Source organism: Falco rusticolus, chromosome 7 (assembly GCF_015220075.1).
Source record: "Falco rusticolus isolate bFalRus1 chromosome 7, bFalRus1.pri, whole genome shotgun sequence".
NCBI classification, from domain to species: domain Eukaryota; kingdom Metazoa; phylum Chordata; class Aves; order Falconiformes; family Falconidae; genus Falco; species Falco rusticolus.
The window spans coordinates 57,018,223-57,162,401 of record NC_051193.1 but is presented as its reverse complement, the minus strand read 5'-3'; the positions used below and the strand labels follow the sequence as shown (position 1 = coordinate 57,162,401).

The window sequence follows — 144,179 nt, the reverse complement described above, 5'->3', positions numbered from 1 at the left end:
TTAAGTAAACAAAGGACTTTTCTATAATAACAATACTGAATTTCAGCAGCTCGTACAATAACCATATTTTCCTAACAATTGCTTCTAACTAATATAATTACTCTGATTAAATGGAGTTTCTTCTCATTTGTCCATCAGCTGTTGATCTTACTTTTGAGTTATTTTAGATCCCAATTTAATGATGTGGACATTTTCTCCATTTTTATCCACATTTTATAGTACAGAGTCAAATTCCTTACCTTGATCTTCATAGTGCTAGGAGCAAGGGCAGTGATTTCTTTCTGCATGCGATCAGCGATGCCAGGGTACATTGTTGTACCACCTGAGAGGACGTTGTTAGCATACAGGTCCTTACGAATATCAATGTCACACTTCATGATACTGTTGTAGGTAGTTTCATGAATACCAGCAGATTCCATGCCTTGAGAAGAAAGAAGACAGTAGGTCAGTAAATTATACAAGAGGTCTCCGTGAAAAGAACTTCTGGCATTTTTCTTCATCATTAGTGTGAACTTGTGTGATCCTTTTGATGTAAAATTACTTACTGATTATGAAATGTTATAGCAAAACATAAAAACTGGAATTACAGAAGTAGCTTAGAAAATTAAAATTATTTGTTAGAAAAGGTAAGAACCATAATGCATGTGCAAAGGAAAGATACTCAAAATATACAGTAAGAGAAAAGGCAGACACACAAGATAAACTCATTTAGTGTATGGTGATGGGAGAAAGTTACACGGAACAAAAAATGTGAGTATCAGGTTATGTCAGAGGCTCATAAAAAGCTTAGTTAAATATAGTAAAGACAGCAATAAAGACAATCAAAGCAGTTGAAGTAGAACTAAAGAAGACAATACTAACTTCATTTCTTTTTCAGCCTACTCAAAGTCTATACTGTTTATAACCATCAAGACAAGAGATAACCAAGACATGGACCAAGATATCAGTACTTGGTGGCAAGGAAAAAGAAACCAGGAGCAAGCGTTTGTAGGTTGCATTCCAATTTATTAATTTTAACAGGTGCTTCCCGAAAGGGCTGACACTAGATCCACAGTAAGATGTCAGCTGACGAACAACTGCATTTATTGCTTGGGACTTTACGGTTAAGCATTTGCTATATCCGTCAGCTGCACTCACAAGCAGCAAAGCTTACCATCTTGACCATAGCAATGCTTAATCAGAGTGCATATAAATATAGATACACCTTCCTTCCGTTTTTTCCCCCTCTTAGCCACTTTATTTCTCCATGGAGCCAGATACTGTTTTAAGTGTAAACCTTACAAATACAGCACTGAACGCTATTCTTGCCATCAGTGACATAGAATCATAGAATGTCTCAAGTTGGAAGGGACACATAAGGATCATTGAGCCCAACTCCCTAATGACAATATTCTAACTGTACATTTTACCGCTAAAAAATTGTGACCCTAAAACCTGATCTACAACTTGCAACAAGAGCCCAGAGCTCACCTAATTACCATTTGAGCTCACATCAAGCACAGCTTACAGGAACCAGAAAAGCTAACTCATTATTTATTTATGTTTGATTTCATGCCAAATTTAAAAGCAAGAAGAGGAGTGGGACACCTAGATCTTCTGATTCATTCATACCTCCTACAGAAAGGAGAATTTCCTGGGAACACTTACCGATAAAGGATGGCTGGAATAAAGTTTCAGGGCAGCGGAAACGTTCATTACCGATTGTGATCACTTGACCATCAGGCAATTCATAGCTCTTTTCCAGAGAGGAGGAAGAGGCAGCAGTGGCCATTTCATTCTCAAAGTCCAGTGCAACATAGCACAATTTCTCTTTGATATCACGAACAATCTCACGTTCAGCTGCAGATATATGGGAATTAAATCAAGATTTGGATAGGCAAAATGCTACAGGAAGAAGATGGGCTAAGAGACACATGAGGATTTTCACAGGAGGGCAAAGCTGAAGGACTGACCTGTTGTCACAAAGGAATAGCCACGCTCTGTGAGGATCTTCATGAGGTAGTCAGTCAGATCCCTGCCAGCCAGATCCAGGCGCATGATAGCATGAGGCAAAGCATAACCTTCATAAATAGGTACGTTGTGGGTGACACCGTCGCCAGAGTCAAGAACAATACCTGTGAGAGAAATGTCAGAGAGCAGTTGGAATCACCTAGCAAATGCTTAGAGCCCTTCGGCACGGTAAGCAGCAGCAAACAGAACAGGACTTTTCAGGCAGCATAAAGTAGCATCATTCTGCTTTAGTCATACAGATCTTGCCCATTCCTTCTGCCTTTGCTCGCCTGGACACTCCTGTTTGGTGCGAACTTTCCTACAAAACAGTGGTTCCATACATACTTCAAGCTAACCCATACAAGCAGCCTTCCACTGCTACTACACTGAGCAGGCATACTTGCCACAGTCACTGTCTTGATCCAATCATGGGCGTCTTTTGGGCCCAGTTTAAACCCTTAAACTGGTGTAACACTTGTGTAACTGCAGCATCTTCACAGGCATGTCTCCTCGTCTGCGTCATGGCAAAGGGCAGGAGAGTCACTTCCACAGTGCCTTTCTGAAAGCAACGCAGGTGGGCCCTTTCCACAGGCTATTTTGTGCTGGGTTTTCTGGTACTGTTATCATCTATCACTATAAACTAAAAATACCTAGTTTTCTGTAAACTTGAATAAGTTGTGGTGTTTTCTTCCTATTTGGAGCAGGAAGAAAGGGGAGTTACTGAAAGGAAATATCTAAATAGTGTTTATTTGTTTATTTTACCTGTTGTACGACCAGAGGCATACAGGGACAGGACAGCCTGGATCGCCACATACATAGCAGGTACGTTGAAGGTCTCAAACATTATCTGGGTCATCTTTTCACGATTAGCTTTAGGGTTCAAGGGGGCTTCTGTGAGCAAAGTAGGGTGCTCCTCAGGGGCCACACGGAGTTCATTGTAGAAAGTGTGGTGCCAGATCTTTTCCATATCATCCCAGTTGGTGATAATGCCATGTTCAATGGGATATTTCAAAGTAAGGATACCTCTTTTGCTTTGAGCTTCATCACCCACATAGGAATCTTTTTGACCCATACCAACCATAACACCCTAAGAGAAGGAAATACAGAAAAGCATTATTTGAGGAAGACAACATCACAGAGCCCTACATCTCATCTACATCACCGTCAACTACATCTCAGACAACAACGCTATTTTCAAGAAAGGTACAAGCAGTCACACAACTAAAAGGTTGTATAGGAAGAGAAATGAGCATCATTAAAATATTAAGTCAACAGAATTTGAAGTTTTCTCATAAAATCCTTTCTCCTTTAATCAGATGAAAGGATTTCCCCCGCCCCCCTTTTTTTTTAATACACCTCTAATTTTCAAGTACTTCTTTCTGGTCCAAAAATTTGACTGAAAGTAAATTGCACAATATCATGAGCAGGAAAAAAATCAGAGTTACACACAAAGAGACTTAATAAATAAGAAGATACAGAGGAAATCAGCCTTCTGGTGAAGGAAGATACCCTATATTACTTATGGAACCTCAGCAGTAATTTATACACGATAAAAAATACAGATTGCAAACATTTAATTAAAAAAAAAAAACCACAAACAAAAAGATATCACAAGCTTTTTACCAAGTACCATATTTTCAGTGTACTGATTTAACTGACAAAGGAGAAGAAGAATGACATGGTAACAAAGAAAAGGTAGCTTAAAGAGCGGTAAGAGGTAAGATCAGAGACAGACAAGAGAAACAGACGAAATTGAACGGCGTTTGGTATGTGAAACATTGGACAGGGAGGGTAGGAAGGGCCTTAAACAAACCGCTTCATGTGCAGATTTGGCCAAGGGAGATGCCTTTGAACTAGCAACAGCAGCAGGTCTGGCCTAGGGGATGGAGTGGGCAGCAGCTTCGTAGGGAGCTGGGTTTGGGCTCATTAGGAGAGGGAACAGAGAGAGGATCAAGAGGAAAGCTGGTGAGTTAGAAATAGCTGGGGGAAAGGGAGAAAGCGATAGAAAGGCAGTAAGGGACAGCCAAGCAGGGGAGCCAAGGGAAGCGCTGGAGATCTGGAAAGGTGGAAAGGTGTCACTCGCACTACTGCAAGCGAGCAGGGGGATGGGCAGGGTATTTGGGACAGGACAGAAGAACTAGTTTCAGAAAGGGGCGACTGGAGGCGACTACTGGAGAGAGGGGAAGGCTGTGTCCTGCCCTGGCCCTGCCCCCGGGGTTACCTGGTGCCTCGGGCGGCCGACAATGGACGGGAAAACGGCCCTGGGGGCATCGTCTCCGGCAAAGCCCGCCTTGACCAGCCCCGAGCCGTTGTCGCACACCAGTGCGGTGGTCTCCTCGTCGTCACACATCTTCGGAGGGAGGCACGGATCTGAAAAACAGCGCGGTGGCGTGTCCAGACCCCCGCGGGCAGCGCGGCGCTGCCGCCGGGCCTCGCCGAGCCCCCCGGGCGGACCCTCCGGCCGCCATCGCGGACGGTGCGGACGGCGGCGCACGGCAGCGGGCGGCGGGAGCGGGAAATCTGACTGGTCCCGGGAGGATGCTCCATGGCTCGGCCGCGCTGGTGGGCAGGGCTCTGAACCAGATCCGCCAGCCGCTTTCTTCTCCGCGCTTCGGAAGGTGCCCCAGCGTGCGTGACGCTCACTAGGGCGTCCCTGGCGGCACCCACGGGCCGCAGGTTGCAATGGGAGGGAAAGCGCTTGCACTGGGAGAGATCAGCCCAGCCCAGAACACTCGCCGGCGGCGCCCCGTCGGGCCGCGGCGGCTGCGCTGCGCGGGGGGCGGCCGGGCACGGGAGTGGTGTCCGCGGCGTAAGTGATGCTAAGCCAGGAGGTGCACGGGCAGCGCAGACGCCGCACCGGCGCGACCGGCACGCGACGCTCGCCGGTACCTCCCGTCCCGCCCCGCCCCGCCCCGTCCCGTCCCGTCCCGTCCCGAGCCGGCCCCGCGGGGCTGCGGGCACCGCCGCGCTACTCACCAGACCAGCACCGGCGGCGGGGGGGGCTGCGGAGGACAGCCTGGGTGCCGGCCCGGCGGAGACGCCCCGATTTATACCCCCCGAGGGGCAGCGTCGGCCGGGGCCGCGGCGGGACGGGGCAGCCACCTTCTCCTTATTTGGTCGGCAACGCGCCATTGAGCGGCCGCGCAGCCATGAATGGAGCCCGGCCAGCCCCGGCGCGGCCCGGCCGCCCGGCCCATGTAAGGCAGGCGCGGGGCAGCGCGCCCCCGGCCCGCCGCATGGCCAAATAGGGAGCCCCGCGCAGCCCCCGCCGGCGCCGCCAGCGGGCTGGGCCCAAGGTGCCGCCGGGGCGCGCCCGGCCCGGCCCCGCCGCGCCCCACCCCGTCAGCGCCGCCGGGAGCCCCCGGCCGGGCCCGCTCCGCACAGCCATGGGATGCCCGGGCGCGGCGGAGGGTGCGGGGGGCGCACGCGTGGTTGCCTCCGGCTTCTCGTTTTCCCACTGACACAAAGCCACTCGCGCTCCTATCGAGTCAGCGACCCCCGGGGCTGCTTCGGTGCCAACAGCACCGGCTGCTGTGCGGCGCGGAGGCACCGGCTGCTGCCTGCGTTTCGCGCAGCGCCCGCTCCGCTTCTTTCAAACTTTGATGAGCACATGCAGCAAAAATCGTGCTTTTCTCTGCTTTTGGCTGACATCTATAGCACCAAATGGGATCTGCTCATGTCCATTAAAATGCATACACTTAAATTCCCTATTTTTGCTCTTTTAATGCACAGCAGATTGGTAATGTGTAGTGATACATATAGGGTGGAGAATGAGAGATGGGAATAGCTTGGACAAAACCCAGCTATGGTATTAATGTAATGTGACAGTTGTTTTCCTGCTCAGCTTTTGAAACATCCACATTGATAATTTGTTCCAGCGGTGAAACCCAGAAAATCTGTGTATCTTCAGGATGATTTTTTGTTGTTGATGATTTTTTTTCAGTTAAAAATAGAAAGACTGGAGAGGCATCCCTTGAGTGGGTTTGACCTGGTATGTGAAGGCAGAGATTGTCAATGCGCATCCCAGAGGAGCTGCACTTTAACGCAGGGTACAGGGTCCTTCTGGGGCCCGATGGCCGCCTGTGTGAGAGCAAGAACAGAGGTTTGAGACAGAAGGGAAGGGTGAGACGTGAAGGTCAAGAGGGGAACACTCAGTAAACTGGAGCAACTGCTGAAGCACAGGTCCAGTTTGCTAGCTGCCGTGCAAGGGCTGGCAGCCATCACATGGTTGTACACAGCTTAAATGAGGTAGAAGGAAGGAGCTTTGTGAATGCAACCCAGCCTGCAAGGGGGGGGGGGGGGGGGGGGGGGGCTTCGGAGGGGTGAAGAGCTGTCTGCACTGTGGTTTGGCTCTGAGGAAGGGTGTGAGAACTGGAGATCGCCGACAGCTCGTTTCTAAGCTTTATCCAAAGGGGGCGTCAGAGACCCTTAGTCTTTAATATCTTCTGAAATCAGAGATGGTGGAATCAGTTTCCTCGTTTCTAGCACAATTAATGAGGTGGTTAGCTCCACCCAGCCCCGGTTTATCCTGGGGTTGTGCCCAATTACGAGCACAACTCTGAAGCAGATGTAGCAACAAACTTCTTGGCCATTGATAGCTCCTGCTTTTCTTTAAGTGCCTTGAGAAGAAACAACCTGTTTCAGGTGAGACACTATTTGTGTATAAAGGTGTGTGTATATGTATATTTCATGTATGTGTATATATAAATCTATATGCACATATATATTATATGTGCTTGTATGTATCTGTGTATATATACATAGGTATATGCTACTTTTTTTCCTTAGCTACCTAAGAAAGGAGGCTGTCGGACTGTGAAATGCAATGACCTCAGAAGGTCAAAGCAAGGGAAGATCTGTGCTTCAGTGCCTCTGCTCTGGACAGACTTTGGCTTTTAGTTTTCCTGCTATTCATGAAAAATCAATCAAAATCAATACTTGTAGGATAAGGACCCCAAGTGAGTATCTCTTTACCTAAATCAATTAGGCACAGGTAACAGGGAACTGAAAATATTTTTGTGATAGCGATGCCTGTTTATATAAGAATTCGTAGATATGCAAAGATGTATAAGCGTATACACCGTGGCACAGAGTACCATTTCAAAGAAAAAAAACTTTACCATATGCTGCTTTAAATTTTAAAAAGTCAGCATGTTTTACTCCATGGTAAGTTGCCATTTTTATAATTAAAATCTGCTTCTTTTTTTTCCGTAGCACGTCTTTTTCTACAAAAAGCATATAAAGTGAGGGATCGGCCAGCTTCTCCAGCACTAGAGATTAGTTTACAGTGTTATCTCAGCTGTTCCCCAGTTCAGAGGTGTTACAGTATTTACATAGAAGACCGCTGCTGATAGCTGCATTGAATTCCTCCCCAATCAGACCCTCCCTGTCACATCCTACATTCCCTTTGGCTAGAGAGAGAGAGACAGACTCCGTTGGAACCGAGACAGAGTTCCAACGGAGCTCTTGCTGAAAAATCTACACCAAAAAATCTGTATTTTCTTGTTTGCTTTATAACTAAATATTGGCTTTCTCTCCTCTTTCCTCAAGGAGTCCATCAGGACTCACATCTAGGATCTTGATACATTTGAAAGCTCATCAGTTCCCACCCACCGCCCCCACCCCCCACCCCCATACTGCAAGGTCAAATGAAAAGGGCACCGCACAAAGTCCATAAATCTAAAATCACATCTTCCTCCTCATAGCCATTTGAAAAGTACCCAGCTAAAGTTATTCCTTCAGCCAAAATCATTCTGCTTTCTGCAATACGGTGATATTACAGCCTCAAATGAGCCAAACAAGCAAAGAAGCAAAAACCTACTGAAATATGTTATGCAATGTCATCTAGAGGAAAAATGCTCTAGCATCTGACTGACCAGGATCCCCGCATGCTGTGTACATTTCTCATGACTTAGCTATTGGGAGTGACCCCAGAGACAAAGGAAACACAGGCAGCGTGGAATACTGGGAGAAGAGACAGATCTGCAGTGGATGTGATCCGCATATACCCTAAAACAGCCTGGACACACAGGAGCATGAAGCCTCGGTGTATCCACAATATTAATTAGCTGGTATTCAACCAACAAGACACTGCTGTGACTGTGTTACCTCTTACCTCTGCATGGTAAAAACATGAATAAAAAAATCACACTCCAATCCTATGTTGCCCAGAAATCTTCACAACTGTTATTCAGCTTTTGAATGAAAAAAACATTTAGCTTAAAAATAAATCCTTGATTCCTCAAAAACTTCAAAGCATAGAACACTTATTACCACAGATTTCAGATTATTTACAGTAGTTAACATTGCATTCAGAAATTGAAAATGGGTAGGATCAGGCCCTCCCTAATTTTTTTTTAGTCTTTCAGATTATTTTTTTATTACTTGCACATGTTCTAATAAAACCAATAAACTTTTCATAATGCAGCAAACCATTGCATGTACAGTATACCGTGACCTAGCAGGTCTTAGAGCAGATGACGTCTCACTTAAAACCTGCTATTTCTAAATCCAATGGATGATGACATAGGCAATCTGTTTTAGCACAGAGTCAAACGTTACCTCTCTTAAGCCTCAGGCCAGTGTAATCTTTGGAAGAAATTTTACATTTTTTAAAGAACAAGAAGTAAATGCCACTCTGACAGGTTTTCTTTTGTCACATGACAGCTGTTTGGAGCTATACGGGCTACAGAAATATAAGCAGCGTTGCAGCAGAGTATTATTGATGGGCAGGAGTCTTGATGAGATGAGAATGCCAAACATACAATATATGATGAATACCGTTGTCATGAATGAGTCACTGTCACAAAGGAGTCGTATGTGGTTACCTACATCTGTGTAGTTATGAATCTGTCTCTGTGTGTATGCAGATATACAAAGAGAAGCCAGAAAAGACACTTGTTAGTCACCACCAGCCTGAGGTTGTTTCTCATGAAAAGCTCTACTACACTTTCCCAACTAGATTTTGAACCTCCCAAGTGAGAAATCTTTCTCCTGTTCTGCTAGAGGAGAGACTCCCGATTTAATAATTGCACTGTCAGGCAAACTTCTCCAGAGGATTCATCGGGTATTTCCCTTTCTTAGTTATATCTCATTCACCCTAGTAATAGCCCATGTTTCATACTTCGTACATTCCTTGTCCCCTCAGCATTTAAACCCTTGCATAGTTGCAGGCTGTTATCATCTCTCTGCGCCTTTCTCTCACTCACTCATGTACTGCTGCACATCTATAATTAACCTGAAACATCTTAAGTGTGCACTGAAATGGTAGAATCATGAGTTGGGCACTGGGAGCTAGAGATGCAGCTAAAACATCTTGTTATGAAGCTGAGAGAATTAGGCAAGGGCAACATACGTGGAGGTGAGTGGCAGTGAAAGGAATTTGTGCTTCTGAGTCTCTGACTCTCTAGAATCATTATTTGCCACGTGTCACTTACAAAGAAAGGCCAGGACTCTCACTCTCATTACACCCTCTTTGCAGTGGGAAGCGGGCTCAGAGAGTGCCAGCAGACCCTAGAAGCACTGCACGTGCACAGGAGGAACGTCTTGCTTCCAGAAGCGCTGTGCACCTCTCGCAAGCCAGAGCATAGCAGGCATGACAGGGTAGGACTCCAACATTTGAAACTGGGAAGACTGCAATCTGCTCTGGAATAAAATGCAGCCCAGGGAAGCTGCTACAATTCAGGTTCCTCAGACTTAAGCACTGAGTAGTTCAAGAGGACAGAAATATGTCCTGAATGCTTCAGCTGTTGCCAGCCTGTATTTCGGTTGCGAGTCCCGTGCAGTGTGTCTGAGATACCTGCCCTACATTAGAAAGCTGATGGGCAGTATTTCTAACAGTATAGAGTCCTAGAATCATAATATCACTTAGGTTACAAAAGACCTAAGGTTTGAGATCATCAAGTCCAACCATTAACCCAGGACTGAATTTCTAAGTCTCATTTCTATTGTTGTTTTTTTCCAGTTAGAAAACACATCTGACCTAAACACCAGAAAAGATGGAACATGAAAAACAGTTTTGTGTTTCTTTGTTCAGTATCACACAATCATCATTTGATACTCGATGAGTCTCTAGCTGCTAGTACAGTATAAATAAGTAACAATTCAAAGGCAACTTTGCAAATGGATAATTGCTGGATGTGCCAAAGATGGTTTGACAATATCTTATATCAGGAATACTTCCAAATAACACCAATGCTTGAGGCTAAACTCTGCCCAGTTAACTGAAATTTGTCATTATTTTTATTTAAATTATATTTCCTTATATGTGATCATATAAAGCTCAGATTTGCAGAACGGTCCCCCAGGAAGAGTAATGAAATGACATGGTACCTTGGCAGATATTTCATTAGTATGTAGATTATGTAGATTAGCACCTAGATACTTAAAGATGACAAAGAACAGTGAGAAAGAGTACAAGACAGACTCAGAAATTTGTAGCCAAAGGCATTTCCTCACCCTGATTTATGTCTCACTCCACCTTCAGTCTCCTCCAGGCTCACTACACTCTTCGTTCTTTGCCATAGATTCTGCACCTGTCACGTTCTATAGAAGGTGGTCAGGACTTCAACTGCGAAGGCCTGTCTATGTATTGCTTTTCAAATTTAGCATCACCACTGCTACCAAACCAGTGCCCACGAGCAGATGCAAATCTGCTACCAATGGTGGTGTTTCTAGCACCCTGCTGTATTCTTTCAATTTAGTCGAGTTCTCTGCTGTAAGTGTTTCTGCAAGGCCTGAGTCACAGCCATGTGGTAATTCATGTCAAAGCCAGTTTCTAAGGACTATTCAGAACGTTTCACACTAGGAATTGATCTTTTCCCCTCTTCACTGTTTCTAATGTCCCCCTTTTCATCAAGTTCCCATACTTTTATTTATGTTTTTATCACTTTCTCGCTATCCTCTATTTCATCACCTTCCTTCTCATGTAATTCCCATCTTTGCTTTCCTCACTACAGATCTGTACGTTTTCCAGATGTATGTTCTCCAGTATGTATAGATTGCTGTGTGCAGCCACCTGCATGCAAAATGAACAGACACCGACTCTGTAAAGATAAGAGAGGATTCAAATCGCCAGGGAAAAGTTTTCCAGAGAAACAAGAAACCTACCCATTGAAATCTAGTGTGTATATTTTGTCTTTACCGGCAAATCACACAGGTCCATGTTCTTATTTATAACCCACCACATCACACATCACTTTGGTCTCACTGATCTGCGTAAGCAGATTTGAAGTCCACTGCAATGAGCAGGGTTCAATAATCTGAAACAAAAGGAAGCTGAATCTACCAGGTGCTGCAAAGCACTGGGTTTCCAGATTGTTTCTCAGATGCCTTTTATTTTTCAGAATCAGAGACAGATGTCTCATCATTACAAGAAAAGCAACAATGAAGCAGTCTATTCTAATTGCATTCTAGCTAAGGAATTAACTTTTAATAAAGGAAACCAACAAGGGCTGACTTTTCTGTTAGCCTACATGCATTCTTTTATACTGTGTGTTAAAGCGGGAGGACCTACATTACCTAGCCTGTATAGCCTAAGGAGAGAAGGAAGTATTGCTTTACAGATAAAAAGCTACAGTTCAGCAGGATGAATGACTTGACTGAAGTCACGCTGGAAATTAGCAGTTTATGTAACAATTGAATCCTGCCTCTGAAGACCGATTCCAGCTGCTGAATAAGAAGCTCACCAGCGTTCTCAAATATGAGTACATAAGGCACTCTGAATCTGCGGTGTACACAGAAACTGCTTTGCCAAAATTGATAGATAAAACTTTCCCACACAATATCATTTTACAAGACCAATGGACTCTAGTGCTGCTATTAGGAACACAAAGATATTTGATGAGTCTCATAAAAATGTGACAATTCTAACCTACAGTTTTGCAAAGTTGTAAGATGTTTTAAATAGAAGCATCTTAGTTACTAACAAAGGATGTAGCTGGACTATGATATATGGAGAAAACATTGTAGTAAGTGAATTTAAGAGGAGAACTGGAGGATGCTGAGGCTGGCTCAGAACTTTCTGGCAAAATTATTTCTCTTTTGAAGAATCTCAGAGATTCTTCAAAATACATTTTACCCGAGAAGTTTTGTACTCCATTGTTCAAAGAATGTTCTCAAGTCAGATCGTTTAATTATCTTACAGGTTAAAAAAAAATCCACAAACCTACAGATTTATTTTGCAGAAAAGCACTATCTGAATTATGAACAAAATATTTTAATTGACAGAAATTAATTTTCCTCAAAATTTTGTTTCCAAGTATTTTCATGATTTTTACCTATTAGCCAAATTCAGTAGAAAAATATTTTAATCTTACCTTTCTCAAAAGATGAAAAAAATACCTCAAACATAACAGTTTATTAATCAAAACTAAACCTCTGATAATCAAAATAAAGATTCTCTGGAATCTTGCTGACCATCAGAATCCCTTAATAATTAAGCAATTAACAATTAAGCAATTAGCTAGAAGATTGCAGAACCTTCCACAAATCTACCTTATAAAGAGATTTTATATACTTCATAAAACATACTTCAAGTGTAAGTTGATATATTCTCACTACATATCATGTTACAAATGCAAATTTTATCCACCTTTTGCCATTCAGTTCCGTTATGTCCAGTTGGAATTGAGCAGAGAGATAAAGCATCATTCAAAAATCTAGACTTTCCAGTGAAGACCATAGGTATGAAATATGGGTTCCATTTTCTGGATTTTCAGTCAGCCACTAGACCACAAATTTTACTTTTATGGTGAGTTCATAATATCCGTACATTTTTTTGTGCAGGTATGGCCTAGATACCTTTTCCACTAGTTTTTATGAATAGTTAATTGCATAGTGTGTTTTATAAAGAATATCCAAATATTTACAAAATCAACAAGTTGTCTTCAGGAATGTAGTCTTCATTTCAATCCAGTATTCCCATAGTATGTTTATTACAATTCAAAAGAATCCATACCAGACCGACTTTTTAAATTTTAACGATAAAATATGTATAACACAGTAATAGCACTGACAGATTTTTCAGATCTCGGAGAGCATTTACTAAGGTACTCCTATTATATACATGCAGCATTAAAAAAATACAACAGAGAAGCAACAGAGTTAACTGAAATTAAAATAGCAAAACCACATTTTGAGCCATTCTAGAATGCTCGGAGATGAAAAGAATTTCAGGGGACTAAAAGGGGATTACTTCTAGGGTTTAATAGTTTTCTAAATAGTATTCTGGAATGACAGTGGGAACTGTTTTCTACCAGTACTTATTTTGTCACTTATTTATCCAAAGTCCTAACTACAGAAAAAATAAATTGGGGTCTACCTCCTTTTCCTTGTAAAAAGGCTCTGGTTTAGACAAGACCGAGCGCTTACCAAGGCTTCAGTAAGATGTTTGTACTGTCTTTTCTGTACATATCCTGTAAACAATCACTGCATTTCAGACTTCACTTAGCATGCTTCATTAATATCACAGAAAAATGTCGAAGGGGCATTTCTGAGTTACTGGTGTAACTATTCTAAAAGAATAGAATGCTTGATTTCTGATGTATTGGAATACTTTATTCTAGTTACTGTCATCCTTAACATAGGAAGACCTGTTACTGGCTCAGCCAACTTAGTAATTATTTGTGCTTGTTACAAAGATGTTTAAAAGTAAAATTTAAATTAGCATTTTGTCTAAAGCTGTTCAACATATTCTGCAGATAAATAAAAAGTTGTGGACAACAGCAAGGTACTCTTCCATTGAAAACATCTCTAAGGCATAGCTAAAATTTCTGTTTATTTTCATTCTTCCTGTAAAGAACGGCCAGACAGAAACTGTCCTGGACTTGGGAGCAATGATCCATTGCAGGTGGGGGTTTGAGCCATTGCAAAAACCTGGAAAACTTCTGAAAAAGAGGATTAATTGAAAGGTTAAATGCATATTTAAGGAATACGTAATCTACCTAAAATCTCAGTGATTCAAGATCAGAGTAAGTACCAGATGGCATCAGTAAAATCTCATTGGCAAAAGTTCATCATTTAAGTCAACTGGGAAAAATGTTGCTGAAAATACAGTTTGAATCTGTTGCCTTAAGCACAGTAGATGTTCAGGAAAAAAAGGTCAATTTGATGGTTCATAAAGCAATTATTTTCCCACAAAATATCTTCTAAAATAATACACAAAACACAACCAAAGGCAGTCACCACAAAGAAAATCTAGATATTTTCCTACTTTGCAAAACAGTAAAACTACCAGGCCACGTGGTTGGCCTCAGAGGAATGACTCCCATGATAAGCAATCATTTCCCAGTGCAAAATGTCTTGGATAGACCGAGGTATTGGATAGATATTTAACAAAGCATGATATGCACAAAAATTCAAATATAGCATACTGCTCTTCAAAATGAGAAAAAAACAATGGATGGCCTTAAGACAAGGAACTCAGTACAAATCAGTAAAAAAGGAAAGTTACTTGCTGAGTGAGACTGCCAAGTCTCGAATCAGCCATTTTCTAAAGAGAATAGAGGCACACGGAGGGGCTGGCGTTGACATAATCCTCCAACAGAGATCGTGAGGACCGAGGTTTCTAAGGATTCAGACTATATTCAGGCTGACTGACAGAGTAAAGAGAAAAAAAGCATGTTTGTTTAGCTTTGTTTAACCACATGACATTTGGAGACTGGCCACTGCCCTTGGGGAATCCCCAGCCCTGACTATCCCTGCACAGCCTCTTCTGGGGCTCCCCCTGACAGCCCACAGCCCAGGACCCCAGGTCAGACCCCCAGCATGGTCAGCCCCTGCCCCAGCGATGCTGCAGCAGGGCCAGCTGGTGTCCAGCCCGTCCCCACCCCCACGGCCCTGCCCCAGCCATCTTGGGGCCATGTTTGAGCCTGTTTCCTCTCACCAGCCCTGTTCCTGATCCCCACTGAACCTTGATGTCTCAGCCCAGCCTCGCCGCTGTGGGCCTGCTGGTTACCTGTGCATCTGACTCCTGTCCCGTAGGTTGACTTCCCAGGCTGACCTCAGTCAGACCTGCCCCATCACCGTGACGCTGCCTTGTGATCTGGACTCTTGCTTGGACCTGGCCGCCATGCGCAGGCCTGCCCTGCCTGCCTCACTCGGGTGCTGTGGGACTGGGACCTTGCTGGTGGGACCCCTGCCCTGCCCACCACCCGATCCCCTGTGGGATCCCCCACCTGCTGGAGAGAGGCCACACCAAAAGCCTTCCTGCTGATCTTGCTGGCTGCACCACCCGTTCATTGTTGCTTTTTGCTTTTCTGGCTGACAAATCGCTGTCCTCTGCTCTGTTCATCACCGTTCACAGAGGCTTTACATCAATATTGGGTTAAAAAAAGAAAAGCAGGTGCCCAGGACACCATTAGCCAAGCAGAACTAGTAGATTGCAGAGTCATGTTTCATCTCTTGTTTTCTCTGTCTTTACTTTTTCATGCCCAGAGATCCATGTGGAACAGAATGAGGCGGAATTTTATTCATTAAGCATTAAAGGCAATATGGTGCTTATAATGCTAACCTAGGAGCTGAAGAGAGCATTAAACTTGTATTTTACCTCCTAGCAGAGTACTTTGACCTCTAATCCATAATAAAAGGGAGGAGGAATAGCCTCCTCTCTCTGCCCACCTCCTTTTTCACACCCAGGTGTCACATGAAAAGGAACCCAACAAAAGAAATAGTAAAGGTTAAGGCCTATTTAGGATGAAAAGTTGTTGACGCTTTCTACAAGGATTTCAGGTTCCAGCTCCCAAGTGAGCAGTCTCTACCTGCTAGCTTCTCCAGTCCAAGCACACCAGCTCCAGAAAGGAAGGAAGTTTCAGATACATCCCAGGATTTATTATTTCCAATAAATTAGCTTTAAATGTCTTAACATTACTTTAGGCATGTTGCAATGCCTAAACCATCTCATGTATTCTAGGTGGAACCTGCACACCTACGCCAGTTGCCTAGATTCCTGAGGGAGTGAAAGGCAACTAAGAATTAGGTGCTGTAGTACCTCCAACCCTTACATTTAGCACACTACATATATTTTCTGAAAGTAGCAATTAAAATCCATATATTTTCAAAAAATACACCATTTTAAAGTTAAAGACCTTTAATACAGAACCTCTTGTGAAATGTAAATTGTGTCAAAACGTCTGGATACTGGAAAACAGTACTCTATCTTCTGTAAGTCTCATCTACTCTGCTTCCTTTTTCTGTCATTGATGGTCCATCAAGCTGGTTTCCAGTGAGGACCCTATGACAAAAGTGAAAATTATGTAAATGGCTGCTGTAAGAATTAGACTGTCGCACCTAGAATAGTGAGTTCAGGGAGTTCTAAGTACCCAGGTGCAAGAAAAATGGGAATTAACTACAGCAAGTTTAGAAAGATTATTATATGTTTGAGAGAAAATACTTAGAAGAAAGCCTAAGCCTAAGGCGTTGATACAAAATGCACAAAAATTCTCAATAAACTCTCATTGACTTTATAGGCTTTGGAATAAGCCCAGGAAGAGTTGTACATGTGTATCACTTTCCTATCAAATTAAGGAGGGTATAACAGCTATTTACAGTTAAATAAAAGGCATGAATACCCAAGGATAAAGAAATATGTATTTGGTAGAACTATAACTAGCAAATTTACTCTGGCCATTAATTTTGAATCAATTGTGTACCCTACAGACCTGTTAATTGAGGTCATCTTCAAACATTACTGAAGAAGTTCTAACCCCAGCAGGAACTGGCCTATTCATATTGAACTAAGTGACTACAATATTATTTTGTTCATTCAATTTCTATAGCACCAGGAAGCAGGTGAAATTCCATACAGGCATAAAATAAAGATTAACTAAAAAGTAAGATGAATGCTGAAAATACCATGTCTAAGCATATTCTGAAAATTAGATCAGAGGGGCAGGAAGTGTATGAACTAAGCAAGCCCTTAAAGCTTGAGACATCAAGAGAAAAAGCTAGAATATGCACTGTAATTACAGCTTTATGCTGGCTAACAACCTGCATCTATCCCAAAGTCAGTAGTTTTCTAGCTCTTTAGAGGCCTTCCGGTTTGGTATAACTAAGTTATTCATATTTATTAGTGAATTTTAAACTCCTAAAATTTGTATGAGGCTTTTATACATAAGGTAATGAAGTACAGATTAATTGACTTAATGATAAACAGGAAATTCTTGATCAATCTGAAAAATAAAAATTAATCTTGGAAGTACCAGTCCAGTGTTTTAAGCATCAGTCCAGTAGTCCTCAAATTTTCCAATTAGCAGCTCATTCCTACTGGTGTTTTGGGGAATGCACTTTTACAGATGACTATAACAATAACAAATAGTTGTCATGATGAAGAAATTGTCTTTCCCAGCCAGATTCTCCAAGCTGATCTGCTTGCAACTCATAGAAAGTTCTGGTGGTTTCAGCAAAGTTATACCCAGCTGAAACCACAAAGCAGTGAGATTCTGAGTTCAGTTATTAACAACAAGGAACTGAAATACCGAAGGGCTTACCTTTAGGAAAAATATCTCTGCAGTATTCAAATGAAAAGAAAAAAAATATCTTGGAATTCCAATGAGCACAGAAACACAGCTGGGTTGAAAACCACAACTTTACATAAATTCTTGTTTTGCCTCCTGCTTTTGGAACTGTTAGGAAAACGCAGTTGGATATAAAAATGTCACCACTGCCAAAACAACTAATATGATGTCATGAGCAGATTAATTACTTAACCTGGGAAAAAGTCATGTGGGATAGGTGAACTCTAAAAGGAAAAGTAAAGGAAGAAGAGATCCTGGTTCTACATATTTCCACAGAAATTTAAGTTGGGGAAAAGAATGTTACAAAGGTCAATATTGGGTAGATACGTCTGCAAGTAAAATTTCAATAAAGCTAAACACAAAATTATTGCTTTTGAATATTCATGACTTAAAGAGATACTCACAGAGATCACTTGGCATTCTAACTCCCGGAGTCTCTTAAATCCTTCTGGGACTCAGCATCACAGACACAGCCTTGACATAGTAGGCCCTCTGTGGTACCAACCAGATGTATAATATAAGCAAAAGGAAGAGCAAAAACAACTAATGGTCCAGTACTCCCAGAACATAGCTGCTAGGCTTAAGCAGTAACTAAAAAATGTTTGTACATTTCAGGCTCCATTTTACCAGCTAGTACAATTACTGTTGGAAGTCACACAGTAACATTTATGATTAAGAAGTTAATCTAATTTATAACATTGATTTCAGAAAGCTTATTTCTATGCAGAAGGAAAAGCTACCACAAAGAGATATTTCAAAAGTAGCTTCCAACAAAAATCTGAATTTTCAGAAGTTTGTTTCAATTCTGTTTCATTATTGTAGATCTATAAGAGGGAGAAAAAAACATCCAAGTCATTCTGTTTGTGCTGAATAAATCAAAGAATGTTCTTGCATTTCAGTACTTAGAAGGATCCCTACAGGGAGTCCATCACATGAACCACATATTAGATTTAGGGTTTGAGTTTGGATGCATTTATTTCTCTCATTTTCCATATCCAAGAGGCATACTGTGGTCAATCTAAAATCTCATATTTCCACCTTTTTTAAAAAAAATGCATGTTAGATGAATGTTTAATGCCTAAGTTTTAGCTGTCTGCTCTGCTCTAGCAGAATTCACAGTTCCTGAGTTCACTGTTAATACACAGGGGAAGTTAAATGTTTCAGAGAAGAGAATCAGCAAAAAAAAAGAACCCCAAAACACCAGTGAATCACTTCAGTCAGCTTTGTATTTTCTGTGATCCTATCCTCTGAAATATTAAAATTCTGCTATGTATCATCACCTAATTCAGCATAAGACAATGGTTGAGGCTAAATGAGGACAAGAGTCTTTCTGAAATACCATTCATCTCCAAAGCTTAGATGTTCTTTCTTACCCATCTAGATCCACATGCTGAAACCACTTCCTGAGGGCTCAAGGCACTCGCTGTTCTCATTGAAAGAAAAAAAACAACCCAAAACTTGAGCTATAGCCAACTTTATTTTACAATGGCTTTTTAATTGCGGTAGCTTATTGGTAAATAGCGTATGTAATTCTCTTGTGTTCCTACTGTGGTAAAACCACATATCCCTACCTCCCAGAACCAAGTTGCAGGCAGTTCTAGGCAGGAGCTATTACAAGAATAATTATGGCTAGATATACACAAGACTGAATTTCTACTATACCCTAATGATTAGGTGGTTACTCAAGAAGAGGAAATGAGAGGTATTTTGGGGCTGCTTCCGTACCTGTTCTTCCCTTTCAGTACTTTATCAAGTAACTGTCGTGGCTTGTATCCAAAACAGTGTGGCCAGCAGGACAAGGGCAGTGATTGTCACCCTGTACTGGGCACTGGTGAGGCTGCACCTCGAATCCTGTGTTCAGTGCTGGGCCCCTCACTTCAGGAGGGACATTGAGGTGCTGGAACGTGTCCCTGGAAGGGCAACGGGGCTGGGGAAGGGTCCAGAGCACAAGTGTTATGAGGAGCAGCTGAGGGAACTAGGGTGTTTAGCCTGGAGAAAAGAAGGCTCAGGGGGGACCTTATCACTCTCTACAACTACCTGAAAGGAGGCTGTAGGCAGGTGGGGGTTGGTCTCTCCTCCCAGATAACAAGCAACAGGACAAGAGGAAACAGCCTCAAGTTGTGCCAGGCAGGGTTTAGATTGGCTATTAGGAAAAAATTCTTCTGTGCAAGTGTGGTCAAGCATTGGAACAAGCTGCCCAGGGAGGCAGTGGAATCACCATCCCTGGAAGTGTTTAAAAACCACACAGCCGCGGTGCTTAGGGACATGGTTTAGTGGTGGACCTGGCAGTCTTGAGTCAACAGTTGGATCTGATGTTCTTAAAGGTCTTTTCCAACCTAAATTATTCTGGATTCTATGATATAAATTCTGTAAACTGGCCTTAGAGCTGGTTTTCTAAACTGCAGGTTAGAGAAGATGGACTTGCTGATTTCCTCAGGGATTTTGCTGTATCCTTCACCACAGAGTTTCCCAAGGGTCCTGCAGAAGATGATACATTAATACCCACATATAAGAAGCTCTGAAATAGATCTGATGATGTTCAGATCCAAAGCATCACACCCAGAGCACATCCCTGTAGCACCCAGAATGATGCCAAGACCCCTGCTGAAGAAAATATGTGCAGTCATTAATTTCTATTTAATCAGTAGCTGTAAAAGGACCATTCCCGACTTTGGGTGCTTGACATTGCAAGCATGATATACTTTCACTGAACTGCCTTTGCATAATGGTTTTTTGGGAGGTTAAAAAAAAGAAAGGTGAAATTCAGAAGTGACATCATATAGCATCATAATGCCACTCTTTTTCCCCAGCAGGGCTAGTGTCTACATTCACCAATATCACTGTTAAGGGAGTAAAAAGTTTCTACAACCGTGTTGGAGGTAAGTATCATTCTTCGGTGTGTTCCTTTCCTCCAACCCTTCCAACAACATATCTTCAAACTCCGCACGAACTAGTTCTTACCTACTCACATTCAAGTCCAGGGCCTCAATATAATCTTGTCTGGCTTTTCTAGTCTCCCATTTCCAACCCTTTTCCAGAAATCTATGACTTCTGAAAATAGTGGCCAACTGCAACTGCCCCATCTCTGAACCCGAACGTTTTCATTCCTAGTCCCAGTTTCCTCAGTTTTACCTTCTACAGTTAGGTCAAGAGCCTTCTTCATTCACGTTGGGCAGTCTACTGCAAACTAAGGGAAAAAATCTGCCTCTTCTGAGTTTTGGTATCTGACCTCACCACAGCCCAAGCTGCAGGGAAAATCACCGAGTCTCCTGTGCATGAATGGGCAAATATTGCATGGTCACCTGTTCTACAGGAACGGTGTGGATATAGCCCAGTCTAGTGCAACAAACCAGCATGGCTGAATTTAGACAGAGAAGACAGACTCTTTCAGAGATTTCCACTGCTCAACACATACACATGGCTTTTCTAAGAGCTTATGAAGCAGGTGAATTACAGCATATTTTCCCCAAAATAGGAAAAGAAGTCATCCATCACCCTTACACTCCCTCCTGTCACATTTCAAATGTGTATATATACTGGGGTGATTAGAACCTCTCAGCAAAATGGCTGTCCTATTTTATTTTTTACATAACATATGCATACTTTTCCCTAGCTTTCCTTACAAAAATGGCTAAGCAATTTTTGGTCAAACTTTCCAAAATATCCAAGCTGAAGTAGACTTTTTACATGAAAAAATTCTGAAGAAATGGTCACAGTTTTGGCAAGATAGAGGAGGTCTCTTAAACCACCAAGTGCAATCTCCAGCTACCACAGAGACTATGTCACATTACTTACCCCTTCCATGAAGTAATGAAAGTCCTACTCAGAAACAGTTATGCATTTGATCCCCCTGTGTCAAGTCTGCTGGCCTTATACAGCTGAATTGGGGGAAGGTTTCTTTTATTTTTTAGCCAAAAAAAAGCAAAGTTGTTCCACTGAAAACCTGCTCTTCACAGGACATTAACACAAAATAAGATGGTAACGTACAAGATTTCTAGTATCTATTGCAAAGCAACTAAACTGAGAGGCACTGAAACATATATATGAAAAAATACACACTCTAAAGAGATCAGATCAGAATTTCACTTTTCTTGTTATGGAGCAATGTACAGCGTAGATTAAAATAGTCACAAAAATAAATTTCCAGTTCAGCGTCTACTCTTCACAAGTGTCTTAATCAGAACCAGAAGGTGCCTTCCGCCTCTTGGGCAGTATTTTCAACTATTTAGTTAGAATTAACACTGAGCTCAAAACCTAAGAGATGTGTACACAGCTACCTTCTCCAAGTCCATAGTATCGTTACTCATTTTCAAAACAACAGCTACAACTTTTGTCATGTATTTTAGAAGACAAACCTCTGGATTGTTAAGGTTTCTTAGACATGCTCAAGAGAAATGTACACAGTTAAAAACTCAGAAGAGTTTGTTCAGAACTGAAAAATGAAGATTAACAGAACAAACTGAAATCCAACAGCGTACAGCTGAATGGTTGTCCGCGCTTTCATGGAGAATGCAGGGCTTTCTCCATGGCTTAACACAGGCGTTTGCCATTGCACGCATTCTGAGCATGCTGCCTCCTCAAACATGCACCCTTCAGCAACACTTTGCTTAATTCATCTAGCCCTATTAAAGCAGTGAGAGGAGAAAGGAATCCATAGAGGTTACACAAGGCTATGCCTGTGGGCCAGCCAAGAAGCACCAGCACCATGACCCAAAATAATCCCCGCACTAAGCAGTTGCCATCTGCTGTCTAAAACTGAGTGATGTAGAAAAGGGTTAACTCTGACTGCAAGTGCATACAGAGATATATAGATAGAACTCTCTTTTGTTTGAAAACATTTATTTTTTGAGGAAAAAAGATCTTCTCATCCAAGAAAAATCTGGTTCCCATATTTAATAAGAGTCTAATGTAACAAATACTGAGTCACATGTGACTCCTGGGAAACTTCCAAAGGAAGAAAGAGAAATATCAGGTTCACTTTAATAAGTGAAATCTAGACTAGAATGACTTGGATGCAAATTTTTAACATAGCTTTACAGAGACAAGTTGCAACGTTCATTTAACACATGAGAAAATATGGCTACAGATGAAGAATACAATTAATGTGTGGAATAAATAGAATACATTTGGAAATATATGATACATTTGGATACATTAAGAAAATCCTGAGGTCCAGACTATGGCTAGCCCATAAAGCTGCAGAACTTCTCAGGGTGCCAACAGGCAACCTAAGGAGGACACCTCCCATAGCTTATTCTCTGACTTAATGAGAAACAGGTTTCACACCACTAGTACCAGGCTAAATGAGTTTGTGTATCTGCTGGTCCTTTTCATTATCACCTACTCCCTGTGCTGAGCTTTGAGACTATGCGCTTTATTTAACAGAACCATCAAGCCTATTATCCACCAAGACTATTAACAGTTATCTCCCCAATGACTGAGATGTGTTATGAGCTGTCAAAGCATTTTATTTCTGCCTTGTTCATTCTTTCAGCAGTCTGGAAAATTGCAGATATATTTATACATATGAAAATGCTACACAATCCAAAACACTGCCTGGCATTTTCTGCTAGTTTTGTGAGATGTCCAGTAGATAAATAAACCAAGAAAAACCAAACGATGGAAAAATAAATTGATCATACATAAAACACTGAAACATTTCTCAGTGTTTCAGTTTTAAAAATTCATAATTGAGTTTTCATGGTAAAAATACAGACTGCTCAGGAAATTCTTTTAAAATTAAAACCCAAGTGTTTACTATGTGCACCTTGGTTATCAAAGGCACTGCTGTTAACCAGCCATATATACGAGGTTATAAAGTGGTTCATTAAGGAGAAAGAGAAGCAAAAGTTAAGGTAGTAAAAAGCAGGATTTCTCAGCCTAATGAGCGATCACTGTGGGTGGCACAATATTATTCAGTTAAATGGGTTGCTCTAATTCAGATGCTAATAAAATACATGAACAACATGACAGCAGGCACTGCTTTAAAATCATGACAGAGTAAACAACATCTTGAAAAATAACAGTAACTCTTGATCTACCGGCTGCCTAAACAGTTGCGTTTCTTCAGCCGAGTTCTGTTCACAATACATTTAAAATATGACCAGAAAGAATGTTTTCTTGAACAACATAACGCCACCTAGATAGTGTTGCTCATGGACTAATTTCATACCAATCACACTAATGTTTCATATTAACATACTAACACTGCTTTCAGCAGCACTGAGGAGAAGGTCTTGGGTGTCCAGGTAGATTAAAAGCTCAGCATGGCCTGACAATGTGCACTTGCAGCCCAGAAACCCAACTATATCCTGGGCGGCATCAAAAGAAGCATGACCAGCAGGTCAAGAGAGGTGATTCTCTTCTCTGCTCTGGTGAGACCCCACCTGCAGTACTGCGTTCAGCCCTGGGGCCCCCAACACAAGAAAGACATGGACCTGTTGGAGTGAGTCCGGAGGAGGGCCACGAAGATGCGCAGAGGGCTGGAGCACCTCTGCTGTGAAGGCAGGCTGAGAGAGCTGTGGTTCTTCAGCCTGGAGAAGAGAAGGCTCTGGGGAGACTTTATTGCAGCCTTTCAATACTTAATAAAGTGCTTATAAGAAAGATGGGGACAGACTTTTTAGTAGGACCTGTAGCGATACAACAAGACGTGAAAGTTTTAAACAAAAAGAGAGTAGATTGAGACAAGATATAAGGAAGAAATTCTTTACTGTGAGGGCGGTGAGGCACTGGCACAGGTTGCCCAGAGAAGCTGTGGATGCTCCATCCCTGGGAGTGCTCAAGGCCAGGTTGGTTGGGGCTTTCAGCAGCCTGGTCTAGTGGAAGGTGTCCCTGCCCATGGCAGGAGGGTTGGAATTAGATGGTCTTTAAGGTCCCTTCCAACCTAAAACATTCTGTGATTCTGTGACTTGCTGTTGCTGTTTGGAAAAAGAGATTATAGCAGGGCTCAGGGAAGGCATGGCATGGATTTGTTAGCTGAATTTATGCTGATTTATGATACCATACTGAAAAGTGCACAAATTACTGAATTATCAGTAAAAGCAGAAAAATATGTGGAAAACAGCCTTACCTTTACAGTAAAACTCTGTAACTTTTTTAATGATCAGATTTTCTCTGCCAGGCATTCACCAAAGCAGGAAAGCAAGGTGAATACGTGGTTTGACAAAAGCCCTTCTCTCCTCTTTTGCCACCTGAACAGGACCAACTGAACTGTACCAAAACACAGATATACCCACAGTGACAGATGTGGCCTCAGCAAATGGCTCAGGTCTTGGGTGGGCTGCAAGAACAGAGGTATCACTGTAAACAGCAAACTGTCTCAGGAATCGAGGCACCGCTAAGCCTGGCATTCCCTGACATTCACACCCATAAACCTTTCAACCTTGGGAGAAACTATCATAGAGTGGCTCATGCAATCCCAGCGGGGTGACTGGGGCTGCTGGGCAAGGACAGAAGTGTGTTCAAGTCACCAACTTCAGCCAGAGACTGCATATTCCAAGGGGAACTGCTGCCTGCCCTGTTAACGCTGTGGTGTATCACCTGTACCACAGAACTGAAGATTCAGCTTCCAGCCTTAGCCATGGCTTTGGCAGCTGCATTTTAGGTGATACAGTAAGTATCTTCTGATCTCAACCACTAAAAGCAAACAGGAGGCAGGGAAATTAAAAATAGACACTAACGCATGTGCATGTCACATCTTGATTAGTGAAAACTTTTGGAGTCCTGGCATATCCTAGATATATTAAAAATGTGTCTCCCCCTTCCTTCCATGACAGTGATAGAGAAATAAGGATGGCTAAAAAGGTTTTGCAGAGATCTTATAGAAAACTCCACTGTGCCCAGTGGAAAAGAGTGCATTTTGGAACAGGCATACAATAGAAACAGCAAAGAACCAAACAGGGAGGAAGGCAAATGTCCCAAACCTATGGAAAGGTTTCTGTTTGTGTAAGTTACACATGTACTTCAGATATCCCTCAATCCTCCCATTTCCTTCATTTTGTCTTTTCCACCTTTTTGACAGATAACAAGAACATTCTGTAATTTCCAATTTTTCACTGTGTGTCTGTTACCGTGTTTGGCAATTTTTTAAAAGACAGCTTACAAATGCTGTTGTATAGGCAGCTTTTTAAAATTCCCCTATGTTTATGCTTCATAAAGATCTGGTAAGATACACTTAGGCTATATTAAATCACATCAGAGTGAAACGCTTTAAGATATTCTAAGTTCTTGTTATCCAAGTATCTCAAAGAAAATGAGCATCAAAGAGACTTGAGCATTTCATTTAAAAAAACATCTTGTAGACAAGGTGAATACATCTGAATTATGTCAAAATTCTGTCTGAGTTATGTCAACATTTTTTTATGGTGTAGATGAAGTGGTTGGGTTTTTTTTCACAAATATTTTCAGCGCTGAAGTTGCTAAACAAATATTATGGTTGAAAATGTAAGTATATGGATGTCATGATATTCACAGTTACAATGCTGTCTGCAAGCCTAGCAGCTTGCCAGCTGGAATTTTAAACATGTTTTAAACTTAAGCAGAAGAATGAATTAAAATCAAGAAATTGCACAGGACATCACAAACAGTGGTACAATATCTTCAGTCTTGTCTTTGCTGCACAGGCCCCTAAAATTCAGTTGCAGATGGTTATTTTGTTTTCTTCCATTAGAAAACAAAGAAGTTAATCTTCACTCTGAGTATGTACTCACTGATATAATATTGCAAATTAGTGCTCAATTTCTGATTGTCTTTCATAAACAAACTAGTTCAATAGCTAACTGGAAGTGTCTTCAGATATCTCAGTTGCCAATATATCCAAGATGTCCTAAATCTGCCTTCAAATTAGAACAAGACAAGTACAGTCTTTGTTGTTCTATTGAATGACTTCCCTATTTTAAGAATATTTCAGGGTATCTGAAATGTTGATAGTCCAAAAATTTAAAGAACACACTACAAATACATTCAAGTCTTTTGTCAGAATTACCAAACAAATTGTTATGAATAATTGTTCCTTGTCTCCAAGAGTGCTGCTTTTAAAAGGGTGCTGCAAGACTCAGTTTTTTCTCCATCTATTGGTATGTCTACAGCCTAGAGCTAGATCTGAAAAAAAACCCCACAACCCCAAAAAAACAAACCCTCAAACCCAAACAAAAATACTGCATGACTACAACATCATGTAAACATCAAAATCTAAAACTGTAACCTGAAAATCTGCACATAGCTCCTACCTAATCCTAAAGGATTAGACTGTATGGCTCAGGAGAGACCTTGATGCACAAGGTCTATGCTCAGTCGGGCAGTGGCTGATCAGGTTACTGCCAGTTTGGCAATTCAGGCCAATTACCCTAATACAAATTTCTACTTATGAGCACATTCATTCCTTTTCACATTCCAGAGGTATACCATAACCAGTCCAAAATGCAGGCAAGGCTTCTTTCTTTCCCCTCAACTGTCTGTTTAACATGACCACATCCAGACTGCAAAAGGCTGCAGCAAAAATTAGCAAAACTCATCTGGCAAACGGTTACCAAGTAGGGAAATAATGTCCTATCACGGGCGAATGAGACAGTGAACCTGTGTCAGAAGGTGGAGGGTAGGGGAAATTCCCACTAAGGCTCTTCTGGTTGACTTGAGAGCTTTGCTCTGCAGGCGTGAGTATAAGAGCTGCGAACACAATCGCTTCCCTCCCTTCTCAAAGGAGAAAGGTAGCTTAAAGTGGAGACAGCTGCCAACTGTGAAAATATTTCATCAAAGCAGATGCATTTATAGTTCATTTAAAGATCTTGCTAGAAGAACCGTGGAACTGTTGTTACATTCATAAATTACAGCTAAAACACTGATATATATATATCTTACTGCTACACATTACTGGGCATCTCCTCATAATATGCTCGTGGCATATTATGCTTATTGCATCTTTGATCTAATAGCCCCACCAGTTTCTACCTATTGCCTTCCAGGTCCCAGTTACCCAGTCATGCAACCCCTTGTACAAAAGTCTGGACAGCAATTTTCAGGACAGCTTCATATTTGTACATATGTAAACTCAGCATCTTTAGCTAAGGTCTAGAGGATTAACAGAAAAATTCTTGACCCAAACCCGCATTAGCTTGGGTGGAACATGCTCTCCTTAGCTGGCAGAATTCAGAAACCTAGGACAGGGATTGCCTTCTTCACACCTCCTCCTACACGGTACAGAAACATTAGCAACAATTTACATTGGCTCTTTATTCTACTGTATTCATCTTGGAATACTACATAATTTCTAAATATAATAGAATAAATCCAAATAGAGTAACTTTAAATTTGCAGGACAAACCCTTTTTGGGAAAATGGGATGCCAAAACATCACTTCCAAAGGCATTAAATTGTTTAAATTGAAAGTGTTTTCATATCTTTCCACAGTGAGAAAGCATGGGTATATATTAATTCATAGTTCCCTATACTGAAATAACACCAAAACCATTTTAAGTCCTGGTTTAAAGTAATAGTTTACAGAATAGGCTTTACCCTATAAATAGAAGTAAAATACCAGGTTTCATACTGACAAAATTAAGTATATCACATTTGTGGTTATAGTAACATCTTAAGAATCAACTTTATATAAATCCACTGCTATACAAGGTGTGCACGTTATTTCCACTGATCTCCGTGTTTCAATAAATAAAATTTAAAGCACTGAACCCACTGTGTTTGCTGTTTTTAGTTCCATTTATAGGGCTTGTTTCAGCACAGAGTTACAGGAAGGTGCTGTGCACCGGACTGAGCGCTGAGTCAGGAGCAGCAGCTGTCCTCAGCGCCTCATCTCATCCTGCAGCTCGGACTGACAGAACGCCAGCGGGTGAACACTGCAGGAGCAGGGAGCAATCCAGGACAACTGCCCCATCCCTGAAGTATCTGTGTACGCAGGAGCAAGGTTAGTTCATAGTACATTACAGATCAAATGAGATAAAGAACGGAGCCTGTGAAAATAATAAGCTACCCTGAAGCATTTCTTAGCTCCGAATAAAACTAGCAGGTGCCTGAAACACGGTCAGTCCAAACGAGGAAAGACATAGTTACTACAGCCTGGACCAGGATAGGAAAGCAGGGCACTGAGGACAATTTTAATAGTGTGAACTTCATGATGATTATAGTGAATCATTCACTTCTGTGCCAAGGTTGGTCAGTTTTCAAAACTGGGACTCAAGTGGTACTGCAGGAAGGGTTCAACATCTGAATGCATTTTAACAGAGCTGATCAGAGTTTCAAGTTTTCATTTTGTGTGAAATTCCACATTTTAAGATTTCTTTTCAGTACTAGTTGGAAGAACAACAACAACAAAATCAGAATTTTTGAACACGCTGAAATATTTAGGGGTTTTTTTGGTATGGAACTTTTTGTGTAGTTTTCTTTTTTAATTGGTAATACTGTACCTTTTGCTTTCTATTTTATCACTTGACTTTTTAATAACATGATTCATGTAAGGGAAAAGTACATTACTAAAACCAATTGCTTCAACAGTTTTTGTTTGTTTGTTTTTAAATATACCAACAAAGTGCAGCATTTAACTAACATTTTGGGAAAAGCATTGCTTTGAGAAAATTGTCATCACTCTGTAATTGCATTATTTCCTAAAACAGTAACCCCCAACAGTTTCCTAATTCCCTAACATATTTTCTGTTACGGAAATCCCTGGTTTATCACATCAGGTTTATGTAGATCACATTCATTACAACAGTTTAGGTACAATGCTATAATAAATACAGAACTGACCAGGATGCCATGTGTTCTGGCCTTCTACTCCACATCATTTTTCACTACTACACGCTGACAGAGATGAGAAAATTCAGACCGATACACCATGGGGTATCAGTGAGAGCCAGTCCGCAAAACAAGAACTCAGCGTTTTCTAGAAGGTGAATACGCAAGGTTCCCCTCTAAAATCTGTGTGAGACCACAAAACCGCTACACACTTTAGTTTTAGTAGATTTCTATCAAAGAGTAATTTTCAGTACATCTTTCCGATAAGCAAAACCATTATCTCTTCTTTAGTCATTAATTAGGTCTTAATTTAGAGCCATACAGAGGCAATATTTGAATATGCATGAGTTCTGTTCAAACTCAGGTAATCTTTATATAAGTAATTAAATGCTGTATTGCAATGTAACTTTGATCACGTCTCCAGAGGGGGTCAGTGACAGCAGGACAACTCTTCTGCAGTTGGGCTGTTTGGTTTTTTCCCCCCAGTTCTCCCGATTTTTCTCCCCTGACTCAGCATGCAAAACGTGTCATTATGTCTCAGTTTAGGAAACATGGTCTCACCCAATAGGACATGACTGCTGCTGCCAAAAAATCTCTCTGAAAAAACAAGAGCGATCTATACTGCGGTGGATTAAGGTCAGAAACAGAATCTTCATGCCTCTGTACTGAGCTCCTCCCTACCCAGTACTGCTGCCCCTGAACTACTTCCTTTACAGTAGTTAAGATATGTTATGTCCCTAATGACTGTCCCATCTAAAAATAAGTGCTCTTGACACACACGAGATGTCAGGCTAGCACAGCAGGATGCTGAAGCGTCTCTAGATGCGTAGCAGGGCTTCTCTTACACCGGTTTCAGTGATTTAGGAATTCACACTTGATAACTGAAATAGGGGCGGCTTCTTTTTATCTCTTGCTAACTGTGCCAGGACTAATATATTCCTGACCCTTACTTGGCTCTCCAGCTTACTCTTTTATGCTGTTCTCTGGAATCATAACATTCTAATGTTTCATTAGGCAAACATGCACCGTAGTTGTGTATGTGTTTTTACATAGGTTTTCTATAGATGTCAGCGATTGACAGCAGCTGACAACTTTTAAGAAAATGTAGAACCAAGCAAAAAGATACTCGTACAGAAACATACTCTGCTCTGATAGTGTTTCTCAAGCAGAGAGACAGAGAGATAACGCCTGAACTCTGGAAAGTTTCTTACCTATAGCTGAAGTAACTCTTCTTCGGCTTTTATTTTTATCTTGTTTTCCAGATACAACAGTAGAGCAACACGCTTCTCTGCATTACACCTAAGTCATGCTATTACTTGATTCAAAGATCCTTGTCCTTGCTTTTTTTTCTCCCCAACACAAGTGAAAAATCTTAACGGAAGCTGAATGAAACATACTATTCTTCTTAATAGCAACATATTACATTACCCCTGATGTAGGCTAGATTAAGCTGATTAAAGCCTTCCCACAGCAAGGCCCAGAGAAATAATCTGTCCTTGTCACCTATCAGAGTGGGAAAAGGTCACTTACTCATTACAGTAGTAGTATTTAGTCTCCTGAAATATTACTACCTACAAACTGAGAGGGAGTAGTACTGCAGGTACTATTTCTGCCTCTTTTCTTGCATTCTCTTCACTGTAATAATTTTGTTGATGCCTGTGCTGGCAAGGAGGAATTTTATTTTGGGAGTTATTTAGGATGCTTAGCTGAAAGTCTTCTAAGAAAGTTCTTCTTCAGTTTGCAATGGAAACAGCATTCTTAAAATGTGTTTATCAGTACTACAGCACATGAATGTTATACAGTTACTGGGCTTTTCTGACAGGTACCTAAACAACGAACCCTCTGAGAAAAAGGATTGTAGAAGTAACACGAGAAACCACATTGCAAAAGAAGCACTAACGGCCATAAAAACAGCCTCTAAAACTCCCCTGAAAACATTAATTTTCTTTTCATTGTTTCTGCTGGGAGGATTACCATGTTTGGCAAAGGGCTATATGCCATAATGACACTCACAGCTTCTTGACTGTTGTGGGTTGTGATTCATTTCTTGGCTAGGACAGTCGCTTTTGTCTGCTCGCTCTACAAGATTTCAAGCGTTACCTAATTCTTGTTTCAATGGAATTGTATGTCATCGTGTTTATCCAGTATGTGATGAACATTGCCTCTAGGTCTTCTTTTTTAAAAGAATTCTGTGATTTTAGATAATAAAACCGGTCTCTCGTCATTCTATCAGGGAAAATTCTGTTCCCCATGAAAATACTTCAGGATTCTTACCCTTTTACGTCCCAGGAAACTCAGAGATCCATTCCAAGAGGGAAGAGAAGGAGCCAGATGTTTGCTTCCCTTTTGAAGGAAGTCTGAAACTACCTTATCTAACACCTAGAGCAGTATTTGGTATCCACTATTAAAACAAATCCAAGGCAGGCTAGGAAAAAAGTCATGGCCTTATCTTTAGGAGTTTATGGACATACTCATTATTGTAAACAGCTTACTGAGACCCTCAGCTTGCCTCTCCTTTTCCCCTTGGCAAACTTTGTCCTGAACTTTTTAAAACTTATCCACTGTCTTTGCCACACCGCCAAGCCATTTCAAACTCCCACACAGGCTAAAGCAAGCCATGCTCTGTGTTACTAAGGCATTTTCTTTGATCATACCTAAACCCACTTACTGCATTACTTCAGAGCTGCAGATGGAAGGGGGCCTGTATTTATACAGTACTATCTCAGCTTTGTATGGATGACAGAACCCAAGTAAACTGCTCTTTGTCCTCGTTTTTCTAGCTATTACAGAAAGGAACAGTACATTGAATTACAGTATCACTTTTATATCAGCACAATATTCGAGTCCAAGGGTTGAGCTGCTTCTAAACTAGTCTCTATTTAAATAAATCTTGAAAGTAGTGCCTACGTTGTTTTACAGGCTCAGTGCAACAGAGAAAAATTAAGGAACTCATGGAAGTGATGGATAAATAAATATGAAGAAAAGCCACTAACAGTTCTTTAGTTTCACTCAAAAAGTCCTTAGGGCTTTTTTTTAATTACATGGCTTTGGAACAATAAAGTAATTTTATATCTTGTCCTCCAGTTTATATACCCTTAAAGGATCTTGTCCTCACAAAGATTTTGTTCACTAGGTTTTCATGCAGTGCTATAATAGTGCTTTGCAATAATGCTTGAGTAGATTTTCTTAAAAGCTATTTTAGCTATGGTTTTGTTCATTTACTTACAGATTCTGTCTTTTAAGAATAATTAAATTTGTATGTCTTTAATTTCAATACATTTAGTTTAACAACTGGATCTTGTTGTTCACTAGAATAGACAGGGACGTCAGAAGGGGATGCTAAATCCCAACTAAATATTGCCATTGGAAAACAAACCACAAGGATCAAAATGACAGTTTCAGACTGCTTCACTTCTCCCACCTTTCTTATAAGAAAATGTAAACAGAACATAAAAATTATTTTGGTGGAAAAGACAAAGGTCAGCCTTTACAAAAAAAAAAAAAAAAGTAGAACCAAAAAGCTCTGGGGGAAAAGCAGCCCCTAACCCTGTACTCCAAATTGAAACTTCAGGAATTTTCCAACCACTGCTACAGGAAAACATCATTTTCCAGGCTATTGAAAATGCATTCTCCTAATGCTATCACATCCCTGAAAAAAGTAGAGTTCATCATATGGAAGATGTCAGCAAGAATAACGAACCACTTGCTCAGTTCAAGTCACCTCAACAAAACCTTCTGCCTCTTCCACAGGTGGTGCTTGGTCCCTCTGAAAGCTGTGCATTAAGGCTCATCAAACGTTTTCAGTTGTTCGCTGTTCAATTGTCTCTTCCTGCACCCCAGCCAGAAACAACCTCCATTACAACTCCACTCACCATTTTAGGGCAACACTGAAGTCTAGGATGACTATACTTGGCCATTGTTCTACAAGGGCTGAGCCAGAAGCAACCACGTGTGCCCGGGGCCCGAACACAGACACAGCACCGCACAGGCAGGTGGAGTCACAGCTCATTGCAAACTGTGCTCAGCTCAAAAGGGTCTTCGCAGCTCCTTTCAGCTTCTGGTGCTTACTAATAGCCATTCTGTCCTAATTATTGATAGACTGTCAGTGAAATTATCCATTCTAGAAAAAAAACCCTCCAGAACCCAATTTCTAAAATACCAAAGCACAATAAGTGACTTTCGGACTCAAATATTTATAGAAAATAAGCTGGAGAAAAAGATGACAACCCTCAACAGAGCTAACCACTTGTGGCCTTAAGGCCCTGTATTATTTGACCCTGCATGAATATGTGAATGTTACTGCATTAAACTTAACACCCAAATGTTCAGCACTAGTATTTGTTCTCCCAAGGCAGTCAGTTTGGTAATAAACAGTACAATCCCTTCCAAATTCCAACAAGCAATAAAAGAATACCAATTCTGCTCAAATGATTAGTTTCCTCTGGGAAAACTTCATTTCAGCAAACGAAAAACATAGAACACTGTGTACCAACAGCAAGTATTAGGATTTGTTACTCTTGAGCTCCCCTGTAACTGATGGGGAGAGAATGATTTCAGGGGGAGCGCAGATGAGACCTCAGCATGCACCCACAGGTGTGCAATAGACATGTTTCATGGAGCTTGGCTTATATTTAACTTCATACTATTTCTTTTTTCCTTACTATAATACAAAAGTATTAAGAAAAATAAAGAACCTCAATGCTATTAATAAAAGCCTGTAAGTTAATTATTCTCTAGTCAGTTTAATAAGGAAATCCTGGCAGCTTCACAGCTGCAACACTTGAAAACCAAGCATTTTCCCTTTAGCAGCAATAATAGGTGTGCTTGAAAATCTACTTGGAAATTCCTAAGTCTTATTGAACTACTGACTAACTTGCCAAGTTGGCAGGTATTCTTAATGAACCAAGGAGAAACCTTTCTCTAATCACTTTATGAAGGATGCACACTTGGAAGTTACCCTAGAAAAAAACCTAAAACATTAAACCACTATGTCATTAACAACAATATCGTAGTTCTGCAAATCCTGCATTCAGGAAACTACTTCCCTTTTTCTTCCACATGTGGCTTTATGCTAGGCAATTACTGTGTCCTCTTAAAACGGAATACATTTATTTCAAAACACTATTTAAACAACAGTACTGTTGGAAAGCTGCATCCTTACTACTTCTGTAAATAACCATCAATTAAAAACAGCATCAGAAGTCGCTAAATACCTGCGCCTCAAGAAATTCTGAGAACCTGCTAAGGTCCCCGTTCAAAAAGGCTTTTACACACTTCAAAGTCCCATGGTAATTCACATTATTACTCACACACACACAAATACCTCACTGAACTTGAGCCTACACCTAAGATACCATCTCAGTGTATTTGAGCACAGCTCTACATAAGGAATTCTCCATTGTAAAATATTAAGGAAACTACAAGCAGTGTCTGACTAATATCGAATACACTTAATCAGTGAGATTTAACGGGTAACGCAGTGACTGAATTAAAGCCAAACACTCAAAACTGGTATAAAAAGCATCTTTACTGAAAAACTTCTGAGAATGAAATTGCGTATCCATTAAGCAAATTACTGATACTGACAAGAATTCAGTAAAATGTTTGCCAAACCTTCGGCTAGTCCACAAAGCATTCAGTGAAAAATATACCCAACAGGTGATGTTACACAAGCAAACATTTTAAAAAGTCAATGCACAAACAGCAATTACTCTTCTAACTGCTTTTTTCCCCCATCTGTTCTCCAAAACATGTAGAGGACAAACATCCCGTGGATCACTTTTCAGTCTCATTCTCAGGTTCGCTGTCTCCACTATCACTGTCTCTTCCCGGGTGTTCCGGCATTGTTCGATGTTCATCCACTTCGGCCACTTTCAGTTCTCCTTCCTTTACCACTTCTTCCCCTACCTTATTCTCTTTTTCTTCTGCATCTTCCTGCGTGTCTTGCACTTCACTTTCTACTTCAGTCTCTTGAGTCTGAGTAACTTCTGGTTCTTCAATCATGGCAGGTGGGGGCAGTAAACGCTAGATGATTAAAAAAGAACTTATTTTCAGTTTTTACAACAAATACATCTATTCGGGTGCCTATTCCTAATTTAGGTTGGACTGTTTCACCTTATATTTAGGTTTTTGCATTAGATAACAAGTTAACAAAGACTTAAAATTTAGAAGCCCTAAACATTTGAAGGCACTTAACTCCTATGTAAAAAAAAAAAAAAAAATTAAGAATAACCTTGGCTCACACAATGGTCTTACTAGACACATTTTTAGCCTTAAAAGAGGGTGTTAAGAACTCAGTACTTCTGATTCAAGTATATCAAACACATTTCATTATCCCAAACAGCCAGACAAGTAATAGGGCTATGGTAAATCCCTACTTGGAGCAACAGGCACATACCTACCGTAATCTCACTGATTACCATTTCAAACTCCTATATATGTTTAACTTGCTTTTTGAGGCCTTTAACAGGCCTGTCTTTAACAACTCATTCCAGTAATTTCCCCTTGAAATACCTTATAAAATGCTGTGCGAATGTTACCCATAGGTACACAAGTTTCACAGCTGTCAAGTTCCAGTAACAGTTAAAGAAGCGCTTACACATTTCTCACGTAATACTTCTAGAAAAGTAATTTAGTATATTCCAAGTGTTTTGCTCACAACCAAAAGAGTAGTTTGCAAACTATTATAAGCAGCAACAGTAACTGTGTCACAGACTTTGGGGGAAAAAACCCTCAAGAATACACTGAATTGAAGAGGATGGATGAATGCTATACAACTCCAGGTTGTACAGAAACACTCATACTTCTTGCAGACTGACATTATTTGATGACTTGATGGATTTTTCCTTGGAACGTTGTGAAGCATTTTAATTAAATGAAAGTCGATAAACCTCCCACGGTTGGTTGTTTAGTTTTGTTTTGCTTGAAAGCAACTTGGCTTCACGTGACTAAATGTTTAATTACAGTGAAGTCTTACTGCCAATTAGATGACACTAATACTACAAATTTCTGACAAGCATAGGCAAATCTATGAAGCAATTATAACTGCCAGCAGAGATATGAAAAGCGCTTTTTTGTAGACTTTGATGTTATCATACTGGTGTCTCTAATTATTTGTTCACAGAAAAATTGTTTTTCAAAACCAGATATGCTTTAATTACAAAAATATATTCTTGATGCATGAAACAAATTCATACTCTTTCTTCTTAGATTTAGTTAGATGCATGTTGTGCTTCGTGACTACTACTGTTAAGACTAGCGTAAAAGAAAAGGAAAAATATCATGTTGTACTAAATAGGGCAAAAGAAACATAACGCATGCTTTTTTTTTTTTTCCCCAGATTACTTTTTGGCTTCTGCTGCAAGGAGTATGTGACTCATTGCCACAGTAGGAAAACAGCAGTTTTGTAACTAATTTTAGCTAGTACTGAACAAGAATAGGATGCTAAAAAGTAACTGGTATTAGCAGAAGGATTGGATCCATATCTGATAAAGATGTCAAACAAACCCATCTTTTGGTAAAATTTAGATGCTGTCATCTGCTTTTCAGGACATGTATTCACTTCTTAGTTTTGACAGGGCTATTCATTTACATCTGAATGTGACTAAATGCACAGTCCATGGAGATCTCTCAACTGTGCGGATTGTATGTGATGAAGACTCAAACTATATTAGACAAATTGGCTCCAAAACAAGTCACATCATATGCTTATAGGACTGGGTTTCTAACAGCAGTGTGAGTTCTCACTACTTTAAAAAAATCCATACAGTTACAAGAAGAGATTTTAGTAGTGTCACTCCTCTGTCTCCATCCCCTTTTCTTTACAGCAGATAATTAGAGCACTTCCTCAAAACAGCAAGAAAGTATCCTGTCCACCTGGCAAAGGCTTCCTCTGCATAGCAAAATACTCCAAATCTGGCTGAAGCTATGCCTCCCAGAAAAAAACCAAATCATGGGTAAGAACTGCAGAGAAAAAGAAATTTACTATTTGAAAGCCTGACATTCAGTAAAAGCAGAAGTTTTGGGTTCTGATCTCTACTGATTACACTGTTCCATATTAGGTGAAACAGTCAGTGGAAGGCGGAAGGAAGAAAGGTGATGGCAAAAAATCCTTGTATTAAAGAACAGAACCTAGACCTCAGAGACAAGTTCCTCGGACTAATCTGTTTAAGGATACAGAGCCATGCTACCACTCTCTTCCCACAGTCAGCTAATGCAGAGCGAGGAGTGCCCTTTTACATACATTTTTTCCACTTTTGAAAATCCTTCAGAAGAGAAAAAAAACGAGGGAACTGCAGAGTACCATGAAAGAACAAATTAGTGGTGATATAATCATGACACACCCACACATTAAGTGAAAGGTGATGCAGTTGAGCAGTAGCATTTAAAACCTCTCCCTTTCTGTTTACTATCAACTACCTCTAGGCATTTACGGATCCAAGTATGCTGAGTAAAGGCAGCTTTCTGCTCAGCATATTACCTAAACTACCTTAAAGCTCTGCTTACATACGTAAGATGACAAGATGTTTCTGTTGGGTTCTGAATTCGGCTTCAGGGATTAAACATGAACAAAAATGGGTACAGAAGGGAGAAAGCATCTACAACTGCTTCCAACCTCATGCTACTTTGCTTGGTGCTGAACTAGTGCTGAAAAAAACCGCTCCAGAATAAAAACGCTACAGCTGCTAACCAGCAGGGATAATAGAGTGAACTAACATGGTTAAAATGGTTCCAAGACATGATCTGGTCTTTCTATACACTACAGGCTTGTCATGAGAACCTCTACTGCAAAACATTGTTGCACCATGCTGTGGTGCTATAACACCACTAGCTGCACTTACCTGAAACACAGCACACAAGTTCACTTCAAGTAAATACTGGTCAGGCTAGTTCTTTACTATTAATGATGAATTTTTGGGCCCAGGCAGAGCCATGTCTAGCACTTGGTATCAATTACTGCTGGTTTTGGGGACTTAAAATGGGGCTTAAATTACTAAAAGACACTGCTGTTACTACTGCAAGATTTTAAAAACTTCCATGTTCTCACTCCCAGTCATAAAACTTTCTTGAATTTTACACATAATAGGAAGTCTCAAATCTCAACAGCATCTCACGTCACTTGCTAAAAAAATCAGTTTTACTTTAAACACACATCTTCCAAAAGTTAGAAGGTCCTTACCTGTTGATAGTGGCGTGTACTCTGTATCATGTGCATATACATATTGTACACAAAGTTAGCCATTTGAGGCATGTTCTTAATAACATGTATTTGATGAGATGGTCTTTCTCCATTCTAAGGAAGGGGCAAACAAGCAGACACTCAGCAAGTAAAGCAAAACAACCATTATTCAAATGTTATTTAACTATATTAGAAAACAAACTCTTAAGAAATGCTTTTAAAGAAAAAAAAAAAAGCCTAATTCTTTGGAAAGATAGGAAGTATAGGTCTTACACTTTGGGGAACTGGATTAATCACAATACTGCAGCCCAAGGAAGAAACTTCAAATGGAAAGGTCAGGTTCTGATGCTTACTCTATAAAGTACATCGTGGACTTGAGTCACTTAACATATCAAGGCACAAATAGTTTACGATCAGATTAGGACCTAGCCTACTTGTCCACCACAGTCCAGCTCCTTCTTGCTCACACTCACTGACCGTGCACACCACATTCTTTGTTGCACAGTGGACCTGAAGGTTTCCAATGAAGGGCTCCCTCCCAAACTTGTCAACAGCACTTAAGACCAGGGAAAGATCTGTAACAATTTTGAGTTCATGCAGGCACCCCTTCTCAAAGCTCAGGAAGCAATGCAGATGTGCTCTTCCATTTCTTCATTTAGCATCTTACTCTGTGTCCTGTGCTTAGATGATCAATAAAAACCCTTCCCTAAAGATCTAGTGCAAATCATTATGATTCCTATTTATGAACCTAGTTCAGCAACAAAACTCTTTTGTGATTCTGGCCTCAATTTAAAAAAACAGTTGATTGGTTACCCTGAATTACTCAGTCAAATGTAATTTTACCTCTTTTAATGAGAAGCAATTAGCTTTGTGTGGCCCTTCTTCTATTTTTTAGAGAACATTATTTTGTTTCATAACTAAAAATTTACCTATTTATCACAAATGAAAATTATTGACTTACACAGGCAGAACTTAGGAAAAAAAACCAGATGCAGCAACATATTGATGACTAAGTTTTGTGGAAAGATCAATTAAAAACAGTTAGCGTGTATCATGATAAAAGCTAACTCTAGGTACATAATTATCCAAGAGGCACTGGTTTAGCAAAGAAGATGGTCCCACCTCTTATAGCCCACTCAAAGTGGGCAAACACCCCCCCCCCCCATTACAGATAGCAAAATTCAGAGCAGCTGTTCCTACCTGTCTTGCTGTTGGAAAACATTCTGTGGGAACAATATGGAGGTGAAGTGGTCGAGCTGTGAGTTGGCTGAAAGCTGGAGTTAGCTCAAAACAGTTCTGGAACAGTGACACCCTTGCAAAGATATAAAGCCCAAGCCTGGCTCTTGACATGGCAACAACTAATCGTCGGACATCCCTTCAGAAAACAAAAAAAAATCAATCACATTCTTTTTCACTGATGACACAGCTCCAATAAAAATAACTAGAAGGATGTAGAAGTCTGAATTAAAGGAAATATATAATCATCTGCTAAAATACCATTTTGTCTTTAGATTTTCTCCCTACATACTGTTTCAGTAACTATCAAATCCTTGAACCATTATGTAAGGGGTTCACTGTACCAACAATGATTATGAAAAAAATCACCCTTTACTGTTTTCCTAGATTTCACAAGAAAAGATAGACACTGAGAAAAAAATCATAACAGCACTTCTGTATCCCTGAACGAGTAAATGTAAGTTTGGTAACTCATCTAAATACTGCTGATTAGACAAGTCTTCCTCCACCCTACCCCAAAACTGAAGTGCCAACTTTTGAAACTACACATAATAATGTAATGTGAGCAGTGACCAAACAGTTCTGAGACAAAATAAATCAAAGGCTTGCTTACGGGGAGGAGTCTATGAGAAAATTTAACCCTGCATTCACTGAACAAGCATTACATGCCTATTGTTCTACTAGGGTGAAATCAAGTCCAGCCTATCTGCAGTAATATAAACTAGTTATAGAACAAGAGCCATTACCGAAGGATAAAGTGGTTGTGAAGAGGGTACCAGTTATAAAAGGAAGTATGTCTGAACTTCCAATACATAACATTAAACTTCATTTCTACTACGTACTAAAATAATTGAACATGTTTGTATAATGACTATGAACATCTTCCTGGTACAGAAAACATGTAGTTTAATGACACTACAAGAGTTTCTTCTTACATACCTAAGGTGGCCTACAGCTTTGGTACGCACTAGTGAAAGGAGAATATAATCATTTTGTTGACCTTGAAATCTGTCCACAGTTGTTACCTAGGGAATCAAAAACCAAGAAAAAACCTCCATAGGTTAATCTTTGCCATTTCAATTAACAGTGACACCAAAATTTTAACATCAACTTCAGACTGAGACTGCAGTAAAGGAGAAGAGAAAGGAAAGCACTTTAACTCTGGTTAAGTAGGTCTTTAACAAAAAAAATCATCACCCTGTTCTTTTGGGGAGATGTTGGGAGGAGCTTTTGGCTGACTGTATAAAGTTTCTGTTACATTTTTATTCAATTCAGGCAGCTAACAGTAAGGTACTAACACTGAAAGATTGTTGAAAGCCATCAGTTTTACAACACAGAGTTTTAATGTGCAGAATTAGTATCAGACTTTTATAACCATGTTTTTTATTTGTTTCATTAGATTTTATCAAGTCATTTCCACTGAGTGGATCTTCCTGAAGGTGTGGCTTTGGCGTTTCTTTGTTTTTTGTCTGGTTGGGGGTTTTTTTGAGGACAAAATAAGCGACAGTTATTCTGCCTCATGTAGTCGGTAGCCTTTCCAACTTCACCGACTTCACTTAATTGGTATGTCAAATTACAACAGGCAGAAACAAGGGTACTACTCTATGAAATTCCATAGAATGTAGGTTATTGAATGTGTAGTTGACCAGGGAATACTTGTGCAGAAAGCTGTGAATCTATTAGTCTGTTCTATAATATAACAATTTAAAAACAAACAAACCAGAACCACTCTAATGACTGATATTTTAAAAGTCACCTTGTTCGGCCGTCCAATCAGTGGATTATGTCCACACCGCTGATTAATGACATCACGAATCAGATGCTTCTGTCCATTGTATGTTGTCAGGATACTTATCTTGTCTGCAGGATAACCAAGCAGGCACATATACATGAAGACTGCCACAACATACTCTGCTTCACCAAGATTCTTAAAGTTTAAAAGAGGAGAAAAAGGGGTTACTCAACTTGTAGGGTTGAAAAGAACACCACCTCTGACGTTAACATGTATTTAGACAAAAGCCTCAGTGCTGAGATAAATGTCTCTAGATCTGGTGGGTTTTTTGCTCATTTAATAAAAGCCATTTTGAAAGAGTAAAAGAACACTTAACTTCATTTTGATTCCTCTTCAGAAAACTGCTGAAAATACCTACATCGATATTGTTAGCCACTGATTGACACCTTCCAATATTCATGCAGAAGCTCCCAGTTTTATTTCAACAACATTAAATTCTAAATACTTAATAGTGCTTAAATACAATAATAATTAAATGTTAAATATAATTTAGTTTTATGGACCAGTAAATATTTACACATTTGTATCTACATGCATTAAATGCTCATAGCTGTCTGCACAAAGGAACTGCCACCTTTATTATTATTGCAGAACTCAAACAATATTTCATTTTTTTCCTTCTTAAAGGTCCCATGCCCAAAACCCCCACACCTGATAGGTAAAACTGGAATTATTTGTTAAAAAGTATTAGAAGCTGATAATCTACAGATACCTGTATTTAAATACAGGCATTTAAAAAAACACTTAGTGCCAATATAACATGATTCCAAATATGCATGCAAACAAGTTGCAGTAACTCACTCTCCAGTAACCTGAAAGTAAAAATTAGTTGAATTCGAGTAAGTAAATTTCTTTCAACTATTAATTAGGAAAAAGACATCTAGATTATTAAATCCCGTTATTTCTATAGCAGGCCATATGCTTACTCAATTTCAAATGACCAGCTATTATTTTGTATGTCCTAACTTTTTTTCTGTGCCATAATAAGAAATAATGTCTGTCCCAAAGCATCACTCTCTTGGCTACAGGAAATTTTCTTCTATTTCCAGACTGAAGTTATTCATAGCCTGTTTAAATCCATTGTCTGTCAACAAAAATTATCTTTCAGGTTAAAAAGCTGTTCTCAATTGCCGACATTTATTCCTGCTCTGTTTATACTGAGACTCTTATCCCTACTTGGCATACATTTGACTAGGCTGGACATACCAGCCTCATTTATTTTTTCTTATTAAATGGCCTCTGCATTACTTGGGAAATGCAGTTGCCAGGCATATCAAACACCTGTGGGTGTAAAGCTATTCCGCAAATTTTAATCCCCTTTAAGTCTGGAAAGAAACACCCAAATTCACAAAGAGAAATAATACATGGCATCAAACTGTTACCTCATGAAAAAGCATACAATGCCACAAACATACTCTGCTAATATCTCTCAATCCTCAAGATCTTCTTTGGCCCAGGAGTGGTCTAAAGCAGTGCTCAGATTCTCAATTACCAGAAACCCATTTTTAAGGCGCTAGTTTCAGCTGTTCCTGTTCCACAGGACAACTTTTTTACTACTTGTACATTACAGTGTTAGAGCTTAAAAAACAAAATCAAAAGAAACTCTGCCCTCCAAACAACTCTGCCTTCAATTTAGATGTGAGTGGATTATGACTCACCGTTGCTTTCTTCACTAATAGCATACTAGTTTGTATTTAAAAACACCTTAGAGGAACCCAAGCAAAACTTACGAATAACTTTCATACCTTTTAAAAGAATAGATTAATATAAGTCTCAATGATCTTCACAGGGGGGAAAAAATGACCATGAATATTATCATGTTAAAGCCTATTCTTTGCTTTCCACAGTATTAAGCAAAATATAAGGTGTTAATTCCATATTTGAATTAAACCATTAACCTGCACACAGCTCCAGCTTCTAAATTTTCCAAAACCCAAACTGGTGATTTAGGCACCAGAGTCTGTTTCATCACTGTTTTTAAAACAAGAAAAGTAAGAAGACTGAAAATATAAGCACCTCATTATAAGGTTTTCCTATATTTAAGGGAAACAGACAGAAGCTGTTGTTGATGGCTTAATTTGAAAATTTAGTTCAGAAATGCCAAGGCTAGGGTTTTTTGGCAATTTCCTTCAGCCTCAATGTCTCTCTGCCTCTTAGGTATATTTCTTTTAGTACTGTTTCATTCTCTGAGGATTGGGCTTTTCAGCATTCTTCCATGTACATCAATACAGCACCTCTTCAAACTCATATATGTGTCACAGGGCAAACTTCAATCCTTCTTGTACAGGGGAAATGCTACTGTTTATTTCACTATCATGGCAGTGGCAGTACAGCTGAATTACAATGAACTTTTAATTTGCCATAGGCCAAAACAATGTTTCGCAATGAATTATATACCAAATCTCACCCCTCCCATAACGCTGAGAAAACACAGATATCAAGCACAGTCATTCACTTTAAGCAAAAAGTACAACATAATAACTTACCATTTTCAACATTCAAAACTCATTAAAAGCAGAAAAAAAAAAATCATGCGCACATATGACTCAATTATCTGAGAACATGAATTAAACATCAGTTTACTGTATTTTGATAGTTTGTCTTCATTGCAGATTAAATAAGCCATAACCAAATCAAGTAAATTATACATATAATACTTCCCTTACCTGATAGAAATAAGGATTGGGTTCAGACTCTCCCACACCATTGAAGTCTTCCACATTTATAAGCTGGAAGTCATACAAAAACCCTGCATTGGCTGTTCTGAACTCCGGCAGAAGCTGCACATGAGGCAGGTTACCCAGATTCTTGTAACGCCAGTTATAGAGGTTACACAAACTGTTCAAAAACACACAGACAAACCCTGAATAGTTAAAAGCTGGCTCTTTAACTCATTCAAAATAGTTCAGATATGGAAGCATTGATCTTGAAAGTGAGGGGTTCTGTGTAGGCTTTCAATGAAAAAAATAATTTTGCTGGATAGCCTGTATATATATATAAATGAACATACACAAGCTATCCAGCAATTTTTTATTTTTAAGTTTTGATTCCGTTTGGTGTTCTATCACAGAAAACTTCAGATTTCACTGCAGTGCAGTACACTCAGCTTTTCAGCCTGTTCCAGTTCATCAGCTTTACATCGAAGGGTACAAATTTTGCAAAGGAATCTAGTAGGAATTCTCTTTGGTAACAAAACTTAAGGATTATTAATGCTTCTTGACCAAAAGGAAGGAGTAAGAGAAAAAGGATTTTCTGCATTATCTGCTGTAAAGCTTCTTACTGCAAAAAGAAATTTATTTTATTTTGTGTACTGCCATGTATTAACATGAGATGTGAAGGAAAGCAATCAAAAATCTACCCAATTCTGAATCATCTCTGGTACTTATAGGGACAGTAATGTAACAAAAATGCCTCATCCACAAATGCACAACAATGTCCAGACCAGATAAAGTAGCAGATAATTCATGGTGAAGCTACTACCTACATTCAGAAAAGACAAAGCATAAGGAACTGTGGAAAAAATCCTTGAAATTGCCTGCAAAGAGAAGGAATTCTGCTCTCTTATCTCAAACAGATTTGCTGAGATGTTGCAAAGTAGTAGATGGCAAAATGAATTTAATTTATCATCATACTCAGATATAATCTGCATTTTAAAAATCATACTCAACTGTTGTTCATGTGACTAGGAAGTAATATTCTACCACCCCTAACATTTCCTACATGAAAAAAAAAAAAAAAAAGGTTATTTGTATGGTTCACTCCATTTTATGCCTAAAAATTTAGGATTTATAATTAAACTTAAGAGCCGCAAGATTTCATATGAAGTAATTTTCTCTTTTTTGTTTTTTTCTTCCCTTCTTAATACGACACCACAAATATGCACTTTACACAATAAATAAATTTGACATCTAAATTACCACAATGAAATGACAAATACATGGATAAAAAAAAAAAGGTATCTTACTAGAGAGAGACAGTATCTCTTTCAATATAAAAAAGGCTTTACACTTTTGCATGGACAACCTGATTGTCTCAAATCAAAGCTAAAGCTCTGCTGAAATACCACAAGGAAAGCATCCTTTTGCAGACTTTAAGGGAAATATTTTATAGTCAAATCAAATCTTTATTTAGCCTTGATTATACTAAATACATTAGTTTAGAAAAGGAAGTTTCTGCAAAAGAGTCTCAACTGCAAAAAACCCTAAACACTTAAGACTACTACCATTCTTTTCAATATTTTCATTAAAGTACTCATACAACAGCAGAGTACTACTATGTAACAAAAAAGAAAGTAAATCTGATTACATTTCAGCAAAGTAAAATCTGCCTTCCCAGTCTAAGCTGAAACAAACGGAACAAAACAACTAAATAAGTTTTGCAAACTCCTATCCTAACAATAAAAACCAAGCTTACAAAATTACATACGCACTTTTCCAATTTTTCATCTGGTGATTTATTACAAGCTAGATATGCAATTTTCTCTGTCTTACCTTGCTCTTGCTCTTCCCTGTGCATCCAAATCAACAGTTGGCACTCCAACACGAACAAACCGTGTAAAAAGAGACTGCTCCATGTTGGAGTATTTTTGAAAAGCCATGTTCTTAATGACTGGTGGCAACTGATGATGGTCACCAATCATAATCCACCGCTTCAAACGACTGAATCCATCCTGGGGGTTCTAGATTTAAACAATTACAACTATTACAATATAATCAAGGCACTCAGTTTACAACACATTAATAGTCACACTGGCTGTCTTAGTCTAAGCCCTAAACAAATTTCAACATTTGTTCTTAAGCTACACTGAACTGCAGCCATTTTAAAGACTTTTAGTTTCTTTCCAAACTACTACCAGAAAAAGGGAGTAAAAGAATAAGTGTTTAAAAAAAAGTCTTGTTTCTTACAAAGCAACATGTAAGTTTATTAAAATCAGTAGAGAAACATCAGAATAAATTTTGTATTATTTTAAAGGCCAAAAGTAATATATTTTCAGGTGACAAAAGGAAGAACCACAATTACAGAAGTTACAATAGTAAAAATACTCCTGATTTCTACACAGTAGTGTTATCCTAGAACAGACCTTTAAACGTTTATTTCTTGGGTTCTGAGACAGTGAATATGAACTGCCTGAAGCATCTGAAACAGTTTTAGTGCTCACACACCTAAGGCACAAACCAAACCTGCCTTTCAAGTGTTTCTTTAGTTCACATGCTTCACCTGTTTACCTCTGGAATTCCCACATGGGCTTTTCCGTGACCAGGATGTGCCTCTTAACTAATCCTCACCCTAGCTCTTGGACTGAAAGTGCTTCAGTATGTTTGTTGTCCTTTCCCCACAGGAGCATATTCAAGACAAAGCCTAAAGTTCCTTTTCTTGCCTCTTGAAATGGAAGAGCTCTTAAGCCCTCTCTGATCAGAGAGCAAAGAAGGAAAACTGAACTCTGGACTGTCTAGCTCCTCAGCCCTAAAGATGTCTTAGTAAGGAAGTAAGAGGACAGAAGTAATTTTCAATGGCATGGAAAGAGATCTAATTTTTTTTCCCATTCTATATAACCATTCTGTTCTTATCATCAATTTCAATCTCAAGGAGCTCTCTATAAAGAACTCTGTTTTAAAAAATTTCTTACTCTGAATTGCAAGTGCAAGAAATCAGGTACTACTACTTTGTAAGCCTAGTTCTTTAGGTTTTGTTAAAAAAAACCTTCAGTATTCCAGGACTATTTGGATGGCTCTTGTAAATAAGGTCTTGTAGATGGAATAACCCCAGAATACAGCTCTGTGATGAAATAATCTGCTTTAATAACACAAAACTCTCCAACTTCTGCATTGCTTACGTACACTTATTTCCCCTCACCAGTCTGATGCACCTGGTTATTAAATGTTCATTCAAACATCTGAAAAACACTGGAAGATACTTATTTCATGAAATATAGTAACGAAACCCATGGTAAAAGCCACACAATTTATTCACTACATAGCACTGCAGTACAATGTTGTGTTATGATTTGTGAGAAGCCTCACCCAACAGAGGCTTGCTCTCCAAACACCCCAAACAAGACAGAGAAATATGTGCTCCTGTTCAGAGTTCAGGCAGTATTTGGAGTTTAGAGAGTGAATTAGTTGCCTACCTGCTCATAATTATCAAAACTCTGCAGTCTTTAACACATCAAGAAGGTGTTACAGTACTACATTAATGTCCCTAAAACTTAAAAACCTACAGTTAAGCAGCAACTGAAAACAGGACTTGGGTTTAACAGCAATACGGTTAACTTGGACACACACATTCTTTTGTGCACTAGGCCCATATTGAGTTACTTTCCTGCGATTGTATTCTACTCTCCATTGTTAAACAGCAAAGTGAAAAATTATGAGCTGCATTTAGAAATCATATCAAATATTTCATGGAGTTTCTATCACGCCTTTTCCAATTGAGATTAACTTTCCTTCAGAATGAAAATCCAAAAGCTTGGATGTGGTTTTCTAAGAGACTTAAAAATATTCCTTTTCAATAAAAATATCTCCTCCAGGCAAAACTTCTGAAGGAAGCTTAATTTCAGATCATGAGCAAATGCAGACTGTGTATTTTTCAGAGTCACTGAGTAAGAATCAAGTCCACAGTACAGACTGTCTTTGTTTTACTGACTTCCCACACATCAGCTTCTGATTTGCAGCTAAAGAGTTTGCACAGAGTTCCTGAGGGAGCCCATACTTCACTTCAAGAGGTGAAATTTTATCTCATGATAATCTGAGATTACAGAGCCACAGATGTTTGAGAAGCACATTTTCCTTCCTTAAGAAATCCTCTAGCTCTTAAAAAGAGGAGAGTGATGCCTCTCAAGTTGCTAAAAGCAACCACAGATAAATAGTCTTCGCTGGAGGCACAAAAAAAAATATTTCAAGACAGTCTGAGTGAACGTGTTGAGTTTAGAAATGATTACAGTAAATGTTTTTAGGGAAACATACTCAACTTTAAAATTGGCAGTGTTGACCCTCTTTCACAACAACCCCTTGTGTTACTGAGCTATTGCTAACCTGGCTTCCTACAGACTGTACTGTAAGTATCCTATGGGCCACATGAGCTTCAGTTTCCTTCCTTCCTTCCTTCTTTTCCTTAGCACTACCTTTCCAGCTGCAAGACTTCCATTCAACTGTATCACAACTACATTCCTTTATCTACCAACTGTTGGTTTGCCAGTGTACAAGCTGCAGCTGATTGCAGGCTAAACATTTACGAATGAGCTGGACCAAAGTTGTGGAATTATTGGGCAACAGTAGAAGCAGAACCAGTAACCATTTATTTTCTTTCTGTGGAGGTATAATATCAATTAGAATCTCTCTTCTTTCTCTGGCTTCAAGTTTCCTTAAAGTTGTAGGTACTTAGTATCTCTCCAGCTCTGTTAATCTTGACTGAAACTGACCAAACACCACAAGCAGACAGGATAACACAGGGCAATTATGTAAGTCTGATGTTCTTGGGAAACAAAACCATTATTTAATAAGAAGTAATAATGTAAAAAAAAGTTAGCAATAATCACTATCAAATGAGATAGAATAAAAGTAACAAAGCCAGGACCTAGTTTACATGAACATGTTCACTTTCTCATTTTCAAAATGAAAATCTGCTAATCCTACTATTTAGTCAATAAAACCAACATATTTAGAACCATAGTAGCTTACTCCGTAATATTAAAACCCAAGGATAAACAACTAATATAGAACAATATGAAAGTTCTTAACTGTGCACTCTAATGGCAAACATCTGTTCTAGGTTACTTTCTGCACAAGACATTTTCCTTTTAATATTCTGTATTGTTTAAAACCACAGACTTTCATTTATCATCTTTTGTAATATGTTTTATGATTCAGGTCTAACCTGCAACAGGAGAGGTATAAAGGTTTCTATCTCCAGAATTTGAGCAGACTCCTCCATTAAAATGTTGTCATACTGAGAAAGAAAAGAGATGTCCATCAATTAATAACAATTAATAACATAATAATGCTGTTATTCAGCCTACCCAAAGTCAACACCAATTCCGCATTTGGTTTTTGATGGGCGGGACAGTTACTGCAGGATTTTACCTTATAGGCACAGTATCAGTATTACCAAAAATCCTTCTACATCAATGGCAGATCCATCTGTACCAATCACGGCTTACATCTAGAAGGAATCCATGACATGCTTCCCATATGCCACAACCCATCCACAAGAGAAAACCTTTTTGCAGTGGAACAAACTAATTTGGTATCTTTGCACTGAAGCAGAAAAGCAGCACTTTCGTGATTCAATGCAAGTGTATTATCAGAGAAAAATAATACCGAAGGAATTATTGGTGGTGAGCTTTCATCTAGAAGTCTGTACTAAATTAATACCTATCATTAACACTGCAGAGTGAAAACAGCATGGCATCATAGTTCATTTTTTAGGTAAAGAAAGTTATAAAGGCCATGTTTTTTTCCCTCAATTCCACCTTTTATTACTCAGTCATATCACTGCAGTTCCATCTAACATGGCAAAAGTAACTTCTTTAATAGACATGCACTATTAAGCATTTTCATGTATGCAATAGCTTACAAGTGATCTCATCTTTTACTTACAGAAGTTAAATTTTTCTTTACTTACAGCAGTAAAATTACAAATTGAAACTGGTAAAAAAGCTGTAACTCAAAATAATCTAGTTGCCTAGATTTAGGACAGACAAAAAGTTTATACAAGTGGCAGGAGGAATCAAACCCAGAAACCAATTAGTGTAGTATAATCATTACTTTGAAACCTAATTCAACCAGGTCATGTCGTTTCAGAGCAGCATGAGTACAAGTCATGGCAATGATTTTTGCTTCTTTCACCAACAGGTATTTGGATCTATCCAGGCCACTGCGGAGAAGTTCAAATGCTCTGAATTCCTATGGAGGTGAAAAGAAAGTCAGAATACAAAAAATTATTGCTTATAAAAAGGTATTCACTCAAACTATCTGGCCACCTTCTTAATGTAATTAGGTAAGAGAGTTAGGAGGTATCTGCTGTTAACAATCCCATCTGAATAATACTTTTAAAGCTAAACCTGGAAACCACAATATTACAAAAAACAATGTTTTAAAAATACATCAATGAATTCTGCAACCTGTGTGCATATATAAATTTGCAAACAAATATTCAGTTAATTCTGAGGAACCTTTCCAGAATCCCCCAAATTTTTGTTCTACTCTATCTTCCTGTTTCATACTTTACCGTATCATAACATCACATCAACTTCAGTATTAGAAAGACCAACACAGTTAATATAACCAAATGATACACAGGTCACCTTTACCCTAACTTTTAAAAGCCTCTCAAGCAGTTCTGGGAAAAACAGAAGAAAATCTGTTTAAGTTACTTCTAGGTTACCTGATTAAAGGCAATTCACTGTAAATACAATGACCCTGTGAGGATCAGAGGAACAGTGATAGGGAAACCAACCCTAGTAACCTAATCAGTGAAAACCAAACTGGCAGAATGGCTGCTTCCCAAGATTAAAAAAACAAAACAACAAACAGATAAGCCCCTTGCCTCTATTGTGAGATGTGTCTATATTACTCAAAGGTGTTAACTCTCACCTGAATGTCCTGCAAACTAATGAAGATACCTAGAGATAGGTACTCCTTTTAGGATGTAGAGCAAATGAGAATTTTGGAACTGTGTGAAGTTTTTTAATAGGATCAGCAGATCCACTTACCTTCCAGTGACATGTCTTACCTCAAGCTGAGTGAATATTTTCTTCACATGCCTAAAACACCCTTCAGCAATTTCCATATCTTCTTCATAGGATTTGCCTTTGAAAATTGGTTGAGGCGCATTTGCAAAATACTGGTGAAAAGGAAAGAAACCGGAGACATCCGTAACATCTGGCAATTTTCCACCTTTAACTTTCACTTTGCTGATATACTCCTCCCAACGAGACATTACCTATGGCAAACAAAAGTGACATTCTGACATTTTTATATCATAAAGTCATTTGCAAAGTGTAGTCTTGCACATGCAATATTGAAAAAAAATAATATCACAAACCAAAGTTATGTCTAAATTAGCATTTGACCTTGTATCAGGACAACACTTTTCAAGCTGCCATGGGTTGACAGCAGTGTGTCAACCTGGAGTGCAGAAGGAACGGGGCTTATCATTCAAATTCATAACACCGCATCTCTGCCAGCCCTTCCTCACACTTCTCCCCTGCTCTGGCATGGGATTTCCACAGGCTGCAGCTTCCTTCAGGGCACATTCGTCTGCTCTGGCATGGGGTCTTCCACAGGCTGCAGGGGGACAACCTGCCTCACCATGGTTCTCTCCATCAGCTGTGGGGCAATCTCTGCTCTGGTGACAGGAGCACCTCCTGGCCCTCCTTTTCCTTCTGACCTTCATGTGTGGAGTTGTTTCTCACACTGCCCTCTGCCCTCAGCTACTGCTCATTGGGGTTTTACGTATTCTCGAAGATGTTTTCACAGAGGTGCCACGAGTGTCACTGATGGGCTCAGCTTTGGCCAGTGGTGGGTCTGTGGGAGCTGGCCACGTCCAGCACAGGGCAGCCCTTGGCCTCTTCTCAGAGATCACTCCTGCAGCCCCCTGCTACCAAAACCTTGCTGCATAAATCCAATGCAGAAGCTAATCATTTGATTACCTCCACTTACAGTACGTTGGCTTAAATACCAAGCGGCATTCTTTTGGGAGGAAGCTGAACCAAAAGATGAGCTCTAGCAGTGCTCCTAGCACTCTTCAACACCTAACTTCCATTTAGTGTTTACGTGCACACTACAGCTAACCTAGAGTAACATCTCTAAAAACACACACAGTGCACACACTTGATCGTAAACACCACTCTACAAGTCTGCTTAAGCCACACTAATTGCTAATGTGAAGCATGTCACTGAAAAATACATGGAAGGGAAATGAGGGATATACAATATATAGAAAGTCAACATTTTGTATATTATGCATCTGATTTCACACTGGCATGTAACGCCATAAAAGCTTTCTAGTGGGACCACTGAGTAGGTGTTCTAATGTTTGTCCAAAATGTAAAGCAGCCCACAGATCTTCCTATCTGAAGGAGAAACTTCAGGTTAGAATCCTTGCTAGCAGTCAAGATGTGCAGCAGCGACAGCCTTTCAATGGGTGAATCACCAGGCAGGATTTAAAGCAACAGCAATACAAGTAAGTAATGTCACAATTGTAACTTTGGCTGTTACTGTATTTTAAGCCACCAAAGAAAATGCCCTTTTTTTTTTTTGACTCAATTCTCAGAAATTCGCTCCAATTTCTACAAAAGTGTTTCATAACATGCTGAGGTCATACAGTCTCTGTAGAAGTATTTCTGTCCTTACTTGGTATAAGAAAAAGTGGCCAGCTGTTTCACAAGTGTAAGAAACATCTCCTGGGACTCCAAGACTCTCTTGCAATCGCCCAACTTCTCGTAGAAGTTCAAGTCTTCGAGCTAGCACATAATTAACTCTTCCGTACCTACAAAATGTATCAAATATAATTTTTGTTTAAATGTATTTAATTTGCAACTGTTTTATCTAAATAGCATATTGAGAGATCATAAAAAAACAACACCCCCCCCCAAAAAAAACCCATAACTACTACCCAGTTCCAAAAACTAACAACTTGCCACATAGTATTTTTATCAGTTGAGCCCTAATAATTTACAGAGCTATGCAAAAGCCATTACAGTAGAAAAAGCTTCTTTCATCCCATCGCTATAACAAAAGCTTCCTAAGTGTTAGTAAATCTGTAAAGCAGAAAAGCATTACTTCCAATGTACCATTCATGAACTATGGTACACTACAACTTACAAAAATACAAGCAAGTTATACAAGTCTGTGGACCATCATAAATAGAACCTACATCCCAAGTTTCAGTATGATAAGGCTGACTTCCTTTGGCAATACACAAAACATTTTGCACTAATGCTTAGCCCACCATAACTGACAGGTCTGCATCCACATATAAGAAGTCCTGTACTCATCACTGCCTGTTGAATAACTTTTACGACTTTTATGATGAGTTTGTAACCTACTCCTTCTGTTCTTCCTCCTCTTACACAGTTTAAGCTCAATTTTTTTCCTTTACAAATCAATTTTTTTACTCCATACAGTCCCCCACCCCCAGAAGCAGTACAAGAACAAAAATCACTTACATTACTAAAAAAGAAAACAGATTAAAAAGTAGTATAAATGGGTGGATTTAAAGTAGTGAGAGGAACAGGACACTTTCTTTTAAAAATGCATACATAGTTAGAAGCTCAAATGTGAATGAAGGCTAACTTTCAGGTTATTAAAACTACCCTTCATAAAATACGCTTTCTGCACAGAAAAAACCCAACCCAATCCCTGGTAATCACAAGGTTCTACTGTCTTATTTAGAAGGATAAGAGTAGTTAAAACTGGAGATTTGAATTTACTAAGACACAACTGAATATGACATTGTTCTGGAAAACCGGAAAAAACCCAATTTCCTTAGGAACTATGACAGTTAAGATCCTTGGAATACTAAGCAGGTTTTTCTTCTTCAGTAAAACTAATCTATTATAATCACAAGTGACTGCAACCAGTTTGTTGGAAACCTCACACTTCCAATGTCCTCTTGTTTCTCACAACCTAAGTCGTACATCCTCTTATATGTATTTGTCCATTGCTACGTAAGTTTTCTTTAGCTGTGATTCCCTTTGTGTTTAGGTGGCAGTACCAGTTTAATCAGCTCCTCTCCACCTTATGTTCTTATATCCCCTGCCCCACTTTGCTGTGCCTGCAGAGGGAGCAAAAAAGGAACACAGCTCTCAAGCAGTAGAAATTCCTCGAGCAGTACTGTGCCCTCTAAAGCAGCCTGACACAGAAAAACCATGAACCCAGAAGCAATCTAAAAACAAATGAAAGACATACAGGAAATAAACCTATCCTCTCAGTGTGCAGTGCACCTTTAAACATGTTCCTCAACCCTTATCTCTCCCTCCCAAACTGCCAGAACCCACAGGACTTGCAGTAATGTCCCATAGGTCTGGAGTTACCTTGAAAAAGAATGAAAACAGAAAATGTAGAGCAACTCAAAGAAAACTCCTTTTAATGATGAGCCCTACTGTTCAAGGAATATACTAAACCATGGATATTACTAAATAAATACCTTCCATGGCATCATTGCACTAAGATTTTGGCTATCAAATTTCTGGAATAACGTGACTACGTCAAAGCATTCATTTTTTAAAAAAAAATAATCATAAAGTATTTATTTTGCTAACTGAAACTCAACCATGCATATGTGGGTAGCTTCTAGTGACTATATCTAATTTTTACTGCAGCTTTTGAAGTCAAAGTATTGCTTTTATAACCTAGTACTAGAAAGTTCAGTTATTTCCAGTGCATGACCATTATACCCCCACTTAGAATGTGTGAAGTGCTACTGATGTCAATTGGACTAACAAGTGACAAACTTTCAAATATTTACAAGAACAGGTTCTTAAGTCTTTATCGATATAGAGTTGATAGCTTTCCTTATGTATATATTCTTCAAAATGTGTTATTTGCCAATGAAATAAGCAACTTTGTAGTTAAGCATCATTCTGAAGAATTAAAAGCAGAACGTTTAATTTAACATTTATATTTATTAATGCAATATTCACCATGCCAGCAGAAGTGATCTTGTATCTGTAGAAAAAATTTGTAACTGCACAAAGTTACTTTTCTTATTCAAAATTCTCTCACACAACCAATTAATTCTATGAAGTGTATATGGGCCCAGAAAATAACAAACTACTTTTATTCAAACAGCTAAGTTTGTGAACAAGGAACTGACCGAGTCTGCCTTTGGATTCTCAAGGGAACACAGTTTCTCTACTGAGTAAGAGCCAAAATTACTTACTCCTGTATTGAAAACAAGTGAACTCTGTGTTACTAGGATTCAATAATATGAGAAAGGTAAAAGCTTCTCAAGCTCAGCTCATTGCTCATTTACAAGGTAGAAAGGTAAAATTTCTCAAGCACAGCTCATTGTTCATTTACAAGGTAGGATGGATTCAACACATACATCTTGCTACAATGTTTATGCAAGTGAGATTATCATTAGCACCTCCTTTCTCACTGTCCTGGTTTAACGCCAGCTGGTAATTAAGCACCATACAGCCACTTTCTCAGTCCCCACTCACCCTGAGGGATGGGGAGGAGAGTTGGAAAGGAATGTAAACCTCAAGGGTTGAAAGAACAATTTAATAATTCAAAGAGAATAAAAATGAAACATTAATAACAATGATGACAGTAACAGTTATAATGAAAAGGGGAAGGGAAAGAATAAAATCCAGAGGGAAAGGAAGAAAGGAACACGTGGTGCACAATGTAACTGCTCACCGCCCACTGACCCATGCCCAGCCAGTCCCGGAGCAACAACCTCGCAGTCCCGGCCAACCCCCCCAGGTAGATACACCAGGCACGACGTCCCATGGTATGGAATCCCTCTTTGGCTAGTTCAGGCCAGCTGCCCTGGCTGTGTCCCCTCCCCGATCCTTGTGCCCCTCCAGCCTTTTTGCTAACAAGCCCTGAGAAACTGAAGTCTCACCTCAAAGCCAAACCACAACGCCATATACTAGCTCCTAAGAAGATAATTAACTCCATCCCAGCTGAAACCAGGCCACTCACCTGCTGAAATCTTTCTCTGTCTCTAATTCCTCTTCTCCATGACCCAGACGCAGGAGGTGGCGCTCATCAATGTCTAGGGCCATGATTTTTTCAAACAGCTGGTTCAAGGCCTAAAGATTGACAAGAACAGGAGAAACTAGTTTTTAGAAGTTCAGAGGCTCTTGCAGGGAAAAACTGAAGAATTACTAGTAAGCCAGCTAGCAAATTATGCTTATTTTGGTATAAATGGAAGCCAAAGCAAACATGAAATTAACACTGTAACTAGAGCTCTTAATCTTGACAACAGGGAAATCCACCTACTAAAACTCCTGTATTTGCATACTTTATACAACTATCAAATTTGATTTTACAATTTTAAGACAAATTTAAAAGTTGATTTTATCACCTAGTTAATTCAGTTGATAAAGCTATCAGTTTACAAAACTGCCTCAAGAAGCACACTTGGTAAATTTGTTAGATGACTTTAAAATGACTTAAACTTCTGTACATTAGAAAAGTGTGATCCAGTACTGACTGGCAGGTACTGTGACTCTATTCCATATGGATAAATAAATCCTGCTGAACTAAACTTCAAGGTGTGCTACATCTCCTGCCTTAAACTCTTCAGTTCTCTAACAGCTTAACATCAACTGCCCAATTCAGTGTCTTTCAAAGGAGTAAGTTCGTAAATACTGGATCATCAAGTTATGAAACTAAGAGTAAACACGACCAAGCTCCACTTGTACTTCAAGTCAGCTGGAAGTCATCAAACGTGCTGAAGAACAGCATCAAGTTATAGGGAAAGAACCCTGCTGAGATACAGTTTATTTCCTGAAGTAAAATTTCAAGTTCATATTCTCATGTAAGTCTTGTCTGGTAAGAGTCTCCTACCTGTCTCAAATCACTTCCTTTTCTCCTCAAGGGACATGCTCTCACCTTCACTGCCTGTTACTCTCCCACAACCCACTGCAGACTGGCCTGTATTATTCCAGGTTGTAACTCCTCACCAAAAGGAAGCCCCATCCACCATTCAGTGATCAACAGCATAAGTGCCTGTTCTCACTTTGACAGAAAAAGATTACATGTTTTCAAAGTGGTATGTTCAGTTAAGATAGCTCACAACTGAGATAGGGTGGGCTAATTAGGGAGACCAGAAAATAGATGACCTTGGTTTCCAAACAAACCCTTCCAAACCAGATGCTGATTTAGAGTAAGAGTCTTGAAGACTTTTATCATTTTTATTTTACATATGATTGAGAATTAGCAGCTAGACTCCATTTCTAATGGCTGGGAAGCAAGCATTCCGCTCAGGAGGCCTTTCCTTAGAAGCATGAAGCACAGGACAGCCAGTGTCCAAAAAAGCCAAGTGGCAAAAATCTGGCACACATGCAGTAAACGTGCAACTGTAAGAACTGTGCTGACACTTTTTCAAAATACTTCCAAATTTCTGACCCCAACCAGTTAAATCTATTGAAAACTTCTGATGAATAGTTCAGAATTAAATTTAAAAAGTTAATTTCACATTATGAAACTGGCAAAATTGCACCAAAGCCAACTCAAGTTTTCATTGTTGAGACAACTGAAATCCCAGACCTACTGATCTCAATACTTGCTGTTCTTCTTGATTTTAATTACAGAAAAGTTTCATACATGACTGACACTACCTGATTAGAGTGGGTAACTATAAGAGTTCGTTGTTCTGGGAAATTGTGATAAAGATTGGAAATTATCTGGACTGCTACATCAGTTTTTCCAGTACCAGGTGGACCCACTACCTGAAAAAAAAATTAAAACCAAAAATCAACACACAATTTATCTGAATATTGCACAATACAAAAATATAGCCAGTTGGGGAAAAAAACCCAGAACAATCTCATGAGACACTGACATTATACATTAACAACAAAAAAGTCTTCTGTTTCATGTACAGTTGCTCGCTGGCTTCTGTGAACTTCAGGAATATGTACATGCACCATGAAAGACTGAGCCTAATGCTAATTGAGATTTCTGCCCAAGAGGAATATGGTAATTCCACAACCACTGGCTGGCTTTTGTGAACTTCAAGAACACGTACATTATGTCATAAAAGATTAATTCATATTAGTTAGGCAGATTCCTGCCTAAAAGGAATATGGTAATCCAACATACGAAATACTATCCTGTTTCACAACCCATGAAAACAGACCTCCTCAGAGAAGTCCTGGGACAGGCTACACACGGAAAACAGTGAAAAAAGCATCAAAACACACAATTGGAAAGATTAATGTGAGATAGATATAAAGAACAGGAAAAAAAACTCCATTTTTTTTATTTACTCAAAATTCTATCACTGATCATACAGAAGTAACCAACAGTTAAGTTTTTACAGGTTCAATTATACCAACAACATTCAAAATTTGATATCTGAGACATTTCAAAGGCATCCAAGTACTACAGAGCATCTCAAAGTAATTTGTTCAGCATCAAGAAGCACAGAACAGCAGGCTTCATATGTACCTACACATTACAAACTGCTATGACATCACACTTGCATTATTTAAGAATCTCATTGATCACTGGATTCAAAAGCAATCAGGATTGCACTTCTCAAAAATATTAGAAGTATATGACATAAAATAAATCATAGGCCTATATTATGTAACTGTTTTCTCAGTCTGCCTTACCTCCCTGCAAAAAAGTGGGTGCTATAGTTGAAAAAGTCAGAATAAATCCTCAAAATCAAAAAGCTGACTTTGTCATTGTTTTTCCCTTTTGACTCTCATTCTCTAACCCGTTAAAACATGAGCAAATGCTGGTTTAGTAGAAAAGTTCAAATTATGTAACAGCCACCTCAAACATTTATGAAAATTGATTAAGTACCAGGCGCAGGAAGTTACTTTTCTTTAAACCCTCCAAAAGTGAGGTAGATGGTTGTTTATAATGCATTACATACCTGCATTTGAAGGTCATTAATAGTTCAATAAATATTAAATGACATTAATAAACAGTATGCAATGCTATTTTTAAAAAAATACAAAAATAAAAAAACTAGGTGACTTAAGACACCCCCTCTCTAGTATTTTTATGTGTTAATTACATATTACAAAACTGTAATGAAGATTTTAAATTTCCCAATGCTCTTTTCGATTGACAATACTACTGACATAAAACAATACTCCTACACACTGGCATGGGTATTCTTAGACAAACACTCCAATGATGTAAAACCCAGCACTTCAATTATGTAAACCCCTTCCAACATTGTTTAATAACCAAATCTGAAGCATCTATCACTGTGTCATTTTCACAGCATTCAAAAAGGAGCTTTAATTTCCAAATAGACCTTAAAGTTGATATTCTATCTTCTACTAGAAAACATACCATTATTCAGAAAATTGCCAGGAACTCAGGTAACTTTTATGCACATTTACAACACTACTAATTTCAGAACATGTAGTCAGGGACACAAAAAAAGGCATACAATTCTCCTTAAGTTTATTTTTTCCTTTGCCTTGCACCTTTGGGTGCCAGTGTATAGGGAGTTGTAAAACAAATGAGGAAGAGCATGGTACTAATAAATATCAATACAAAAACCTAAAAACTAGCATTATCACCTATATAGGCCAAGAAGAAATTAAGAATATCAAAGAAAAGTTCATTCAAATATTCCACTGAGTCACTACCAGGATAGACTGCACTTCAGTGGGAGACAGGTACCTGTAAGTCAAAGTCTAACTGAGAGTGGTAAACCTTAAAGACCTTTCCAGAAACTCACTGATCAAAAATTATTTTCATAACAAATCTATAGCTTTGGTTTGGTTTGTAACTTCTAGTTCTAGAAGTCAGTAGGGTATAAAGGACTGCACATTAGATTTCACAAAACAGCAGAAAAAAGCTCCCTGGAGACAATTCAATGACTTTCATTTCCTTTAATGGAGTCAGATCAAACTAAAAATAATGCCAGTAGTTTAAAATAGCCAAAAATTACATACATGGCAAAAGCTTTACAGTCTAAAACCTGCAATCCAACCACTGAAAAAGTAAATTCAGTTGTCGGAAGTCTTCAGCCACTGAAACACAGGCTACAGTTATACAGAAAACAATTGTGTTTCTGTATTATTTTGATAAGATGGGAGGATGTTGAACCTTTGTACATTAATTTTTCCTATTTTTAAACTACTAATAGAAGTGACCGCAGCAAGGCTACAGAAATGGGCACTACTGGTATTTTGCTGAATGTAAAACAGACTCTAAAGCCAAAATCAAATAAATAAGAGTATAAAATCCTTAAAAATATTCCTACCATAGTTAGCCCAGGCTGCATTCCTGCACGTATAGCTTCAATCTGAGTATGGGTAAATTGAATAGTATTGCTGTAACAAAGAAAAACAAGATCAGAGAATTGATTGATTTGCCAACAGTTTTGATAAAAGCAATTGTTTTAACAAGTCTGATTATAAATCAATTTGCCACACATTTGTCTAGAACTACATGCTTGCAAACTTTTATTTAGATTAAACCAACAACTATCATCTTTATAGACATGACAATCTCACAATTTCCAAGCAAGACAGTAACTCAAGTTGTCCACGTGACAGCAAAACCACCCCATCTAAAAGATTGTCTGTCTTCTGTTATTATTTGCCAAGAATGCCGTACAATTATTTAGGTGTGATTCTCCTAATATTCAAAGTCCTGACACAATACTAAAAGACAGTATTTCTCATTGTTCTACAGGGGAAATTTTTAAACAGACAGGGCGTAAGAGTTTCACTTAAATGTAAAAAAACAAAACATTCTCATATTCAAATCTTCTTTTAGTATTGAAATAAAAATGATGTTTTGTTTATAACCAACAATATTATTTTTTTAATTACTTTTGAAAATTAACTGCTATGCACGTGTTACCATTTGTAAGTAAATTCTCATTTGTTTATTACCGTTTTGGTTGATTATATGGATATGGTCCCCTGTTTGGAATGACATGAGGCTCTACAACCAGTGTTTTAGCTTCTTCAGATTTTTCTTCACTCCCATCCTCTTTTCTTTTCTTTCCTTTACCTCCCTTTATTGGGAAAGTTATCCTGTAACACAATTTAAGACTACACTTCAACACATTCACTGATACCAGACTGTCTTAGAAGTTTATACAGAAAAGTTTTTTTTTTGTTAAGTCAAACTTTCACACAGCAGGGAAACTAAGAGCTGCAAATGACAAAGTATTAATGAGGATAAGGAAAAGGAATGACAAATAAATTGATGAAGCAGATTTTAAGAAAGCGTATTTGACAGAAAGTTTGTCAACAGTGCTCTTTACATAGCTTGAAAAGCCAGGAGCAGTGCTGACAGCCAGCTGGAAAAGCACTGAAGGCACAAAGTTCATAAATGAAAATGGAAGGGACAGGAGTAAAGTTGCAATAGAAAGCCACCAACACACTCTGCTCAGCAGTAATAACTTGATTTTGTTCTAGAACTGTTGCACAATTTTTTTCCCCACAAAAAGACATCAATGTTCTAAACTGCCCCAACAGATTAAGCCTTTCATCCTCCCTTTCAATTTTTTGTATAGCCCTCTGTATTACATGTTAGCAAGCTTCTCCAATTCAGAAACAAATCATGGTGAAGGAATTCCAATGGCTATCGAATTATCTTGAGACAACAATGCAGACATCCTTAACAGCAATAATCTTACTCTCTTTACAGGGCAAATGAAGCAATCACTTTTCATAAAGAGGGGTATCTGTGTTTTAATCCATGAACTGAAAATGAACACTAGTCCATCAAGGGAAATTGTGCATGGTGTCTTGTCTTTATACCTTCAGATTATTTTTGTATCATTATATAATGTTAGTGCCTTCTCCACACATATTCTACATGCAGTGTTTAAAAAAAAGCAAGCAAGGAAGATTACCTCCCTGCTTTTCAAGATTCAGTTTAGCCGTGATAAGAGCTGACTGGTGCAGGGGGAAGCCATCTCTTCCCTCCCCAGTCAAATCTATTCCTTCAAAAGGAAAAATATTTCAACTCTCATTAACTTGTAAGGGAGAAACATATAGTTTCTTCAGCTGGACTGAAGAAACTGTTCTCCTACACCATGCACTGTGAAACTCAGTTGCCAGAGTCGAAGGAGGTCCACCAGCAGGGACACAACTGTCAAGTCTAAATATGCTGGACAACAGTACCACTGAAACAAAACATGTATATATCTCAGTTAGCGGTCAAAGGTGGGAATCTTATTTCAGGAACCATTTCTAAATTAAATAAACAATATGGGATTTCAGACAACTCTTTATTTTGATTGAATGGTCTTTCCAAAAGCTCATATTTTAACTGATGTTGAAATTGCTGCTCTTAGCTTGCTTTAATGAGACATGTAAGGGAACTACGTAATTAAAAATCTTTAAGCTGAACTTGAGGAGGCTAGATAGCATCATGCAGTACCGAATACTACATGTGTTGATTCTATTTCATACTGCTGCTTTTCCCATACATTCAATAGGCTGATCTACAAGCAAGGCTCTGATGCATTTTTGCACAGAACAGAGCAGAAGCTGGTCCTGAGCCAAAATGCAGTACAGTTAACTGTTACATAGCTATCTAAATCTTAATATTAACATATTAACGTCTTTCCTTAAAGAAGCAGCACCTCACTTCAACCACGGAACCCAACTGCACCTGACAATGCACTTCAGCAAGAATATAAGACCAGGAGTACTTGAAATTTTGAGATCACCTGAATGGAGGTATTTGCAGAACTGGATTGTCAACAGTCACTTTAATATTGTATCCAGGAAAGCTAGCTTTTAAGTGATCAATGGACAAGAAAGTGTCATTAAAATCCAGAGTTGCAATCTGATTTGGCATTTTCGAATAGTGTGCACTACTTGGGTCTCCATATCCAAGAATGATATCATGCAGCCAGTCAGGAACGACACAATCTGTGTTCATCAAATTCCTAATTGTCTCCAAAACAGCCTACAAATTAGAAAAATAGAAAAAAATATGATTGGAGAGATTGACTTTTTACCAAGAAAACATGACATAGTGAAGACTAATCAAACCCATTCTAAGATGCTAGTATGTAACAGTCTTTAATTGACAGGTGCTTTGTTAGATTGAGTATATATATAGATACACACACAGAGTATATATATGCAACAAGACACCAGTGTCAAACGATGTAATTCTTCAGCTATCCTGTTAGTAATGAGGACCATAATCACCAGTAAGGTTTTCATTCCAGAACACTTGGGGTGGGGGTTGGGGATGACACAGGCAAATGACACAGAAGACCCTCAAGCATCTTAAAGTTTCTCTTTCAAACCTATAAATTCCATCCCTCCAGCCAGCTTGTTTCCCTCCAAAACCTTGGTCTTCACCCCCAGATTAATTTGTCTACTCATCTGTGGTTATGTCAGTATTTTCTCTCCTTTCCCCCTCCCATGAAAACACCAATTTCAAGACCCTGGCCTCGCACAGAGGATGTTAATTTTAACTAAGAGGTAGCTGGACTTCAGTCTTCCTGTTAATAGACCTACTTCAGTGGCAAGTCTCCAGCAACCACCCTACTTGAAACTTGGTTTAGAACACCACGCATCTGCTCTTCAGCAGAGGAAACACAGTGCCAGAACACCAACAGGCTTTGGCAGAGAGCACTTGTGCTGATAATGTAAAATTAATCTGACACAGACACATAGCATTAACAATCAGTTCTGGTTTTTTTTTTAAATCTAAAGTTATAAAAGACTCTCTGTGAATTACTTCCAGTATACCAATCCACAGCTGGATGGCACCAGAATCCTCTCTGCAGACTGCAAACTACTGCTTCACACCAGAGGCATCTTTCTAGATACAGAAGAGTCAAAGTCTTCCTCCCTCCCTCTGTATCCATCTGGTCAGAGCTTGCTGCAGATTCCTCTAAAATGAAAACCACTTCAATTATGCAAAGCATGATTTTAAGGCACCAAAAGTAAAGGTGGTTTTTCATGCACACTGCATTTTCATAATGGAAAGCTCAAGGAACATTGAAGATTCAATAGTCTAAACAGCAAAGAAACTGAGCATACACACACAAAATATTTTCAGATACATGAAATTATGCACCCTCACAGCAAAAAAGGTCAATAGTATCTTTTGCTGCATTAAGAAGTTGCCAGCAGGTCAAGGGAGGTGCTCCCCCCTCTCTGCACAGCACTGTTGAGGCTGAACTATAGAATCACAGAATAATATGGGTTGGAAGGAGCATTCAAAGGTCATTTAGTCCAACATCCCTGCAGTGAGCAGAGACATCTTCAACTAGATCAGGTTATTCAGAGCCCTGCCCAACCTGACCCTGAATACTTCCAGGGATGGGGTATCAACCACCTCTCAGGGCAACCGGTTCCAGTGTTTCAGCACCTTCATTGTAAAAAATATCTTCCATATATCTAGTCTGCATCTAACCTCTTTTAGCTTAAAACCATTACCCTTTATCCTATTGCTACAGACCCTATTAATAAGTCTATCCCTATCTTTCTTACAAACACTCCCTTCAGTATTGAAAGGCTGCAATAAGGTCTCCTCAAAGCCTTCTCCTGTCCAGGCTGAACAACCCCGACTCCCTCACAGCCTTTCCTCACAGAAGAGGTGCTCCATGCCTCTGATCACTTTCAGGACCTTCCTCTGGGCCCTCTCCAAGTGGGGTCTCACCAGGGCAGAATAAAGGGGCAGAATCACCTCCCTCAACCTGCTGGCCACACTTCTTTTGATACAGCCCTGGCTGTGGTTGGGTTTTCAGACTGTGAGCACACGTTGCCAGCTCATGCCCAGCTCTTCACCCACCAGTATGCCCAAGACCTTTTCTGCAGCACTGCTCTCAACCCCTTCATCCACCAGCTTGTATTGATACTGGGGATTGCCCTGACCCAGGTGCAGGACCTTGCACTTGGCCTTTTTGAACCTCCTGAGGTTCACATAGGCCCACTCCTCAAGCTTCTCCAGGCCCCTCTGAATTGCAGACCATCTCCGAATCCAGAGCACTGTGTTCAGTTCTGGGCTACTTAGTAAAAAAGAAGAACTGGGACTGTTCAGTCTGGAAAAGAGACAGCTCAGAGGATATTATATCAACATGATAAATACCTGATAGGATGAAATGAAGATGAGTGAGCCAGACTCTTCTCAGTAGTGTCCAGTGACAGGAGACAATGGGCACAAATTAAAACATATTAAATTCCATCTGAACACAAAAAAACACTTTTTTTACTGTGAGGACAATTCAGCACTAGAAGAGGTTGCCCAGAGAAGTTCTGGATTCTTAGTTCTTGGAGATACTCAAAACCCAACTAGACATTGCCCTGGACTGCCTGCTGCAGGTGACCCTCTTTGAGCAGGGGTCTTGGACTAGATAACCTCCAGAGTTGCCCTGCAACCTAAGTGATTCTATGATACTGTAATTACGCCACCTAATAAAAAAAAACAGACCACTTGACATTAGATTTAATTTTGACCTATTCACAATTCTAGAAATTCAAAGACATCAACTTTGCTGAAAAACTTTCGTCTTTCTTTAACAGAAGGCAAGGAAGGCTAAGGTACCGATAAGCTTCCTGAAATACAACATTTGCTGAATTTATATGTAAAACTGAATTAGAGTCGTGTGCATAATTTTAATCTTACTCATAGGCAATACAGAGTATCATCATGTATTAGCAACAGCTTTATCTGCAACCCTGACCAAATTCCATGAAAACTCTCCTGACAAAAGATACCAAGGAAGTAAAATGCTGAAGAATCATGCACTGCAACCGTGTGAAAATTGCTACGGCAGGCAAAAAACCCATCATTCACTCCACAAAGCTAGCATACATTCTCTTTAAGGACTATCAAATATATCAAGTGCTAAAATCCTCATCTGACACCCTCCAAAGCCTGATAAGAAACTGACCCAGTGATGTTCCCAAAAGCTAACAGGCTTTTCTGATCCACACCTTTTGATTAGTTACTTCCTCTTCCTACAGTCCACTATGATACCAGGTAACAAAAACATTCCACATACTCCCTTTACCCAAAAGGCCAAATACACTAACCTGTAAGTTACCTGCTAAAAGACTGAAATTCTAAACTTATGTTTTATTATACACTTAAGTGAAGTAGGAGTGTTTTGATTTCCAGTTACTTTAGTACTTACCTGCAGAAGCAACTTATAACCAGCTGACGTGCTCTAACTTCCTGAAGTAATCCGGTGCCAAACCATGTGCAAAAGCCTAACTATGTGCATCTAAAATGAACATGTCTCAGTACTGCTGAGTACGGCATATTCAGACAAACGCTTATCCTAAGAGTCAAGGAGCAAGTACCTTACCTTGAAATTGTTTTCTTTTGGTTTTCTTCTCATTATTATATTAAATGTCTCATATACATCTTCTGCTCCATTTTGGATTGTATTGGTCATGTCTTGTTGATACTGGTTTGGGTCCAGAAACACTCTGTATGTTCTGCAATCCCCCTTAAGTCTTGGCTTGGGTTCCGGTCCTGCCCATAATGGAACAGTAAGATCAGAATTTGAATTAATGCTAAAAGCAGATTATCATTCAAATAAGTGATACACAATCATTCCTGAAGTGAAATTTAGACAAATTCCATTGATTAAACCAGTTTCTGCATTACAAGCATTCCTATTTGATGCTATCATCCCATTTCTAATAAGGTTTTGAATGTAAGCTATTTTATTCCTAATAATGAGATGTACTGTATTTATTTAATCAATAAAATTGCATCAGATTTTACCAGAGGAAACTAGTTAACTTTTCTCAGGCTGCTTAAGGAATTGGTTTGTTTCTTTCAAGCAGGTAATGAATTCAGTGAGTACTGCTTAAAAGAGAAGCAAGTCAATGATTAGGCTGTTAACAACAACAAAATTATTTCTAACAAGTTTTGGTATATCGTACCTTCTTCAATAACACGTCCCTTCTCATCTAACATGCCCTGGATTTCACAGCCTCTGACATACACCAGGCCAATTTGCTCAACAAAAGGTCGTCGTCTGTCAAACTTGGTGCCGTAAGGTTGCGTGGGACGTACCGTAATCAAAAAACAGACATCATGTTTACGCAGACCTGATTCCAAAAAGGAACATTCAGTGATTTGATTGAAAGTCATTTCACTTATCCATTCCATATATACATACAAAAAAATCTTTTAAATAAAACCCCACCTGTTTAGACAATAATGTCTTCTGTTTCAAAATATGCCTTTAACTTTGATGATACAGAACCACAGGATACTGTCATTTTTTCACTATTGCTGCACATTACTATCAGATATGAAAAGGAAAAACCGACTGCTTGTTTTATGACAATAAACTTATTTCAAGATTATTCTTTTCCCAATAATCTTACTTAGGTTACACAACCTATCTCAAAAGGTCATGTGTATCATTACTCTCTCGTTCTCATTGCTTTCTTCTGGACTATCTCCAATTTATTATTGTTTTTCTTACAATTTAAGTGCCATGCTTAGAACTGGGCACAAAATCCTAAACAAAGTTACTTTAGTTATCTACTTAATAGGGTAAAAGGTCACTGAAAGTTACTAGTTTTCTATGCTACACTCCGGTTTATAAATCCTGACATGACTTGGTTGAGTGTTTTAATTTCTCCCTCAGCAGTAATATATTGTGAAGTAATATTCGCTTTTGAGTGATGATGATCGTCATTCTGCAGAGCTACTGTCTAACAAGTTACTCTCCCAACATACATTTGTTGTGACTTGTTCTGAAGTTTAGAATCTTTATATTCATCCCTGTTAATCCACAGCCTACTTTAAGAATTTCTCCAATTCCCTAACGTAATTTTGAACACTAATCCTTTTCTCCAGCATATCTACAGATGCTCAAAGATCTAAGACACCTTCAAAATTTAGTAAACATGCTGTATTTTTCAAGAAACAAATAGTTTCTCATTACACACTGGATATTATCCAAACTAAAGCAGTTTCATTAAGACCTTGTTAGGTCAGGTAACGATTCATTAATTCCTCACCATTTTGATTAAATTAAGGCATTACTGCTTTTGAAATCACAGAGGCTGTTCTAGTATTTAAAAAGCTAGGTGCACCACTATAGAGCTACCTTCAGTATAGTTAAGTCTGCTGCCATCCTTCCAGCTTTTGTACTTTAATAGAAATCTATATTCCCAAACTTATATCTGCTTGTTTATCACATGCTCCAGCTTTAGCATTTGTACTACATGTCCTGTAATCACACTATGCAGCTCCAGCACATCTAATAGGTTTCTCTAACAAAAGAGAAGGGAATGACATTTACTGATAATCCAAGTACACGCCTCTATGCCACCTGCCAACGCAGTCAACTAAAGTTCAATTCCCCAAGCAAAAGAAGCAACACCTGTGGCTCCTTACAGGAAACAGTATTTGGTACAGTCAGTACTTCCTAACAACATTCAAATATACTGAAAACTATTAAAATGCACTGGTCTGAATTAAACCAAAATCTGTGCTCTCCACTTGCATATGAGACAGATACCACATTCCCCACTACTTTTCAATATGACATTATTAGCATGCATACTAATTACAATGCTAAGTTACTTTTCCATATTCCCTGTAAAGGCCAGAATCTTAACAGTTACAAATTTACCAATCTTAATGCGCTGTTTGAAAGTCAGTTACCCAAATTCTGAGTCTAAGAAGTTTATACTTTCCTAAAATGAAGATGGAAGTTATTATTTACTTGTCCATTAGGAACAGAATGTTTACTATTTCAAGACTGATGTCATCCAGTTTGTATCTCAGATTAAAAAAAAGCACCTTTCTTACAAATAAGCTTACATCAAAGTGTATTTTGATGAGCACCTTATTTCAAAGAATATAAGTACCTTCCCATTCATCTTTGATGTTATCTCGTACATTCAAATTAATTGTAACATCTGCTCGTACTCGCATGGGCCAGTTTTCACCAATATTGGGCTTTGCCACCTCCACCACTGTGAAAGAGACAATGGGTTGCGCCATCCTGGCCCATCCACCAAAGACCACACCTCCATATTCCGATAACCTAAAAAATAACCCCAAACCAAACACAAACAAAAAAGACAAACAAAAAAAATCCCAAACACAAAAGCTTGTTAGTCATTATCTGATAAGATTCAGTTCTCTTTTTAAACCATGAAACAATTTACCTGAGTCAGCTCTAAGACAAAAGTAGAAGTCTTAAATTTTACATGCTACTGAGGTAGATTCACGTAATCCTTCATTTTGGAACTGAAGCATAACATGAACTGACTTGTTCTTACATTTCAAGAAACAAAAGGTAGCTTATGGTGGCATTATTATAAAAAAACCCAGCACCTCACAGAGAGAAGAAAAAAAGAGAGGATAACAAAAAGCAGCTACTGATTACAACAGGTATCGCACCAAATGATCCTTTGAAATCTAAAGAGGATCAAAATGTAGCAGATGGCAAATCCAAGAATACTCAGTAACGTAACACCTCTCATAAACCAGAGGAGTTGGTGGTAAGTTTCCAGATTTTGTAATGCCAGCCAAGGCTTAGTACTTTTGGAAAACTAACTCATCCATCTTAACACAACAAAGGTTGGTTGTTAGCATCCAACATACTGTCCTAACACATCTACAGGGATATGTATTAACACACACTTGCAAAATGATCCCACAGGATGGCAACACCTTATGGAAGAATTTAGTATAAAACACAGTATCTATGTAATAACTTAAAATATAGTTGTTACTATGTGTTCAGTATATACACAACATCAGTTACTCATTCTTGAATGCACTTTGATTACAACTCAAGGTTAACTGACTGGTTTGCATCACTTAATTAATATTACCATGGTTTCATCCTACTGACACTATCTTCGATGTCCTGTCTGATCTCGTAGGTAGACTCTAAGCGGAAAAGATTGAAGTTCCTCAGCAGGTAGTCATGAAGAGTGAGAAACTGTAGATTCAATTTGGGAAGCGCAAGACAGCCTAAGGGGGTAAGGGTGGAAGGGAAGAGGTATTTGAAGAATAAATAAAAAAGGATGATGAATTAATATATTGGTTCTACAAATTCATACACACGTTATTCTGAAACAGCCATAGTTGTTATCCTGGGACATTTTAAAAACTACTTTTATAAATACATACTACTAAAAAGCACACATTTTTCAGGTTTTCTCTACATAAGTTCACACAAGAGTAAAGTAGTTTTCATCCTTCTGGCAGTAATACAGTGAACTATTGAAAGACTGAATCCTTCCCCGCATTCAGACTGCAACAAAATTGATTTTGTAAAAATCAAATGCAGGGCAAAGTAATGGTACTTTGGGAATACAAGAATTAAGCCAGCATTAAGTAATGATGAAAAAGGCTCATTAACTAATAACATCCATTTGTTATCCAACAATTCCCCAATTCCAATCTTTTATGTTTATTAGAGGCCACGAATATCATTAATGTAGAAAAAAGTTTTAAGCCAAGATACCAAATTTTAACATACAACTTTCCTCAAAAGTTTCTGTTACTGATAATAGGTTTTTAATTTTTTTTTGTTTGTTATGAGAATGAAAAACCTGTGAAGACTAGCTCTAACTAAACAAGGAGCATTAAAACCCCTAGACAGGTCCTAAAGCTTGCATAGCTTTAGGGTAGTCTTAGATGCAAATTTTCAATAATAAAAATTCTTGAATGTTACTCATTTAACATTACTAACTAACATCCCAGTTTGACACCTATACTCAAGACCTGTGAAAGCATCAGGCTTTTGTCATTTGCATTATTATCCTTGAAACCTTTCACTGCTATATGTACTACCTATTGGCTTTCAAATGCACTGAGGTACAATGGCATTGAATAGAGGCGGTAGAACACAGTAATTTCTGTTCTGGAAAGCCTCATGGTGATAAAATACTTTTAACGCATCTCCCAACACCAAGTAACAAACCCTGTGCTATAAAGCCAGTTATATGTGCAAAGGGCAGGGCCTGTAGCAACACTTCTTAAGGCTGCACAGCATTTATCAAGACAGATATTGGTCTTCCTTATTTTTTTAAAAAGAATAGAAATAATGCTCATATTTCTTGGGCTGAATTACTCTTAAGTTTTAGACCAAAATAATTTAGCTACTTTAGCTAAGTATACATATATATATATGGAGAGAGAGAGAGAGAGAGAGAGAACACCACAAACAAAACCCACGACCACAGAAGCAAAACTGTCTTGCTTGAAATCAGGGCTGGAGAATACATGGGGATTAAAAAGAGAAAGTGTAAACTGAAACTAAGAGAAGCAAAATAGGAAAATATTTGTAACAGTCTGACAGCAACAGAAATGCTTCACAGCACTGCTATCAATACAAGATAATAACAGCAAAAGAGATCACCACAGAAGGAGGAAACCACTAGCAACCACTGTTACTTGCCAAAATTACATTTCACTATTAACAACATTTAATGCTTTATTAAAAGTCACAAAACAGCACAGAAACAGGTGTGATGAGCTGCTTTCTCCACCCTCCCCCCCAAGCCCCAGCAATAATACATATAATGTGATTAATATTTCTGGCCAATAAAACACAAAATAAACACACATTGCATGAACAAGTACTGCAAAGGCTGCCTTTCAATACGGTCTGAATGACATTAAAGCTGCCTTAACTTGTATTTAAGAACCTGAATGTTTCAGAACATACATTAAAAATAAATAAAAAAAAAAATAATCTTGGTTTATGTATTAATTTCCCAGAAATTACTTTGAGGTTTTTGCTTTGTGGTTTTGCACTTTTTTTGTTTTGGAGTGGCTTTGTCTCATTTTTGTTGTTTTGTTGGGTTTTTTTTTAAAGGATAAACCCCATCATCAGACCTATTATTCAGAAGAACCTGAACCAGCTTTTAACTGCCTGCATCATACCCTTCTGGGGCAGATCTCTAGATGGCATTTGTATCAGATGTGTTTGGAAAAAGATGTTTTGCTGCCTATAACCCTGCCTACCTAAAGGCATGAAATTTCAGGAATCTCATTCTTCTCATTAATACTTGTTCACAGAGAATGTATCCTGAAAACCTCATTTATGCTAAGAAGCTGAACTTAAGGCTTATACCTACACGAAAAAAACCCTCTGAATCAAAACTACATGGAGGAAGGTATGGAACACTCCCTGCTCAAACTAGAAACATACTTTATACTAGTCTTCAAAAATGTGTTGTTATTTGGAATTTCCATGTTCCAAATTAAAATTTTCTGATTCCAAATGAAAATTCTCTTGATCCACATTAAAACAGTTTTTTAAAGCTGGTGAACAAAAATATGTGCCGTTTATCGCAAAGCTTAAAATCAAATAACTCCTTGCTTGCAATACCTGCAGTTTGCTACTTTGATCATGAGCACACTGAGCAGTAACACTAGATTCTGAATTTCAGGTGCATACACTACCTTTCAGTGACTAAGCATACACTTCCACCTTGAACTAAAAGAGTAAGATAATTAGTGTTAACTTCCTCCCATCATCAGCCTTTTTCCCCCCTCTTTTTAAAAAAGCTTTCCTCAGCGTACTTAAGAGCAAAGCACAGACAACAGCTTTTCTGCTGCAGGTTGACAACCTGTTTCACCTTACAGTAACTTCCTGTGCGGTACAGCACATCTGTTACCTAGATTACAAGCAAGTAAATTTTTTTGTCTAAACATAGGCCTTTGGATTTTTCTTTAAATCAACTATAAACTTGCTAACGATTTCATCTCAGGGTTCCCGATTTACAACTCAAAAAAAGCTGACCTTACTCTAAGATACATGCAGTACTTAGGCATCTTCCAGTAGGTTCTGAAGACAGAATGAACACAGACATCACAACTGCTTTTTCTGCAGCATTTACTGTCTTGTTCAGCATTTACCAAACTACTAACCATACCTTCTCCAGAATAATATTCAGTTGGTACAATATTTTCATCCCAAATAATCTTCTCTGTGGGATAAAGAGGCATCTGGTTGAGTTGCTGAATTTGAGATATTCGTCGTTCATGACGGGATACCTAAAAGAAAGGATGTATTTTAAACTTCTTTAAGTTAAAAAAGGGACAATAAAGCTCTTTTGAAACATGCACACTAAGGCATAAGACTGCTGGTGGTTACTTGCCATTTTCTCTCTTTTAAGAAGTTTTGATTTTTTTTTATTTAATTACATATAAATAAATGCACACAGTGACATCAGAAGATGAACAAACATACAGTCCAGCTATTGATCATAGTACTAGAGTCAATCATTTGGCTTCTCAGCAGAGTATGGCACAACAGAAAATATTCAGTCAAGGCTTAGCAGACAGTCAACTTCAAATAAAATTTATTTTGCTTTCCACGGTAAACAGCTAACAAACACTGCTCATTCAGCAAGAGCTAGTCTTAACTTCCTCTTGGGTAGAAAAAAACTCATCCCATATTACAGTATGTCACCTGAATAAGTATCTCTCCATGGCATCCGCAAGCATCGTATTACTACCGTCTAAACCTTAGGGAAGTACATGAACAATTTTTAAGAAAAATCAACAGCCACAAAATAAGCCTACAAAAAAGATGTTAAAAACAGCTATGCCATTCTAATACTGATATCAAATTAGAAGCCTACAGTACTACTGTTATACACTTACTATAAAAAACCCCATTATGTGCATCAAACAGTATTTCAAATAGGCTTGAGGAACCAAATAGGTACTGAATATCTAGATCCACTTTAGCAGGTATTTTTGTTTTTAAAGGGGACAAACAGGTTATTACATAAAGATCAAAAATCTTTCCAGAACTCAAAACCATTGCTGAGATTGCTTATTGACCTTTACAATTACAACACATACTAGTTTCTCAGGGGAACTACATTTATAAATAAACCTTTTCAAATAATTAATATGATTTTAAACCTCACCTTACTACACCTTTCACTGCTATAACACTGCTGTGGTTCACAAGCGGTTCAGCAAAAGGTAATAAAATGGCTACTTTACTACAGTGTAGTTACTAAATTTATCTACGTCTTCAGTTTGCAAAAGAAGAAATACAAGCAATATTAATTATGTTTTTACCAACAACTCCAGCAGAAACTCCTTGTCATAGCTCGAGTCTTCCCCCTCAGCAAGGGGCGGCAGTAGGCAGAGGTATGACGCCACCCGGTGGAGAATATTTGAGCTGCACAGCGGAAGGCAGAACAGAAGCTTGTGACACACTGAAACTGAAGAGCACTTACCACAGCTTAGGTTTTTTTCTTAAGAAGCGAATTGCAACTATGAATTTAATCAGCGACCAAACAACTGTAGATCAGGATTTTAATTGAAGTTTGAGATACGTTATTTTTTGCATTGTTACAAAGCGCTCTAGAGCACTTCATGGGCGAAGCCCGTTCAGCCGCAAGTGTAGCCTAACCACTCACCTGCAATAAACAGAGCAAGGTGTGAGTGGTTTTTATAGTTTCAAGACATGTAGCTTAAAACAGAATCAAACAACAGAGCACACACTGCCTCTGTCACAATACAGACTGTTATCCTTCTAATCACAGCATTTACAATACAGTACAGTTAACACTGGGGTATACTTCTAAGATTTCTATTGTAGTTTTTGTACAGAATGGAGGGAAAAAAAGCTAAATTTAAAAAGTTAGTAATTAACTTAGAGTAGTTAACCACTGCTACAATTACTTTAAGCAGCTAGTTATTTCCTAGAAAATTAGTACTTTTTCACATTCATTAGAAAAAAGATGAACAAAAATGTTTGATCTCATACTGGAATTCTAGTACTCTACCACTAGTGGACAAACGCTCCCTGTCTCACTATTTCAGCAGACCTAAAGGCACCATGACAAGGCAGAAAGACCTGAGAAGTCACATGAGAAGTCAGAAAGAAAAAAGGCTACAAATTTGTTATACTAAAGCAGACTGAGAACAAAGAATTTTGATTTCATGTTAAATTTCATTGTGATCACTTACCTAAGGGGTCCAAATAACTTCACCAGAGAATCACGAGTATCTACTGCAGCTACATTTGACAGTGCAAAGTCATATAACTCTGGGAAATGTGCAAATGCTGCTCTCTACAAAAGACCAATTCCCCAAAACTGAATGTAAGTATACTAATGAAACAACTTAATAACAACATAAATAGTTATAAAAAAGCACAGCTTCTTCTGATTCATAACATGTAGCACCCTGTGGACACTACTAGGACAGAAATAAAAACCAGGTGAAATCTGTTTTTCTTAGTTAGCACCATCTTTACTCCTGTGCTTCCACACAGTGTCTTTTCTATACACTCTCCTATCAGCACCTGTTCCATCATTATAATGAAACAGAGGCAGACATGTAGCCATGTAGGCAACTAAAAAAAACAAGGCACAAGTTTAATTTCACCATGCTTCCTTGTGGTTTTTTGGGTTTTTTTTTTTTGTTAAAACTGATGGGGAAAATTCTGAAAAGTGTAACCATCTTTATATGACTACAAATAATGTGAATTTTTATTTTGTCTCTTATGTACAAGGGACCACTACTGCTACCATATGTGTGCTGATCTTGAAGAAATGGTGCCACCTACTGTGTAATTGTAAATTCATTTCCTACAGCACTTAATTTTCCCTTCTGAACAGATTTAATGGGAGCAGTTCATCTCAATAATATCAAATCAAAAGTGGTCGTGTTTTGCTTGAGCACATTATTTAGTCACATAACACCAAAGTGTCTTTGACATGGTATAGGAAACTCAAGTTAAAACTATTTTGTAACACACGAGGAAAAGTAAGGGGTTTGCTTTGGGAAATAACTTACTGCCTGTTCCAGATGCAATTTAGACTAAAACAACAAAACCAAATCCTTTCCCTCCCATAAGCCCTTAATCACCTGCCTACCTGTAGCGAAGTAATTCTGTCATAGTGAATTGTTGTCATCTCATTCTCTGTCAAAGCATTTCCAGTCTGATCATTGATTTCAAAGCCAGTGTAGAATTTAAGCATATCTAAAAGCTGCGACATCATCATCCATATAAATTAGTGGATTAACAGTTAAGAGACACCCCACCACAAACAAAAACACAATTCAAGAGGAAAAACCTGGGCACCATACGCAAACAACAGCTCCTCAAAATTTTAGAAGAAATGGACTAAGGAGTGGTATCTGAATTTCATACTTGGCTGATGCACAAAATTTTGCAAGCCACAGAAATTACAGCACTGCCCACAACCAACCTAGTTTCTTTTACATACTGGGACTTGAAACTGAAACTAATTGCACTAAGGTGATCTAGCCAGAGGTTCACTGAGACACTGAACCCAGCTTACAGCTTGCTGTTATCAAAAGGGAGAGGTCTTGCTCCCTCCTGCCCTCTCTGATGCCCGCTCTGGAATTCATCCTACATTTCAATGAGATCATATAGCTCAGAAGAAGAAAATTATTCAGATATGCTGCTGGCTTTGTGTTCCATCAATAACGACCCTCAGAGAAACTGAACAAATGCCAGAGATGAAGGACAGCAAGCAGCAGGAAAAGCAACTGCAATGCAGGGAAGGGGACAGATCTCCAGATCCTGCCATAAAAAGCAATACTGTCTATGACTGAGTAAACAGAAGGACAACAGTGAAAAACTGCTGCACTGTAGAACAGTCTGAGGTCAAAGAGCGCTGAAGAATGCATTGGTGACAACTGCTACATGAGGGGTAAAGCATGCAGAAGCTGCACTGTTTTCTAGAATGTCCTTTTAAGAACTGTTCAAAACGAGGACAAGAAATGTAAGAGCAAGCAACACACATAGGTACAGGTAAGAAATACTGCCTGAAGGATTTAAAAAAACATGTAGTTTGCATCCAACAGAAAAGCCTGTCTTAATAAAGAAATATAAACCAAAACAAGTGCAGTATTCAGAGCTGCGTAAGAATGAAAAAGTTATTTTCAGCATCTTTTTATCTCACCTGGCAGAACAGATGACCCTCCTTTTCTCTTTTAGCAAGACTGGACAGGTAACAGTGCACAACAAGATGGGAATCATCCAACACTGTATTAAACCATCGCCGTGTGGGAAGCAAAGCCTGTGGTAAACAACCTCACATTAATATAAGCAATTCTTCAAAATGTGAGAAATGGTTTCTCATAGTTTTCCATTTCAAGGCATATCAAGATAGAACGCTGCAGTTATTTACATATCTAATACCCCAACAGAGGTTCTCATATTAAAGCAGCATTTATGTAAGCCAAGACACCGGTTTTATGCAGGCAAGCTGTTATGAACACAGACTTTTATATGACTGATGAGCACAGCATAAACTTGCCATTACTGAGACTGCATCCTGCCAGTAATAAAAGTAAATTAAATAAAGCAATTGTTGTACTATTGTCTACATAATGACTATGTGCTACCAAAGATATGTTAAGCGTCTTCAACATTGTTTTAAATGTTTGGTTTCCATACTCATTAATTTCATGCTTGTCTTTCTCAAGACTACAAACTGTACTTCTTCTAAATATGGTATGGTCTCTACTATTCTTTGTAAGATATTCAAATTAGGTCTAAGAATTTTTCAAATTTTAATTAAAAACCTATAAAAGCTCTTTGTAAACAAAACGGAGAACATTTCTTCTCAACGTAAATAGCTTAAGTTGCTATACGTAGCAACTGTTCAACAGCATACAGTAGTACACCTCAAGAACTCAAGAGAAAAATGAGTTGTTCTCAATGGAATCTACAGACTGAATTTAGCCAAAAAGCATCAACATGGTGTTTAGAACTAAGATAAAGAAAATAATCTCTAGTAGAAAATGTTAATTGCCCTGCACAGTAACTATAAACACCAAACTCGGGAAACCCTAAGAACTTTCCATGGGCTCATTCCTTTCAAATTATCAAATCACCAGGTTTTGATGGCAGTCTATATACCGTAATATGATGAAACAGTAATATTCTGAAAAAGACCTCAACATAGGTAAAAGCACCCATTAACACAGTACATGCTACCAAGGCAGAAACACTTGGAATTACAGCTCGTTGACATGTTCCCGTCACTTAAACACACTTCAAACTGTCTGAATTCTAACCTTCCTGTAGTACCTAGTGAAAACCGACATTAAGTGTCCTGCCTCTAAGCATTTTGCCTAACAGCCAGACTTCAGTTTAAGTTCAAATACGTATTTTCTTTTATGAGAGTATCCCTAAGACACATCCCTAAGACAACCACCTCTAACTTAAAGAATTCATTCAATTGCTCCCAAGTGCACAGGCTACTTAAGTGATTTAGCAGAGGACAGTCTGTATCAGTTAAAGATCAAGACGTTTTAAAGTTCCCTAGGCTTACTGTTTCAGAACACTGTCTTATTTCAGAATGTCTTCTAAATGAAGTTATTTTAAAGAAATTGCTACTCACGTGAGAAATTGTAAATTAATGTCTTTTATTTTTAATTCTGGTACTGTGAAGCTTAAAATTGTCCCGCTTTCTCAGTATCTGCTGAAAAATACTGGAAAATCTCACTCTGCCTCCTATTATTCTGTAACAAACCTAGATCATCAAAACTGTTACTTCTAAGTAATGAATTCTAGTAAAATAACAATAGTTTGCATTTCAGAACTGCTGACGCTTTCTAGGACTATATCCCACAACACAAAAGATACTTTATGTGACCTATGATGCATTGGGAAGGGCACTTCTGGGTTATTCCTAGCAGATTAAAGTGTCACACATTTTCATCAATTGCCAGAATTATCACCACTACTCCAATTAACAAAGTCTTCTTTGGTGAGCAATTTAGGATGCTAGCTTTCTCTAACGGTTCATCTGGTTTATAAACATTACTGGTCAGTTCCCAATGTGGAGGCACTGCTACAAAAGCAACCATATGCACAACTGCGACATAACGACCTGCTAATTGGAGTAAGGCTGTAATAATGACTTTATGCATTTAAAATCTAGATAAGTACACCTGGAAACAGGTTGAAGCAATTTAAAAACTTACCTCAAGATCTAACATGAGTTCAATGAATCTCTCACAATAATGAACTTTGTCCATAGAAATTGGACCTAGACAGAAAAAAAAGTAATTTTTTTGTGATTGATCCACACCACAGTATGTTCGTACTTGACCTATTCTTTCAAAATCTAGCAAGTGCTACTAATATACCACTATTAGCTTTTAACAAGATTGAAAAGTTAACTAGCACATTATTCTCTTTCTGAAACAATCTTCTTCCATTGCAAACCAGAAAAATTTTGGTTATAAGAATGTAACGGAACCAGAGGTTCAGGAGTGATTACTATCCACCCTGAAAGAAACCCAAGCAACGCGAGATATAAAAATGCAGAAAGATACCAAATGGCCTGTTAAGTGTCTTAAGAACGTCTAACTCCGGGTACTCAAAAATACCTGTTTAAAAGCTGCAATCAAGGTGTGTGCAAAAGGCCTTAACAATATCCAAAGGTACTCAGTGGTGACTACTAAGAAGCCTTCAGAATCATGTCAAAACACATACCAAGTCTGCTTTAATGAATATCTGTTGCCTAAAGCCTCTAAAGAACTGTTAACGTAAATATTCTTTAAAAGGTCTTGCGTTAACTGAGAAAACAGAGGGATTAGGTACCCTTTCTGAGGAAGACACAATACACAGAATTTCCCCTTACAGCTCACTTAAGAGCTGAAGTTTGCTAAGAGTTTAAGAGCAAAAGCAGAACTCCAGAAAGTGATTTCACCTAAACTGTGCTGTGCTTAGAGCATAATAAGCCTTTTTTGTCAAAAGGCTAACACTTCCCTGTATAAACACTTTTCCATTCTAAATCAGGCAAGCATGTAATTTTGCTTGTCACGATGACTTCTAAATCAAAAACAGTCAAATCTCACAGAATTTCAATTCACTTAGGCTTTTGTTCTTACCACAAATCAACAGTACTAACAGAATAGAGCCTTACAATATGCATTTATACCACCTGTTTAACAAGGCATCAGAGTATGTGTGAAATGCTTTAATGCTGTTAAGAAGGCTGTAAGCACACAATAAATATCAGTACCCAGAGGTATATTTTTTTTTATTAAGTCCATGCTGAACAGAAAGAGAAGTTTAAAGTAGCTTTCTGCTATTTTATTTTTAAAGCATATACAAATTTGAGTACTAATTTTACAATGAAATCCATGCAGGCAGACATGGATTTCACTAAAAGCCATCCAGATAGGATACCAACCTGAGGTTGGAGACCTTAAGAGGTTGTTGCTTCAGCAACAAGGAAGAATTTTAGACAGACTACCAGATAACAAAGTAACATAAGAACCACAGTTACCTGAGACAGGTATTGATTTTAGCACAGAAATGAATTTCTGAATGAGCTGCGAAAGAAATCTTCTCTCCTGATATGCTCTAAAATAATATGACAAAAAATTAATATTCCTTAAATGCAAACTAGAAGTAAACTATTTCTTTCAGTAATACAAATTTAGCTCCTTTAAATTTTATATAATGGTAGCAGGTTGCTTTGAAAGACACCTAAACTGTTTAGATAATAAATTTTCTTTCTGCATTCAGGCAGACAGATTAGCAGAGACTACATTTTTAACGCAGAACTGAGTAGCAATCCATGCTTCTATTGAGTCAAAGAGGAGATGTATGTCACCACCTACACCTTACCACACTGCAACACAAAGTACTGGAACATTTAACTTTGGTGAGATATACACAAATTTATTCAAATTCTTGTGTAAGCCGTTTGCTTAAGAGCTAAACATGAAAAAACACAAGTAACTACATGAATACTCTCTTATGCCTTTCATTGTATGGCTTTAAGATTTGGTATCACAAATTCACCGATCAAAATAAATACTAAGTTCTATAACAGAATTTTGCATAAAGACTGCTGGAAAACAAAATAGTTTCCAGGAGACCACATATGATCTACTCTTACTGGCCATCTTTTTTTAAAAAAAACCTTTTTTTTTAGTTGAAATAATTTATTTTAGCTGAAACATAATAAAAGTATGTATTAAGGGCTTTGGACTTAACAGGAAAAAAAGGTTTCTGTAACATACTGCATTCTTGCCTCCTCATCCATTTTCTCATCATTTTTCTTAATTAGATTCCAGAATTTTCTTAGTTTTGGTGTCTTTTTCAGTTCTTGTTCCAGTCGTTTCTGAAATATTAAAATGTTACTCAGTCACCAAGGAACCTTGTTTTCACAAGAGATTAAAAATACAATCCAGTCTTCTCATTAAAACAGAAAAAAAAAATATAACAAGCAAATAAATAGCTGTCCCAGATTCATCTCAGGAAGTACCACTATAAAACAAGACAGTAATACTGCTAGAGAGTCCAGCCATTGCTAGATGTCAGCTCCACTCCCTAGTCCCTGTGATCTCTTGGCCTTATCTACAATATAGCTTAAAGAAGCTACAAGCAACAGAACTTAGTGTTATGAAAAATTACATAATTAATTAGTAATTATAACTACATGGAAATTAGCAACAAATAAGAAAGAGAATTTTACCAAGCACACAAAAATATAATTCCACAGCAATGCAGGCAGCTTTAAATACTAGACTTCCATGATGGTATTCCCTAAGAATTCACTTTATAGGACTTCGATAATGCCTAGAAGATTGCTTTGCCAGTTTACAGGGTTATGCTTACAGGTTGTAGAGCCATCCACATCGGCAAGGAAATGAGCTGCTGCACCTGACCTCTGATCAAATCCACTTCCTGTTAGAAAGTTACAGACAGAAACCATGTTTTTAGAATTCTTATGTTTTCTGATGCACCTATAATACAAAAATACATCAATGTACATTACCATCTCACAAAAATATTCCACAATTGCCTAACAGGAAACTGCATAATAGCCCTACCCAGTAACACTTAAAAACTGTTGACGACTTTGGCATTTTATGTTCTTTTCACGGATTTTCAGTTCTTAGTAATACTTCAGCAGCAGCCACAGTCAGGTAAGTATTTTTAGCATAGAAGTTGACGAGAACTGATGTTCCTTCTTCAGTGATTTCTTATTCTTGACCTGAGCTTTCTTACTGTGCTTTCTCTATGTTTTTACTCTATTCTTTCTCTCCCAAAGCTCTTCATTTATCTAGTTTCTCCCACTTCATCTACACTCTTCCCATTATCTGAAATAACTGAATTTTCCCTATAATTTATGTAACGTCAACTGTTGTTTCAAATGTTCCCTCTCCAACTCTGCCTGTGATCTGGACCCACAAAGTCTTTCTTTCTTTCCTAAACTACTGAAAAACTTCCATCGTCATTTTAAATATGTCTTTATGGACAAATACTGAACCCTCAGCTTTCTGAAACCTTACACTTCAGTGCTCCTTACTTACAACACTACTGCGACTACCCTGTTCTGTGTATCATAAAGGGCAGCTTCTAACAGCAATATGCTTTCACAGGCACTTTTTTACTGGCTTCCATAAATGTTGTATGAGAAATGCCTTCTTTAAGTAGGATTCCATATAATCACCACCAAACCCTCCTTTAAGATTAAGATCCATTTTACCATGGCCACTACAGAAAAATACAGCCTCAAACTATACGCCTAAAGTTCAGGATGATTACTGGCTCCAGTAATCCTTCCTAATTCCAAAATCAAATACTAGACTTTCTAAATTGTTTTGTCTGAGACACATGATTTTCTTCTTTATTTGTGCAAACCTTGATACATCCTGCGCGCAATGTAAGTAAAGAAAAAGCCCAGTAGCAAGAGAGGTAACAGACTACTGTTTCATACAACAGATAATTGTAAATTATTCTCCATACTCATTAGTTGGGATCTATAACTGTGTTTTAACTGTAGATTGGGAACACAACTTGGTCAAATGCTTTGTTAAAACTAATGCAGAAGTGCAGATAGAAATACTATCTAAACCAGGTTTTAAAAGCAAAAAAAATTACTGTCTTTCTCAATAGTTAATGGAAATCATTTTGTGCAATTTCACAAACTAAAAAGAGCATAGCAGTTATGTCATCTGATTTAAGTGTAAAGTGCCTTTAAAAATATAAATACATATTATTTTTAAGCACCATTTAAAATCAAGTCAAAATACATGCCTTTAAACTGCAGTAAGTGCCAGCCCTCCAATTTCAAGTCTTTTCTATGACCTTGTGTTAGAAAACAGCAAACATGATGACAGAGATAAAGCAATAACGAAAAAGAGGTAAAAGCCCTCCACAGTACCATCTTTTCCTTAAACGGGAATTTTGCTTCATCTGTCTCTTAAACTGCTCAAACTAAATTGCTATTAACACAGAACAGCATAAACACACTGGAAGTATTAGTTACTTTTAACGTACCAAACTATTGAAGCAGTGATCAAGGAAAAGTAGCAGGACTGTCTGTTCATGCAGAGAGTATTCACTGTCACTTTCAACCAGTGATGCTTCCAGTATGCATTTGAAAAAGAAGGGAAAATATTCTGGCTTTTTTTTGAACGTCTACAAAGAGAAGAGGAAGTTGATTTTGAGTCAGGTCAATACAAACCATTTCAATCTTCATTCACGTAACACAGTTTAAGTTCTCTAAATCCACTTAAATCTATAGAAGGAAGGATTAGTTTTTCTCTTTTTCATTTATTCTGACCAAGCAGCACAAGAACAGACTTAACAATATCCTCACACTGTGGGAATGCTTTTAGTGGGACTACTGTCTTCTGCATAGTCTAACACAAGTGACACATAAGACAAACTCAACAAGAAGCACAACTGGAGTAGATTGTGTTGTGGGAATCACAGAATCATTTAGGTTGGAAAAGACTTCTGAGATCGTCGAGTCCAAAATGTTCAACTGGCGATCGCACAGAATTATCATACAATGACACTGGTTAGAAGAGAATTGGTAGATTTTGGCCAAAACTATGGCAGCTGTTTAGTGATCTATAAAAAAGCAAGGAGGTAAAACCCACCAGAGATTAATCACAGTTGCGGAACCCCAATTCAGCTACTTCAGCAGGAAACAGGATATCATTGAGACAAAATGGTGTCTTTACAAGGGCAGCCATGTACTAAACAACAAATTTAATTAAGCTGCTTGGAATGTAACAGACACGTGTCACTTTGCATCTAGTACATATGCTAGAATAAAGACAGACACAGACATCATATGAGCAAGTTACTAATCCTTTGGCTTTGCCAGCACCAAAGTAATAACACTACGATCAGAGTAACTGCACTTCTGAAATAATGCTTGCATAGCTCTTGTTGTTGAGATGGCCTGTGAGGACTGGACCGTTTGCAGGAACACTTAAATAATTTCTAAACCTATTATTACAAAAAACAGTACACAGAAAAGTAGAATAAAAGATTATCTTACTATAAAATTTCATGCAAAAAAGCTACAAAAGCATATCCACAGGTTTTAAGCAAGATGCTACTGGATAGTATGTTAGACTTCTAGCGGTGCCTTCTTATATCCACTGATACAAAAATCCTTTTTTCTTTCAATATCAGAGCAAGAATTCTCTCCAAATGCCTGACTTCTGTCAGGTGCCAAAAAAGCAAATGATGATGATGATGATGTAAAGGCATCACACAGCAGAACAAAGGACTCATGCACTAGAAGGAATCGGGTGATTTTCACCAGTCCATTGCTTCCTCCAAAAAGAATACACACTTCACCACATGAGACATTCCAGCTGAGGTACCATTTACTTTTAACACTACAAGCTTTGCTACTTTCTGTCAGTATAAGTGAGCATACCACAAAAGCTGCAACTTGCAGATCAAAGTCTATTCTAGCTGTAATTGAAATTGGTTACCTCCCACGCAGGGACATTCTCTCTGAACTTCTCATTCACCATACAGCAGATTGACATTAAATATGCCTTACTGGACACCTCTGGAGAATAATTCATCCATAGGTAATTTTCAAGGTACTGGCTGTGAAGAGACAAAGAATATTTCATTAGATGCTGCCACCCACACAATCTGTCACTCATTTAAGAGCGCAGTTATTCACAGGGGTTTTTTCCTCCTTCTCCTTAAAGCCATCTTTTATAGTTTGTGAGTAGTTCCTGAAGTTACCTCTCATCTAGGTCGCTGCAGCAAAACTTTAGTTAGAGTCAGTAACTGCTACAAGAGACAGAGGAGTTTCTTACCGGGAAGACATACTCACCAGGTTTTCAAGTGTAACAAGTAGCCACAGCCAAGTACAAAATCATAACATGAATTCATACTGATTTTCCAAAAGGAGAACAAAATAGAAAAAACTACCCTTGTATAAAGAATGCCACATGCAGCATTTCCTAGCATAAGACACAAAGGACAACTACTGCACAACAGTATTTGTATAATTAAATACTCTTTCTTGTAAAAAATTAGGTATCATCTAGAAAGATTTTGTGCTTCTTATCATATAAAGGTAATAAACATAGCACATCACTGTATGACTAAAGTATTATCAGAGTGATTGTTTTCAAGGTGAAAAAAAATTACCGGACACTGGAAAATAGCAGCTTTCCAGCAATGAGCATTTCTTCTTCATGAATATGGCACACTTCTCATAGAATAAATTCTTAAAAATAGATCTTAGAGACGACAGACTATTTGAACAAACAACTGTCTCCCTCCTTTAACTTCTTCTTGAAGTTACGCAAGATAGTTACTCCCGAGGAGGCAATCCCTAAATCCATCATTCTCAACAGCACACTTTCACCTTGTTCCTGATGTCTTACAGTAAGTTACTTCAATAGTTTCACATAAGACAAGTACCAGAGATGGTGGTGAAAAAAGGCAGTGAGAGTTGTATGTAACCAGAAGCAAAAGGCTAGCTAATGGTCAGACAGGGATTTATACCTTCTGGGAGCTCAGCCACAATGTGCAGCTTCAGATGGAGCTGAGACACATAAACAGGCATATACAAGATAAAATACATACTGCTTCCCAAGAGCCTGGATCTGCCAACAGGAGTGGGGAACCCCTCCCCAAAAATCCACAGAGCTCCACACATCATTTCACCCCAGAATTCCAATAAACTTACATTTTAGTAAAAATACTATTATGCCTCCAAGTGAGGATAAACATGAAGGACAGGAAAATACCACGTGTGTGAAGACAGGATAGCTTAATGGACAGATCAGGGGTGGGGAGAAAATCACTTACAGGACAAATGGCAGTAGATGGGGCTATAGACCAGTAAAGTACTGAAGTTACATTACAGGCTGGTAATATTAAGAACGCTCACAAAAACAATAAACACCTCTAACTCCCATGGTATTGCTGGCATACAAATTCTAAAAGTCTTGCTACCAGCATGCCATTTGTTAGTCTCAAACCATAGTTTGTTTTTTCTTCTGCCTTTTCTAATAAAGAAGCAGGAAACAGAGGAAAGTTTGTTCTACATGGTACTACTCACATATTTCAGCCTTTTGAAATAAAGAATCTATCTCAACCAAAAGCCATTTCATTCTATCTGCTTACAAGACTTGAGAGATAAAACAGAGACAAACAGAACATTAAATAATGTGGTTTTAAACATGTAAATATTGCAAATATTTATTTTACATCATTTTAGACATTCTTTACAAGTTCTTCCAGTAAAGTCTGAAGTAGCTGTAAGAATCTTCTAAACAGATTTCCATTTCAAGTGAAGAAAATGTTAGTAATGTTGCTGCAGCACAATTAAAGAGTCTTACTCCAAAAACTTCCTCTGACTTCAGTCAGTTCTGATCTAAGGTTTAATGACACATCCCAAATTACAGGTCAAAACCTTGGGTCCAATTCATTCATAGTTTCTTCTTTGGTGCTTCACTTTCACGAGAAATTCAGAATCATAAACCAAGATACTCTGATATGTTACTTATGCTTATAAAATTATTTCTTCCTTAAATTAAGCTCTCCTCGTGTAATTTTCCTAGGTACACAATTCAAGGCTTGAGCAAGTAGGAACAAATGAGTATACTACTTTCAAACTGACTACATCTGCTTCTCATCTTTATAGGTTCCTATCAAAAAATAGCCTAAAATTTCACTCCAATTAGCTTACCTGAATTCAAGAAGCATTATCTTTCTAATAGCAAACCTAAAAAAAAAAAAAAAATCAATCAATTAACACAGGAAAGAAAGCCTCCCATACACACCTTTGTAGAAACATCTAGGAATTATTTCTGCTCCCCCCACTTCCATGCAAGTGCAACCACTTGAATGCAGAAGCAACTGCTGGGGAAGCTAAAGTTCATGTGGTTCATTAAGCAAACAGATTTACATTAAAAAAAAAATCCATATAGATCTTCTAAATATGAAGACACTGCTTCCAATAGCCTTGAAGAGATAAATTGCTAGAAGCTGAGAGTGTCTTCTGGAAAACTACAACTACATATTTCATCAGTTTGTAATAGTACCTCTTCTTACTGACTGGAAATGAAAGCTTGTTCTGATCCTGTATGGCAATTCTTTAATTACTTTCATGAAGGAATAATAAACAGAATTCTCTCCAGAGCTCAAACTTCCCCAGAAAAGCTCCCAAGAACTACAGTTACAACTTTTCTGTACACAGCTATAGAATGCAGTTCATCTTGAATTCTTTTGTCTCTTCCATCTAACATTACAATTCACTAAAATGAGACTTGCCCTTTAAAAACCCAGTAACAATAATCAGAGAACAAGCGAAAAAACTTGAGGCAGCAACTGCTCAACAGGTATTTTTTTTCCTCTACACACCTTAGTGACAAAAGAAGGGATCAGTCTTCTATAACTATCACAACAAAATCAACATAAAAAACAAAAGATTACCAGATCAAGGAACCAAACAATACTATGTCCACCCATCACATTTAAGGATTATGAGCTCATGAACTTTCTTTTTGCCACATTCAGACTTTGAAACGCCATAATGATTAAATGATTCAAACACACTCAAGTAATTTTCATCTGCTTTCAACATGTTAATGCATTTTAAAATATTTTACAAAACATTAAAAACCACTTCAATGCAGAAAATGTTGGAATGTTTGTTTATAAACAAAAGTGACTAGTGTACTTACTTTGACCTGACAATTTCTTTTGTATACACATCTTCAATAACCTGTGGGAAAGAACATTTCCAAAAAAATGGTCAAGAACTTTATGTACTTCATAAAGTGATTAGAAATGCATTAAAACATCTTACGCACTCAAAGTTACTCTAAATTAATTACTCTCTGCTTACTGCTATTTGACCAAAATGCTGTAACAACTATGTCTCAGCTCTGAAGAGTCCTAAAGCTTCATAGACATACACTCTCACAAAGGAAGTTAATCAACTTAGGAGAAGGCATACAACGATAGAAAACTGACAGGACCTTCATTCAAGTTATTCTGAAAGAATAACCTACACCTCACTGAGATTTTTATACAAACATCAAAGAGATTAAAACCTTTTTTTATTTTTAATCTTTGGCTTACTGTTGAATTTAAAGAACAGTCTTCAAGAACGAAAACTGCAGAAACTTTGTCATTTGTTGTCACTGTTTCTTTTAACTGACATTTAACCAAATCCAGCCATTTTTACTTAGTTCTTCCAACAGGAATGAAAGAATCTGCACCATCTGTTACAACAGATACATTCTTACATTACATGACAATCCAGCTGCTTATGTACATCCTAGTTCTAACAATTGCAGACAAACAGTATCACAAATACTACAGTGAGATTGAGTATACTGAGGCTGGAAAGGAAGGGTTAGCCAAATAACCACCCGGGGAAAGAAACCTAATGCTTAAGAACCCCACATGATAGAAAACCAACACAAAACCAAACACATCATGCCAAATTTTAAACATTCAAAACACACACATCCACCAGAGCAGTACTAAAGTTACCTGATCAAAACTCTCTGAGGAAGCTTTTAGAAAGAAGTACATAGTTTAGTAATACCTGCATCTTTCATCCTTCTTTGATTTCTAAGAGGAACACCTCCTCAAATATCTTTTAAGCTCAAAGGAGGTGCTCAAAAATCTTGTATTCTCCTACGGTCTTGGCCAATATAAACTGAACAAATAGCATACAAAAGAACTGCAGTGCTATAGCACACCTTTATAACAGCACCTACATTTATAAAGTAAAAATATATAAATACAGCGTGTTAAGCAACTGTTGACCTTACAAGCAGTCTTCTACACTCTTACATTAAAAAAGCACCATTGGACGTTGGCACATCAGAAAAGGGTTGATCCTCATTTTTTTATATCCCAACACAATTCCAGTAAAATTATTTACCTTTGAATCAAAAGACAATTTTTTCTTCACATGTGGAGCCCAGTATTTATTTGCTAACTGCATGGAGGAAAATATAAAAAAAAATGTAAATATATACATGTTCAGTTGTAGCGATACAATAACTCTGTAGCACATCTCATTCCAAAACTTTATTTCACTAGTACCTTGCTTCATTTCAGCTTACAGTAACTGCAGGTTACAAAATTATGTTTTCCAAGAGCAATGATTCTCAACCACGTAAGGTTTTATGCCCAACCCAACAGAAATGCAAGTCCCTGTAAAAATTTCAGTTGCATAGACTGGTATATAATAAACACCTTTTTTCTTACATTACTTCTAGCAAATCCCTCAAAAATACCCCATGATCTTTCAGAGATTGCAAACCCGAGGCTGAAAATTATTACTCTGCCACTGAGAGATTTCAAGGAACCAGAAGCTATATATAAAGATCTAAAATTTCAAGGCTATTCACTGTAGCCATCACTTCACCAAAACTCCTGAGCCAGTGGCAAGTTTCCTAAGCAGCTTCATTCAACCTTCCTCATGCTGTAGAACAGGAAGGAAAGTGGCATTTCCAGCACAAAAGATGAATACTTGTATAAAACGACTTAAAATGTTCAGCAACGGGAAACTCTCAGCAACTTTCCACGGCCTGGAACAAACCTGACTGATGTTGTAGTGCTGCCCTTGTAGATTCCTCTGATCTGGAAACGCGGAGGGCAAACACCCCCTCACATGTAACCCTGGTGTCAAATCTTTCTTCATTTAGGACGAGCCAAGGCTCTTTCCCTCACACCCACCGACGGCAGAGACTATTAAACACGGAGGCGCCGCCGCTGCCGGCCGGGCCCCTGCAGCAGCCGGCCCAGCCGCGGGAGAGGCGGCCCGCAGACCCCCGCCGGCCCTACCTGGGTCACGTACTCCGCGTTGATCTGTGACACCGTGGGCGCCACGATCTTCTTCGGCGGGGCCGAGGCCGCCGGCGCCGCCATGGCGTCGCCGTCCCGAGCCGCCGGGCCGCACAGCCGGGCCGCGCCGCCGCCCCCCGCCGCTCGCAGCCCGGGCAGGCCCCGCGCGCAGGGGAGGCCGAGCGGAAGCACCGTGCGCGCGGCGAGCAGCGGAGCGGGCAGCGCTTCCGGGGCGAGGGGCGCGAGAGCGGCGGCGGGGCGGGGCGGCGGCTGCGCCACCTGCCGCGCGCTCCCCGCCACTGCAGCCGGCGGGCGCGGGCGCCGGGCGGCGAGGCGGGTTCCGGAGCGGGCCCCGGTGGAGGGCTGCCCGCCGGCCCGGGCCGGCCCCGGCAGCACACCCGCCCTTTGCCGGGAGCGCCTCAACGAGCCCCTCGGGAGCCTGTAAGAGCCGGAGGGCTGAGGGGAAAGAAGAGGGAGGCGGTGAAGGCACCAGGTGGCCTCTGTCCTCTCCCTTCGCTGTGTAAAGCCGCTTAAGGCTACTCCTCCTACGGTGTTTGTCCTTTAGGGCAAAGGTTTCCGTCACGCCAAACGTGGGCCGAGGCCTGGGCGTAGCTGCCCGCTCGGTCTGACAGACACCCCTCCCCGGGGGTCCGGGGAGGAGAGGCGAAGCAAGAGGGGGGAATCAGAGGCTCACAGCAGTCTGGTAACGACTTATAGAGTGGTTTGCGATGAAGTTATTCTATTTGGTAAACAGATTAATTAAGAAGGAAATTAACGGACTCCCTAGAGAAGTCCCAGCGCTTTGTTTCTGTGCTCATTATCCAGCACCTGCCACTTGAGTGCTTTCAGCTTCCAGGCAGGTACCATTGAAGCCTGTTTGAATATGACCTCCTTTGTTTTGATATCAAGGTGATCTGTTTCATTTCTTCAAGCAGAGGTTAAACTAAATATTCTTTCTGAAGTTGAATTAGAATGTACAATGGGAATGGAAAAAGTAATGACAGTACCTTGAATAGGATCAGACAGTGGCAGCACTCAAATAAATATCCAACCCTTTGCTTTAAAAGATCCAGAAAATTTGTGTTTCACAATTAGGTTGTTCTATATTTGACTGCCTCAGAAATCAACATACATAGCTTATGTTTGCATGTATCAGAACAAGTAGAAAGGTAACAGCTTGTCAGTTTGGCAAACAAACAGTACTTTTACCATCAGAGTAGACTAGAGAGCTAAATGGCAGGAAAGGAGAGAACTATTGAAGCTATGAATCAATAATATAAAAGGACAAAGGAATGTAAGTTCATTACCTGTAAATATAAGCTGAAAATAGGAAAGCTTCTAAAACTGGCTTTCATATGGGAGCTAAAGGTTTGATTTGTGCTTAAGTGGACCATGGGACAATCAGGAGAGGCTATGATGATTTCTTGGGATCAGAGGTGACAGTAATTGATGACCTTTGATTTCTTGTCTAGTCCTATGCTCAAGTGTTACCTAGAAGGTGACATTTTTTTTAATTATCCCCATATCAAAAAATAGGCAGGCAAGTAGATTTTGGTCTTGGTAAATTGTCTAGAACAGCCTTGCAAGGCTGACTTAAACCTTCTGACCTCTGCTTATGATAGATCATCAGGCATGTGTCAGAACCCACAAATTTCCATAGGGTATCAAGGCTATGAAAGCTCAAGGAGGAATCCATGTTTACCTAACTTTTGGCACTTGGGTGTCCCAGTGAGGTCTTAAACCCACTACAATGTGGTGACAGAGGTCCTTCCAGAGGGCAAATGAGAACTAATTTAAGTGCTCTGACTCATTTTCTGAAGGACCTTCTGATATCAGAAACTAATATTAGATGCCTAATGTTAGGCAATATGATTACATCCCTTGGTGGCAATGTCAAGTAAAGTGATAGAGATCTCCTCCCTATAAATAATCATTAAATATTTCTCTGTAAGGGGTGTTGTTTTGTTACAGAGTGCTGGGACAGTAGGACTACAAATGAATAGCGAAAGTAAATTAGCACTTTGGCAAAATAAATCGCTTTCAAACCTAAAGAGCAGCTGAACCTTTAAAGAGAAGTTGTGGTGAGACCAGGCATAATGACACACAGTGTTGTACCTGTGTACCCATCTGCAACTCTCACCCCAGCTCACAACTGTCTATTAAGACTGGTTTCTTGAACACTATGCTCAGTTTCCCCCTGAGTGGAGGCACATCTGTCACTTTCCACCCCAAACTGTTTTGTAGTCAGGGGAAAAATAAAACCCTGCACCCCATCGTCCCCACAGTCTTCTGTGAAGTTCTCCATCTTTCAGTACTCATTGACTTAACATGTCAAGAAAATCAAATATTCTTTCTCTTCAAAAAATCTGTTAATTCATTCATGAAGGCATGTATTATTTAAAAAGTCACACATTTGAGTAGATGCAGTTTTCAAGACTATTACTCATTTCTAGGCTGCATACAGTCCTGGTCAATTTATATTCAATGCTGCTTTCTTGCTTAATTAGCTCTCCTTGTTTTGGATGCTTGCCCTTAAATATTATTGTAGCCAGGAAGAATATGCTTTTCTCCTCTTCTTTGTATACTATATAAGCCAAGGTCATCAATAAGCTGGCCATTGCTTTTATCTCTGTGATTCTCTCCCGAATAATCAATGGGTCAGGAAGTATCTAGTGATAATCAGCAGAGGTTGATTCTATGTTCTGTCCTGCCTACCTTTTAGATTATTTTAGGTTCTACACAGTTATAGAAATTATTAATTTCTAGCAATGAACACTCCAAATAATTTCTCTATAAGGATTTCTAATATTAATTGATTTTAAGGTTTGTTATTGGTTTAGGGTCTTCAGTAAGACATGACCAGTGAAACTAGATTCAGCGGCTACATACTTCTAATATAAAAGTGTTCTCATTTTTTTACTGTTTCTCTTTCACACAAATATAGAGATTTACCTTTTGAATCTTTCATCTTTCAGCTTCTTAGATGTAAATAAACTCTGCACTGAGAGACGGAGGCTCAGTATGGATACCATCTTGCACCTATGTAAACTGGTGAGAAATCTTTGTTCCACAGCAGGTAACAAATGCCACCACGGTGCTCAGGGTACAAAATGTCATTACCTTACGCATTCTAGTCATCAGGTTCCTTCAAAGTTATAAATGGGCATCAGGTGACTTCTCCTCCACACAAGCAGCGTGCTAGGGACAGGTATTCCCCACATGCCTCAGCCTGGTCACTGCAGTGCAGCAATTACTCCTGGCTCTTTGACGTGGAATGACAGAGTGGCTACTATCGCAACTCTGCTATTGCCTGAACTCCCAGTTGCCAGGGGATCGAAGGCGGCAGAGATTCCCCTAACATAAAACAGAATTGAAGATACTGAAACCTTGCCAGGGTGGGGACTCTGCTCCCTCACAGCTGAGGGCACGCTAATGCTGCTCTGATGAAACCGAAGAGCAGCTCACTGGCAGCGTTGTTGTCCAGCTCCACGCTCTCCCACCCAGGGGTTGTTTTCCTGCTGGTCAACCAATGTGATTTCAGGCTAGGCCTAAAGCTCCAGTGCATGATCAAGGCTTTGAGTCTTTGATCCGCATTACTTCTTGAGAGATGCCGGAGCCTCTTATTCCTTCCAAAATGACCGAATGAGGCTGTACTTCTGCTTACAATAGCAGTTTTTACTCTTTTCTAGTATGTTGAATACCGTTAGTGTTTCTTGGACCTTGTGGCACATAACTCAAGACACCAAGGGAAGTCTACATTACATTTTTCAAAAGTGAGCTGCGATTGTTCTGACAGCAATGTATGCAGAAAGTAAAGAATAAAAACTTTACGTCCTAAAGGGAGATGGCTGAATTGTGCTTTCCCTTTGCAACTTAAAAATACCGAGGTGGTCCAGGTGATTTTTAATACAACTATGCTTCTCAGGATGGAGGCCTAGATACCTGTGTGCATCTCACTGCTGTACGGGAATTTGTTGTCTGGCCTAATATAATTACATTCTATTAAATGCATAAGCTTAGCTTTGCAGAAGTACCTAACTACACACTGGATACCTTAACTTAGGGCAGATGAATCCCAGCCCCAGGGACATTAAGCCATATGTTGGGTAGGCTTTCTGTGAAGCAAGGCTGTAAAGCTTGGGAGACTACATCTTTTTAAAATCAGCTTTTATCTCTAGCTTGTTGACTTTTACACATAAACACAAGGGGGTTTGAGGCCTCCCTCTGAAAAACTCTGAAACAGAAAGCTTCAATCGTGAGAAGTTCAAGTCTTATCATGTATATGCACAAACTTGCACATACAGCTTTTCTTCTAACCAAAGAAGGAAAGTGACTATGAATATGCAGCACTTTTAAATATTACTTGCAAAGTTATAAGAAAAAAGTTTTTGAAAGGGTCAGGGAGATGAATGGCATAGAAATGGAATAATTATTTATGGAATAATGCATTATTCAAAGATGACCAGAAACCTCCTGTGTATCTTACATGTTCAAATGACAGAAGAAACATACTGATTTAACCTGCTTTCAGGTAAATAAAATTTTGAAAAGCTGCTCAGAAAAGATCAGAGGAATCGTTCAACGTGTGAAAAGCTTAGGCACAATGACTGGGGTTATTCCTTTACTTACAGCTTATCCTTCATAGCAGTTAATAGCCACATAAACTAAATGTTGAGCCTGTTTATTACAGTTTTAATTCAATCACATCACATTGCTTTTACTATTTTATGTGCATTCTTCTAGTCCAAGACTTTGTCACTGTGTTAATCTCATTAAATATGGGTACTCACTCAGTAAATATGTGTACTTCCACTCAGTAAATATGGGTACTTTCAAAAATGATGCCTCAGTTTAGTAACAGATGCTTCTTAAAATATTTAGAATTTTGAAGTGTAAAGAAGCCGTCAGTAGCATTCTGATTTGTGTATAAATATTTATTTAGCAAACATTCTGGCCAATGTACTGCCCTTGATTTTTGTGCAAAACTTACAATAACTTCAGTGGAAATTCTGAGCTCATGACTAGAGAAAAATATGGTTAATTCAGCAACCCAGCTGTTTTTACATCCCAGAATAGCAAGCAGTGCCTCTAGTGAAAGAGAAGGGGAAATACGGGAGTTTATCATCCTTTGCTTTCTGTTGCTGGGCACACATTTGGGTAACTGCTCAAGTTAGAGCAGACTCTGGGCTATACTAATTCTCTGCAGAGAATTTTAGTTAGGTTCCTACCAACTGGAGCAGAACAGTGGTATGAAGATAAGAGATCAGTAAAGCTGTAGAAATATTGGCTAGAAATCCTGCAAGAGGCTGTTATGTGATACAATTTCTATGGGGCGAAAAAATAACGTGAGATAAATCTGCTTGATGGAGGAGCGTGAGGCCTTCACTGAAATGAGACTCCAAGGAAAATAATTTCCTTTCTGCTAGTGCTAGCTTAAGAAATGTTATGGAAAGTTAAGTCTGTTGCAGCATCACTGTAAAAGTAGATTCTCGATCACACATCCTTTTTCACAATACAGTAAAAAAAAAAAAAAAAGATTGCAGACAAAACTGAAGCATATCTGATACGCAGCACAAAACTTAATCAAGAGAGAACAACCCGTAAGATGCTGAGAGCTAGGTCCAGTCTCCTAAAACTTTCATCCTTGTCTTTCTCCATGTTTTCTAGGCTTTTAGTAGACATTTCCATTAGCATGGCAGGATTTTAAGAGGATAAAATGGCAATTAAACAGAATACCTACTGAAAAGAGCAAAATTCACACTGGTATTAATACTAAAAGTTAATAAATTATTTTTCAATGATTCCTTTTACCGAAAAAACCCTTCTACTGTGATATAAACTAGAATATCACACAACAAATGATTTTAGCTTATTGGCAAATGGACATTTTTCCTCTGCTAATTGCACTAACATCAGACACATTATTTGATGCCTGAGGGAATTCTTACAAAGTTATTCTCACTACCTAAGTACCTGCTATTATTAAGAACCAGAGTACAAGATAAACTGCACTATGGCAAACAAGGTTACAAGATACTAATCCAAAGTTACTCTCAATGTCATGAAAAAAATCATAATATGAGCTTAAAATTTATCCTCAAGTTGACTGATGCACTTGAGGTGTCTAGATGGCTTAGCAGATTCCAACTTGGTTTAGTAGGACTGTATTGTCACTAACAGGAGTATCTCTGCTCAGCTGTATTTTCCAGGGTCCTCTTAGAATCAAAATAAAGTAGAAATTGAGGAAATCATCTGAATTTCTGTAGCTCAGCAAGCTACTTTTGCAAACACATACTAAGCATTAAAATGTATGCTCTTTAAAAAAAATGCACAAATAAAATAATGCAAATTTGCATACTAAGAAGATAGCACGTTCCTTGATGGCAAGAGAAACTGAGTGCAGTGCATTAGCTGTACAAATGGGGACACCACGCGTAGTTTGTTTCTTTAGCTTATGAATAGAATTTTATGTTTTATATAGCAGCGGCCACATAATTTTCTGTATTCCCCTCCTTCACTATGTCAGCAAGGCATGTTTCAATGCCACATCCAGTGAAGCAGCCATAGGCAAAGCTGGACAGCCACCATTTCCCTGTGCTCTTATTACCCTACATACCCAGACCACTTTCAGTGGAGAATGAGAGACCCCAGCACACATCATAGCTGGTCAGCTTCTCACATCTTCATGCACTCACATCCTCAGGCACCATTTTGCATGCCACAGCAGCACACATGCAACCACCATCTCTGTGACTCTCCGTAAGTCACATACGGGGTTTCACAGATCCATACTAACTGGGACCAGGGACACTGGAAAGATTTCAGTGAAAAGGAAAGATTTCAGCTGCATATCCAAACTACGTCAGGTGTATAGCAGCATCAAGCCATGCAGAAACATATGCTGGAAGCAAACAAGAACTGGAATGGCTTAGTACAGAAGTAAAACAGCATTCAAAGACTTGTGATAACTTAGGTCACACATAGTGACACTTTCATGTTAGAATGGCACTTTCTGAACAAGCAAATGATCAATTTACTTGTGAGGGTTTTGTTGGCATAAGGCTGATTTCTCCTTCACTTGCATGGACTTTGAAGATAAACTTTTTTAACAGATACTAAAAGAGATGCCATTTAAAAGCTGCTTGACAGAACCAGTTACCATATGGAGAACAATTAATTTGCTCAACCTGGAGCAAATAAGGTATATAAGAGCTCTGTAATTTCAATTTTCCTTATGATAACTGCCTCTCAGACACATCTCATCCATAGCCATCAGACCATAAAACTAGGCTATTAAGTTAAAACTTGCACTTTAAAAATCCACAAAACCTTGCACTAAGAACACGAACCGTGACCCCTTTAGTTATTTAGGAGATGTAGACATTTTCAACATTATTACAAGGGGCCATTAGAAGGACCAAATCCGTAGTCTTTACCGATTTAAGAGTCATCCAGCTGTACTTATCTACGTGTTACTCAAGTGAGCTACTGTTGCAAGATTATGACTGAATTTTACATTTATACTAGAAGGCAGCCAGCAAAACTAAACATTAGATCCAGCATCTCAGTTTGAAACCTAAGGTCTCATTACCTTCCGTCTAGCTCCTTCTGTGTCTATCTCCTATTTGCCTCATAAACTTTTCTTGTTGGCTCTGGGTATAACAGTGAGAGCACATCACGGACAAGTGAGAAACCACTCAGTAAGAAGGAACTACAAAACTGATTAAACAGGTTTTCTGTAGTTTATGATGGCTTTTTTCCTTTTTGAATTTTTCCTTAGAGATATATAGGAATACTTACATATATTTTGCAAGGTTTGACTTTCTGCAAGCATTGCAAGGATAGCACAGCAACCAAAATCATGCACATTTTCATTTATCCATAGCCACACTTCCTAAATAGAAAATAGATGTGATCAGTTAGCACTACAGTTCCAGTGAATTTAGTATACTTTGTCTTTTTTAAAAAAATCCCTTTTACCTTTTTCTGCTTTTTTTAAAATATTTGACCCTTCTTTTATTCCACACAGAAATACCTCAAAGCTGAATACAGGCAGTTCGAGAAGTTCTCCTTGAGGGGAGCTCAATATCAACACAGGAGGACCCACTGTTTTCCTGCATACAATGTGCTTTGGTTCTGCATATAGTCTTAAAAAAATCCACAAATTCAGTACCATGAGACCACTACTATTAGCCATCAGCTCATTCTAACAAAACCACAGGCAATGTTTCTGCCACCAAAGATACTTCAAAGATTGATGGCTCGAACTTTCCTTGAAGCATTATGGAAAATGACTAACATACTAACGAGCAACACAAAATGTCATTGTCAACACTGGGAGAACCATTCTAGCTCAAATTCTCAAAGGTACTCAGAGAATTTTACTGTCAGCTTCAAAGGGACAGGATTCCAACCTTAATATTTTTTTCTTCTGATTCTTTAGAAACCGCTTTACCTGTTCTATTTGGTTTATGCTATAATCCCCCTAAAATTCTGAGTTTATACTGACAGAAAACTTTTCAAAAAGGGGTAGAGAGCCAGATAAACAGTGGCCCTTGCTGCCCTTCTGAAATCCCATTATGGCCCAATTATGTTGGTTTCCAAATTAATCAGACAATAACACTTCCCACATATGTCTATTCATCCCTGAAAAGCAGCTTTCTGTATTACCTTGCCCTCATTTTACTCAAATTGGTATTTTCAAAACATACCAAGTTTGGTGTTCTCTAATCATTCCTCTCAAACATAGCATTTTGTAAAATAACTGTGACTCCTTAAGAAAGATCATACTATCTTTGAACGTATTTCTATTTTATGACAAAACAACAGCTGAAGCAAAACCTATTGTTTTAACATGCAAATTTAGTTACTTTGATATGTAGTCTTAAAACTTTTCTGCATAGTGAAAGTTACATCGTTTCAAAACTCGGCTGTATGTAAAGTGTACAATAAAAGTACAACATAAACAAAATAGTTTATTACAAGTATTTCAAGAGCTCTACAATACACTTTCAAAACACTTTATACAGTATTCTCTTTCAATATGAAACAATTCACATAGGGAGAAAAATTCTCAATATATAACTATAGTTATTATTAACATATTGAATTCATCTGTCATACAAAAATCATAGTAACTACAGACTGTTTCCAACTATCTTTCCTGGTTTTGTTCTCTCTGAAAATGAGAAACAGTAACATGTACAAAAATAAAATAAAAGTTTTCTTCACTCTTCATTTATACCAAATACTACAAAGCTCATGCCACAACAAAACCTAGATAAATAATTTCAAAATTTTTTTACAAAAATCAAAACCATTTTACTTAAATAAATATAGATCTATTTAAATCATGAAAAGAATGTCATGTTACTTACAGATATGTTAATTTAGAAATAGGATTAAAAACTTCATGGTTCAACTATTCAAAAATTGCATAACAAAGGAAAATATCCTAAAAAGGTAGTTTTCAGAGGAAAAAAAAAAGAAACTTTATTCTTGTTCATAATTAATAAAGCTCCATTGCACTTACGCTTTTTGCCAGCCCTACAGGAACAATGGGCAAAGCTCCCTACTTACCAGAAAGTATAACTACTGATTCTATTAATACAAAATTGGAATTACTTAATTTGAGCTAAAAGTTATTTTCAGTCTCTTATATTTAATGTAACAAGAACATGACTTCCCAACAAAACTGCTCGTCTGAATTATTACCACATTTCAGAGAACATTTCTTTTACTGGTGCAACATGTGTGCTAGACAGGAGACTGGAACAGATAGTAAGCCCATTTACAATGTTAATGATAATTTCTTGTCTTCTTTTCTTGCAGAAAAATAGTTCGGTATTGCTTGAACTGGCCAAAAAAGCTAGAAAAGGCAAGGAATACACAAAGAAGTGGTAAAGTGGATTAACTGATTAGAAACCCTGCTATTTTAGCATTATCTACTTATATTTTATCATAAAAAGGGAAAAGATCCAATTCCTCATCCACAGATCTCCAAGCACATTACAAAGCAGGTAACATTTTTCTATTAACTCCTCTATAATGCCACATCAATATTTTTTTCTCATTATTTTCCCCCTTCTCTACTTACTTATTTTCTGCATCTTCTATTTGTTGTTTTTTTTTAGGAAGTATGAAATAAATACAGCAACTGTCCTTTGTGTGCAATGTACAGGGATCCAGAAGAAAGTAAAAGGACCATTTTTTCTCTATTCTAGAAGTTAAGCTTTTTATCTTTACTTTTCTGGTAGTTATAATTGGACAGCATAACATAAAATCCTGTACAGAAAAAGGTATAACTTTTAAAATATATGACTCATGCAGCACTGCAGATTGCTGCAACACTATTAATACAGTGAGAATCTGTACTTATGAATTAATTTAGGAAAATAAATGCAAAGTGGCTTTTCTGTTGCAAGGGTTTTTTTGTTTTAAACATCTTCCTACATTCGCCACAATTTATATCAAGTAGACAGTTCCAAATACAGTAAATTAACTCTTCACCTCCATAACAGAATAGTCGTAATAGTCATCCCCATAATAGAAAAAAAGATAATCCCATTCAGCCAATTGTTCGGTCTAACATAAGCCTTTTAATAATTATGCAACCACGTATATAATTTCATAGGACATTATCCAGTTTTGATAAAAACTATGTATTCTTCAGTTGTTGCGCAGTGGAACTCAGGTTTAAGCTCTCTTTAAAGTGAATAAGGTGATGTCTTTTCAAATGTGGGGCCTGTCTGAAATTTTTACCACAAACTAAACATTCAAATGGCTTCTGTCCAGCATGCATTACATAATGTCTTTCAAGCTTTGAAGGAGACTTAAAAATTTTAAAGCAGATACTGCACTGATACAATTTGTTAACATCTTCATTTTTTTCAGTATCTTCAGAAAAGTCATGCCAACAGCTGTAACAGCTTTTCTCTGTTTCCAACAATTTACTACCCAAATACGACGGCTCTGTGCTTCTACTGCTGGTGTCAAGAACAAAGTCCCCTGACTCGATTTCAACTTTGATTTCAGCTGCATGGTTTGACTGAATCAGCTCAAATTCTTGAAAGCTAGATGCCTGTGAAGGTGTTTGAGAACAACCCGAATAACCCACAGGCTGAGAACACTTAAATTCAATGTGATCTCCCCGATGACTGAAAAGTTTGTTCAGGTTTTCAAATTCTTCCTGGCAAACTGGGCTTTTATAGGGCCTCTTTTCAGTATGGGTGAGCTGATGTCTTTTTAAGTGAGCTGACTGTCTAAATGTCTTCCCACAAACATTACAGCCAAAGGGCTTCTGTCCCGTGTGTATAAGATAATGTCTTTGAAGTTTGGATGAAGATGGAAAGATTTTTTCACATCTGTCACATTTACACACTTTGCGTCTGTTACGTATATTTTTAGCAGAAGCTGAAAAAGCACAGTGAGGTACTTCTGAATTATCAAAGAAACCATCATCTGATGAACCATAAAAAGCATCTTCTTTATTATCCACTGAATCATCAATGTTTAACATGCTTTCACCAGGAAGCATACCTTCTAAATTAATTCCAAAGTCGTGAGGTTGCAGGTGCTTCTGCCAAGGTAATGGCACAGCTAAGGTTCTTTTCATCCGATTACTAAGTACCTTGTGCATGTCAAGCTTGCTATGGCAATCCTTGAAAGGTTTAGTAGAAGCATGCTGATCAGAACACTGATCTCTAGCTGCAACCAGGTCAGAACTTTTAAAGTGACCCGATTTTATTTTTTTTCTATCAGTCAAAGCAAAGTCTGTTGCCTTTCCTCCAGTACACTTCAGCTTCATCAGGATCTTATTTTTCATACTGACTGCGTGGCTGCATGCTGTTGTACCATTATTTGAACTTTTGCCATCTCTTAAGTAACATTTGTGCAAACTTAGAACCTGCTCTGTTTCAAAACACTGCTCACATGCAGGGCACTGAAATGGTACAACATAAATTGAGTGAACATCAAGTGGGTTTTTCTCCTGTGACTCGTAAGTGTCAGCATTCTCAAGACTATCCCTCTTTCCTTCGAGCAGGTTGTGAGGTCTGGCATATTTAAGAGTCTTTGCTTTGTATACAATATTGGGGAAAGTCTTATTTCTGGCATGGAGCTGTTTGTGCTTCATGAGTTTGCTCTGTATTTTAAACCCCTTCTGACAAAAACAGCACTGAAAAGGCTTTTCTTCAGTGTGTGTGAGCTGATGGATTTTCAAGTGCGTTGACTGTCTGAAAGATTTGCCACATGAAGAACACTTGAAAGGTTTCTGGCCAGTGTGAATAAGGAAGTGTCTTTCTAGCTTAGATCTTGACGGAAATGTCTTGTTACATGATTCACAAGCATGACTTTTCTTTCTCCTCCTGGCACCACGTAGATGATCTGCCTTCAGACATTGATGCAGTGTCCACCGTTCTTCAGCTGTAAAAGATTTCCAGCACGCAGAACATTGAAATATGCCACAAGTGACCCTGTCTTGCTCAGAATCCACAGAGTTTTCTGCTTGTTTCGTATCATTCTGATAATTTTCGTTATGAAGCTGCTGATGCTTTAAGAAAGTGATTAAGTTTTTGAAGTTTCTATAACAAACAGTACACTTAAAAGGCAGCTTATGGGTTAACTGATGCCTCTCCAGGTGGACTAGCTGCCTAAATGTTTTATGGCATACATGACATTCAAATGGCTTTTGACCAGTATGTATCAGATAATGCCTAGCTAATTTGGATGGAGTTTCAAACTGTTTATAGCAAATGTCACAAATATATGGCTTTCTTTTGGGTATCCTGTCAGCTGTTACTTTTACCATTTTTAAAAAGCAATTACACCTCGCCTACTGTTAAGTTTCTTCAGATAGGTATTTCAAGTGAAATCAATTGCATGCTAAGATGGAAGGATGTAGAAGAAGCAGATTTTCTTAGATGTTCTTAAATCCCACAGGTCCCTAAAATAAGAGAGAGAGTATTATTTTAGCCTACATTAATATGTAATTGTCTAAGTTTGCCTCGTTTTCTACATAAAAGACCAAAAGCATCTAGATTAGAATACTCCTGATTTAACTTAGCTTAAAAGGCTTTTCTTCTAACAGAGTAATCACTTGTTATGTTACATAATATGGAAAAAATAAACTTGTTTCTTCCGGAAAGTAGTCTAAGTCATCTGTGCTGTGAACACAGCTATACTTCCACATAATATTCAGTTCAGCTACCTTATGATGTTTTAGGTTATTTACAAATAAAGCATGTTCTTAACAAAATATACAAGAACTTACTGAAATAAATTTCTCCCCTACAGCAGTAACTAACTCCCATATATATTTATGAAGATGAGAGAAAGAGAAAACTAGGGATTCTTGGGCATCGAAAATAAGAAATTAATGCAGTGTTAGTGAGGAGTAAAAATACTTAGTTTCAATGTATTGTTAGTTACTCTTCACATTTCTACATGTTATGAACTGTATCCAGTAATAATTTTTTTTTTGCTGACTGGTTCTGGTGTTTGCCAGTTTGAGATAAAGCAACAACACGCTAACCATAAACTGCAACCAGAATAAGGATAACCCCCAAAACAAGGACGAACACAGGTTTATACTCACTGTTTCACAATACAGCTAGACTATCAGTGATACCTAACCATGCATATACTCTGAAATCATCATAAATATGAAGGTCGTTACCGTAATTCATCATAATGAATGTTTTAGTCTAAACCAAACCCATTAAATAGGTTTAATTTTCCTTGGTTTATCAACAGACTGAACACACTTGGGCAAGCTACTGTGTCTCAGCTAAGGCATAATGACTTACAAACAAGAAACAGAAACTTTATAAGTACCTGAGTGCATGAAAAGTTATTAAAATATTCATAGGAACAGCTAAAAATCACTCCAAGTAACCATTTCACCCAAGCCGTCCACTGCGAGGCCTACTCACGTCTAGACAGCCTCCAAAGTGGTCTTAACTTCCTCTGAAAGAGGTTCCTTAACCTCAGCAGAGCTCCTACTCCAACATCGCACCCTCCCACAAAGCTTTTCCTGGCACTCAGCTATGCCTTTCTTTACTACAAAGTTATTTCCATTCTCCTGTGAACTTGGAAAATAACTGCTCTTTGTCACAACTTTATGTATTCTAACTCTCCCCTTTTTTTTTTTTTTTGGTAAACTGGGAAAATTCTGGGGTTTTTTTAAGTATTGCTTTTAGTTCCACTAAAAAAACCCACAAACACAACAACTTGCAGCATCTAAGGCAGATTAAGTCTTCCAGTCCACAAGAGCAGTACAAACAGCAGAATAAAAATACCTCTATGCTATACCTGTATCTCCTTATAAAAAAAAAAAAAAAAAAGGGATGGAGGGAGCAAACTTTAAAGCAACCACATAATAATTAGGACTTGTAGTAACTTTGAGATACACAAGACATTTCTAATAACTATAATTGCTGATATTTTGATACTATAACTCACAAGTTTTATATTCTTTCTACATAACAGCAGAATAATAATAATAATAAAAAATCATTTATTGTCTCCAAAACCCCTGCCTCTTCACAAAGAGTTAATGTCCCTAGTTTTTAAGAATTCAGAAATACTTGAAAATTCCATTCAAAGTCACTGCCAAGAAAAAAAGCCTACTGCAATTTAAAGCAAGCTACAATGAGACTCAAAAGACTGAAAATACCTGGTAAATCAAGGTTTTTCTTACGCTTAATGGAAAGAAACCTGGCCGTCTGGTAGGATCATTCTACCTCTAACAGATATGTTGCTGTATGATTGTGGGCTTTATTAAATAACATTTGGATCTATGCCTTATATATGCATGTACAACTGCAGTTGTCACTACACTGGAGTTACCTAATGACACTAATGAAATAGTTCAGGATAGGATTTATCAATGCTATAAAGCAATTGAGAAAGTCAACTTTTCCTCTCCTGTTTCTTTTCCTGTATAATTTTAACAGCTACTCAGTTTCAGCCGCCTTTTGAAGATGCAAGAAAACACAACACTCTTAGGACACCTCCTTTTCCTCCCAGTTGTCACACCATGTAAAAGCTGGGAGTTCAGAGAGTGTAAGTGTGTGACACCAAATGCCTTCTAGTTTGTGCTACTGTGAAGCTCGAGACAGGTAGGCTGAGAAAAGGAGAAAAGCTGCTCTGCTACGCTGAAAGTTTCTGTACAGCTCAAGGCAGCCTCCGTTAGCAAGGAAGGAAAACCTCCTGAGAAAGAACTGTAAAGACTGATGAATTTTAGTTAACATACTGTCATACAGCTCCAATTTACGCATCAGGAAAATGCTCAAACAGTATATTGACACGCAAAGAAAAAACAGTCCGAAGTAAGAGACAGCTGTGGCATATTACACAAGGGATTTTGTATTTAGCTTATAAATTTTTTAAAGATTTTATCTGGTGAATGAGGAAAATGCTCTGTAGTACAAGGTGTCAAAAGCAGACCAGAGCTTCTTGCTGGGGTCGTCTTGCCCTGTGAAACACTAAAGGCTCAAATGAGGTAAATTTAGGGGATGCAGTGGAATGAGAAAGAAGCTAAGACAGGCATTATTGTGTGGCCCAAATACATTTTCAAATCCTATTTACTAAGGACGGACTTCTCCACATCTATTCAGGGTGCTCTGTGCCTTGCACATCTAAGGAGTAAACATGCTGCTGCTAAAGATCAAAGAGCAAAAAACAAACTTGCAATATTGTCTCCTGCCAGCCTTGGAAGTACACAGGCTTGTCCTAATTAAGAGTCAGAAAATGTACTTTCCTGTGTGATAAAGATTTAGTTTAGGTCCAATTCAATATTAAGTTGACATTGCTTTTCATCTTGGCTGCAAGGACACGCAGAAAAATATAATCAATAAGATCATTAAAGGTCTACAGAGGACCCTCCTAAATCTAGCATTATTTAATGATTAAGTAAAGATTTTGTTTATTAATATTACAAAGGCAGCAAGCTGCAACAAAATGAGAACATGACAGAAGAAAATTCTGAATTCAAACCCAGTCTTTACTAATCAGAGAAGGTTTTTTTTAAAAAAAAGGAAGAAAAAAAAAGATGGGAAGGGCACTTTAATCAGAAGAAACGCAAGATCTTCAATTTAGGCAAGAACAATCGAATGGAAGGGGAACAACTTACTACGTTATAGTCATGCAGAAAAGACCTGGAGCCTAAGCTAAAACAGAAGCTGAATATGCCAATGGCATGCCATCCATACCAACATGTGTAAACAGAAGTAAAGCTTTGGTAGCATGTAACTGTTCCATACTAGTCACTCCTGTTTAAAATTCAACTAGGGTGCTCTATCCAGTTTTGAATACTGCCCTTCAAATTAGTCAAGTATATGAATTGGAATGAATTCAGAGAAGAGGATCAAGATCGATCAGAGCTTAAATGCATAATATACAGGAAAAGATTAAATTAACTGGGCTGTTTAACTTAAAGAAGAAACCTGATTATAAAGAACACAAAAAACCCAAAAACAAAACCAGAAGAGCCAGCTTTAAAGAAAAAGACTTAAGCCATTCCCCAAGCCATTTACAGTTGTGACTAGAAATGGTTTCAAATTATAGCAGAGAGGATTCAAGTACGTTATTGTCTTTACAGTCACAGTTTTTTCTTAATGAGCTTATAAGTATATTATGCGTGGAGATCGCTCTGCCCCCAGCACCAGAGGTCTCAAAAAAAAGAAAACCCCAAAAAACCAAAGTTGCACAAACATCTCTCCAATTCCCACACCCATATAGTTGGCCCTATAGAAGATAAATATTTTGGCTTGTTTTCCTATGACTCAAATACAATTCAAAACAAGCCACTGAAGAATTGAAAATTCAATATATTTCCAAGTTTGCCACTGAAGGACTCCTACATTATTATTAGTATACCCTCAGGTCCTTGGAATAAGCTTATGCTTATAGCTTTCTAGACACAATTATAAGAAAATTGATTATAATAATAAAGGTGCGTACCGTGTCTCTTGTAATGTTAACCACAAAACAGACAAGTGAAAATCTAGCTGCTGATGTATGAAACACATAGCATGCAACAGAGATAGGAACCTAAGCTCTGAGGCAAACACACTGCGCGCTGGATTTCCTCACCAGCTTTCCCTAGGGAAGCATTCAGATCGCTGCAGTGGGGGCACAAATACCCAGAAATGTAACCTTCACCTGCAAGTTGTACAGAAATCCACATCACGCATTACGGCTCCTCAAAGCTAGCAGCTCTCATTCCCCCCTATTTTCAATGTATTTTTCAAAACACTTTCTGAAGCAAGAAAAAAGACGTATCACGCTGAAGCAGGACTGGTTTAAGACCAAACCTAAGCTCTGCTGAAGGGGCCCAAGCCCCCCGGGACCGACACCACCACCACCACCGCGCCTCCCAGCAGGGCACACTTCAATCCAGTTACAAACTTGAACGCCGTTAGTGAGCCGGCCCTTCACCGGAGCAGACCGCGCACACCCCACGGCGGGCGGGTTTCCCGCAGCGGAACGCGGGCTCCCTGCTGGGGCCACGCCGGCCCGGCCCGCCCGTCCGCGCCGCGACTCCTCCAGCGCGCCCTGCCGCCCCCGCCCGCCGCCCGACACGGCACGGCACGGCACGGCACGGCACCCGCGGGCTCTGCCCCAGCGCGCCGCACTAGCGGCCGGCAGGGCCGCCCCGCGGAGCCCTCAGCGGCGCTGACGCCGGCCGAGGGAAAGGGCGGCAAGCAGGGACCGGCGGCGAAGAGAACGACCTGAAGAACCTGCCACCGCACCTCCACCTTCCTCATCCCTCCCGGGGTTGCTGCCGCCTAAACGCTTCCCCCCGGATGGCACCGAGATGCCGGGACGCCGGGAAACCCGGGCTGGAGCTTTCCGTTCCCCCGCGCCATCCGGCCCCGCCTTCCGCCGGCCAGGGCGGGCCGGGCGCCCCACGCCTGTAGTCCTGGCCGGAGGGGAGATGTCCCTTGGCACTGGTGGTGAATTATTAGGCGCTGGTGGCACGTTATTCCCTACCAATAAGACACATTTCCTACTTCATCCTAAAAGCAAATAACTGATTCCCAGTGGCTGCATCTAAAGCATGCTGGGGGCTCACCCTGCGACACAATACATGTGCCACAAGGCCCAGTCCAGCGACCTAAAAGGCTGGGAAGCGGTGCCAGGGAGGGAGGAGGACAGGGGCATTTCCCTGGAAAGTCTACAAAGACCTTCAATAACACGCACATGAAAGTAACAGTTTCACAGAGTTTTGCCACCTCTGCAGGAAAGCAGGATCATAATTGTGCAGAGCTCATGGGCTGGAGGCAGCTGGAGCCCCCTTGGTGAGCTCGGCTTGGCTGAGGTTACCTTAGAGGCCCAGCAGGCAAAGGGCTGAAAACATCCCTGAAAAGACAGAAAACCGTTTACAGTTGAGTCCTGCATTCAGTTCTGGAGTCCCTGGCACAAGAAAGATACGGCCCTGTTAGAGCGGGTCCAGAGGAGGCCATGAAGATGGTCAAGGGGCTGGAGCACCTCTCCTGTGAGGAAAGGCTGAGCGAGTTGGGTTTGTTCAGCCTGGAGAAGAGAAGTCTTTGGGGAGACCACATTGTGGCCTTTCAGTGCTTAAAGGGGGGCTTATGACTTCTTGCCAAGGCCCATATAATGACAGGACAAAGGGCAACAGTTTTAAACTGAAAGAGGATAGATTTAGATCAGATACAAGGAAGAAATATTTTACTACGAGGGTGGTGAGGCACTGGCACAGGTTGCCCAGAGAAGCTGTGGATGCCCCATCCCTGCAAGTGCTCAAGGCTGGGCTGGATGGGGCTGTGAGGAACCTGGTCTAGCAGAAGACATCCCTGCCCACAGCAGGGTGGTGGACTAAATGGTCTTTAAAGGTCTTTTAACCCAAACCACTCTATGATTCTGTGATTCTGCCTCATAAAAGAACACGCATATGGCTGAGCAAAGGGTAAGAGATCCACCATAAAAGTCAGTTAATAGAACACAAGAACATGGATGAGGCTGGTTAGGTTGTAGTCCTACTGGGACAGTCACCTGAGTTTTGACTCAGCCCAGTAAGTACTTCATTAGTCAAATCTTAATCTCTATATCAAAATTTCCCCATAAAAAATCCTGTAGCTTTTTGCTTTTTAAAAAAAAAATGTTTTCTTTTAAGAAATCTGCCCTAGCCCAGGAATTACAGAAAGCCAGTAGAAGGTGTTTTTTATCTTTCCTCTTAAAAAAAGCAACAAAACCAAAAAAGACAACAACACAACAAAACCTACAAAATTGCACCTTCTTAAAAATCACATAATTTATTAGACCGCCTTTGTGAGTGAATTTGCAAGACTGAAGACAAAATAAGTCATTCTATTAGATAGCACTCCATTAAAGTTTTTTTTTTTTTAATATAGATGCATTTTCCTAAGAGCTTTGCTTATTTTCTTTCTTTTGTTCATGCAGACTGGAATTAAACAAAAGTAAGTATTTTCATGTGCAACATTTATTTCTCAGAGAAAAAATCAGGAGTGCCAGCTCATTCATACTTTTCTTTCAGCTGTTCCTTTTTTTAAGATTACGCCTCTGTGCGATGGGTGAGGTTAGAATCTGACTCCTAGCAGGAGGAATGGAAGAGGGCAGAACAGAACAGACAACAAACCAAAGATTTAAATCAGTGGAAGGCTGGACCCCTTGATGTAATAGGGAGATACACCCTAGAAACCATCCTAGGAGGCAGCAGTCTTGGCAAGAACAGCCAGTATGTCTCCACTGCATTTCTCCAACATCCAGGAGAAGAGATGGCCACAGTAATTTATATTGTCTCTCTGCTCTGTGTGTGGAGCCCTACTGGAAATTCAAGAGGCAATCATGTATGCTGAAAAAACTCCCGACAGCATGGCTCTTTCAAAACTGTTTGGATAAGCTTGCTGGAAATCAGGCTATAAGAAAGCTGAGAACAGGTGGCAATGAGGAACTCTGTTAGCTTGCAGGGTGACATTTCAGCTTTCTCTTCCAACAAAGGCATGATCCACATCCTTGCTACTCACAAAGTAGTTCAGAAAAGATCCGGCTACATTTTGTCTTGTGTCGACACTAATGCAAAGAAGTTTTCATCCAGATTGCTGGGATATTTTGCTTGGTTTTGAGCTTTTAAATTACCTTTGGATTGCTAGCAGACTGCTTTAAGCAGCCCCAATGAAGCATGTAGGTACACAGCTGTCACTTGCCCGATCCTATGCTCCCCACTCATAGAGTAGAACTCTTCCTACTTGTAATGAAACAGACACAGGCAGAATCAGAGTAGTAATTTACACCTTTCTTTTTTTTCAAGAATGAATTAACCTGAGAATCAGTCCTCTTTCACTGACGCATAGCTTATTTAACACAAGTCATTGCAATGTGATGCCAACTGATTAAACAATAACAAAACATAGAATTTGACAGTCATAATTCTTAGTTTGGCTAGAAGATACGCCCAATCACCTCTCACTCACTGATGATGAATAAAGACAGATATCCTATTGATATATTAAAAAAAATAAATGCTTACTCATTAATTTTGTGTACATTAATGAAAGAGAAGTTGGTAGCATTTACAGGCCTAAGCATAAGATAATTTTGCAGGCCCCGGTATCACTACAGAACTGCCCTTGAGATGTATCTTTTAATATCTAGGAACAACTGTCTGTAGAACAATTGCTGCTTCTTAGTTTAGTACTATTGGAAATCAAATCAGTCTCATCACCAGCGATACTAAATAATATCTGACCTAGTCTGCAACACATAAGCCAAATTTTAACACTGCAGAACAAGATTTATTTGCAGCTAAGCTTAAAAGCTCAAGAAAACAGCTTAAATAGTGTCGATCATTACTTCAATGGCATGCAATCATTTATTAACCTCATTGAAAGACTGCCAAGTCTTACAGTTAAAATGGGGATAGGAGCAGTATATAGCTGAAGGCTTGGAAACACTATGTGACCACAGGCAAGTGGTAGCCTTTTGTTACCAAAGTCGGGAATAAAACTCCTTAACATCACGTGGCATTAAGAAGCAGGCATTATTTATTGCTGCACAGGATGCACAGTGGATCGCTCCACCTGATGTGCATGCTGAACTACTTCGTGAGTCCCATAGACATTCATCACATTTCTCTGGGTTATTTACATATGTATGAGCCTTCTCAGGACTTCCATTAATGTCCTTTTATGCCTGGGCAGTTACGCCTCCAGGTGATTGACTCGATGATCTGATGGTCCTTATCCCTTCTTCACTACTCTTCACCCCATTGTTTGCCCCACGACTCCCCCAAAGTTCTCGCACAAGCCCCAATACTCAGCACTCCTCCACAAACTGCAGAACCAGCTCGGCCTTTTTCTGCTGCAGATCCTCTCTTATAATTGTCTGTTCTTTGTGTCCTGCGAGTGAGTCCCTTGATTAGAAGTCCTTTCAGTCATCAGTTTTGACGACTTGAGATGGTTGGTTCTTGAGCATTAATGATTTGAGAGGGTGGGTCAGCTTGACCTAAACTTTGGGCAAACAAAAATTTTGAAATTCCTGTTTAACTAAATCGGAGTTGGGTAACTGGGAAGTTTAGGCAACGCTTCTAGATGTCAGTTTCACAGCTATAAAAAGTGCATAATATTTGCCACATGAGTCTCATAAAGCTATTCAGAAAATTTATTAATCATTTAATAATTGCAGATCACCTGATTATGTATCTTTTCCTTTTTAAAGGAATATATCCAGTCTTAGCAGTCTGTTCTTCATGAAACGTCTGGTCTGAAGCAAATGTGCAAGCCACTAGATTCTGCTTGTGCCAAATAAACTAATGGAGCAGATCCACAGCTGGTGTAGATTGTTGTAACTCTTGATTTTAAAGAAGCCGTACCAATGTATACCAGCTGAGGATCTCCTTGTATAGGCCTGGGAGTTAACAGAGAGTGTAATGCAGAAATACTAAATTCAGTCTTGGTGCAATTATAACAAAACAGGTGAATTCATTCAGCAGGTTTTTGTAGAAAGTGCTGCCAACACATGGAATCAATGATTGGTTTTTATGGTGCTAACGAATAAAATATGCACCGTTTGTAGGAAATAATATTGCAACATTGTAGCAACAATGCAAGCCTTCCTAGGATTTGTAAAGCAGATTTCTTTTAAATCTAAACTGATTTCAGTCATTCACTTATACCTTCTTCCCACATGTTTGTTTTGGCTATGTCTTTTTGTAACCTGACTGATTATTTTCACCATCCTGTCCCATTTTGTGAAGTCATTGGAGTTTACTCACTGCCCTTTACCTCCTTATCTGGGTGTCCTGCTAAACTGTAGGTAGATATGTCCTAGGATCTTGATAATCTACTAATCTAGGTGCTATGAATACAGGCCATTCTTGTAACTGTTCTCCAGTTGTTTTTTCTTTATGATGCTTCCACACCTAGATACTGCTATTCATTCTCCATGCACATTAATCTTAAAATTTCTGTAACAATTCTCTACATTCTGAGAATGTGCAGAATGTGTGTGTTTTGGTATACCCTTATTTTGTGAAAGAAAACTTTATTTCCCCCTTGCTGCAACAACATAAGCTATGTACTTTTTTACCCTACTATTCTAAATGTGTATTACTTCTGTTTGGAATAGGTATTAGCATCTCAGTTTTAATGTCAACAAAAAATGGGTGACTAATCTTTTTGTGGGTGTATGCTATAGTACATTGATATGGAAAACCACACCTCATTAAAAAAAAAATTATTTCTCTTTGATTTTTAGGAATTATAAGAAAGTTGGTGATTCAAATACATGAGTTGCATTCAAATACATGAGTTTGTGGTTAACTGCAACATGTTGTTATTAATGTGTCTGCTTCTGTAAGGTGTTCCCTACTTTAAACATGTTCTGTATTTGTAATGTGTTGCAGTGATTTCCCTGGTGTTATTTATATTGAATTCTAGGCTAAATAGGCACATAACACAGTATATAACTTGCTAATGTGTCAATTAATGCCACCTCAGGGCAGAAGTAAATTGCAAAGACTTTTAAAACTGTAAATACGCATTTCATGCTAGTCCTAGGTTTCTGCCTTTTTCTCTTGTCCTATTTTCTGCCTTTTTTTTTTCCCCTAAAAGTCCATCTTAAAGCCCTCTGGTGCATAACAGTGAATAGCCTTGAGGGGAGTTAGTTGTTTAATGAATCTCAGAAATATGTATTCTACATGTGCAAGCATCATACTTTATTTGTTTAAGCACTGTGTATTGCATAAATTCACTCTATATGCTCAAAACAAAAAGCAACTTCTAATGACATTTTCAAGAAAGGTAAACTGGACTTATAAAAAAGAGCATCATATAAAAAATGAGAAATTTTTAAAGAATATGACATTTTATAGGCAACACATTTAATTCTGTGAAATGTAAGAAAAGATATATCTCAGTACCTGTAAGATGTGGTTGTGCCTGACTACAATCTCTTCCATTAATTCTGTGGCTTTGAATAGCAATATATTTTGCTGTGTCTAGCAGAATATTTCAGGATAAATTTAATATCTGGTATAGTGTATTTAAAACCGATACACAAAACAGTTTATTTAATGTTCATTTGCTGAGTAAAAACCCCACAAATTGCTGGCTCACAGTCCTTAATCTCTAGAATCCCTTAAGAAACCTGCTTTGAAATTAGTTGCAGGGTCTATCAATTATATCTGTTCAAATGGGCAAATTTAATTACTACAGAAGAGCAATTGATTTTTAAATTACCACTGATTGCACAGTGGGTATCTCAGTGGGAAGACAGGTACATGCAGACTCTCAAATGGAATCAATGTATTAATTAATGTACAGATTGACATACTCCATAGAAAGTTCCCCTTCACCTGCTTCCTGAAGATTCATTTGTTTCAATTTAGAAGGAAGTTCTGATGATCTAGAATTGAAAAATTCAAATGCAACATAAAATTGCCCATGCTGTGTATAATATGTGTTTGTTTCTGACTTTTCACATTCGGTGCCATTTGCTAGCCTAGGTGGCCTTTCAGTGATAAAGCATTCCTTACAACACTGAAACATTAAACTGTGCAATATCATGTATGCAGGAGTGGGGCTGAAAATGACTTTATGTAAAATAGAAATTAATTCCTATCATGGAACCAGTAAAATGAACATAAAAACACAGCTGGAGAAAACAAACATGTCCTCAGTACTGTGTCCACTGCTGGGCTCCCCAGTACAGAAGAGAGATGGGCATACTGGAATGAATCCAGTGAAGAGCCACTAAGATGATTAAGAAGCATCTGTTATATGACGAGAGGCTGAGAGAGCTGGGACTGTTTAGCCTGGAGAAGACTTAGCGGTGATCTTATCAATGTGTATAAATACGTAATGGGAAGGATTAAAGCAGTTGGAGCCAGGTCCCTCTGGGTGGTGGCCACTGAAAGGACAAGAGGCACAGACTGAAATACAGAAGTGTCACCTACCATGAGAAAATTTTTTTTGCTTTGACAGTGGTAAAACACTGGAAGAGATTGCCCAGAGAGGTTGTGGAGTCTCTATCCTTGGAGATACTCGGGACCTGGCTGGACCTGTCTGTGAGCCAGCTGCCTGTTCTAGCTGACTGCTTTGGGCAGAGGCTTGGACCAGGTGATCTCCAGAGGTGCCTTCCAGCCTCAGCTGTTCTGTGATTCTATGGGTGTTGCTATCAGGTTTAAGGTTTATGTAAGGGACTTGTAATTCTTCATTTTTCAATTTGCTTTCTAGTCATGAAGTGTGTAGGTTCTTATCTTCAGAAGTAGTTAGTTTCTGAGGCCTGTGTAGTTAAGAAGGCATAACCATCTACCTGCTTAGTAATAGTGCACTTTTAGAGTAAGACACTGAGTCCAGCTATAACTTCTTAAGCCCATGGTTTCACTGAGAATCTTGATCTAAGTCTACAAAGGACTTGAATTTTCCTGCATTGACAGCAAGTAACTTCTATATTTTTTCAGAGCAGAGATTTTTATTTGTCATTTAATTTTTTGGAATGGCTTTCTTAAAGGTTTGAAGAGCATTGGAAGTAGTACAAGGGAGAAGAGAAGAATCACAGTTGGGGTGGATGAAGGCTTGAAAGACCAAAGGAACTAGCAATTAAACATGCTTATAGTTCTGTGGGACCACAGCCTAAGTTAAGGAGAAGTAAGTGAGCTGGGAACACAGTAGTCGAAATTACTGATGGGACAGGCTGGTTTCCATGCCACTCCCTGGGAAACAAGTATCAATAAGAGTATTTGGAGCCAGTTATTCCTGGATGTCATAGCCAATACTGAATGATTATTGAGTCAATTATAGGTGATTATATTTTAGAATTAATTTACATTTGGTTTTGGCAAGCAGTAAGTGCACTAAAGAATGGTTGGTCATAAAACCCAACCTTCTTTTAAATGATCACATATAGATTACATTTAGATTAACTGGAGGATTAATAAAAGTTGGTGTTTAGGTTTCTTGATTTCAAAAGAAAGAGTGATCTTCAAGAAGTTAGGATAATTAATTAAATCAAAGCGTGGTCAGCAAAGCAAGCTAAACCTCATAGATGGCAAGTCTAGTGGTGAAATAAGATTTGCCAAGAGCCAAACTTTATTAGTCATAAAAATATATATAGCAAAAGGCTCTTCAGCCATGTAAATTTAAGGGAACAGTACACTGATGATGAAGGACAACAGAGGATAAATTATGCATGTTTCAAAATGTATTTGAGTATTTTGCCTCAGTTTTCAATATTGATCACAATATAGGTGAAAGGGAAGGGAGACTGAAAATATGAAATAGCAGCAAAACTTGTAGGCTTGGTATGGGGCAGTTAGGAAATCTGTATGTTTATATTTCCAGAAATGTAGTAGAAGTAGTACATGAAACACCTGACCACCTGACAACAGAAAATTGGATTAAATGAGACAAGAAATCCTTTCTGTTCTTAAAACTCCAGTTCTCCTGTATTGACTTGCCCCAAACCTCCTGTTCATCAATTCAGTTAGTATTTTCTACACCACAGAAAATCTTGGCAAATCAAATTATCTTGATTTGTAATATAAAAGTTTTCATTTAGATTTGATCTTCTAGTTTAGAAAGTATGGACACATCATTGCGTGTAAATGTAGTGGAACACAGGTGGTATAATTATTTAACCAGGGTAACCAATAATTAAGTGGTTTAAATTTGAAAATCAGGAGTTTAGTGACAGTCTAGACTCATTCTTGCAAGCCTTTCCACAACCAGATGCCTGCACATGTAGAGTCCTCTAAAACTCAGCTGAGCTCTCTGCAGATACAAGAATCTTCATCTTAAAGCTACTCAAAATCTGGAACTGAGTCTCACATAGAGTTACAAGTAGCCTGAGTATTTCTGATAACTCAAGTAATATGTTGAAATTGAATAGATGTGCTTAATGCCAGCTAAAGACATACTGCAGGGAACATAAAATTATTAACTCGGGGAAAAAATACACTTTTGGCTTCTAAGGATAGATTTTTACTTGCATAAGATCTGTAGGGTTGGATATTAATGTAAAAGGTATTTTCCATCTCACAGTGCTTCACCTTGCTGACTTCAGCTCTAAATTACCTTCTTCTTAACATGAGTAACAAAAATAGTTAAGAAAATAGAAAATCTGTAAATTTTACACAGCCTTCAAGTCCTCCAGTTACGATGATATATTATGGGTACTCATGCCAGCCTACACATTTACTTGTGCATCCTTGACTACCCAGAATTGTCATGAGAGTGTAACACCTTTCCACTCAAATGCTAGCCCACAGCTGTCTACTGCCCTTTGCATTTGAGAGCTAGAAAATTCTGATTTTTCAGGCTCACATCCCTCCCTTCCACAAACTGCCTACCTTTTAGCATATGTTATTGAAGTTGTCAGCTTTCTATTTGTAGTTTAAGTATTCTTGAAGTCCTTTAAGCAAAGGAATATAGCTAATCCTAAGAGAAGTCCTTTAAGCAAAGGAATATAGCTAATCCTAAGAGCTCCATATGATCCTCATACAATATGGAAGTAGTCATGTTCCATTTTTGGCAATCTGAATTTCATCTGTTCACAAACCCTGTCTATCCTTGCCCGAGTGGGGATGTTGAGGCTTTTCTAGGACAAAGTCATCTGACATCACTGCACAGATTGATTGCATAAGCAAGCCGCCAGGTTTAGGCACGAAGTTCCAGCACCCATCTTCACATGAAGTACATCCTTGAGCTAGCCAGAAGAAGTTTTCTTACTAGTAGTACCGAGTAGGTTGCCAAGTGCTACTACTGAAAACTTTCTAGTAGTTGAACAGTACGGATAAATAACATGTTTGGCTTCAAAACTGACATTGAGATTGCCTCTGCCCATAGAGGAAGAATCTGTGTCATAGAGTTGTTTTGAAAACCGTGATGCATTCCTTAGTTTGCAATTTTTTCTGCTTTATCTCTTACTCAGAAAGCAAATAATGTTATGAACAACTTCCTGGGCTCTGTGGTCTAAGTTTAGTAACTTTCCATTCAAACTCTTTTTTGAGAAAGTCAAAAGCTGAAGGTGCTTCACTGACGAGTCTTTCTTCAGTCTGCTGAAAGCATGACAGGATTTTGCCATCCTATGATAAATTCTAAGTTTACATAAGACATTTGTTATAAACCCATCCTCTTTTCTATAGCAACAACTTAATAAATTCAAAGAGATAATAAGACTTCATAACCTGTACAAGTTCCACCAATGAACAGATGAATAAGAAGACAATCTGTAGCACCTGAAAGTCACCTGGCAGAGACCAATACAATATATATACAATATATATAAAGATTAGAAAACAAAATACCAGTCCAAAGAGGAGGTTTTCTTTTTGTTGTTGAGTACTGATGACGTGTGGAAGGAAGATGGTTCCATGTATCCCTTTACTTGCCTTAGTACATTTTGGGAACCCAATGACCACAATCCAACAGAACCTCATATGTTTTACCCAGGTTTATGAGTCAGAGAAAAGGCACTCACTCAGTAGTCTCAAATGTCTTAATTTCAAGATGAATGAATGATTAACTGGGAGTACATTGTCATGGTTACCTGCTAATCAGCAATATCTCAGAGCTGGCCAATTCATAACGGCTTTATTGCTCTTCACCACAGTCCTGCACCGTTCTCTGTTTTTGTCTGAGTGGACTATAGGATTCTTCTCAGTCCCACTCAGCGTTTGCCGACCCACACCATCATTCGTATCTTCAGAATTTTTGTTTTAATGTCACAGCACAACTTCAGATATTTGTTCGGGAACCTATCTATATTAGTCACTCTAAAGAACAATAGGTCTTCAATGTCTTCTCCATGCCACTTACCAGTACCTTGAAAATGATACAGTTTAGGGACAAGGAGGAAAAAAAAAATAAAAAAGAGGACTAATGATGGAGTGAAGTTATAGGAACTATTTAGTTCACTCCTGGTTTGAAATTGTGTGGATTTCTGATAGAGATCCAATGATGCACGATGTGATAAATCCTGCAACATATGCAGTACATAGCTGAGCAGTATAATGTATGACCATGGTGTGCAGAACCTTTTTGAATATACTGAAGTGCAGTGTACTCACAACAGTGCAAGGGAAAGATGTTTAGATGTGTATGTATGGGCACAGCGGGCTGGGAGCTGGTGTTGCAAATCATCTAACCCTTAGAAAAATATAGGCAGCTTTCAAATGTGGATGTAACCCTAGGAAGGCCTGAAACTAAAACCGTAGGATATTATTTTGATGCATGCAAGTGAAGCAGAGGACACATTTCTAAGCTGTCCCACAGAATGAAATGTTCTCTTTAGTCTATGTTGCAGCTTCTCGTTAGGTTCACCTCCAGAGCTGAGGGAGGAATGTGCAAACAAAATGCATGCTGCAATACAACTTGCTGGACCACTTTAGCATCATAGTCAGCAGCATTTATAAAAAAATACAACACTGAAAACTGTGTGATGTGTTTTACAATTTACCAAATACATATGACAAACAACATCAGTTAATCGTGATTCATTTTGCTTGCATGTTGTTGTCATCTACTTTCCTGTCATATAGCCGGCTTGTGACAATATACTTAATGGATGCGATACAATTGTTTTAAAATTTGATTATACCCTTTACACTTGAAGTGCTAAGGTTGTGTTAGCACTTCCATTATAAGCTCCTGTTTGCCAAGGTTTATGTCACAATCATAAAAATGTGCTTCTGACCTAGTCTGGCTACCTAGGATTGCTGTCTAGGGAATAATGAAATTATGCATAATTAAAAACATAGTTTTATGTGCATTTCCATACATTGGAACATAGCTAATAAGATTTTAGTACATAGATCAAAGGCTGCCTAATGCTCCTTTCTTTACAACCACCTATCTTTTTTTTTTTTTTCTTCTGCATCTCCTCCTATACTCAGCTGATAGAACTTTTCAGGTATTGTTATCTCCAAGATGATTCCAGTTAATTACTGAAAAGAAAAATTAAATGAAAAGAAACTTCATATGTTGCTAAATATTCCCAGATGTGAAATCACAGATTCCTTTAAAAAAGGGAGAGGTTAAGCACTGCATTAATTTGCATGCTAAGGATTATGAAATTATAATGATACTATCAGGAATCTTTTTGTATAAATTTAATTAGTAATATAGGGCATTTATTCTTCATTTCCTTACATATTATAAAGTCACCAAATTAGTGTAAAGCTCACATAAGTGGAATTGGTCAAGAACTGCTTGGTGAAACCACCTTTTTATCAGAAATGCTCATTCACTAAAACTGGTTTTTTTGAGCCATCTATCACTTTTAACACAACCTTCTTCAGTGAAGTTATGTCATGTCAAGCATGTGTTCTTCTGATTGAAACTGGAAAGTGAGACTGCCCCTCTTCCTGAACAAACAAATAGCTGAGGCATTCCTAGGGGATGTGGAAAATCCCAGTTCAGATTTCTGCTCTGAATTTGGCGATGAGAATTTAAATGCATGTGTATGTATGTGATGTGTGCCTGAGGCATAAGGCTGCTGAGTGTTGCTATTTTACTAGTAAAAAAATCAGCTCAGAGTTAACCTACTTTACTGTAGAATCAGACATTTCCTGAAATCTGCTCAGTTCTAGATGTATGTCGCAGCTGTTGTCAGTATAAATTAAAGCACTGTAGTCCCATAAAATATTGTGCCATGTTTACGCAGGTACAAATGATCACACATAATATGAAGTAGAAAGGCTGCCTCTGAAGTGGTCAAACTCGCTTCAGGTGTGCACTACATATAGTCAGATCTAAAAAAAGAGAGGTGACAATGTCATTGAGATGATATATTAAAATTTTAAAAATAAAATTTAGATGCCAGTGTATGCAAATGGTTCAAAGTATGCATCAACAATCTTGTATTGTCTGAATGTGTGCTTAGTGCATATACTGGAATCAGAAATTAGTTGTCAGGGAATTCATTGACAATACTGGCTTGAAAATTTCACATCTAAAATATACTAAAGCTCTTTCCCATTTCAAAATATAAAGCATATAAGCCAAGGTTTGTCAGTGGGCCATGTCTTGTGCTGTGCCCAGACATACTGTGGTTTTGTTTATGTTTGTGAAGTAGATGATGAATGTGGTTTTAGTCTTAGTGATGAAACTGCTGCCTTATGGTTAATGAAGAAGATTCAAGAAAAGTGTCTGGAATTTCTGCCTGTAAAGTGAACCTTTATCTGTAGGGACATATCAGAGTGAAGGTGGGCGTTTCGGGATACTGTGGTTTCTAGGGCAGCTTGTTATGTGGAAACAAAGTGAGATGAGAAAGATCAAAGCAGAAGACCTAATTTTTCTTTATCTTATTCTCTTTATTTTTCCTTTTTGTCCCTGCATTCTAGAGAATGATTTATTTTAAGGGGAAGCCAACCATAAAACTTATTTTTCCAGTTGTTGGGGCTGTATTTCCAGCCTTCTCCATGGGACAAATTAGCCAACTCACCTTCCTCATGGAAAAAACAATACAAAGAAAAGTTAGCTGATTTCAATTCCTCAGTTTTGGTCAGAAATTCAAGTGGGAGAAATGTGAGGAAGAACAAACTGTCTGCCTATTTTCATTGCATGTTTGAACTTCAGGACAGATCCTTTAGTAATGAAGAAGTCAAACTTCCCCTGTACCTAAAATACAGTCTTCTGAAGATTATATTTCAGTTGGTTTAAAGCAGCATAAACATATCAAGTCTCTATACAAACTCACTTTCAACATATGGCTAGCAAAGGGTATGATGAAAACAGTGGCCTGAGAATTTTGAAAACCTCTGGCATAAGTACTTCAGTTAAAAATGAAGGTATAGTAAGAAGTATGGGGAACTTAGGAAACCACTTGGGGTTAATGTTCCAATAGAGAACATGAAAGATTAGTCTCAAATTAAAGGCACTTTTCATATCTCTAGTATAATTGAAGCAAGGAAAACAGTTGGTGAACATGTCACTCACTTTTTAGACATGTCACAGCTGTCCACGTGCTTGCCACATCACCCTGTTAAATTTTTAGAGTTTTTAATATGAATATCAATCCTTCTTTTCATAAATGTAACCTATAAATGCCAGGAATCCCTTAGGAGTTTTCTCAGACTTTATTTAATGCCCCACAAGAAAGGATATAAAAGAGACCTTTCTTTTGTAAAGTGATCCTATAATTCTGTTCAATATCCATCATTTTCAAGGCCAAGTAATCATATTTAATGGATCCTAAATTACTTTCTGTCAGGCAAGGATTCCCTTGATAATATTAACCAGTACAAAGGACTGACACTTGGACGACTGAAACTAAGAGGTTTTTTTATTGCAAGCAGCTTACAAGTACTTAGACAAGGGTAGCACTCACTAACCCTGCAGCAGGGAGGGGTCAGTGTTTCCATTTTGACCTGTGCTTTCAATGGGTTTTAGCTTGGCTATAAATACTTGAATTGGTTTCTGCCAAAAAGCAGTGCCTAAGGTGACCTGCAAAGGATTTTTATCGTTTGCTGTGTTTGTCTTTGTTTGTCTTCTAGTTTTTCAATCTCTCTTTCTATTTTTTTTTTTTTTTTTTTGGAGGGCAGGGTTGTGTGTGTGTTAGGCCTGGACTTCTTATGGCATATAAAGATGTTAGGTAGCAGCAAGAGCAGGATGCTCTCTAAAGGAAGGTAAGCCACAAGCCAAGGGTGACCCAAGGCAGGTGCAGGGCTGTGGTTGCACTAACAAAGGTCCAGCCTTGCAGTACATGAAGAAGAAGAGCACAGCAAGTCTGGTGATGGTAATGAAGGTCAGCCAGCAGTCCAAGGGTTGCCAGACAATCTGTAGTGGTGAGACGGGTGCAAGTCCAATCCGGGAAGTCAAGTCAGTGGCTCAGGGTCAGGTCTGGATCAGTGGGATACATGGGCAGGGCCCCTTAACAAGGGCCAAGGGCAAGGGCAGGGGTCTGAAAGCAGCTTCCATGCAAGGAGGGTACAGCCACCCCCCTTCCTGCAGATCTTTCTCACACAGCTCTTTCCTCAACAGTCTGAACCCAGATTATGCAGCTGCACTGTGTCTGAGTTTACTTGAGAACAGAAAGCCACATCCCTCGGAGCAGGGGCATGGGGCAGCACTCAGGGTACTGGTAAATGTCTGCAATTTTTTCCTACCTCTGTTTTTGTTGTTCTTTTCATATTGATTAGCTTTTCCTGCTGAAACATTTAAGAGTCCAGATGAACAGTGTTATGCCTAGTCTTTCATTTTGAGTTAAGGTTTGTGTAGAGGGGAGGTTGCTGTACTGTGCAAATGGTGGCTGGGAGGAAATACATTCTAAGAAGCACCTAGAATTTTATGCAGCTTTCACTAATTCAGAAGTTATGGCATTGATATTTTAACAATGGCACTCTTTTCCCAAGTATTCAGTAGCCATTTAAGCTCAACAAATATTTAATAAAAGCTACTTAAACTCATCAGTCAAACATTATTAAAACACTTTCTGTCTCAATTTTTTTTTCTGTAAAGAATGATATTGGAGAGTTTAGGCTATGAAAGCATGGGGCTGTATGGCCTGGACTAGGTTTGGTAATAAGTACATGATTTTCTGTGAGGTTAAATGGAAAATTATTTATTTGCTACTTCTATCGTGTAATTTACTCCAGCAGTAATGAGGGGATCTGCTCTGCATTATGAATTAAGGAACAGTAATGGGATGCACTGAAAACTTAGTGTTGCCAATCTGCTTCTTAATATGATGTACTCTAAGGATCTGGGTAACATTTCTTGGTTTGTTTGCTAAAGTTTTCTTTTCATTATGAACTAGTCATTTAAAGGTTGGTCTTGCTCCCATATGTGATTGTTTACAAAGGTGCAGTAAATGTTATTCAGTCTGATGAGAAATATCCTTCATCTTCCACATATAAATGGTTTCATAATCTAGTACAGAGAAAAATATGAATTCTAGACTTCCTCTGTGTTTCAGTTTGTTTCTGTAAAATGGAGAAAGTCTTTTCTTGAACAAAACACACTTTAAAATAAAATCTGTTATTACTTGTGAAGTGCTGAAACACCATGATACTTAGCATCACATAATGCCTATGAACAAACATTCCTGCTGCCTGGAAAATGTACAGTAGCTTCTGTCCGTTCTTCCAGAGTCACATTCCACAGACGTATCTACAGATGGTGGTACTAAGTCTTAAGTCAAGAAATTTCCAATACTTCTGCATTCAAAGCTTTTTCTGTATCATTTCCATAACAAATTAAACAGCTAATAAAGATCGTTTCCGTCTGCCAAATATCAGTCACATTTCTTCAGAAGTTTCACCTTCCATTTTTCTTTTATAAATTCTGATTAATTTTATTCCTTTTTATTCATAGTCAAGTTCCCACGCTTGTTTCTGATAACTGCTTCACACAGATCCTACAGAATGTACCAGAATTGTACCAATAGTCCTAGGAATCTAAACACAAGATGATCAAGGACTTTGAATGGAAAGTTTTTCCCATTATCCCAAACTACTGTGTTTAGGTGAAGAAAATACTGTTCTCTATGTGAAGTGTGATTTCACAGAGATTTTTGGGGTTTTTTTGAGACTGAAAGAGAGGTTTCCTAATAGTTATCTATAGGTTAGAGTTTTAAACAGGATATGAACATTATGCAGAAATCTATGAGTCTAGGCATAACAAAGAAAATAACCTTTCCAAATGTCACATGAAGCAAATGAAGAAAATTTGGGTATCTGGAACTTTATTAGATTTTTTTCCCCCAATATTCAAGTAGAAACAAGTACTTTTGTGTAGAAGAATGGCTGCAGAAGCACGGCTTTAGAATCTCTGAAGATCTGCACAATCCAGGCTTGGTATTAGAACAGGCCTGTAATCAGAATTGTACTGAAGTTGCTGTGCTGAAGTTAAGAAGAAAGGTAGCCTTAAGCTATTCTTGAATCCTGAGACTGAGTAATTATGTTGTGCCAACAGGCCGTGGCTGTAACAAGCTACAGCTGCTGGGAAAGCAGGTGCAGGGCCAAGAAAGATAGGGACCGGTATGGGAAAATAGGGAGTAACAAACTACAAGGCTGAAGCACAGCAACACAATTAGCTACATGGATAGAATGCTTATTTTAGTCATGATAATTAGGGGTGTGAGAACCGCGCGTGTTTAGAGACTACTAACCAATTATATTTCTGCTTTACAAATAAGCATGTGTATCGGTTCTATATAAGTAGTGTTGGAAACTAATAAAGTTGGGCAAGATGCATAACTCATATTGAGCGTCTTCTTGACTCTGGCGAACCCTTCTTGCAACACTTTTGTTGGTTGGATTTCATGAAAGACTGAAAGCAGCTAACTTCTTTTAAAATTATCTTTATTAGGAGATAGGAGCAGGAGAAGATAGTACAATCAGTTGTGAAAGCAGCTGAAGGAGGGAGGCATTATGAATTTGCATGGCCATAGGAGAGAAAAAGGGGAATCAAATGAAGTTGAGCCACACCAATATATCCCACTAACAACCTCAGTTTCCTTACAGTCAAGGCAAACAAGGCAATGGGCAATCATTGACACAAGAGAAACAGGTCAAAAATTTTCCGTGAAATAAATTTTCTGAAAACATGTCCTTTCCTTGAAGATTTACATGAAGTCTTCTGGGGGTGATGATTAGTGTATAGGCCTTGGGTGGGGAAGACTTTCAAATGTCTTTTTTTCTGATTCGGAGTGGCCAGGGAATAGTCGGCGCTGAATGCAAAAGGCAAAACCTGTATATCTGACTTTCATACCTTAGACCAGTACCCTAACCAGCAGGGAATGGGCTTCTTTATGGGCATTTCAGCACCATTAAGGTTTTAAAAAGTCTTTTACTCATTCAAAATGGAAATGAGAACAAATGTAAAAAATTGCTACAGAACAAGGAATTATTGTTATCTATTTAGCCATACCTTCTTCAGCCTCACATTTACTACTTTTGGCACATTAAAGCACAATTCATTTCATACACATTTTCCAGGAGAAAATCAATATGATACTCTAATCTGAGCTATAAGTTGTTGCTATACTGAGCAAAAAAAGTTGGATACACTGAACTGCTCAACCAAATAAATAATTTAGATAAGTGAGTCAATGGCGCTGAAAAGTAAGTCTTCATTAATGGACATCACTGAGAGAGCAAAGAAAGTGAAATGAATCATCAGTACATTGCCTTTAATAATATGATTAAAGAAAGAAGGTACTGAATTATTAAGAACAGTGGGGATGGAAAAGAAAAAGAGCAAAACCCATAAAGGGTACCAGTTTGCACAGTGATAATGAACTGGATACTCTTGCTATTCTGAAGGGGTTTGTTTTTCTTTTAATTTTTTAACTCTGAGAGCTGACAATTCTTTAGGCCTTGATTCTCCACCTAGCAAAATCACAGGTGTCTCCTTCCCCTCACTTTCATATAAGTCAGTGTTTTATGTGATTTACATATAAAAGTGGATTAGTGACTGCATCTGAAGGAGGTCCCTGAAGTAGTATTAAAATCAAGTCCTGTTCCTTCTGCGATTAGTGGCAAAACTCAGATAGACCCTAATGAAGACAGAAACAACCTCCAGAATTTTGAAGCTAGGACAGGAGAGTAACTTACGTAGATTCTCCTTTTAGAGACAAATGAAGAATGAATACACAAAATTTAATTCCATGAAAGAAGAATATTTTAGGATGATAGTAGTATGCTTTGAATCCACCTTCCAAATAATTACACAAAGCTAGTTCCTTCAGATACCTTGCATTCCTTCAAGAAAAGGCTAGCTTTCCTGCCCTTCTTTATTCAACTGTTCAGCTGTGTATTGTTCTTTATATATGAGCTCTTAACGTACACTTAAATGGGATGTACAGTTCAAAGATTTTTTGCATGCTGGACTGGCTTTTCTCTTACAAATGATCTGAGTCAGGTCTCTGGATATAGAATCCCTAGGTAATTATACATTTGGATTTAGTTTTAGATTTGCAACTCTTCAAAAGAATATTGTAAAAAGCTGAGGTAAGTCCTTGTCCATGACATCTGTGCATAAAGATTTGCTCAGATTCACTTGGTTATCTAAGTACGTGCTTTTTACATGCCATTAAAGCATGATGAAAGGGTATGCTGGGGATTCTATATTTTAATTTGATTTGATCAGTTGTTAACTTTTATTTCTTCTGAATTGAACGTTCTAATAGCAAGGATAACCTCATTTCGTGTATTACAGAGATCTCTGTTATTATTATTACTAAATTCCATTACATAAAAGACATAGATTTATTTTATTTTATTATCATAAATTTACTTTGTTAAATTTACATTTACATGCTAGTCTCTGCTGCCTAACCATGTAGCTGTAATGCTATAACCCTCTTCCAGCTGCTCTATGTTTTGGGTTTGGTTTTTTTAAATTTCATTTTGCTACATCATGTCTAAATTGGATTTTCAGCTCTCCTAGGAAGAACAGAGAGACTTCTGTGTGGTTTTGGTATGATAAAAATAATAGTAACTGAACTCATTCCACTCATAAATACTCCTGTACGGTCCTGCCCTATATTGAAAGCATGCATTGTAAATTGTCTGAAGAAACTGCAGAAGCTGACTGCAGAAGGAAGTGAAGAATATGGTCACCAGCAGATGTGCTCAATGTATGAGCAGCCTAACAGCATCCCTTATCACCTGATAGGTACGTACCTGGGAGAGGAACTGTTTGATCCTTTGAGCAAGTTACCAGAAAAATCTCTCTGTTTTGATCCTTATTTAGAAGTCTGAGGTAAAAGAATGGCATGTCAGTAACTGAATTGCCCTTACAAATTTCACCTAAGCAAGGCACTCCAGCTCTACATTGTTGCTGAAGACTATACATGGATATTGGAATATGCTGCTTAATGCACTGCAGACAGAAGCTTGTGTACTGTAGTAATGGCCGTGGTATTGAAATCTCTATATGGTGCAGTATTCTGCAGTATAAATCATTGTACATTCCAGAATGAGCAGCAGTGGAGGAGCTGGGTAGGTATCCACTGCTTATTATATCTTCTTGTGTAAGAAACGATGGCCCACCAGATGAAGCTGGTGACAGTGTGGTAAGAATAAACAAAAGGATGTGGTTTGCTTGTTTTCAGAAGTGGCTTAAGCAGAAAGGACAGCAGATGAGAAATACTGTTTCAGTCTAAAATGTGGAGATCCTGTCACTGAGTGGGACCCAGCAGATTTTAGTTCCAGGCTCATCAGGAGCAGGATATATCCCCACAGCAGTTTCTCCTTCTGCTTCCTCTTCATCTTCACTAGTTACATACATGACCATAGGGCTCCAAGTCCCTGATGAGTCACGTTGACCCAATCGAATCATTTAATGCCAACTAAATATGCTTTCTTCAACTGATTCCTTTTTCCTAACGTATGAGAAGTACAAAAAACCCCAAGGTATAACTGAGTGGCAGATGCCCATAGATCCACACAGAAGATAAAGGGCTATTATGTTGTCTGTTTGTCAGAGTTGTTAGAAATCTGCTAAATAAATTCTCCTCCCTCACTGTGGCATTTCTGGCTTGTTTCCATATTGGCAAACTGTCTTCATTGTCTGGCTCAGACAAGCAGCTTTCCCAGTTGTTGATGTTCTAACTGAAATACTTAGCCCATTGCATGGTAAATTTTAAAGAGTGTCCAGACCTTTGATTCCTTTATATCAGATTCACTTTAATATAGTTCACTGGACTTAGTTGCAACCACTAAGAAGGCTTTGGGGATACATGTTTCTAATTTTCCTGTCTTCAGTTTTTTCTGTGTCTCTTCACACCTAGTATTTTATGTGGTTGCACCCTGAAGCTGGTTGCCATGAATTCCAGCATGCTCCTGATCGTAGGAAATGAGGGCATTGGCCCGTAAGGCTTAGGGTTTAAAGCACAGACTGAATGCGTCTTCCTATACCTGGACTTTCACTTTGTGAAACTTCAGTGAAATAATAATAATAATTATAATAATAATAAAAAAGTATTATCTCTGTCTACTTCAAAGACACGCTAAGGGTTTAGTGACAATAGTAGTTGTCAGCCTACTATATTTTCACACCTATTAGAGAAAACAGTATCTTGACAGACAGTGGTATGATTACAATTACCAGCAAACAGGAAGGCAAAAAGAACAGCTAATTAAGACTGACATAAAAACCCCAATAACATGCCCTATTCAGAAATGTCCAAAGCAGTTAAATCCACAAGTGCCAAGCGTAGGTTTCATCCAACTCAGATGAGGAAGAATAAAAAGTGGGGAAATGGAGAGCTATGATAAACTGGATCATCAGGTAATCAGTTATTTGTGTTGTGTCATCTCTTTCTCCTTTAAAAGAACTTTTGCCAAAGGGACTTTACAAGCAATGTGTAGTTGGACGTAACATGATCTTCTAATTAAACATATTACAATGAAAGATAATTTAATTTTTGCACCTTGGAAACATTTTACTGCATCTAATAAAAACATGACCTCAGTGGTAATGTTACAGACATTTTCTGTTTTTCCTTTGGAAGGTCCATCAGTTATAGGAATAATTGTTTGTTTAGAAGTGTGGCTCAACCGAAATACATCAAGACTTCTGGTTATGTGTGTAACAGTCACTGAATCAATGTTTTAGGAGAAGTAGTAAAGCCCTTCTTGTGATTTTGAAAATAGATCATGATTTGAACTTGCCCTAATATTTCATTGTGGACTCCAGAGAATGATGATGATGACCAGCAGTTATTCAGGTAGTGGAGGATGCTGCTGACCAGCATCCCAAACTGAAGGTAGTAAAGTCACCAAAAGTTGTTAATATCTTCAGGATATTATTTGAAAAAATCATCTTGGCCTCTGTAGTACAGATGATGTATTTGTCCAAGTTTTGATTCAACTGCAGTTGCCAAAAACCATGTTAGAAAGTCCAGAAAAATGTGTAAGGGCAGCTGTGTGTCTTATCATAAAAGCCTTGCAGCGCTGAATCTCTGACCTTCTTTTGAAATCCTTAGTTAGCATGTGGGCTTGAAGGCCAAGAGAAAGTTATCTGAATCTTTGACTAAACAGAAGACCCAGCTTTTGGAATTAACATCTCTTAGGAGTAATCTCATTTATACACACCAGGCACTACATTATATGAAAGGTAATTCAGCAGGGAGGATGTCAGAGGGGCTACAGCAACCTCAGTTTCTGTTAACTTCTGCAACCTCAGAGCCAGCTCATCAAAATTAAAACTGTCTGGTTGTCAACTTTATCATTTCACTCAAAGGAAAGCTGACAGCTTCTAGATAATCTCCTCTCTAAGTCCTCCTTCAGAGAGCACTCTCCCCCTGGAGCCTGGTGTGTGGTTTTTGGTGATTGCAGGTGAATCAAAACATGGACACACAGTAGTCTCCATTAGCTCTTCTCACCAAGTATTTAACAAAGTTCTGACAGTCTGGGTTTCCCATGGCTGATGCTCAATGATAACGTTTCTTCTGTAATGTCTGATGAAAAAAAATAACCACCTTTGTATAACCTAAGTGGGATTACTTGATCTAGTGGGCTCTCTATAGTAGCGTTTTTTACTTTCAGTCTGTCTACAGTGATAAAAATGAGCCTCTATGGATTCAACTTTTTTCATTTTAATCTGATGCCCATCAAATGGAGGCAAGGCATAACAAATATTCATGACAAAAAGGCAATAATCTGAGACTTTGAATTACTTTAGCAATTCCAAATGCTCTCTGGAAAACAGGGATGCAACTGCAATCATGATTGAGGCCTGATTCATCACATCTGTATTACTGACATTGAAAAATGTTCTAGAAAATAGCTTCCAAGGATATGAGTGTAAATGTGTACCTCTGTGTGTGTGTTAAGGATGGGGAAGTATTAATCTGTTGCAAAAAGCCTCTTATTCCTTTGAGGAGAGCTAAGGTATAGCAAACTACATGCAAATCTAGGCAAAAAAGGTGGAAAGCAGACATTAGACTATTATTGGACAAATTCCTATAATGTTGTTAGTCTTGCAATCCAGGACATAATTTCCACACTGTATTTTCCTAAATCAAGATTTTCAAGATCAGTAGTATTTTGTGATGTAAATAAACTTTTACTAAGGGAGACTAAGGCTATCAACTGCAAGACTGATGACTGGGCCATCTGTGACCCTTCCTGTCTTTCTCATTGCAGACTAGATATTAATGCTGTACTTTAAATATATGAGACTATTTAAATCATATTGAGCCCTCCTTAGGGGAATGTCAAACAAACAGGGAACCTGTTAACATAACATTTATCAGCACGAACACTGACAGAAACAGTCTCAGAGATTTTGAATAAATTACAGAGCTGTTTCCATCTCCTCATTTTTATTTTTTCAGAAGACAACATATATGGACAGATGACTGTCTTAAGTGATTGGTAGTAAAAATTTCATAAATGTCAGATTAAGGACAGAACTTACATGTTCAAGTAAAACTCTACAATGTGATTGATTTGGCACTCATTATTTATAAATATTTGATAGTATTTATATTTAGTCAGAATGTAAGACAATAGTAGCTAAGCTGTGCCTGTTCCAGACAAAGCTGAAAGAGTTTGGAGCTATTCCATCATCCAATATTATAATAATTTCCATCTTTTGAATATGTCTCAAATGGAATAAAACTGTCCAGTCATGCTGTGCAACAATATTTTCTCAAATGTGTATCAACTGTTTTTGGGACCCGTTAATTTATATTCTACATATTAAAGTGCTTTTCCAGAGGGAGGAAGTTGGAAGGAGTTGGAGAGGAAGGAAAAGAATCTCGTCCAATTATTTCACAATTCACTCAAAATCCAGTTAAGTGCTGAGTCTCTGTCAACTTTCCTGACTATATTTCAGCCCTTGTTTCAAAACATATGCTGTTCCAATGCCTGCAGAAGTCTCTACTGGTTGGTACCTCTTACTCCACCTTTGATCAAGTCACACGTGGTCACTCCAAGCTGTCAGGCAGCCTTCATTTCCTCTAAGAACCCATGCAGGTCAGGCCTGGTGGGGCTGCTGCTGCAAAATCACAAGTTTCGGGTTGGTGGTTTTTTTTGCACAGTATAGTATACTGATGTAAATCCCTCCCCCAACATAACTTTGCTCTTTGTAAGAGAGCCACAGTTATAAGTCTCCATTTCTGCCTCTGGGAATAAAGGTTATACAATTTCTAAAAAAAATACAGTTAAGGCTTGATGTAAGAAAAAACATACATAACCAACCAAAAGTATTTGTTGAACCTCCCTTAAATCTTGCTAGCACGGCAGTCAAAACCCTCCTAATGATTTATGTGTTGCTCAAAACTTGAAGGAAGTCAAAAGTCCTGACGATCCACATGGTGTCCTAGAACTGTGTGAAGCTCTAAGGAAGTAGTAGCTATTTTGTCGTGCCTTCTGAGCCTATTTTCCAACCCTACCTGGAGTTCAGAGCAATATGGAAACACTTCTACTTTCCTGAAGTCAGGTAGCTGTAGATCAAACGTTGTACATACATCAGAGCTTTACAGGGAATTGCTGGTAGGTCACTGATATGCAAAGCTAACCTTTAATTGTCTTCAAATGTTTCAGGATCATTTAAATTGCAATTCTACAGGGAAAGGAAGATGGAAGTGTAAAATAACGAGTCTATGGGCCTGATTCATGAAAAAGTTACAGACCATTTACATAGAAAAGGAATGCATGAAAATCCTTTACAGTGTGCCTATATGATTTATTAAATTCCTTTTCCCTGTGTAATCGGTTAACTGCGCTTGAAAGGTGTGGATTCCAGAGAAGAGAGAAAAAGGCTGAAGAAAATGGAGTAGAGAACTGTAGCTTGCTTAAGATTTTTGCCCAGCAGACAGACAAAAAGCTAACTGTGGTGAACATAGAAAACATTTCTGAGGTTCAGTAGCATTTTTTCAAAGTGCTCATTGACAGTAAGCTCATGAGTACTCAGAGTTCTGCTGCTGGAACAGAAAGTGCTGCTATACTAGAACATGAAAAATAATGCTATGTGAGGGTGTTTTGTTTTGTTGGTGGTGTTTTCACGGTAACCTCAGTGTATTAAAAACCTGGGAGTAGCACAATTGTAATGTTGAACTCCATAGTCAAAGGAAGATCCATCAAAGCTAAACACTCAGTACGACTGAAAATATTTTCTCCTACTTACTGTTCTTTCTTCAGCATCTTTGTTTGCCATAAAGGCACTTACATCAGGCAGTTTCACCAAGGGGCAGAGGTTTCCCCTTTTGCTGCCCTATTAGCAGTGAGGGCTAATAATTGCTTGCTCATTTTGCTCTGCCTCCCCATTTTAACTGGTGCTATGTTATCTATGGCCCCCAAAATGCTTGCTGACTGTGCCTTGCAGGTCAGGGTTCAGGATCAGAGAATTGTCTGAATTGGTCAGGAAGGGACAATTTCATTTTTGATGTGGAGGGAACTTCCTACCAATAGCTTCTAAGTGTAGCTTACAGTAAACAAAAACATATCTTGAGAAGATTGAAGAGTGGAACCAGGAATATGTTCTGAGTATGCTAAGTGGGATCCTGCAGTCAGTTACAGTTCACTAACACTTTAAGTGGGAATTTCCTTACTCACGTTACAGACAAAATTGTTTAATAACATGTTAGATAAACTTTCTTTATATTGCAAGGCAGGTTCTGAGCAGATAAGCCATTGAAGAACAGGATTGGAGAGATAGTATCAGCCCTTATCAAAATGTATGTGAGACTAGAACTTCTTTTAACTATCCATGAGTGAAAACTCAGATGGCTAAGGAAAATGTAGACAGATGGCTGGCTAAAGAAAATGTAAGAGAGAAGGGAAAAGGAAAGGGAAAATTAGGAATAAAAAAGAAAAAAAAAAGTATTTGATAAATGGAAAACAAAGAGAAGGGGGTCTGGAAGGTTTCTATATTTGACAAGATAGGAAGTTTTTTGTAGAAAATAGGAAATAACTGGAGGAGAGAGAGAAAATGCAAAAAGCTCCCAGCATCTCTGGTGTCTAAAACTATATGCACTGGCAAGGCAAGATATTCAGCCACTATGGAGAAGAACAGACAACCTGCATCAATTTGTATTACCAAGGGTTTTGCTGGAGTGCAAATGAAGAGGATAAGCTGAATGACCTCTGTGTGGCCTGAAGGGTATATGGGATGTGCAGGACAATCAGATCTGGGTGTGTCCTGGGATATGTTGGATAGCTTGAAAAAATACATATGAAAAACACAACAGAGTGAACAGAGGTATGTGGGCTGAGCTGGCATGGAGATAGAATGAATTTCTGCACATATCAAACAAATGGTTTGGTTGTATTTATGATTTAGAAAATTAAACAGGAACTTTTTTTACCATTGTTTTGCTTAGCAACAGCAACAAAAATGAGTACTCAGCTGGGACTGTCAATTGCTCAGCTCATTAAAAAATTAAGAGACAACACATCTTAGCAGAGCTCTGAGCCTTCAGAGCTGCCAAAATCAGCTTCCCAATACACAGGGAAGGAGTGCTGAGAGTTTTTCTTCATTTTCTTTTCTCTTTTACCCCTTATTGTCATCAGCCTTGGAAGCAGAATGCTTCCTACGGTTAGTTTTCACCAGCTACTATACTTGTGTCTCAAGTAAAGAGGGCCTGGGGCACAAAGTTCCTAGGCTTCTTCAGCAAATAATACAGATTAATGTCCATCCCAGAAGACCTGTTGTAACAAGTTTCCTTTCCTCAGGTCATCATGTAGTCAAAGCAATGCAAAGGTTCCCCTGCCTTCCACAACAACCTGATTTATATAAGAGGAATAACAGGACCAAAATGGAGAAGAAAACTGAAGGGTCTGAAGATATGGTAGCTGGTTTGATTTTCTGGATGCCAGACTACATTGCTTCAAGTAGCAATCTGAGTAATTTCAAGACATTTTGACTGACTTGATGAAATTCTGTTATTGTTGCTATGGTGGGTTGACCCTGGCCACCAGGCAAGCACTCACACAGCTGCTCACTCATTCCCCACCCTGACCCCACACCGTAGTGGGATGGGGAGACAAGAGAAAGAACAAAAGTGAGAAAACTCGTGGGTCAAGGTAAAAACAGTTTAATAGGCGAAGACAAAAGATGTGATGTCAAGTGATGCAAAGGCACTCACTCACCATGTCCCATAAGAAGACTGATGCCCAGCCAATCTCCAGTCAGTGGCTGCCTTGGAAGATAATCTCCCCTTCTTTGCCTTCTACCTCAGTTTTTATTTCTGAGCATGGTGCCTTATGGTATGGACCATCCCTTTGGTCACCACGTCAGCTGTTCCAGCTCTTCCCCTCCCATCTCCTTGCCCACCTCCAGCCTACTCACAGGGGGCACAGAGTGGGAAAGAGAAAACCATGATGCTGTGCAAGTGCTGTTCATCAGTAGCCAAAACACTTGCGTGTCATCAACACTGTTTTAGCTACAAATCCAAAAAAGCAGCACCATGGGGACTGCTATTTAGAAAGTAACTCCCAGTTAATCCCAGCCAGACCCAGTACATTTTCTGTGGTGGACCTATTTACTTATAAATTCTGAATATGACTGGTACCACTGGAAAATATAACAAAATGAAAGAGTGAAGATACTGATTTTAAAATGTTTCTGTTTTCATTTCACAGTGTAGTGCATTCACTCATATATAACTCCCATTGCCTGCCCTCAGTGTATAAGGTGAGGAAGAGCAGTGGCTTTGACAAGGCAAAAAACTAGTTTTCTGCATTTTCCTTATTTCTTTTGTTGCTACCTTATAATTTATCGCCATGGCTGCTTCTCTTCTTTTTCCTGCAACCTCATTTTTCTAATTCTCCCTGGTACATTCCCTTCTTCAAGTTATATAGCTCCACTAGACCAGTAGGTTTCACCACTGCTCTCCTTCAGCTTTGGAGACAGTGCGTCCATGTCATGTGCAGAGGCTGAATACTCCATTGCTTTGGAGAGCCAGGATTTCTCTAAAATAATCTGCTCAGTTCCTAGCCCCAGAAATGCAAGCTTCCAGCATCCTAAACCCAGTATCATAAAATACTTTCCAGTATCCTAAATGCAGTAGAAGGAGTAGCCTCTTAGATAATATTATTGAAGTCTTGGTCTCTTCATTTTCTGTGCTGATGTGAACTGTGCTGCTTACTGGCATTCACTTTGATCTGAGTTGGTCAGAGTGTATAAGCACGCATCTAAATATCTCACTAATATCAGGAAAGCATATGTTAAGTGTCTTGCTGAATTAGGGCTTTGATAGCAGTTTTTATGTACTTCAGGGAATAAATTCTTACTGTCAAATCAGTATTAAAACAGGTTAGCCCAATGTCATTGCAGTAACTCTCAATGAAAAGGAGGATTTCTTAAGGAAATAGGAGTATCATTGACAGTTTGATACAAAATAGCTCAGAAACATGAACAAGTGTGATGTTGGTTTTTTGGTTTTGTTTGTTTGTTTTTTTACTGAGGAGTTGTACCTGAAAGAGCAAAGACTGAGAGAAAAAGCACACAGAAAGAAATAATTTGTTTTCTTTTTTCCTTGTATAATTATCCACTGTCCCATTCCTGAAAGGGAACAAAAATATTCAAATGCTAAAAAAGAATAAGCAAGGAAACAGTCTTTCAATAGCATACATGGTTTGAAGTTTCGGGTTTTTCTATGAACAGAGCTTTTCTGGTCCTCTGCCATCATTGTCAGTTGTTGATCAATACATGACAAGCTCCTACTAATGTGACCTGCAGTGTCTTAGTCCGTACTCATCTGAGCAAATGGTACGCTTTGTTGGAATGCTCTTCTTCCCACCTGAGTTCCTTTGTTCCACAGCTGTAGTGGAGCATACATCTTTGTCCTTCTTAGAGTGAGGGATTAAACCCAGTTCGTTCCCCCTGTTTAGTCTAGTTGCCACAAACTGTTCCTGTTGATCTTCAAAGGCTTCTGGCAGAGTCGCTGGCAGCTTTTGTGCCCTGTCCTGCACCACTGGCTGCTGCTCCACCTCCCTAGGCATAGAAGTTTGTACCCATCAACAGCAGTGACACTAAGCACCCAAGACTAGATGGACTGATTAAAGCTTACAGCAAGGGCCAGAAATTCAGTAGGTCAATGATTGATGGTTACAGTATTCTAACAGCTAATACCGATTCAAAATCCCTTCTCCAAATTTTGCAGTAAAAGCATTTGATTATGGTTGTCACATATCAGAGTGAGTTGTATGCCAAACGAGAGGAGAGCACTGTCTGTTTCTCTGGGTTGGATTTGTGCGAAGTCCAACCTGGCTTAGATGTGTGATCCAAGGAAAGGATTCATGGCTATGACCTCTGAAAGGCACCTAAGCTGCGAGGAAGGATCAGAGTCCTGCCTTTCTTCAGCTGTTCCCACCAGCTGGCTTGGTATGTACCTACTCAGTATCCTGGGAAATTGACATAGCCGATTTAAGGAATGCATTCTTGGGATCTGTGTCTCACAATGTGTTTTATAAATAAACCAGGAGTGTAAACTAGGTGTTTGGATTCTACTAGATGACAAGGAATCTCTGAATTAGTCACTGTTCTTTTATCTGCTTTCCATCTGTACAGTGCAGCAGCCTTGCTCCTTCAGCTGTCAGTGACACGCTCTGAGAGAGCGGCTCCTGCCACAGCCATGTTGTAATGCTTGCTCAGAAAGGAGTGGTACAGTAAAGGGACCTACTCACACTGAGGAGGCAACTTGAGGTGCTGTCTTGTTTTCAACCCTTTTGATCTTCAGAGTGAGGTGCAATGGCCCATGGCTGATAAACTGCAGGAATGGAGGCCAACACAGGATTCACAGGGATATGTAATCTGTTGCAGACTCTTTCTAGGCCCTGCCTTCCTACTGTTTGTGTGCTGAGTCCTTTCAAATTTCACCTGGGGATTCAGTCTGAATCTGGGAGCTAGCACTGAAGATGCCGCAGGCAGGGTTGAATGCTAGCCACAGTCTCCAGTGCCGGCACTGCTGGGAGCAGGACTCCTCCAGTAGGAAGAGACACCTTGAAATAAATACCTGCAATGTGAGTCTGTGCTGCCCTGCCTGTCAGTGCCCGGAGAGGCAACTGATGCCTATTCTGGACTCTCAGGGACCACTGAGACAACCTGCCATGGTTTGCATAACTTGTAGGTCCTTCCTCCTGGGAAGGGTCCCCTTCCAAAGCAGAGTGGTCCTAAGTGCACTGGTATGCGTCTAGATCCAGCCCTGGGCCTTCTGTGCAATGTCTTGGTATAAAAGTACCTCCAGCAGCCTGTTTCCTTCAAACGCTTTGCAAGTGCCAAGTCAGGAAATGTTAGTTTTTTGGTGGAAAGAACACAGCTGCTTATTTTATTTTATTTGAATGACGGTGTGGATTTTAATTCAGCAAAGACATGAAATATGTTGGTAAATTGTGAGTGTGTGTAGGTGGGTGTGTTAGTGGGTGTAGGGAGCATATGAAGAAACTGCAGCACGAGAAAGCAACCAACAGAAGTGTTTTAAAAAGTATAAGACAAAGCAGACTCCTTCTCTTAGTAAGTTTTAACTCTCCTTTTGGCAATGGTTCACGCTACAACCTTTTTCTCTTGACCTCCTTGTTGGTAAGTTGTACTCAGGTCCCTGTATTTGCTTTCAATGTAATTCTGGTATTTATAGCTGCGGGAGCGAACGGGTCATGCAACAATGTTACCGGCAACACAGAATTAACGAAAAACTCGGTGTGCCATGCAGCAAGCTGTACGGTAAGGTCTTGTGCATGTTGACTGTACGTTCCCCTCACGTACAGTGGTGATCATTAGCATTAATCGCTGATCATAATTATCGTGCCCCGTGCTTGCACGACGTCAGAGCGAGCGCAGAACCCCGGGGACCGAAGGCGCCGCTGCAAAAAGCACCGCGGATGCCACCAAGTTCACGTCCCAGCCGCGCACGCTCGCCCTTGCCGCCCGGCTCGCGCCCCAGCCCCGCGCGCCGCCTGTCCCCCCAGCCCTGTCCCCAGCCCTGTCCCCTGCCCTGTCCCCAGCCCCGTCCCCCGGCGCGGCGCGGCCCGCAGCGCGCGGTGCAGTTGCGCGGCGGGAGCGGGCGGGGGCAGCATTGCCCGCGGAATGGCGGCGCGCGCGGGCCGCCGGCGGGCGGGAAGGGGCCGGGAGCGGGGCGGGCGGAGGGAGAATCCCCGCGTCTGCGGCGGGTCGCGCCCAGCTGCGGCTTCCGTGCGGCGTGCTCGGGGGCAGCGGCACCGCCCGGCTCTCTCGGGGGAGGCTGCGAGAGTTTACGAAGGAAAAAAAAAAAGAGAGAAACCTCCCCGCGGGCCGGCACCAGCACCCAGCGATCACTGTAGCGACAGTGACACCCCTGCCTGGGGACAGGCACAAGGGCTTTCACCAGGATTTTTAACTTGTGAGGTGCTTAACCGGTAAGATACTCACGGAAAACCTGGGGCCTTACACTGAACAACAGACGCAGACATTGGCTGCTCGGTACTCTGGAACCAGGCCGGGTAGAGAGTCAGAAAACCAGAACCGAACCAAACACAACACAATACGCTAGACTATTATTTCAGTTGGAAAGGACCTACAACGATCATCTAGTCCAACACCCTTACCGCTTCAGGGCTGGCCACAGCAGACAGTTGGGGCATTGCCCAAATGCCCTCGGTGCTGCCAGCATGGGGCACCCACCGCCTCTCCAGGCCGCCTGCCCCAGCACTGCGGCCACTGAGGAAATCGGCGCCTCCGAGCGACCGTGCTAGTGCTTTGCTCTTCGACAGCAAGCCTAGGTGGGGTGGCACTCTTCGTGCAGCCCCTCAACCGCCCCCCCCCCCCCCCCCCCCCCCCCAATATCATGAGCAAAAGAGACAAGGAATAATGAGAATTTTTCTAGCACCTTTTGCAGTAGATTGCCAGCACAGTTTATCTAGAAGGTCTGCTCCGGTAAACTTTGCAAATCTCCATTCAAGCTACCACATATTAAAACATTGCCTTCCCAAGAAACATTTTGTCAAAGGTGCTTACATGGCTAGGGAGCATAAATTTTACTCAGTCAAAATCCAAATTTTGTTCCCAGTCACTTCAGTGCTTTTTAAAAATGTATGTGGAGTGCTTGGACTTGGTAAAGGCAACAGATGATGTTTCACTACAGAGTCACGTTATTCAGATGCAGGTAACACCTGAGTAAAAGCATGGAAGGCTTGCTTACCTTACCTCGATCTATGTAACTTCACAGTTTGTATTTCCAGATACACCTGATGCCAGTGGGGCCAATTTTTTTTTTCTGTGTGCCATCTCACTTAGGCTTATGGTTCTCATCATGGGTTTTTAAGGTCCTTAGTTGTGACTGCAAAAGAAGAGCTCACATGGGGTTTTCCTTTTGTTGAACAGACACTGGACATTATAAATCAGTATCAGGGAGAGAAGGAAGAAAAGAAACTAAAAAAGGAGAAATAGGAACACAGATGGGGAAAGAAAGGGGAGAAAAGAGAAACACAGTGGTAGCAAAGGAGAAGTCTTCCAAAGACGAAAGGTGTACAGTGTGTGATGACAGATGAGAAAAAGCAGTTTTCTCAGTCCTCCTGCCCTACTTGCAGTTTTTAACCCCAGCTTCTGTATAAAAGCTTTTTTTTTAAATCTCAGTAGTATTAAACCCACTATTTTCTAGTTTTGAGGATACACCGAAACCCATGAAAACGCAAGAGAAGCCCCAAAGTCAAAGTATGCCTATGCTGCGTGCTGCTGTGTAGCGTAGAGACAAACAAATCCAGACACAGTCCAGACAGTTACCCTGCCCCTGTACAGGGTACACGAGCCTGGGCTATGCTCCAGGCTCCTGGGCCAGTCTGTACCTGCAAGAGCACCCCCATACCACCCTGAAGTCTCCTAATGTAGACCAGAAAGCAAGTGAAAAACTCTCAGTGTTGTATTTTAAAAAGTCTCTGTAAGCTACAGCTGACTCAGGACTCAAAATTATCCATCTTATCAATTAAAGAGCATTGGACACATTCTCCTTTTTGATGACGTGTAACACTTACAAGATACCTCACTGTAGACCTATCACTCCCTACAAGAGAATTTTCACAACAATCTAATCTAATCCATTACTGTTGTCTTAATTTTACAGGAGGAACAGGTCATAAATATATTACTTGCAACTATTGCAAAGTTCAATGATAACATCAGAATTCAAGAGTTCTTGTCTTTAAGGACTGTGCTTACATCTCTGAACTCTACACCAGAGAGGAGATTCTTTTTCTACTGAAAATAAGGTGTCTTAAAGTATCATAGAAAAAACCCACCTTTTAAATAGCACTTGGCATTCCAGCTAAACATTTTAAGAGATGTAAATTGCAACAAGTTCTGCAACAGAAAGGTTTCCATGGTCCAACACTTTCTGGTAATTTCAGAAAAAAAAGAATCTGAATAGAAAATCTGACCTTTTCAATAAGAAAATAAACATTTTGACCCAACTCCTTTTTTCTGGGGGAAAAAAACCCCAACCAACCATGACCAAAAAAATGCCCATTTAATCTTTTATTTGCATTCACATAGGAAATAAATATGAATTTGAAACCTTGATAGTTGTTGTAAAGTGGAATTGAGGGCCTTTGGCCAGCTCTTTTTCTCTCTTGAAATCATTTTTTGACACATATCAAAAAGTTTGGCCACCCTTGATATATGTACATATTAGAGTGTGCACTCAGTGTTTGAAATGTGGTGTACGAAATTGCTCACAGCACATTAAGAATGCTCAGCAATGTGCAATTTTAGGGTTGCACTTTATGCTGTAAGACACATTGTGCTGTTAGCAATCTTTTTTCTCTCACTAAGCACATATTATTTGAGTTTTCTAGTTGAGCATACACCTAAACGAATTTTTACTTTTTTAAAGAGGGCCATAAATTATCATCAAAGACTGGGGTCTCAAATCAGCTGTTATTTGAAGACTATCTGCTTCTTCTTAAAGTCCTATATCATCCTTACAGCAATATCCTTTATGGCAAAGCATGAATTCAGAGGATTTAAAGCTACAATCTCAATTAAAAAGGCATTGCATAGAAATGGCACATTGAAGGTAGCATGTGTGGTTTGTGGTTTTGGTTTTTTTTTTTTGTAAACAAAACTCTGTCTTTTCACAGGGTTTTTGTGTGACCTTTCTCTATTTCCTTAGTTTGTTTTCCTTTTCAAAGACTTTCAAAGATGACTGCTCGTCATCCACTTTTCCCAATAAAAAATAATGGTAGTTGCCTCCACTGTACTACACCCTGTCTTTCACTTCCTCTACATGGGGTTGATCCACCTGTCCCTTAAAAGGGGGAAAAAACAGCTTTGGGGAGCACCTGTCAGTTGCACAGGGATATGACTTTGCGTGTGTGTGTGTGAGAGAGAGAAACAGAAATCAAATAAAATCCAGAGCTGAAAAACTAATTCACTATATGCAGCACAGAATAAAAATCATGATGAAGTCCTGAGATAACTCACATAATGCTTTCAGGAATCAGAAAAATGACACTGTCAAAACACAACATTAGTTTTCAGAAGCCTCCAGGCAAAATTTTATTTATTTAAAGTTAGCTCCTCTTTTAATAACAAAAAATTGGCAGCATATTCTACATCAAAGAAAAAACTTTTCCTAATGTTTCCATTCTTCTTGTGAAGTACCAGAGCTGAAGTAGTGGAGCTGTCTTTCTCTAAATAATTACGTGAGTGGCAGGATCTCAACCTGAGAAAGCTTTTTGTCTGCACTGGGGACTGTTGTGTAAAGAGAATCACATTTGGCTTGCCTCATCTGAGCAGCAATATGAGATATTGTGACTTTTAGTATTTAAATAGTTAGTTTTAAACAAGATCCATCACAATGAAAGGCAAGTCCCGAATCAATGTCTTGGTACGCTGTAGTGCCTTGATGAACGAGGAGTACAATTGAGAAGCACATTTGTGGGCTACAGCCCTCCAGTCAAGACCTATTAGCCAGGTCCCTTGTGGCAGTGCCCAGGAGAAATGTCCCCTAACAGCAGGATGGCACACAGCTGGTGGCTCCTCTTGCATATTACCCTCATGTCAGGCATCCGCACCTTCGGATGCCAGACCAAAGCACACAGTAAGTAGTCAAATCATTTACCATTTTATACCTTGTTGAAAGGACGAGAGATGCATTCTAAAGTAAACTTCTGGATCTCTTTCCTGGAAACTCTTATTTATTCCTCTTTGTTCTTCATACGTTAATCTTTTACAGTTACAACTAGCAACAGTGAGAAGGCAGTCCAGGGTCCGTTCCTTCAAAGACATCCTATAAATACAGAATAAACCCCTCAGTTTCCTAGACCTATTTGCCTTTTTAGCTTGGCTCCCTCACCGGTTCCTAATGATACCACTCCTTTGGCACTGACTTCTTGTCTGTGTTTCTTTTCTATTATTTCATATCATTTAACACCTCCTGCTTTGAACCTTAACAGATCTGGCTCTGGAGCTGTGGAAATTTGGTTCAGTTACAAAAGGCTCTACATTTGCATGTATCTGGGTCTTGCTGCAGAACGGTTGGGTCTGTGTGGGAGTAGGACTGAACTTTGTTGCAACGAGATAACTCTTACATCAGAGAAATGTACTTCTTCCTTCTGGACCTCTGTTCTTCTATAAGCAACAAAATAAACTACTGTCAACGCAGCTACCAACAAAATCACAGGAATCGGAGAAGGTGAAGCAATGCTCGCGCAAACTTTCACCTCTAATGCAATGTCACAACTCCTATCTCAGGCAAACGATGTCTTTCTTTTAAAGTGGGGGTATGGCAATAATTTGATGTACCATAGATGTTATGGTTATAGAGTACTGTCAACAGCTGTCAGTAGTAGGAGCTGCAGAATGAGAATATAGGCTGTTGCCTGACGGAGCCCAGAAGGGAGTTTTCCCCCTCTATCATGGCAAAATCTAAAGTGGAACAAGTCTTCTCATGACTAACAAAGTAATAATGTTAGCTGCCTGGTGATGTGGCTTTGAGGTTGAAATCTCTCGGCGGTAACTGTGCTTCTGCCAAAGCAAATACCCCTGCTCAGGGGACTGCAGAGAGCGGAGGAGCTCTTCTGCCAGCAACACAACCGCAGAGACCTGCCTACATCCACACCTGCAGGGGAGGCCTCGTGGGTGTCCTAGCGATGGCCCAAGCACGTTTTATGCAATGGACTTGTAAAGCACTTTGGGATCATTGGGGATGAATCATGCTGTAAAACATATCATTAATGTTACTAGATGTATTACAGACTTCTCCTGTGATCTGAGACTGCTGCAGGCAGTGTGGTGAGAGAAAAGCTCTCCAGATTGTGCTCATGCAAATCGCTATCTGTGATCACATTCATTCTGGTTCCCACTACAACATTACTTTCACACTCTCGTGTGCTGCTCACTCAGTCTAAACTTTTTGTTATTCCAGGTTGTATGAGTACAACATAGCATCTCTTTGCCAACATCTTTAAAAGGGTGAGAACACATACAAATATGGAAATAGAGGCCCAAGAAAACTAATGGATACGCTTAAACTACCCAGGAAAGGGGTGGCATGATCCTAACCCATGCCTCCTGGCTTTGGTGTCCCCTAAGAGGTTAGTAGATAGGGACACCTGTAAATTTGTTCAGGGCATTTAGTTCAGCTTATCTTTTTGTTCTGAAATGTCTCTGAACTGGAGATCTGGATA

At 39.0% G+C, this 144,179-nt stretch overlaps 3 protein-coding genes and 2 long non-coding RNA genes across 8 annotated transcripts in view; 2 read left to right on the top strand and 3 right to left on the bottom strand.

Annotated features, from left to right (window-relative positions):
* The window catches only part of ACTC1 (actin alpha cardiac muscle 1), a 5,983-nt gene extending 420 nt beyond the window's left edge, over positions 1-5,563 (bottom strand). Inside the window, exons 1-6 of one of the 2 annotated variants that reach the window (XM_037395430.1) lie at positions 4,966-5,563; positions 4,211-4,359; positions 2,752-3,076; positions 1,953-2,114; positions 1,648-1,839; positions 240-421 (exon numbers count right to left, since the gene is read on the bottom strand). In XM_037395430.1, coding sequence (XP_037251327.1) covers positions 240-421; positions 1,648-1,839; positions 1,953-2,114; positions 2,752-3,076; positions 4,211-4,339 — 990 coding nt within the window. In that variant the 5' untranslated portion in view covers positions 4,340-4,359; positions 4,966-5,563. Of the gene's footprint in view, positions 1-239; positions 422-1,647; positions 1,840-1,952; positions 2,115-2,751; positions 3,077-4,210; positions 4,897-4,965 lie in introns of those variants that run through there. The other variant, XM_037395432.1, reaches the window with a different exon arrangement.
* Positions 5,564-6,381: 818 nt separating this feature from the next.
* Positions 6,382-8,300, top strand: LOC119151477. Its single transcript, XR_005105429.1, has 3 exons — positions 6,382-6,633; positions 6,778-6,947; positions 7,204-8,300. It is a non-coding gene; the product is annotated as an uncharacterized LOC119151477 (long non-coding RNA).
* Positions 8,301-34,750: 26,450 nt separating this feature from the next.
* On the bottom strand, positions 34,751-90,257 carry AQR (aquarius intron-binding spliceosomal factor). Its single transcript, XM_037393293.1, has 35 exons — positions 90,146-90,257; positions 89,238-89,294; positions 88,024-88,064; positions 87,027-87,062; positions 84,802-84,922; positions 83,342-83,482; positions 81,674-81,742; positions 81,076-81,176; positions 80,334-80,410; positions 79,021-79,085; positions 76,989-77,105; positions 75,933-76,046; positions 75,022-75,125; positions 74,125-74,227; positions 72,963-73,083; positions 69,906-70,047; positions 68,931-69,109; positions 66,984-67,151; positions 66,398-66,567; positions 62,792-63,033; positions 60,999-61,142; positions 60,362-60,431; positions 57,744-57,854; positions 56,101-56,210; positions 52,801-52,936; positions 51,179-51,388; positions 50,212-50,349; positions 49,322-49,393; positions 45,940-46,127; positions 44,116-44,287; positions 41,414-41,584; positions 40,597-40,682; positions 39,622-39,796; positions 38,422-38,535; positions 34,751-35,267 (listed from the first exon to the last, which is right to left on the bottom strand). Exons 1-35 carry the CDS (start codon positions 90,227-90,229, stop codon positions 35,019-35,021), a joined length of 4,398 nt encoding a protein of 1,465 aa, XP_037249190.1. The 5' UTR covers positions 90,230-90,257; the 3' UTR covers positions 34,751-35,018.
* Positions 90,258-90,479: 222 nt separating this feature from the next.
* LOC119150668 lies at positions 90,480-100,568 on the top strand. Of its 3 annotated transcripts, none has more exons than XR_005105178.1 (3): positions 90,480-90,586; positions 93,121-93,221; positions 98,175-100,568. It is a non-coding gene; the product is annotated as an uncharacterized LOC119150668 (long non-coding RNA). The 3 variants fall into 3 exon arrangements; XR_005105177.1 differs by having other exon boundaries at positions 90,480-90,848; XR_005105176.1 differs by having other exon boundaries at positions 90,480-91,005.
* On the bottom strand, positions 100,245-107,973 carry ZNF770 (zinc finger protein 770). Its single transcript, XM_037393294.1, has 2 exons — positions 107,878-107,973; positions 100,245-103,088 (listed from the first exon to the last, which is right to left on the bottom strand). The coding sequence occupies exon 2, from the start codon at positions 102,951-102,953 to the stop codon at positions 100,803-100,805; it is 2,151 nt and encodes a 716-aa protein (XP_037249191.1). The 5' UTR covers positions 102,954-103,088; positions 107,878-107,973; the 3' UTR covers positions 100,245-100,802.
* Between the last annotated feature and the right edge of the window lie 36,206 nt (positions 107,974-144,179).

What these genes read in the sequence shown, in the direction of transcription:
- AQR (XM_037393293.1), bottom strand. Translation starts at nt 90,229, where the DNA reads ATGGCGGCGCCGGCGGCCTCGGCCCCGCCGAAGAAGATCGTGGCGCCC. An exon ending in TGTGGATGGCTCTACAACCT is followed by an intron (nt 81,177 to 81,673) that starts GTAAGCATAACC and finishes TTAATATTTCAG; the next exon opens with AAACGACTGGAACAAGAACT. An exon ending in AAAATCAATACCTGTCTCAG is followed by an intron (nt 79,086 to 80,333) that starts GTAACTGTGGTT and finishes TTTTCTGTCTAG; the next exon opens with GTCCAATTTCTATGGACAAA.
- ZNF770 (XM_037393294.1), bottom strand. Translation starts at nt 102,953, where the DNA reads ATGGTAAAAGTAACAGCTGACAGGATACCCAAAAGAAAGCCATATATT.